This window comes from Lactuca virosa, chromosome 1, assembly GCF_052849685.1.
Source record: "Lactuca virosa cultivar CGN04683 chromosome 1, Lactuca_virosa_CGN04683_v6, whole genome shotgun sequence".
Taxonomy (NCBI): domain Eukaryota; kingdom Viridiplantae; phylum Streptophyta; class Magnoliopsida; order Asterales; family Asteraceae; genus Lactuca; species Lactuca virosa.
The window spans coordinates 182,783,897-182,928,075 of record NC_136426.1 but is presented as its reverse complement, the minus strand read 5'-3'; the positions used below and the strand labels follow the sequence as shown (position 1 = coordinate 182,928,075).

Below are 144,179 nucleotides of genomic sequence, written 5' to 3'. Positions count from 1 at the left end.
AGATAGACGAAAATAAAAGAAGACTATGGGCTCAAAGGATGGATAGATGGAATAAAGCACTTATGGAAGTTGCTAATTTAAAGGGAAATGACGTAAATGGCAGGTACCCACATATTTACCCTTATTTTCATACACATTTAGTTTTGTTACCCTTATTTTCATACACATTTAGTTTTGTTTGAAAACGCATGAAAAATGTCAATATCATCTTCATAGTATTCATTTCGATAAACATCGAATAGACACATATATGATATAGTAGGATAAACAAGATGCACATAGTTGAATTTGTGTTATCTAATCTCATAAATCAGTTTATATAGATTAGTTTTGCAAAAATCGTTCTAGGCAGCTGATTAATCGTTAGGCGGCCTTGAACCGATTAGGATATGGGCTAGTCGGCCAACTTAATTAGTGTTGGTCAAAGATGGTTAAATTATGAGCAGTTGGCGGTCAAAATCGGTCTTAGGCGGCCAAAATTTCAAATATTATACCAAAAATTTTCATAATTACAAATTTTCACCAAAAGTTTTAAATTTTCAAGCTTTCAAATATGCAAATTTACTTATTTTCTTAGAATATAGTAATTTTGAAATAATTTTATTAATAATTTATAGTCCCAGATTAATCTCCGCCTAGACAGATTAGCCCTAAACCCTTAACCCTTAACCCCAATTCATCCTACACTAACATCAAGTGTTTTTTACAACCTTGATATATATAGATTAACTCTTCTGATAATTTTTATACATTTGTTACGTATTTATTTATTTATATATTTATTTTGAACAACTCGTAACCCAATTCGTAAACTACACCAATGTCAAGCATGATTTGAGTTTTGAACCCTCGACCCCTTGGAGGAGGAACAAATTTTCGAACTCCTAATACCACCACTAGGGTATAAACTCTTTGGCTTATGCATATGGTATTTTGTCATAGGTTAGTTCATTTACTTAAAACCCTGTCAAATGCCTTGAATGAATCAGTAAAACTAACGCTTGTAATATAATTTTTATTTGGATCTTTATATTAATAAAATCTCCAATTCTGGTTTTTTAGTTTTCTGGATTGTGTTTTGTAATTCTTATTAAATCAAGTTTCAGGTTTGAGACGGAGTTTATTGAAGAAATTGTGAAGGACATCTACCGTAGATTACATGTACCCTTACGGAGTGTTCGAACACTATTTATTGGGATAGATTATTCCATTAACTTCATCACAACATGGTTGAAAGATGGATCCTCACATACGGCAGACATACTCACTATTTATGGTATAGGCGGGATCGGGAAGACATCTTTAGCGAAACATGTTTATGGGCTATACTGTCGGGAATTCCATGCAAGCAGCTATATTGAAGATATCACTAGGAAATGTGATGGAAAGTTTAATGGGTTGCTCGATTTACAAGAACAACTCTGCAACGACATTTCAAAGACAAGTTCAATTAAAGTTCATGATGTTTCAATATACACAACAAAGATAGAGAATGCACTCGCCCGTAAAAGGGTGTTTCTAGTTCTTGATGATGTTAGTACCCTTGTTCAGTTGGATGCATTACTTGGAAGCAAAGGTTTTCATCCCGGAAGCAAAATTATAATAACAACAAAGGACAGATGGTTAACAACAAGTTGTGCACTATTCAAAACAAACATTAAACCCAAGCATGGAATGCATTTGCTTCGAGGCTTAGCAGGTATTGCATCGCAACAACTTTTGTGTTCCCATGCATTCATGTGCAACCAACCTATGGCAGGATATGAAGAGGTGTCTGATAAGCTTGTTAAGTATTGTGAGGGACATCCATTGGCTCTCGAAGTTTTGGGAAAGTCTCTACATAATCGAGATGTAGCTTATTGGGAAGGGTGCGTCGAAGGGTTAAAGAAAGAAATCAGTTCTCCTATAAATAATGTCTTAAAAATGAGCTTCGACTCCTTGCCATCCAAAAATGATAAAGACTTGTTTAAGCATATTGCTTGTTTTTTTGTTGGAATAGATAGAGATGTTACTGATACAATATTAGAGGCATGTGATATAAACACAAGATCCGGGATCACGAATCTCATTGATAGATGTCTTCTTAGTATATTGCTGGTTTTTTTGTTGGAATAGATAGAGATGTTACTGATACAATATTAGAGGCATGTGATATAAAGACAAGATCCGGGATCACGAATCTCATTGATAGATGTCTCATTGATAGACGGGATAATGAATTGACGATGCATCAATTGGTTCAAGAGATGGGAAGATTTGAAGTTCGTCAAGAATCACCTGACAAGCCATGGAAGCGAAGTCGATTATGGTGTCACAAGGAGTCATTCAAAGTATTGAAACACAAAAAGGTAAGAGGACATCTATGCTTTTAGTAGTGTGTATGTCCAAAATATTTTCTATTGCATAATTTATTTATTTTCATTCTGTTTCTTCTTAGGGTAAGGGAAACCTTCTAGGCCTTGCCCTTGACATGCGCATGCTTGAGAAAGAGAAGTTGGGTATGAGCTGAAAACAAACACATTAAGTAAAATGGATAGTCTTATGCTACTACAACTAAATTATGTGCACATGCATGGGTCTTATGAGAACTTTCCAAGGGAATTAAGAGGTTTGTGTATGCATGGGTTTTGTTTAAAGTCTATACCTACTGACTTACCTATGGAGAATCTTGTTGCACTTGACATGTCATATAGCAATATTGAATCATTTGTTAGTTGTTATATTAATCCACAACGACTTGAAAAGAGACAAAAGGTAACTTAACTTCATATATTATTCATCCATGTTGAGTTGATGAAATTCAATACTATTCTAACTTATTTCCATTATGCAGTTGGATGGGTCGTGCTCTAAAGACAAAAGGTTGCTTGGATCATTGAAGATTCTTAATTTAGGTTACTGTAAACAACTTCTTAGTCTTGGTGACTTTGTCCAACTTCCTGCACTTGAAAGGTTAATAGTTAGAAATTGCATTGGTTTGGTTGAGGTTTGTGAATCAATTGAGCATTGTGTTAGACTTTTCTTCATCGATCTGAGCTACTGCAAGAAGCTTGAAAAACTTCCAAGAAACATATGCATGTTGAAGAATGTGAAAATAATGTTGCTAGATGGTTGTAGTCTTGGTGAATCTGGAACTCCGAATAGGGGTATGGATTCTTTGGAATTGTGCGAGGCTAACAACATTGACATAATACAAGAACCTCTTCCTCGGCCTTTGTGGGTGCTATACCAAGGGATTTTAAGTTGTTCGCAGTTTCTTTACCGAGGTCTTTAGTAAGGTTGTCACTTGCAAATAACAATTTGTCATCTGAATCCTTTCCCATGGATTTCAGTTGCCTATCCATGTTAAAGAATTTATATTTAGATGGCAATCCTTTCGATTCCATGCCTATTTGTGTGAGAACCCTTCCTAGGCTAGAATTACTTAGTATGTGGAACTGTAATAATTTGAAGTCAGTTGAGTATCCTCCACGCACACTAGGAGCACTGTTGCTCGATCCTAATCATTTGTTTTATGTAGAAAAAGTTGTATTTGATCCAGAAATGTCCCCTCTCAAGCTATCAATAACTGCGAGAAATTATGCACCTTTGTTGTTTGAAATTGAAGGCATTCTCAAAGTCCAACCAATGCTGGGTGTTGAGGAACAGGTTTTACGTAGCTTGGGCTGGAGTAACTTAGACTTCCTTAACGACAGACGCGTGAGAAGTAATTCATCATCAGAACTTGGAATCCAGGTTTTTGTTCACTTAACTGTCCGTATTTATGTGAATGTGAATAATATATATATATATATATATATATATATATATATATATATATATATATATATATGTAATTATTATGGTGATTAATTAAGGTGGTTTGTATTTGGCAGACAATGTTTTAAGAATTTGGAATATTCAGCACAACTTATGTGGAGGATGAGATGCCGAGTTGGTTTAGGCATAGAAGCGTGGGGCCATCAATATCATTTACCATCCCATCATCATCATCTTCAAACAACCTTACAGGACTCAACTTCTGCTCTGTGCACACATATTGCAAATTAGATGTGGAGGAACCTCCATTTGCCTTCCCTGATTCACCAATGATGACAATTAGTAATATAACAAAGAACTGCACATGGATATACGAACGTCACTTGGAAAAATTTAGTGAAGGTCGAAACTGTTGTGTGATGTTAAGCCATTTGATGTTTGGGATGAATGAGATGGAGGCTGGTGACAATGTTACTATTACTGTTACACTGCCTTACAATAAATTTGTAAAGGAGTGTGCGGTGAGTCTTGTGTATGATGATGGAGACAAGATCGATGATGAAGAAGATGCATTGGGTTATTATAAGTCATGGAATCACATCATTGGTGGAGATCTTTCTCCTTTTCAGTTAACAACAGGAGAATACATCCTAATGAATATACTATTCGTTTATCCTACTATTATAGTGTTCCCCTATCATCGTAAATTTGTTGCAGACGGCCCCCACTATGAAGGTAGATCTCATTTTTCTTAAATGTTTTAATGTCGTATCTTATGTATAATGAGCTTAACCATGGCCCAATTTCTATAAAAAGTCGGATAATGATCCATTTATTTTAATAGATGGATCATAACTTAAATCATTTAAGCAAATGGATCATATGACCTAAATCCACCCATTTATTTATGATTTTATTGACCTATAAGATAAGATTTTTATTTGTAAAATATAAAAAATAAATATTCTAATTTTAATTTTTAAATGAATCGAACCAAGTATTGATTCGTTTAAATGGGTAGATTTGTTATGTTAGTTGACTATGTCTTTTGATATCTTGGGTCACATAAATATATTTATGTCCAATACTACTCACTTGTGTTCAGATCAAAAGGAAGAGTGTTGGTTCAGAGCTTTTTCTCAAAAGAATCCTGGCATAATTGGTAGAGCACGGGAGGTATACTTTTTCACACCCAAACCTTTCTATCATCACAGAATAAAAAAGCATATAGAACCAAATATGTTATCATCATATCTCTGTATGCTTATCCAACTTTTTAGGTTTTCTTACTTTTCCTTTATTCATAGGGTAAGGGGGAATCTTCAAGGTCTCATCCTTCATGAGAAACTGCTTGAGAAAGAGAAGCTACAGTACATGCCTGTCTGAATTCAAAATAGATGTGCATCTAGTACGATGGGTGATGGATAACCGAACTACTCTAAATCAATCACGTGAAACTCGATGAGTTATATCCTTTTTCCACAAGAATTAAGATGGTTTGTTCGTCTCCTTTTGTACCGATTTATGCATTTGGTTTTTGTTCCCATAGTTCTTTTTTATTTTTGATTGCGAAAGATAGGTGAAAGCAAAAGGAATTATTTTTGAGTTTAGTTGATACACATGTAAGGAATATTAAGTAAGTCGTCATGTAACTCATATTGTTTTGATTACTTAATATATTTGAAATTTTGTTGATTTGGTTTATGTGATTGAAGAAAAGACTAAAACGTAGTTTTAGAATTGCCATGGTTTTCATTATTTTGCATTGCTCTAGCTATCTTTGTCATCCACCATTGCTGCCATGAAACCCGACCTTGAACCACCTCCCAACCTCACCTCAGTGTTGAGTTGCCCTGAACTTATGTTATAATGTATATATTTAACTTCACAAATTGGTATCGACATTGTTTCTGTATCATCCTTAATTCAGGTATGTATTTGACTGCACGAGATGGCAAAGATATGTAACTGTATTATCAAATTATGGTATGGCTATTAAATTTATGCACAAGGACTTAAATTAGATTCTTAGATGCCCTTGGATGACACATTGATCAGTATTTGGACGCATGTCTATAGTAAAAGGAGAACTCGAATATACTTATTATTGGTTGGTCAACTGTTTTTGAAACTTTCAATATTGGCAACACGGAGTACCTTCATTTCCTTTCTTTTCTGAATAATTAAACATGATACGTTATGTAAAAACCTTTTATTTGTATTTATGAAAAGGGCTTCATGAATGATTTAAGAATGCTCAAATGTCATGTGGCTTTTAAAAGTTTTGTAAGTTATAGGTAAGGCCACAACTTAATACATTTCCTTGCTACTCTTGATGGTAATAAAAGGCCCCGATTTCATAACGTTTGTGTTTATGTGTTGATGGTTAAAATATATGTTATCCATTATGTTTGATATTTTAAACAATTTGATTATCTTTTATTTTCCCACGCATTTTTAAATCCTAAAATTGCAACAAAAGTGCTTTGAGATTCAACCCTTTTGTCCTAAAACTGGAGCAGACAGTGAAACAAAACCTATCTAAAAGTTTCTTCTAAGATCTGTCATCTAATAATGAAAACAAAAATATATCTAAAATCCTAAAATTCAATGCTAAATCTCCCATTAAAATAAAGGAATTGGGTTTTAGTTAGTTCTAAACTGAACAAGAAATGAAAAGAAAGAATTACCTAGTAGTCCCAACTCATTATATATATGAATTGTTAAACGAAAAAAAAAAAGTTAATAACACTATGTTTGCTAAATTAAAAAAAAAAAATAACAAACATCTATATCCAAGATAACATGAGTACTATTGTTGATTTGTTGCAATGAGAGGGTTTCTATGCCATATGGTGCTTAATTGAGCTTGATTTGAGGATAGTAGCCTCTGGGGCGCCTTTGTTTTTCGATGTGGCGTTCGATTGGGATTGACTCTTCGTTTGGTTTCGGTTACGAGTTAGAATTTGTTGTTTAATTGTAGCTAGCTTTTGATTTTCTGGTTTATATTTTTTATTGTTCACCTACTGTCCAATTCATTGTGCCTCCAAGGTGCATTGGAACCGGTTGAATTGCTCAACTGCTATTAATTTTGTATGTAACATGATATTTGCTTTATGTGTATAAATGAGGCATATAGTCTATCAACTGTAGATATAATTGTTGGACGTGTGATAGTAATTAATATGTGTTCAGAATATTGATGAGTGAGGTAAACATTGTATTGATGGTTGGAAGTACAAGGGATTAGGTTGTTCATTTATGGAAGCGATATGTTTATTTGAAGTCAGTTTGAATTGAACAACATTGACATTGTATTAATTGACGAGAATGTATGATCCTATCATAGGTAAGTCTTCTCGCTTTTGTTTGCATTTGTAATCTTGGTGAAGGGTATGGATTCACTAGATATGTGCACGTTTAGCAACATTAGCAAAAACAGAAGAACCTTTTTCTCTGCCTTTGTGGGTGCTATACCACGTGATTTGAAGTCCATTGCAATGTGTTTACCGAGGTCTTTAATAGGTTGTCACTTGCAAATAATAAGTTATCCCATGAATCATTTCCCATAGACGCTAGTTGCCTTTCCATGTTAAATATAATATTTAGATGAAAATCCTATTAATTCCATGCCCAGTTGTGTCGCGAGAACCCTTCCTAGAGTTGATATGTTTCTTATGTGAAAGTGTAAAAAAATAAAGTCAATAAAGTATCCTCATCACGTTTAAAACACAACTTCGTTAGTGTGGAGGATACTCGATTGAGTTTAATTTTATACACTTCCGCATACTAAGTATCTAATTAAGTCTAGGAAGGTTTCCCATACAATTTTTCTTTATCTGAATACGATATATTATAATTGTTATGGTGATTAATTAAGGTGGTTGTAATTGGCAAACAACGTTTTATGAATTTGGAATATATTTATGAGGCAGAGGAGATTCCAAGTTGGTTTAGGCATGGAAGCGTGGGGCCATCATGTAACATCCCATTTTTCATAATAAAATTTTCATTTTTAAAATAAAATAAACACCCCTTTTTATAAAGATATAAACAAGTTAAACAAAATGTTCATAAATCAAATTCAAAATCAGAGTTATAAGGAAAACATTGCGGAATCTCGGTTCATAAAATTGTTGGTTTGTGTGTATAGTCCCACCTTCGCGATCCGATAAGTACCTGAAAAACATTAATCCAAAACTATAAACATAAAGCTTAGTGAGTTCCCCAAAGAATCACATACAACACAACGAAATAAGCAACTATGGGTTATCAACAACCTTGGGGACTATCAGCAATCCCAATGGGCTAACAGCATGCCCTATGGGTTATCAACAACTTTGGGGACTATTAGCAGTCCCAATGAGCTACCAATGAGCTAACAACATGCCTTGAATTTATCAACAACTCAGTAACACATATAACAACAAGCAACAAATAAGACCTAGCTGGTCATGAACACATTGTGGCATACATAATACAACGAGAAAACTCACCTGAACTAAACAGTAGGAGCTCAACAACACCCTCAACAACAGAACAGCTAACTCGAGCTCCCTAAAACCCAACCAAGACTATCCCTCAACTAGATACTCAATTCAAACCGAGTTTGACCAAAAAGTCAAATATGTCAAAAGTCAACGGTCAAAGTCAACTTAGAAGACTACCACGTTGTGGCCAATCCATGACCACGTCGTAGTAAAAATGCGACAAATAGTTGCGGTGGACCTGAACTCTACGTCGTGGCATGCAACTCGCCACGACATGGGAACTGGCTCGAAAGAACTTAATGGATTAAGCCGTTATCCTTCAATCTCAAGTGCTCCAAAGCTCAGATCTGAACCTTCCTAAGGTCTTTATGGATAAATTTTCCAACTTTATCCATTAAGACATTCCAATAAGTCAAGAACTCTAAACCTACGTCCTTAATGGATGCACCACAGGCAAGAATACCAAACTAAGTGTGACATACCAAAAATACGACCCAAAATTTTCGTTTATTATATTATAAAAACCCATATCCAACCTAAGTGAAAATAGAAAATCATGTCTCATATATCTCAAACATCATAATAAATCCACCGGAATAAACATGTACTAAAATATCAGAGTGAAAATCCCAGGCTAATGACTGTGGTGTGCCCCATGCGATCATCCCGAGCTCTTCCCCTTGCTACCGGAAGTACCTGAAACCAAAACTGAAACTGTAAGCATGAAGCTTAGTGAGTCTCCCCAATCTACCACATACCATACACAAAACATAACACAAATAATAGAACTCTGGGACTACTCCCATCTGCATCGGGAAGAATCCCGACATCGGCTTACCCGACATCAGACTCCTGCCCGGCATCGGGTTCACCCCGGCATCCGACCGCATCGGGCATCGGGCTCACCCCGACATCGGGCTTACCCCGGCATCGGGATTAACCTGACACATACACAGCATAGCATATATCATAAACACATATCATAATCACATAATCTACATCGGGCCTAAACCCGGAACACATAACACATAACATACAACATGCATGAATCACAAAGACATCAAGCATACATAACTACTTCTCGGGACCGCCCCGGCATCGGACCGCAATCCGGAACATATAACTGCATCAGGCTAACCCCGTCATACTACAACTACGTAACGGGCCGACATTATGGCCTTAGACTCGTTCCTACTAGAAGAGGACTCACCTCTCAAACTGGATGCTGAACTCGCGTATGAGTAATCTCTGCTTGCTACTCCCACGACTCCCGGGCCGACTCGATTCAATAAAACTTAGTGTAAACACTGAGGATACCACTAAGGGTAAATTGACCAAATTACCCTTTCTCATACTTTGGACTACCTCCAAGGCCCAAATCCAACTAATCTTTCTAAGTCCACCATTGGCCCACTTAAGGCCCACTAATGGCCCAATTTTCTAAATTGGCCTAACTCCTCATATGGGCCCACATAAGCCCAAACATGCCCTTGGTCCAAAATCTGACTTCTGATGGCCTTACTGAGGCCCAATAGCTGACAAGTCCAACAATTGGCCCAAACCGAGGCCCAAAATGCAAAAGCCCAAATCTGATGATTACGCGGGGCGTACTCATCTGTACGCAGCGCGTACCTGCTGCATGGCTTGTACGCTGCGCGTACTGGCTGGTACGCCCAACGTACTACCCTGTTAAGCTCCTTTCTACATTAAGCACTTATTACTCAAACCCAGAAGCTACAACTACAGATCCAAGTCCCTTTCATCATTCTAATCCATAAAGTTGGTCACTTGGTGGCTTGCAACCCACCAAATGCTCCCAAACATGGAATAATTACAACTAACTCCATAAAGATAGCTATATCTCATGCATGGTCTCATAATGGCCTCAAAGCTTGCAAATTTACAGCTAAAGGAACTCATTGAGTCTCAAGGGTGGCAACCCTAAGCTCAAATTCGAAGTTGCATGATCAAGATCTAATCTTTGGACCTAAAGAGGTCCAAATCTCCCAAAACTCTAGATCTAAACTTTGAAGAAGAAAGTTAAGAGCTTTATACTTGCTCTAGATGCCAAAAGATGAGCTTAATCCAGATCCTTGAGCTCAAGGTACTCAAAGGCTTCTTCTCCAACCTCTCATTTTCTTCTTCCAAGCTTTCCGTCACCAAAATAAGCTCACAAAGGTCAAACACACACAACAATGGAGTATGGGGCGATTTAGGGTTTCTCTGAGGGTGAGGGGACTGGTAAGAAGCTAGGGGTGTGGCTATAATGGGGTATTTATATGACTTAAACCCTAAAGATTAGGGTTTTCTATCTGCTCACGTACGCTGCGTGTACGTGTACGCGTCCCCCAAATCCGATGCGGACCACTACGCCCCGTATACACCCAGGCTATGCCCAACGTACGTCTTATGGGTAGCCCAAATGCTTAAGTCCAATCCAATAGTCCTTTTTATCTATACTTGGCCCAACCATAAATTAAGAAGAATCAATTAATCAATACCTCGAAAGTTGATCGTTACAATTCACCCCCACTTGAATTAGACTTCGTCCTCGATGTCAGCTACTGTTGCTGCTTTCGGAAATAACTCCGGGTAGTGTTTCCTCATCTCCTCCTCGGACTCCCATGTCCAATCTGAACCCTTTCTATGTTGCCACTGAACCTTCACTAAATTGGCTTTCTTGTTTCTTAATTCCCTTGACTTGCGGTCCAGAATCGCCACTGACTTCGCAATGTAATTCAGGCTGCCATCAACCTAAATATGCTCGAGGGGTACTACTACCGCATCATCCACCAAGCACTTCCGTAGCTAAGAAACATGGAACGTGTTGTGGATCTGACTGAGCTCTGCTGGAAGGTGTAACCGATAAGCAACCCGACCCACCCGGGCCAAAACCCTTAACGGACCAATGAATATGGGGCCCAGCTTGCCCCACTTCCTAAATCTGATGACACCCTTATAGGGTGACACCTTCAGGAGGACCATATCACCCACCTGGAACTCCAAGTCCGAACACCTCCTGTCGGCGTAAGTCTTCTACCGACTCTGAGCAGTCTGGAGCCTGCTACGGACCTGCTGTATCAATTCCGTGGTCTTGAGTACTACCTCCATACTCCCCATGACCCTCTGACTGACCTCACCCTAACAGATTGGGGTCCTACACTTCCTCCCGTAGAGCATCTCGAAGGGAGGCCGGTCTATACTGGAGTGATAACTGTTGTTATACGAAAATTCCGCTAACGGAAGGTACGTATCCCAACTGCCACCGAAATCTAGGACACATGCCGGAGCATGTCCTCGAGAGTCTGAATCGTCCTCTCGCTCTGCCCATCAGTCTGAGGGTGGAAAGCAGTGCTAAAATGGAGACGAGTACCTATCTCGTCGTGAAACCGCTTCCAAAACCTGGAAGTGAACCGAAATTCTCGGTCTGACACCACCGAGACAGGCACTCCATAACGTGCCACTACCTCTCGTACATAAATTTCGGCCAACTTCTCGGCCGAAATGCTCTATGGGATCGGTATAAAGTGGGCACTCTTGGTCAAACGATCCACGATAACGCATATAGAATCAACCCCACGTGCGGTCCTGGGAAGCTTAGTAATGAAATCTATGGTGATGTCTTCCCATTTCCATACGGGAATATCTAACGGCTGCATCTTGCCGTGAGGCCTCTGGTGCTCCGCCTTGACCTTCCTGCAGGTCAGGCATCTCTCTACATACCAAGCTACGTCCCGCTTCATGCAGGGCCACCAGTAATCAGGTCGAAGATCCTTGTACATCTTCGTCGCACCATCAACACCTGCCGTACCCCGCCCCAGTACGGTACCCAGACCCTCCCATGCAGGGTCAATAACCCTCGACTGTCATATAATCCTCTCGCACTTCTGACGTTCCTCCTTCTGGCCCTCAACCTGTGTCTCCCTAATCTGCTCTAGCAATGGAGTCATCACTGTCATCCTCATACATATGTCCCGAATCGGAGCCGCCACCGCTTTGCGGCTCAGGGCGTCAGCCACTACGTTGGCCTTGCCAGGGTGGTAAAGGATCTCACAATCGTAACCCTTAACCACGTCCGACCACCGACGTTGTCTCATGTTCAGACTTGGCTAATCCATGAGATACCTCAAACTCTTGTGATCCGTGTAAATAGTACAACGAACCCCATAGAGGTAATGCCGCCAAATCTTGAGGGCAAACACTACCTCCCCCAACTCCAAATCATGCGTCAGATAGTTAGCCTCATGAGGCTTCAACTGTCTCGAGGCATAAGCTATCACATGCCCCCTTTGCATCAACACTTCTCACATGCCTGTGATCAAAGCGTCACAGTAGACTACAAAATCATCTACTCCCTCTGGCAACGTAAGAATCGACGCTTCACACAAACGCTGCCTGAGCGTCTCAAAGGTCGTCTGCTGCTCAGGACCCCATCGGAAAACCACCGACTTCTTGGTCAGTCGGGTCAACGGAACTGCTATCTTTGAGAAGTCCTGAATCAATCTCCTGTAATACCCTGCCAAGCCCAGAAAGCTCCAAATCTCGGATGGAGACCTCGTCACCCCCCACTGCATTACGGCCTCTATCTTGGTCGGATCAACCAATATACCTTTCTGGTTGACGAGGTGCCCCAGAAATTGCACCTCACGCAACCAGAACTCGCACTTGGAGAACTTTGCGAAAAGTCTCTCCCTCCTCAAGGTATCTAGCACCTCCCTCAGGTGCTCCTCGTGCTGCTCCTAAGTCTTGGAATACACCAAGATGTCATCGATGAATACTATCACAAACCGGTCCAGCATCAGCCTGCACACGCGGTTCATGAGATCCATGAAGGCGGCTGGAGCATTGGTGAGCCCAAACGGCATCACCACAAACTCAGAATGACCATAGCGGGTCCTAAAAGCGGTCTTCTGCACATCCTCATCTCTGACCCGCATCTGGTGATACCCAGACCGAAGATCGATCTTCGAAAACCAAGATGCTCCCTGAAGTTGGTCGAACAAATAATCTATCATCGGGAGTGGGTAACGATTCTTCACCGTTACCTTATTCAGCTCCCGGTAATCTATACGCATGCGATGCGACCTGTCCTTCTTCTTCACAAACAGGATCGGGGCTCCCCATGGCGAACTGCTCGGCCTGTTAAATTCTTTGTCTAGCAGCTCCTGTAGCTGCGTAGACAACTCCTGCATCTCTAGAGGAGCCAGCCTATATGGTGCCTTGGCTATCGAGGCCGCACCAGGGACCAGGTCGATCCGAAACTCAACCTGCCTCTCCGGACGTATCCCAGGCAAATCCTCTGGGAATACGTTCGGATACTCTCGAACAATCGGCACATCATCGACTGTCGTCTTACCCTTTTCTCGGTCATTCATGATATACGCAACATATCCCTTATAACCCTGCTGAATGTGGTGTCTCGCTCTCGCTGCAGAACATAAAACTGGTCTGCGCTATGGCCTCTCGCCCTGAATCGCTAACTCTCCCCTGCTGCTCGCAATCTATCACTGCCCTATTGGGGCTCAACCAGTCAATCTCTACTATAACCTTATTCCCTCGCAGGGGAATAGGAACCAAATCCACTGAGAACTGCTCGCCATATAACCGTAATGAACATCCTCTATGAACTCTCGTGACCCTAACGGTCCTGTCATCAGCTATCTCAACGTCAAGTGGGCAATCCAGCTCCCTTGGAGCTCTGCTAAACCGCTTGTTGAGTGCGAGCGACACAGACGATCGGGTGGCCCCCGAATCGAACAATACCATGGCTGAAATGTCGTTCACTAGGAACGACCCTATACACAAACACATAAACATGAGCAATAAACAATATCAAATACATAAACAAGAAAAGATACATACCCGTCACCACGCCAGGAGCTGCTCGTGCCTCCTCTGCAGTAAGCTGAAAAGCCCTACTCCGCACTGTAGGCGCCTCAGCCTGGCCCTGGCGGCCATCTGTAATCCTCAAAGTGGCAGGAGAATGCGCCATCACCTTCCTTGCTGCTGGAGCTGTAGCTGCTAAACTCGGGCACTGGGACCGCTTGTGTCCCCTCTGATTGCACTGGAAGCAGATCAGATCGGAGGCTATCGTGGTGGTAGTGGTGGATGTGCAGTCTCGACTCATATGACCTGTTCGGCCGCACTTGTAGCAACCAGAACTCCCTGCCTTGCACGTCCCCTCGTGTATCCTGCCGTATTTGCCACAACGACCATGGCTCTGCTGACTCCAAGACCCGTGGTCTGCAACCTTGGGCTTCTTGCCTGAACCCCCTGTCTGAACCCCCTCGGGTTTCCTCTTCTTTTCCATCTCTAAGTCCAATTCTCTCTCTCGAGCCCTGTCAATCATGTCCTCCAGCGTCTTACAGCTGGAGCGGCTCACAAACTGTCTAATATAACTCCTCAGCATCTCATGGTTACGGGCCTTTTTCATCTCCTCGTCCGCCACATACTGCGGAACGAGAAGGGCCCTCTCCCTAAACTTGGCGGTTATCTCCGCCATAGTCTCTGTCGTCTATTGGAGGTCCTGAAACTCCCTAGCAGGCTACTGCACGTCAATGACAGGTGTGAACTCGGCCCTGAAACTGGTCGTGAAATCACCCCAGGTCATCGCATCCAAAACTGTATCATCTCCAATGGCTCTCCCTACCTCCTCCTACCAATCTCGTGCCCTGTCCTTTAGAAGACAGGATGCTAATCTGACCTTGTCCCCCTCGGGACATCTGCTGGTGCGGAACGCGTTGGCGACATCAGCCAACCATCTGGTACTAGCAATAGGGTTTCGAGCCCCATGGTAATCAGGAGCTCCACAGGCTCTGAACTCCCTGAAGGTGAGCGTGCGCGACCCCATCATGGCCGCCACCTCTGTGCGGAACGCAACCAGTCTCTCATCCATAAGCTTTAGGATACCCTCCTTGATCGAACCGAAGATCACAGGAGTCTACTCGAGTATAATGCGAGTGAACTCTGAGGAGAGAAACTCCCTGGTCTGCTCATCTAGGTGCTCTATTCCAGTGCCTGCACCTGATCCCTCTCCGGCGCCTGAACTGCCGACTGCTGGTCTAGGGCGTAAAACAACCATTCTGAAAACACAACACAACAATATCAGCATATTTAACATAACTCGAGGGATCTCATACACTACAAGTTCCATGGTCTTATCTCAGCCTTCCTTGATTCGAGTACGGATCCTCTGCTTTCAGTAGTATGGGCCCATACTACCTTCCACATCTATTCGTACTTTTCCTCAAGGACTGCCTCGACTCCACCAAGTCCCTTCTACTACTACTGCTGATCTCATACTACTCTTCCTAGGCTTGCCCTAGGGTAACCACCAACCCAACTTTCCACCATCAGCTGCATATGAAGTCACTGCTACCTCCTCCTAACTAGCTCGTGAATACTATTACATATCACTAAGACCAGATAATTCTTCGAATGAAAGATCCTACCCTACAACGGTTGGACTCGAACAAGAGCTGCGCAATAGAGCTAGACCTAACCTTCTGAAATTATTTAGTCCTTGCAATATGCAACATAACATATTCATTTACTATTTAGTAAGAGGTAACTAAGATTCCTAGAAGCACAAAGCAAGTAGCATTCGAGCATCAAGTACACATAATCAAACATATACTACTATGGCCATCTTACTGACTAATCTGTGCTAGCATGCAATTCTCAAAAAGGTTGAACACATATAACAGGCACATAAGGCATCATTCCTAGATCCTTAGTCCTAATCTAGCATGTTGTTCTACACTAACTCATAATCATAACATAGGATAACTTGTATGGTTAATTTGGGAGTACTTACTTGAGCTCGGCTGATTGCATGCACCACACCCTTTCTCGAAGTTCTTTTCTTTTTTTTGAATCCTTTTTGTAAAAAAATGCTTTTCTTTTGAAAACACTTATACCATTTCCTTAGTTTGAGTTCAGACACACCCGAGAGTGTGCCCGAATCCCTCAAACCAAGGCTCTGATACCAACTTGTAACATACCAAAAACACGACCCAAAAATTTCGTTTATTATATTATAAAAACCCATATCCAACCAAAGTGAAAATAGAAAATCATGTCTCATATATCTCAAACATCATAATAAATCCACTGGAATAAACATGTACTAAAATATCAGAGTGAAAATCCCAGGCTAATAACTGTGGTGTGTGCCATGCGATCATCCTGAGCTCTTCCCCTTGCTACCGGAAGTACCTGAAACCCAAACTGAAACTGTAAGCACGAAGCTTAGTGAGTCTCCCCAATCAACTACATACCATACACAAAACATAACACAAATAATACAAATTTGGGACTACTCCCATCTGCATCGGGAAGAATCCCGGCATCGGCTTACCTGACATCGGACTCTTGCCTGGCATCGGGCTCACCCCGGCATCCGACCGCATCGGGCATCAGGCTCACCCCGACATTGGGCTTGCCCCGGCATCGGGATTAACCCGACTCATACACATCATAGCATATATCATAAACACATATCATAATCACATAATATGCATCGGGCCTAAGCCCGAAACACATAACACATAATATACAACATGCATGAATCACAAAGACGTCAAGCATACGTAACTACTTCTCGGGACCGCCCCGGCATCGGACCGCAGTCCGGAACATATAACTGCATCGGGCTAACTCCGGCATCGGGCTTACCCCTGCATACTACAACTACTTAACGGGCCGGCATTGTGGCCTTAGACCCGTTCCTATTGGAAGAGGACTCACCTCTCAAACTGGATGCTGAACTCGCGTATGAGTAATCTCTGCTTGCTGCTCCCACGACTCTCGGGCCGACTCTATTCAATAAAACTTAGTGAGAACACTGAGGATACCACTAAGGGTAAATTGACCAAATTACCCTTTCTCATACTTTGGACTACCTCCAAGGCCCAAATCCAACTAATCCTTCTAAGTCAACCATTGGCCCACTTAAGGCTCACTAATGGCCCAATTTTCTAAATTGGGCCTAACTCCTCATATGGGCCCACATAAGCCCAAACATGCCCTTGGTCCAAAATCTGACTTCTGATGGCCTTACTGAGGCCCAATAGCTGACAAGTCCAACAATTGGCCCAAACCGAGGCCCAAAATGCAAAAGCCTAAATCTGATGATGACGCGGGGCGTACTCATCTGTACGCAGCGCGTACCTGCTGCATGGCTTGTACGCTGCGCGTACTGGCTGGTAGCCCAACGTACTACCCTATTAAGCTCCTTTCCACTTTAAGCACTTAATACTCAACCCTAGAAGCTACAACTACAGATCCAAGTCCCTTTCATCATTCTAATCCATAAAGTTTGTCACTTGGTGGCTTGCAACCCACCAAATGCTCCCAAACATGGAATAATTACAACTAACTCCATAAAGATAGCTAGATCTCATGCATGGTCTCATAATGGCCTCAAAGCTTGCAACTTTACAGCTATAGGAACTCATTGAGTCTGAAGGGTGGCAACCCTAAGCTCAAATTCGAAGTTGCATGATCAAGATCTAATATTTGGACCTGAAGAGGTCCAAATCTCCCAAAACTCTAGATCTAAACTTTGAGGAAGAAAGTTAAGAGCTTTATACCTCCTCTAGACACCAAAAGATGAGCTTAATCCAGATCCTTGAGCTCAAGGTACTCAAAGGCTTCTTCTCCAACCTCTTATTTTCTTCTTCCAAGCTTTCCTTCACAAAACTAAGCTCACAAAGGTCAAACACACACAACAATGGAGTATGGGGCGATGTAGGGTTTCTCTGGGGGTGTGGGGACTGGTAAGAAGCCAGGGGTGTGGCTATAATGGGGTATTTATATGACTTAAACCCTAAAGATTAGGGTTTTCTATCTGCTCACGTACGCTGCGTGTACTCCTAATACGCTGCGCGTACGTGTGCGCGCCCCCCGAATCCGATGCGGACCACTACGCCCCACGTACACCCAGGCTACGCCCAGCGTACGTCTTACGGGCAGCCCAAATCTTTGGCCCAAATGCTTAAGTCCAATCCAATAGTCATTTTTATCTATACTTGGCCCAACCATAAATTAAGAAGAATCAATTAATCAATACCTCGAAAGTCGATAGTTACACTAAGTCTTGCATGACAACTTTCTAACCACCACGATGGTCAAGAAGCCGAGAAATGCCCTCAAAGGTTCTGGGGTTCACTTAATCTCCAATAACAAGAAGTTGTGGACTAAAAAGTTCATAAAGTGGCCCAAAACAAGATACAGAGAAATAATGAGCAAGTTAAAGACTTTTTACTTACAAATGGCCAGAAATGTAGTGAAGATGATGGATCTAAGTTGGAACCTAGCACACAAGCAATACCATGAACTTCTTCTTCCTATAACCTTCACAAAATCAAGCTCAAACACTCAAAACACATATATAGAGGCTAGGGTTTGGATGGAGTTCGTTCTTAGGGAGTGGAGGCTGCGAAATGAGGCAACCTGATATTGCCATATTTAGATACATTTTTTGGCATTATTTCAATACATTTAAAGCTATAACTGGTAAATTGCATTTATATTTGGTACTTATTAAGCTAAATTATATTTTGCAGATAAAAATGATATTATTGAGGAAAAGGGACTGAAAACGACAAAAGTTGGATACTTGGAGGACTGGAACTGAAGTTAAGAGCTTAAAGGAGCAAAATTCGAGTTATATGCACTTCGCACCACATGGGATTATGAAGACCATGAGGTGTAAATTGGGAGGATCTTGATGCTATACGCAAGAATGATGCTCACGACGTGACTAATGCTCCTTCACGTCGTGACACATGTCCCAGAAGATTCCTTTAAGCGGAGAAGAAAGTTTCCTTGTCGAATACATATATGTACTAAGTCCATGCCGTGAAACGATATTGGTCATGACGAGAGGACTTAAATTTCAGAAACTATAAATGTCAATTGTTACATCGAATTAAAGGAGATTGGAGAGATGGTTGAGTTTTTGAGATGATTTATTGGATAGAAAATCTACGATTTAGATCGATAATTAACCCTTGGAAGATTGGAGATCAAGAGTTTTGAAGATTATAGAGAGAAATCACATCACACATTTAGTTTACATTAGATTGATCATGTCTAGTCTACTTTTCTTATGTGTTTATGTGTTTGTTTTATGCAATTATGAACTAAATCATTAAGCTTTCGTTTATTGTAAATGAACCCTAATACTATGTGTTACTTTCTTAATTTGCATGGATTTATGAAGTTGGTTTAGCTTGTGTTTGGTTTATCAATACCTAGTATGTTAAAAGTTTGAATGACCACTTTAATTGCATGAACTTGTCTTCCTACTTGTTTAAGATCACTAATTACTAGAAGTAGTGATTAATCAAATTCTATAATAGGTAGTAAAGATAATAACTTTAACTATTTAGAGAACATAATTTGATCATAATTGTGTTTGATTATTTGTTTTAAGCATAGATAATTAATCTTATATTTATCTTACATGGCCCAGTAATCTTAAACAATCAATATAGTGTCCACTTGTGTATGATCATTGCATAATTTTTCATAAATTGGTGAAAACGTTAGGACATCGGATCAAGAATTCTAATAAACCTAATATTGGTAACCAACTGAATTAATCCCTGTTTAAAAACTAACCATAGGAAAAAACAAGGATTCCACCTAAACGGAAGTGTCTTCATTCTCTTGATTATAATCATCTTTGTTAATTGCTTGTTAGTTTTTAGTTAATTAAAGTAGTTAAGTTAATCTGAACTTGCAAAATAAGATAAAAACCCCACTTTAAGTTATTGTTTTTAGATTAATTTTAGTAGTTATTTTATTAGCTAAATACCATTTCCTATGTTTGATACACGACTTACTTTTATATATTATATACCGACTAGGTACATTGCCTATAAGAGCATCAGTAGTTAAGTTGGGTTAGGTTATAAATTTAAAAGTGGGTTAGGTTATATATTTCTGTACATCAAGTTTTTGGTGTCGTTTCTAGGGAACGACTTATTTTAGTTTTTAATTTAATTTATTTAGGTTAATCGATGCTTTTTGTGGGAACCACAAAAAGTTAATTTTCTATAGTAATTAGTCTTTTGTTTATATAGTACTCACAACATGACAACCCTTTTGTCATGATGTGAGCACATCAATTTTTCAATTTTTTGTTTATTTACTTTTTAGTTCATTTTTACAGGTTTTGTTTTGTTTTGTTTGAGTGATATATGACCATGGGATCGCAGTTACAGATCAGACCACGACTTGACAATCCATAGTCGGCATTCCATAAAAGAAAGGTAAAAAGGTTGACGAATTGAGTAGCACCTTTGAATTAGACATTCCAGACAAGAAAGGAACCGGATACAAGCCAAAAACTGAAAGCGATTCGGAAGACGAAGTCAAAATCAATGTAGAAGACATGGAGGACATTACAACAATAACGGTGGAGGAGTACAAAAAGAGGATGTGTAATGATAATAGTCCCGGTCTTGTCCACCTGCAATTCCTACTGTAAAAAGTTTTGATCTCAAAGGACATATCCTTTCAATGATCAAAGACATACCATTTTCTGGAAAAGATTATGAAGCTGATTTTAAACATATTGTTGAAGTTTTGGACATTGCAAACTACTTCAATATTCCAAATGTTTTAAGAGATGCAGTTTTACTGAGGATGCTTCTAGTGACACTTACAGGAGATGTAAAAATGTGGTTGAAGTCACTTGCACCTGGAACGATTAGGACTTGGCCTTACCTTCATTAAACATTCATTGAGCAACTTAGCCCTCCTTTGAAGATAGCCAATCTCAAGAACAAGATAGAAAATTTCCAACAAGATAATGGCGAGTATTTATATGAAGCTTGGGAGAAATACAAGGGATTGTTAACAAATTTTCCTCAACACAATCTAAATGTTCAACAAGAAGTATGTAACACCCTGTTTCAAATCATTAACAAATTCCGGGCCATGACCCGAAGATCAGTTATCATAAGGCTATGAACCTTAGTTAAGGAGATATTTAGACCACTTTGGGTGTGGTTATGTAGATTAGGTGATCCGAGAGCTCGGTTTGTGTTTTGGAGCCCAATGGTATAACTGTAAAGTGATATTTCATGCCTTTTTTGAAGTTTGGATTTAAGTTAGAAAAGTTTTAAGTCAAGAGTGAGTTGATAGAAGTGTATAGCTTCTCATGACCTTTCCAAGGATTTAAGGATCGTCGAAATCAGACTTAAAGAGAATAAGTTATGGACTTCGGAAGTTTGGTAGTTTTAGGGCTAAGCCTAATACGTTGGGCGTACATAGGAGTACGTTGGGCGTACTATGCAAGAGGATCGTGGGTACTCTTTGAAGTACGCTGGGGATACCAAGAGTACGCAAGGCGTACTCTAGTCAAGTGCAGACCCTAATTTAGGGTCTTGAACCCTATGTAATGGCCTTAAATCAACTCCAAACCCTCTTACCTTCAGCGTCCATCCCATTAAACCCTAGTCCCCGTTAGAGTGATTCTTGAATTCTTGGTGTGGTTTCATGTGTTTTGGTGCTCATTGAAGAAGAAGGAGCTTCTTGAAGTAGAGTTAGATAGCTTGGAGCTTGTAGATCCAGGCTTGGTTTTCCTTTCTACATCTTCTGGAGGTATAAAGTCTCAATCTTAATGGCTTCTTTGTATAGATCTAGTTTTGGGTGGTATTTTATCATGTTTTGGTCCCATGGTTGGGGTTCTTGTGAGTAGAAGTTACTCTAGAACCTTTGATCCTCATATTTGGTCCTTGTTGAGGTTATTAAGTCATAAGTTTGGATCTTGTGGAGTTTTTATCCCTTCATGCAAGTATCTGTGACCTTTTATGATGATTATGAAGCTTAGATTACGGGTTGGACCCCATTAAGCCATGCAAAGTCTTAAAGTCAGGAACTTTATGACTTAAGACACCTCTAAGGGTCAGACCTATGTTTAGACGTGAGACTTAGATGAAAATGGAAATCGAAAAGCACAAGTATGCTACTCTAGTGGTGACCGATTTGATGAAGATATGAGGAAGCCTAAGAGAGAATGGTTTCCATACGATGAATACAAGAAGGCTACAGAAGAGAAGTTTAGGCAACCCGGGTGAGGCTACTACCAAAAAGACCAACCACCACCCGAAAAAAAACCCGACTTCGAGTCTATGCTCAATTGTAACATCCCAAAAATTTCAACAAAAATGTTCCCTTTACTAATAGAAGTGTTACAAAACTACTGTTTCCAAAATGTTATTTAAAATCAGAGTCCCCCAAGATCCAATCACTTGTAAAACCAAGGATATGTACGATCATGCCTTCGCCTTGCCACGGTCCACTAAAGTACCTGAAACCATAAACCAAAACTGTAATCACGAAGCTTAGTGAGTTCCCCCAAAGTATCAATACACAATTAAATAACATATACAATTAATAGCATGTATTGGGTCCACAACTAAAAGATTGGATTACCCCTGATCCCACAGTATGAGTCTGGCTTGCCTATCGGGCCCACAACTCATATCTGGCTCGCTCCTGAGCCCTCAACATAAGCATGGATTGCCCTTGGGGCCCACAACTTATGTCTGGCTTCCTCCCTAGTCCAATCACTCATCTGACTGGCATACAGTTGTTCAGCCCTCAGTACGAGTTCGACATACCAACCGGTCCTCAGCTCATATCTGGAATGCTACCGACCCCTCAGTATGAGTCTAGCATGCCCTACCCGACCCTCATCTCATATTTGGAATGCTCCAATACTCTTAAGCCCTCAGTACGAGTCTGACATACCATCCGGTCCTCAGCTCATATCTGTAATGCTACTAAGCCCTCAGTATGAGTTTGGCATACCCTACCCGACCCTCAGCTCATATCTGGAATGCTCCAGGGTTTGTTGGCTACATCACAAAGCAGAACAACCTCAACCCAGCACAATACATACATATACAGATAATCATGCAGACAGAATCATAGGTAGCCCTACAGATCTACCAGACTAGCATATCCGTAACTAGCATAATCATGCATATCTATTCCATACTCAGCATATCAGTGAATAGAAGAATATCAAACCAATGGGCCGACCTTGTTGCCTTTGACCCGTAAATACAGTGAGGAAAACTCACCTGAGTCTAGGATAACCAAATACTCAAGCTGCAACTATCGAAATCCGCGTACTGACAACATGAAATAATATTTCATCAGTAATTGGTTCTTGACCCAACCATAATTCAAGTCCAATAACTAACCTTCAGGGTAAAAGTCTATTTTACCCTTTTTCCTTACTTGCCATAAAAATCCAAAAACCAATCCATAATCAGTATAAGCCCAAACCTTGAAATGACATCACAAGGCCCAATAGGGCCTAAATATTCAAATTGGGCACACTCCCATCATGGACCCATCTCGAGAAGGTCCAATATCCTAAATGACCCAAAATTATTAGTGGTCAACCCTGGTCAAACTTCTAGTGAACAATCCAAGGACCATAAGTCAACAAATCAAGAAAAGTCAAACAGGTCGAGTACGCCCCGCGTACTCAGCTGGTACGCCCAACGTACCGGATAGGTACGCCCAACATACTCCCCTGAACCCCATTCTTTTCCATTAAGCACTTAACCACTTAAGTCCTTGCTCCAAACACTCAGATTTGAGTCCTATGGATGACTTATCACGTAAAGTTGGCAACTTTATTTGCATGCATGGCTTAATGGGGCTGTAGAGCTCAAAAGAGCTTAATGAAGGGTCTTAAAACATGCATGAGTCCAAATAAACGATAAAGATCACATTTTTATGCCTTTGGGACACATAAAACGTCCAGATCGACAAGATCGTGCCTTTGAAACTGTTGGAATAACATTCCTTAATGATCGATAGATTCAAGTAGAAAAGCAATAAATAACACAATAAAGAACACGAGAATGGTTTAACCGGTGTCGAATGATTAAACTTTAACACCCCAGAAGAGCTCGATGAAGAACTTCGAATGTAGGGATGTTTAGGGTTACAATGCAATAATGATAATTAATGAGTAGCGTATCTAAGGCATACATGCATGCACTATTTATAGCATAACCCTAATCTATAATCACGGATGGACAGGCCCAACCGGATATACAAAAGAAAAGCCCATGACGCAACACATAATATCCTACAATCTCCCCCTTTGCGTCAATGGAGCTGAGAGCTCAGTTCGGTTGAGATATCGCAGACTTCTTTATAGTCTTGAACACACTCGGTATAATGGCCAAAAGAGTTTGTCTGAAAGTAATGTACCACCGGAGCATGTCTGTAAAGTTCTTCTTGTCTGAATCAGAGTTCTTCTTGCACCGATGAATAATATTAATAATGTGTTCCAGACAGTCGGTGGAGAACAAGTGCTTGTCAACAAGAGTAAATAAGAACCTTTCACCTTTGGCTCTTGTAAACATAACCGTGAGGTGAGCATAATCAATTTGGCCGAGAATCATTTTGTTGACATCTCTTGGCTTTGCAGTAGGCTTCACCGTCGGTTTCTTCCTCAAAACATTTGCAACTTCCTGATCCATCTTCGCAACTTCGTGTATATAGGAAGCAAACATCCTCTTTAGATGCTCTAAGATTCGTCCATACTCCTTCGCATTAGTAAGCAAAATGTTGAATAGCAGGATCCAATCATGAGGATTTAAGTTGGGAAGGTCTGCCAGGGAAATCACAGAAACCGAGTTATCCGAACCTCGGGTTATTTTGAATGAGACATTAACATATTTCCCTGCAGGCGATGGTTTCAGCACCTTGACCGTAGTAATCTTTTGCGCACTCCAGGTCAGATACTGAGGCTGACCAAACATGAAATAAAAATCAATAAGTTCACGGTCAACCTGAGGATGGGGTGAAGGGACTTCAACTGTCGGTTCAAAACAGTGAAAAATAAATTCCTTTCGAGTAATAGGCATGTCGAACTGTGAGTCCCTCGTATTCTCACAATCAAACGAAGTTACAGGCTCCAGCCAGTAGGTGCTTGGGAACTCTATAGCTTCTTTTATCAATGTTTCCCTGGTGCAAGGAGGGAAAAGAACTTGTTTGTAGAGAAGAGTGTCATGCTCTTCTTTCATCATTCGCTCTTTCTCTTCCTCTTCCCTTGTAATCCGAAGAGTTTCATCTAAATCCTTATCCCTTTTCTTGCGTTTTAGGGCATTAGTGATAGTCTCTTCTTCATCATCACTGTCAGCAGCAGAAACATATTTCTTCTTTTCTTTATAACCAGAACTCGAAGCTACATTAACCTTTGGTTCTGTTTTGACGATGACCTTCGGTTTAATAGGAGGAGCTTGTGGCTTACTTTCTCCCCCTTGTTGCGGAGGAAAAATCCTCTCCGAAACACCCTTCATTTCTCTTAAAAGTTCAATTGCTAGAAGAAGCTTGGAGGTCAGGTGATTCCGAATAGTAAGAGTAAGAATGGGATCGTGGGCACAAACAACGTTGTTCAGCACATTGAGCACATCACCGGCACAGCTGCGAAAAACAGCACGCTCGGTCTTTAACAAAGCAACCTCCCATTCTGCTTGTGCAAGTTTAACCTTCTGGACTTCAATGGTAGTGGCATGTTGAACAAGATCTTCGCATAGTTTGCGTTCCATTGTGAAATCAGCAGCAAGCTTCTCTAACCGAGAATCAACCGAAGACAGAAAAGTCTTGTTATCAGCAGATATGTCGGATCGAACAGTCTCAAACTTGGCTTGCTCGCCTTGAAGTGACTGAGAAAGAGTATCAATGGACGCATTCACCTTGGCAGCATTTGTAGCAGCATGACCAAAGAGAGATTCTAAGAAAACTCTGGAATCATGAATAAGATCTTTGATGTCGGATGTTGCTCGTTTGCATAAGGAAGTAGAATCATCCACAGCGGCCGTGGATTTATACATGGACACATGATATTGATGCAAGGATGTATCCAAGCAAGCTTTCAAAACAACATCATTATACTTCTTTGTGGAGTCGATCAGCATATCAAGCTTTTCATTAACACTGTCGAGCTGTTGCTTGGTCACCGGAGTAGCCTCATCTTCATCACTTGGAATTCTGTATGGGCTATAGTAAGTAGAATTGAACTTGAATTCAGCTCCTCCAAGAACAAGACTAGACTCACTCGAATGAGTTGGGGAAATAGGCTCAGTTGTGACTTTAGGAGGATCTTCAGTCTTCGCCCCCACATCAGATGTGTTGACTTTTACTGAAGAATCGGTTGTTGTGGTGATGATGGGTGTAGGGGTGATAGTTGCTTCTATTGCTTGGGAAATACTGGGAGGTGGTAGAGGAGAAGTGGAGATTGGTGTAGTGCTTACAGGTGGTGGTGGAGCAACTGTAGAAGTAGGTTGTGATGTAGTTGGTGGTGGAGGAGCAACTGAAACCTGAATAGTTGTCTTCGTTGGAGATGGAGGGGGAGTGGGAACAGAATCATTAACATTTTCCACCGGAGTTGGAGACCGAGCAGGTGTATTACCCCTATGAGATCCTTCATGTTGTTCTTCCTCTTCCTCACTAGCAGACTGTTCCTCATCATTTTTTGAACTGGAAGGTGAAGGATTCTTAGGTCTACGAGCCATCTTTTTAATTTTCTTTGGAGGGGTGGAATCACTTTTTATAGCCTTTCGTTTCTTAGACTTGACATGCTTAGAAGATTATCCTTCTGTTTCTTCCTTCTTTGGACCTGCTTTCTTTCCTCTTTTCGCTGGCTTCTCAACAGCAACCAGAGCAGCTTGCATTTCAGGAGTCAATTGTCGCGGACCCTTGGGAGGAAGCAAACGGTAATCAGCAAGCACTTTACTGTCCTCAGAAACGCATATGTACATACTTTCAGGAATTGATCCATTATGAGGAAACCTGATTGGATCAACCACAATTATCTTCGTTGTATGAAAAGCTGTTACTGAAGAAAGCAGAACATCCTTCATGACTGGAATTTGAAGAGAATTGATTGCCCTTTGAGTGACAAGGGTCCAAAAATGACCACATGAGATTTCGGAATGCTTAGTCGAAGAGTTCAAACTATGCAATAGCTGAGACCAGATTAAGGAACCATAATCTAAGTTGATTCCATTGTAGAGACCGTACATAATGGTCATGAAACACTTGTTTGAACGATCTGATCCTCCTACCCGTTCAGCTAATCCCTTGTGAAGAATGGTGAGCAGCCCATTCCATTGTGGAGGCAAACAGGATTTCTTGAATTTTGTGAAAGTGGTAAGCACCTCAGTATAACCTATTTCATAGAACATCGAAAATAGCTGGGTTGTGGTAATGAAATCTGGAGATATGACTGAAGCGTCAACAGCAAGTGCCAACAAAGAACAGAATCGACCTTTAGAAATAGATGATGGGTTTTGAGCATTCTAACACTTCCTAAGTGTACATGCAACCCTAATAACCTTGAATCTATGTTTTCTCTATATACATGCAAATTACTTTTTCAAGGTTATTTGCTAACTAGCATGGCATGGGGATTACATAAAACATAAAACTAGTAGAAATACATACCTTGTTGTTGCTTGGATTCCTTCAAGACTTTGTGAGCCTAGCACCCCAAATGTTGTGCCTCAAATGCTTCACACAACACCACAAGACTTGGAATAACTTGAGAGAATACTTCTAGCACTCAAAATTGGTTATGCCCTCTCTAGTAACACTATGTCCACTAGGTCCACTTTTTGCTAGCCATAGGGTTCCTTTTATAGTGTTGTCACAATTAGGGTTTACACATGAATGCCCTTAATTGTCATGACTCTTGATTTCCCATGACCCATGGATTTGTAACTCCCATGGACTATCCATGGAGCTCCATATGGTTACATCCATAACCCATAAACCATGGATCATTAATCCACCATAAAAGAATTGATGATTGTCATAATCAACCCTATATATTTAATTAGTCTCACTTTGATCACCAAATTAATCCCAGATTAATACTTGATCAATACTAATTAAATAATACTATTATTAATATATTAGAACTTATAATATATTAATAATCATAAGTGCCTTATTCTCTCATTTAGTCTATCCAAGTATTGCAATGCCATGCAACCCAAATGGACCATGCCGGGTCGGGTCAAGTACATACCAAATAAAGTTATGGACTTAGACACTATATCCAATAGTCTCCCACTTGGATAAGTCTAATAACTGTATTTGCAAATATGACTTCAAAATCCGACTAGCAATCGTAGCTCTTTCAAAGTCTCTCGGAACTGAGATGATGATGATACGCCATTTAAGATAAGTGATCATATAATCCTCTGTTCTCATGATATCAGCCGGACAAACACATGGAACATGGTCTTACTTATTGTCCAGCATTTGTTTCTCGATCTCTGATTTGTTTCGACATAGAACTAAATTGAACATATCAATTAGGTTCTGACCGGGCCCGGTACATAGGTCAAAACCAAATCATCGAGGGGCCCAGATATCGCTTCTATTTCTAGAAAGAACAGATAAACTTCGACTGATATGCTTGTACTAACTACTTGTTGAATTATTCACAAAGGCACTTTTTATAACATCGAGTTACCAATGCGTTTTCGTACAATCAATGAATAACCAACTCATAGTCAACAACTCATATCTCTAGGTTTGAAGATTTATATGATATTACCGTCTCACGATCACTCGAGATAAATTCCATGAAGTGATGCAAGTGAGCGTGGGTTGGATCCAATACTCAGTCCTTATGAGTACTCATGAATGTTGTAGCAACCATTGCATTGTCCAAAGCACTTTCAGACAAATCATACAAGCCAAATTCATGACAGTCTTAAATCAATACTTACTTCCAAAGTTTGACTGACTGTGGATGGTTTGAATAATTACATAATTATTCTGGAAGTAAAAACATGCAAAATTGAAACATAGTAAACAATCAACACAAGATAGTAACACCTTACTCATAAATAAATAACAACTTTTATTTATCATCAAATGTCAATTACATTTTACAAGTTTCAGGAATCTAATTATTGAAACTAATATCATCCCTCAGCCCAATGCGCCTCGCATGCTGTAAATGCTTAACCCTGCTCAGTCCCTTCGTGAGGGGATCTGCCGGGTTCTCATTTGATGATACCCTCTTAGCCACGAGGAGTCCTTCTTCTATTCGATGTCTGATGAAATGGTATTTTCTGTCAATGTGCCTAGATCTCCCGTGATCTGTTGGTTCCTTAGCCAAAGCAACCGCACTTTCGCTGTCACAGAAAATTTCCATTGGCTCTTTTATAGCTGGTACAACTCCAAGGTCTCCGATGAAGTTCTTTAGCCATATCGCCTCCTTAGCTGCTTCACTTGCTGCTATGTACTCTGATTCACAAGTAGAATCAGCTACTGTCTCCTGCTTGGAACTTTTCCAAGTAATTGCCCCTCCATTTAGGATAAAGACCCAGCCCGACTGAGAGCGGAAATTATCCCTATCAGTCTGGAAGCTAGCATCGCTATATCCTTCCACTCTCAAGTCATCACTGCCTCCAAGGGTAAGGACCCAATCCTTAGTCCTCCGCAGATACTTGAGAATGTTCTTTACCGCTGTCCAGTGTGCCTTGCCAGGGTTCCCTTGATATCTACTGACCATGCTCAAAGCAAATGCCACATCAGGGCGAGTACAAGTCATAGCATACATGATTGAGCCCACAGCGGAAGCATATGGTATATGACTCATTTCAGCTATCTCAGCCTCTGTACTCGGACTCTGAGTCTTACTCAGCTTGGCATTACTCTGGATTGGTAATTCTCCTTTCTTGGAATCTTGCATACTGAACCTCTTCAGTACCTTATCCACATAAGTACTTTGACTAAGTCCAATTAGTCTCTTACTCCTATCTCTCAATATCCTTATCCCTAGGATATAGGCAGCTTCCCCAAGGTCCTTCATAGCGAAACACTTCCCAAGCCAGGACTTAACCTCCTCCAAGGTTGGGACGTCATTTCCTATGAGAAGTATGTCATCCACATACAACACCAAAAAGCTAACTATGCTCCCACTAGCCCTGACATACACACAAGACTCATCCTCACTCCTAGAAAAGCCAAACTCTTTGACTTTCTCATCAAAGCAAAGACTCCATCTGCGAGATGCTTGTTTCAATCCATAAATGGATTTATCAAGCTTACATACTCTATTAGGGTATCTTATATCGACAAAACCCTCTAGTTGAGCCATGTAAACATCCTCAGCCAACTTTCCATTAAGGAAAGCGGTTTTGACATCCATTTGCCATATTTCATAATCATGAAATGCAGCTATGGCTAACAATACTCTAATAGACTTAATCTTCGCTACTGGTGAGAAGGTCTCATCATAGTCAACTCCCGGAGTTTGAGTAAATCCCTTCGCAACCAGTCGCGCTTTATAAGTGTGTACCTTCCCATCCATGTCGGTCTTCTTCTTGAAGATCCATTTGCACCCAACTGTCTTACGACCTGGTACATTGTCAACCAAGTTCCAAACTTGATTGTCATACATGGACTGAATCTCGCTGTCCATAGCCTCCTTCCATTTAGCAGACTCAGGGCCTGCCATGGCTTCCCTGTAATTATTAGGTTCATCCAAATCTATTAGTGTACTATCACTAATAAATGTATCACCTTCAGTGGTGATGTGATAACCATAATAAAAATCAGGTGTGTTCCTCACCCTAGTGGAACGTCTAGGAGGTACAGACTCATCTATCAGATCAACAGGAGTTTCCTCCTCAGGTTGGTCGATAGCATTTGAGGTTCCTTCACCACTTGACTCTTGAAGCTCTTCAAGGTCAATTTGCCTCCCACTGTCCCCTTGGCTTATGAATTCTCTCTCACGAAAGACTCCTCTTCTTGCTACAAAGACCACATTATCACTGGGTCTGTAGAAGAGGTAGCCAAAGGATCTCTGTGGGTAGCCGATGAAAATACACCTCTCACTTCGAGGTTCAAGCTTATCATGAGTCTCACGCCTCACGAAAGCTTCACAACCCCAAATCTTGATGTGGTCCAAATTGGGAACTTTCCCAGTCCACATCTCGTGAGGTGTTTTGGCAACCTTTTTAGTAGGGACTAGATTAAGGATATGGGCGGCAGTCTTTAAGGCATACCCCCAGAAAGAGATTGGTAACGAAGCTCGACTCATCATGGAACGAACCATATCCAACAAGGTTCGATTGCGCCTCTCAGCTACACCATTCAACTGTGGTGTCATGGGAGGTGTCAATTGTGAGACAATCCCACATTCCTTAAGATAGTCAAGGAACTCAATGCTAAGATACTCTCCTCCTCGATCGGATCGGAGCATCTTGATTTTCCTGCCCAATTGATTCTCCACTTTCTGCTTAAACTCTTTGAACTTTTCAAAGGTTTCTGACTTATGCTTGATTAAGTAAATATATCCATATCTACTGTAATCATCAGTAAAAGTCACATAATAGCGATTAGCATCCCTTGTAGCAACTCTGAAGGGCCCACACACATCCGTGTGTACAAGGTCCAACAAACCTTCACCCCTATCACAAGTACCTGTGAAGGGTGACTTTGTCATTTTTCCAAGTAAACAAGACTCGCAACTATCATCTGACTTGAGGTCAAATGATTCCAAGACTCCAGCCTTTTGGAGTTGGCCTATGCGCTTCTTGTTAACATGTCCAAGACGACAATGCCACAAGGATGCTTTATCCAAGCTATCTGAAGAATCAATATACAACACATTATTTCCTAGATTGTCTACAACATTCACGGCTTCATATACACCATCACAAGGTAATGCTTTAAAGTAAAATACATCATTGTAATAAACATTAATAGCACCATTTTTATTATCAAATGAAAATGTAAAACCTTGTTTGTACAAGCCATGAAAGGAAATAATATTTCTCGCCATTTCGGGCGAGTAACAACACTTATTCAAATCTAACATTAACCCATTATTAAGCAATAAAGAATAAACTCCTATCTTGGTAACAGGTGATGCTTTCCTGTTGCCCATGACTAAGTTTATCTTCCCGTGCTCCACTTGCTCACTTCTTCTTAGTGCCTGCAAATCAGTATAAATGTGAATACCACACCCTGTATCAAGCACCCAAGAATTAGCATTAGATGAGTTGTTAGAAAATATTGTGTAAATACCTGCATGGGTCGGTTTAACCTTCCCATCCTTTAGATCTTGCAGATATTTAGGGCAGCTTCGCTTGAAGTGTCCCTTATTCTGGAAATATAAGCACTGTGCTTCCTTTGGGTTTGAAGAAGGAGTAATAGGACCTTTCTTTGTCCCACTTGAAGAGGAACCATCAAGAGTCTTACCCTTGGTACCCTTCGAAGGGTTTTTCCTCTTTTTACCCTTTCCCTGCCCAATAGCCAGAACAGGGGCTGTTGAAGGAGTAGAAGTAGCAACCGCTTTACCCTTAAGGCCATTTTCAGCTGTCCTTAAGAGTCCTTGAAGTTTGCTAAGTGTGACTTCCTCCTTGTTAATATGATAAGTCATACGAAACTGATCATAACTTGGAGGTAAGGAATGGAGAATGATGTCAATCGCCATTTCCTCAGGAAAGTCAACATTTAGCTTCAGCAACCGGTCAACGAACCTTTGCATCTTCTGCAAGTGACCGGTGATGGGTTCACCAATCTTCATCCTTGTGGTTATCATGGAGGAGATGATTTCATACCTATCCTGATGCGCACTCTTATGGTACCTTTCCATCAGATCCAGGTGCATCTCATAGGGGTAGAAATCTTCATAGGATTTTTGAAGTTCAGGAGTCATGGTGGCCATCATGATGCATGCTACTTTAGTAGCATCCTTTTCATGTGCAACAAACTCCGCAAACTCTTCAGGAGTAGCAGTGGCTTCACTCACAACCTTAAGCTCCCTATCGAGGACATATTCTTTGTCCTCATAGCGGGTAATCATTCTGATGTTTCTGATCCACTCATTGAAATTGGATCCATCAAAGATGACCTTACCACACAAGTTCATAAGGGAAAAGGAGCCTGTTGTGTTTGAGCCAGAAGCATTGTTGGAAGACATCTGAAAGGAAATAAAGACAAGTTTCATTAGATTAGGAATCCTTAATAATTCACCCAAATGAAATATTAAGGCTAGGATCCAACAAACTATTTATAGTTGGAAGAGGGATGCCGTAATCCATACTATAAAATATTTGAAGGTAGGTAAATGACGATTTACCAATTTCCACCATAAGAACGAAATATTTTATTATTAAGTTTTATTGGTTTTGAAACTCCTAGATCTTTTGAGATACATTGAACTTTTCAATGGCATGTTTGAATCTTGATTGTGCCCTCTCAAGTTTGTGACTGGGATGCCGAGGATCACAAACAAGGTGTGAATAACCATACAAATTAACTTGGTACCCTCAATAATATTACCTAATCGATGTGCCGGTTAACCACACACGCTCCACCGATCTATAATAAAGTCAAGTTACCCTTTGCCACTCTTACTAGTCCATGTTAGTGTGCCGGTTAACCACACACGCTCCACTAACGACTTGGTAAGGTACAAAGTGTAATTTTATGGGCTAGCACCAATTTCACATTTTCCTAAAGTAACTAAGATTGGGAATTTATAATGTATAGTTACTTTATAATTCATTATACTTTTAACAAGTATTTAAAGTCGTATCCTACCCGTTCGGCTAACGACCCTCCACCGATCAAGGAAGCGGTGGGTGAGAGTGGACACCCATTAAGTCACCATTTTATAGGCAACAACCTTATACCCCCCTTATAGACCGGCTTCGTGAATGAGGCCTACTAACGGTAAGAATGACATATTCTTATACATATCTATATAATAAAATTATAATAATAGTATAAGTGTTGATTTTTAAACTTTTTAAAAATCTAAGGTTTAATTTGGAATTAAAGTATTAAAGTGTAAGACTTTTCAAATTCCAAAACTTGAGGGCAAGATTTGAAACTATTCCAAGTCTCTTCAATTTGTAACTTATGAGTTTTAATGGTTCATAAAAATGAAGACTCTTCATTTTATGAAACCTCTTTAGTTCTTTAATCACAATTAAAAGAAGTGACTTTTGGTTATCCATAACTTGAGGACAAGTTATGGACACCATCATAGCCATTAAGATCATGAATTAAACACACATGGTGGTTACACATAATTCCTATGATCTTCTAAAAACTCATAAGAACACAAATTCATGTCAAGCAATTTCAAGAAATCATATAACTATATACAATACTTGAAAATTGATAAAAGCCATGTAAAATGGGTTAACATAATCATTATCATTTTGAAAAACAGATTTTACAAGTCCAAAACAGATTGGGATAATGATCTTAATCCATTTCCAGCAACAAAACTCGAAAAAACTGCTCAACACGCTCCTACTCGCCGAGTGCACTATTCTACTCGTCGAGTAGGATGAATTTGTTCATGGACTCGGCGAGTTCTCCCCATGGACGCGGCGAGTCCAGTCGTCAGAATGCAGAATTTTCGATTTTTAAGCAGTTTTGCATCAAGTATACAGAAAACAATCCTAGGCTCTGATACCACTGATGGGTTTTGAGCATTCTAACACTTCCTAAGTGTACATGCAACCCTAATAACCTTGAATCTATGTTTTCTCTATATACATGCAAATTACTTTTTCAAGGTTATTTGCTAACTAGCATGGCATGGGGATTACATAAAACATAAAACTAGTAGAAATACATACCTTGTTGTTGCTTGGATTCCTTCAAGACTTTGTGAGCCTAGCACCCCAAATGTTGTGCCTCAGATCCTTCACACAACACCACAAGACTTGGAATAACTTAAGAGAATACTTCTAGCACTCAAAATTGGTTATGCCCTCTCTAGTAACACTATGTCCACTAGGTCCACTTTTTGCTAGCCATAGGGTTCCTTTTATAGTGTTGTCACAATTAGGGTTTACACATGAATGCCCTTAATTGTCATGACTCTTGATTTCCCATGACCCATGGATTTGTAACTCCCATGGACTATCCATGGAGCTCCATATGGTTACATCCATAACCCATAAACCATGGATCATTAATCCACCATAAAAGAATTGATGATTGTCATAATCAACCCTATATATTTAATTAGTCTCACTTTGATCACCAAATTAATCCCAGATTAATACTTGATCATTACTAATTAAATAATACTATTATTAATATATTAGAACTTATAATATATTAATAATCATAAGTGCCTTATTCTCTCATTTAGTCTATCCAAGTATTGCAATGCCATGCAACCCAAATGGACCATGCCGGGTCGGGTCAAGTACATACCAAATAAAGTTATGGACTTAGACACTATATCCAACAATAGATGCCCTGTGACTAAATATCTGAAAGTAAATCCTCTCCTTGTTCTTGTCATAGGATTCAGTAGAGTACACTTGAGACAACAATGACATGGGAACGGATTCCACTTGTGTGAGAGCGATTACCAGAGGGGAGTATTTGAGACATTCGATGACTTGAAGCATGTATGAATCATACAGGAATGGATTCAATTGAATGATCATGTTCTGATTAGGTTTAATCACGAGTAATGAAGATGAAGCCATCTGATCTTGAAGAGATGAAGATTCCGCCATTGTTGATGGTATGAAGATGAACAGTGGGATATCGCCTGTTATATTTGAGAGAGTTTTGAGGAAGGTAAGAAGGTACAATGGTGTAACAAATCCATTATATACGGTTCCCAGGAGAGAGAAATAATCTTTTTGTAATTATGATACGATCTCTACAAAAACGCCTGGAAAATAGGGATTTGACAGCTTGGTTTCCCCAGATAGATGTGACAACCGTCAAAATTCGAGTCGGTTCTAGATTTGAATAAACTTAGTTGCACATATAGGCACGACACATAATAGACTTAGTAACTAGAAGCTAAGTTATAACCTACTAGAAACTTGGAAACAAGTAGGATCGAATGATAGTGTACTTAGATTTCACATTGATATGTGAATTCTACTACTACTTAACTGTAGTGACTATCCATATTTGGGTCACTCTTTGACTCGAACACCATTTCATGAATCATATACACACATCATGCATGTGACAACCATCAAATTTCGGTCAAGTCAAAGTCAAACAAAGTCAACTAGTCAAACCGGTCAACTCCATTAACCCTTGTATGATAGGGATTACGTTATGTAATCACTGTACAATTCGCTATTTTAATGAGAAAACATCATTTGGAAAGTTCATGTGTTCGATTTTCCTTAGCCTTAACAGTGCTAAACAATGAACCAAAGCGATAAAACACTATTGCACAATCATCGGGATTGTGTAGGACACTAAATCATGGCTTAACGGGGTCTATGGACCTTGCGTTGCGAAGCCGGACACTCGAAAAGATCACAAACGAAACCTCTCTCAATCTCATTCAAATCCTACTCAAGATTACTTGACGCTAATAGGATCAAAACCCATACACTACGATATAAATTGACGTTAATAGCAACATAGTATAGTACAACGTTATAACTATAATCAAATTAAATTATGATACCATATTAAAATAAAATCAAAGTATAATGCTCTAATTAAATTAAAAGAATCAAACTTGAATGCTATAATTAAACTTCAAATCAAAGTAGATTGTTATAATCAAATCATAACCTATCTTTTATAAAACTCCATTTTTATAAACTTTACATTAAATTTTATAAAACTCTATTTTTATAAACTTTACATTAAATTTTATAAAACTCTTATATTAATTATGTAAAAGATGCTTGTGTTAGTGGGAAATTATGAAGACCACCAAAAGCAAAAAGATTATTCCCATGGTCTCCCACTCACACCTCCCATCCACTTTCCTTTCATTTTTCTCCCAACACATTATTCTCTTCACCACTTAAACATTGTCTATTCTTTCTCTCACTCTCAATCTCGAAATTTCCTCCAAGAATACTCATATTCCATCCAAGAACAATCTATTATACTCAAATCTTCATCCCTCTTGAAGCATTCATCAAGGTATGTTGTTAAAAGTTTCAAATTCATACAAAAAACAAATTAAATCCACAAAAATATCTAAAACTCATTTTGTTCATAAACCTGATTTTTCTCAGAATAACATCAATAAAATAAGAAGTTCTGGAAATTTTCAGAAAATAACTTATTTTTATTGAATTATCATAATTATTTCAATAAAGTAGGGCAATAATTCACATAAAATACTTGTTGCATTCAATAAATTCTGAGAAAATTCTGGGATGACCTGTATACTGATTAAACATGATATATGAAGTTTCATGCATTTATATTACTTTTTACTTTTAATTATGATTTTATTGATTAATTAATAATGAAATATATAAAAAATACTTCCCATAGTCACAAATATCTGAAAATTATACACTGATCTCTACATCATGTTGTAAAACTATGGTTAATTTTACAGATTTTTTGAGAATCATTTACTATTTTTCCCGAATTTTGTGTTGTTTAATCATTAAAATATTAAATAAATACTAAAACAGTTCAGAAAAATATACAAATTTTACAGTAATTCATATTGTATGAAATAATGATTTCCTAATAATTTCATAATTTTTCAATACTGTTTATTATTTAAAACTATTTTCCTAAGTATTTAAGCATGTAAAAATGCATTTTAATGATTATTTCATATAAATAATTGTTAAAATCTGTAAATAATTATAATTGGGCAAGTTATTATTTTAATAAGAAATTATTAAAATCTGGCCTAAATTGAAAATATAAATTAATTATGCAAAGTAAGTAATTCAATTTAAAATTCATTTAACAAATAAATACCTTAATATTATAATCAAAATGAATTATTGTTAATTCATCTAATATAAGAATATGTGTCTAATTATTTGTATTAATACTCCATTCTCGTTTAGCAGTTCCTAAACCAAAACTATTAATTATATTAGGTTCTACGCCATTTTGACCCGAATCGTCTATCGTACGACACACGCATTTCGTTTTGGGACTAAAGTGAGTAATCTACCCCATATTTTATAATTTTCAATACTTTTGGGGTGTATCATGTGGTTCTAATATGTTCCAACTTCATTTTATTTTTTTATCACAATTGAGACATTGTTGGGACATTTATACGTGAGTCATTAATTGTATAACTATTGTTTGTTTACGCTACATGTACTTGTAGTGCATTATCATTTTTAGTCTAATCGCCATGACTATGCCCGTATTCTTGAGGTACGTTATGGACAATAATAGCGCTATTGGGTTGACCACCCCGCCTTGGGACGCTAAGGTGATTGATCGCACGTGGTTGAGTGTGTATGATGATTAGATGCTCCATCCTATATATATTTATATATATATATATATATATATATATATATACATATGTATATATAGGGTGAGGACTTATTGTTGTTGTTATCATTTGTTAATCAATTTTTGATATATAAACCGTTATCTCAAATACAATTGTTTGCCGACTTCAAAAGAAAACAAATTTCCAATTATAAAGGTTCCAACTTCACAATTTTCTCTACTAAAATTAGATTACTCACTAACTCTCGTAGTTGACCTGTTTTTACCCATGATGCAGATTTGAAGAATGAAGTTGATGAAAAATAGGTTGTGCCTTAGAAATCCACAAGACTATTTAAATTTGATGTAATAAATGTTGTTCATATTTGGATTTGTATTTGTATGTTGTGGCTCTTGTTTGCATACTTAGTACTTAATTGAATCTAATCATATTATAACATAGTTGTCATGAGACTTTGAACAATATATCACGCCTCGATCGATTCCGACAAGGATCGGGGTGTGACAGATTGGTATCAGAGCCCTTGACTATAGGGAATTAGGTTAATTGCCTTGACCTAGTCTATAGCCTCTAGGGTCCTCTCGTATGCTAGTTTATAAAATGCACACACAACTGCATGCAATTCGCACTTAGAAAATCCTAGGAATACCTTTGTGTGTTAATTGCTCCCTTATGTGCATACGTATTACTCCTGACACTTATATGTGTGCATACACTTGTGAATATTCTCCACTTTCTCTGAAAATCACACACATACTCAAGTTGTTTAACAAAATGTATATACATATATGTATTCCTTATAGCTCATAGAAATTCAAAGTCATCCACTCTAGTTGGGTAGGATCATAGTAATGGACGCGTAGTAACTGGAAGGGGGAGGTGCCGGTAGCCCGAAAGTCCTGACTAGGTAAGCATTCGTATACATCCCAATCAACCGAGGGACCAGTTTGCTTATCTGGGGACCAAAGGCGAGAGTTCCCAAACCTATAGGCCAAAACGCGTCATTCACATTACTTTTGAGCCATCAAAATACCCGACCTTATCAAACGTATCCGAAAGGATACACTCTAAAATGGCCAACTCATTGGACTATTAAGTTCCCTAATGGGCCTAGAAGTGGGAAAGAAATGTGAAAACTTAGTTTTGTGGGGGCCCACACAAGTGCTACATGTTTCACATTTAGTAATCATGGAAAGCCCAAAAGGTGCCCAACACTCCTAACCATGGCCCAACAAGTGTTTTACAATTATTTTACCCAACAATGTCTAAAAACTTTATTTCCATAATCAATTTACAAATAACTCACAAGTCCATATGCGTGTTTCTCATAGTTGACATGTTCCTTGTTTGGTTGTGGACTTAGGGTAGACTCATTTGGATCAACAGTCTAATAAAATTTTAATTACACATAACTGGGGGCATGTCGAGTGAATCTTAGGAGTGGATCAGACATGGAACAAATCACAAGATTATAATCAAGTTATTCCTACTAAATTCATAAGTCTATTTATATAGACCTCTGGTATAGAGTCGTCAGCGTAGTCGTGTCGGCAATCTAGAATATAGCTAGATACATAATACAAACTATAATACCCAAATTATACAAACTTTTCTGCATTAAAAATCAATAGACAAACACAATGAAACTAAAAAGGGTATCAATCTATCAAGAGAAAAACACATACAATGTAGATTAAAATCCACTAATTATAACAAAATGGCTAAAAGAAAAGGTAAGGACTAAGGATTGTTAAGTCCTCTCTTCTTATAAATAGCTTTGAAGCAAGCTTGCCTAAGCTTCTTTGTTCTTTCTGTCAATTCCATACCTGGCAATTTCTCCATCATCTTCTTGTGCCCTGCTAACGTCTCTACCTCCTCCTTTAATCCCAACTCCTATTTTTTTTAGGTAGATGCAATATATTTTTCGTGTGAGTTCATAAAATTTACAATGAATTAAGTTTATGTAAATATAAATCAGAAATCGTAGTAAAACAATTGATTCGATGTGGCATATGCCTAGGGCCTATGTTTATGTTATAAAGAAACTAATAATTAAAATTTTAGAAAATACCAAAACTACTTTGGTTACCAAGTGCATGCATACATGCATGAGTAATGTATAGAAGGTTATTATCGTAGTTTACCTTGGCATTTTGAATGAGGGATTGAAGGCTCTTAAGTTTTCTATGAGGCCATCTGTTTATGTTTAGCTCTCTGCATCTTTTCTTCAACAATGTTGACCCTATCCCTAGTTCCTTTGCTGCCATGATTATCGGCATCTCAAAGTACTTCGCTATCTCTTCAAACTCCAATGGTCTTAATCTATTTGCCACCTTCCGGTCACCGTGATCAGTGGTGGCAGCACTAGAACTACCTATAGCCTCACCACCGGATTTACAATCTTCACTGAAACTAACCAATGGTAAATTACCATCCTCCCAGCAATCCCATAAGCTGATATCTTCAAGGGGGTCTTCAAGGGGATCAAGATCATGAAACTCATTACTAGAAATGATGTTTTGATCTTTGTTAAGTACTGTGGAAACATTCTGATCGAGCACTTCATGCGATTTTTCCGACAACTCGAAATCCTGATGGTTGAGCAGGTCACCACTGCAAAAATCAAACCATGTTTTGATCAATATAAACAAAATCACTTTTCTGTGCGAAAGATGGTGTAATGAGTGACATTTATATATACCTGAACAGATCCTGATGATCAAAGTATTGAAACCGATCGAGGTCATCTATGGGGTTTTGATGATCTGCAGGCGGATCCATTTGTGAGGGAGAAGTTAAAGAGTCGCGGTAAGAATGTGCTGATTTATATAAGGGAAGTGGGAGAAGTAACGAATAACAAATAAAGAGGAAATGAATGGTCTTTGAGCCGTAACCTTATTCTGTGATGATTTATATAAGGGAAGTGGGAGAAGTACTAAATAACAAATAAAGAGGAAATGAATGGTCTTTGAGCCGTTACCTTCTTCTGTGATGATTTATATAAGGTAAGTGGGAGGAGTAATAAATAAAAAATAAAGAGGAAATGAATGGTCTTTGAGCCGTAACCTTCTTCTTCAATTCACACACATATACGTATATGTTGCTGCAAATTAGGACTTTTGTGCCTCATGCATTTAATGCATCACATGCCTACTGCATATTCTTGACTTTGAAGCTACGTACCAGTTTCGAATTTCCCCAGTAGCACACTTTTCATTAGAAAGTACTCCAAGTCTTCACACATGAAAATTATGACTTGAGTGTCGCTATAGGTAACTAATAAAACTTTATTTTTTTAACCCCTTAAATATCTGTACAAGCATCTAACATCGACATTTAAATTCTAAATTTCTTTTTATTACTAAAACTAGCATCTATTCAAGTCTATAAACCATGAATCTTGGGAACACGGCAAAACCCAAATAAGTCTTATCATCTATGTAAAAACTCAGGGTTTTTACCAGTGAATCTATCAGTAGCGGAGCTTGAACAATTAACTTGGGGGAGGGGGGCCGAAAATATTATAAACTGAAATTAACAAAAAAAAAAAAAAATCAAAATCAAAATTTGAACAATAACCAATAACTCATTTAACAATAACCAAATCTATAAGTTCATAACTTATAAATCAAATTGGAAAATCGCCAAATCACAAATGACAGCCAACTTAAAAAGAAACTCAGTAAGACAGTAGTAACGCATAAATAGGCAACGGATTGACTGAAAACAGCAGCAGCAGTGCAATACGCCAACACCAACAATCAACAATCTTACAATCAGAAAAGAAAGAACAGCTGAACAGGATATGGGTCTCGGGATTACATACCTGATTTCTGTGAAGTGTGAATAGGGATTTGGGCATTAGGCGATGGCGATTGGCGAGAGTGAGACCAGGCGACTGACTTGGCGAGACAGCGAGAAACGAACAGCAGGCGAGATAGGCAGCGAATTGGGCAAATAGGGATGAATCGATTTTGATTTCTTGATACCGGGCTTGGTAACACTTGCCTATAACCCAAGTGGGGTAACAAAGTGGATGTTCATTTGAGTTGGCCCAGTAGGCAATGTGGGCCTGAAGAGCCGAGGCATGTTATCTATCCACTGTCGAGAGAGAAGAGTTTTTGCAGCTCTGTGAAGCCAGCCTGACGCATTGCCTCTTTCTCTAAGACCCAAGCCTAAGCTCAAGCCACATGAATAAACTCTCGACTTGGATCGGGCAAGAGTATTGGACCATTCTGATTGGGAATCGGGAGGGGCCAAAGCCCAAGTTTGAAGATAGCAGGCTTATAACAATTTTATTTTGAACTACAATTCCTACTCCTGGCCCAAATAATACTACGCCCCTGGAATCTATGAGGGCTAGTGTAAACATTATGGTCATATATCATTAAGATTCTATGGACTTAGAATGTGTGATTCTGCCTCATTCCCTGTTCCTTGTTTGGTTATGGGCTTAAGGCGGGGTCACCCATCCAAAATGCCCTTGCAATTTTAATGATATACGACTAGTTTACGTCAATCGACTATAAAAGAACTTGTAGGACTTATAATGCAAATTTCGTCAAAATTTGTTGAAACATTCGTAATGATGGAACTCGCTAACTACGTTATAAAATATTCATAGTGGTAATACCAAGGATAAAACAGGGAGTATAAAAGCACACATAGAATACTCTATCATCCTAAAACAATAAACTCCTTTTAAATTGACTCAGTTCAAGTTACAATAAGAAATTTCCAAGGTCATCATGTGACATCAGGAGGGTTGTTCCTCACCATAATCAATTTCTTGTACTACGAAAAGTTTTCCACATCTTTTTCCAAACTCTTGAAGTCCCAATCAAAATGCAAATTTCGGGACGAAATTCCCTCTAACGGGGGGATGATGTGACAACCATCAAATTTCGGTCAAGTCAAAGTCAAACAAAGTCAACTAGTCAAACCGGTCAACTCCATTAACCCTTGTATGATAGGGTTTACGTTATGTAATCACTGTACAATTCGCTATTTTAATGAGAAAACATCATTTGGAAAGTTCATGTGTTTGATTTTCCTTAGCCTTAACAGTGCTAAACAATGAACCAAAGCGATAAAACACTATTGCACAATCATCGGGATTGTGTAGGACACTAAATCATGGCTTAACGGGGTCTATGGACCTTGCGTTGCGAAGCCGGACACTCAAAAAGATCACAAACGAAACCTCTCTCAATCTCATTCAAATCCTACTCAAGATTACTTGACGCTAATAGGATCAAAACCCATACACTACGATATAAATTGACGTTAATAGCAACATAGTATAGTACAACGTTATAACTATAATCAAATTAAATTATGATACCATATTAAAATCAAATCAAAGTATAATGCTCTAATTAAATTAAAAGAATCAAACTTGAATGCTATAATTAAACTTCAAATCAAAGTAGATTGTTATAATCAAATCATAACCTATCTTTTATAAAACTCCATTTTTATAAACTTTACATTAAATTTTATAAAACTCTATTTTTATAAACTTTACATTAAATTTTATAAAACTCTTATATTAATTATGCAAAAGATGCTTGTGTTAGTGGGAAATTATGAAGACCACCAAAAGCAAAAAGATTATTCCCATGGTCTCCCACTCACACCTCCCATCCACTTTCCTTTCATTTTTCTCCCAACACATTATTATCTTCACCACTTAAACATTGTCTATTCTTTCTCTCACTCTCAATCTCGAAATTTCCTCCAAGAATACTCATATTCCATCCAAGAACAATCTATTATACTCAAATCTTCATCCCTCTTGAAGCATTCATCAAGGTATGTTGTTAAAAGTTTCAAATTCATACAAAAAAAAATTAAATCCACAAAAATATCTAAAACTCATTTTTTTCATAAACCTGATTTTTGTCAGAATAACATCAATAAAATAAGAAGTTCTGGAAATTTTTAGAAAATAACTTATTTTTATCGAATTATCATAATTATTTCAATAAAGTAGGGCAATAATTCACATAAAATACTTGTTGCATTCAATAAATTCTGAGAAAATTCTGGGATGACCTGTATACTGATTAAAGATGATATATGAAGTTTCATGCATTTATATTACTTTTTACTATTAATTATGATTTTATTGATTAATTAATAATGAAATATATAAAAAATACTTCCCATAGTCACAAATATCTGAAAATTATACACTGATCTCTACATCATGTTATAAAACTATGGTTAATTTTACAGATTTTTTGAGAATCATTTACTATTTTTCCAGAATTTTGTGTTGTTTAATCATTAAAATATTAAATAAATACTAAAACAGTTCAGAAAAATATACAAATTTTACAGTAATTCATATTGTATGAAATAATCATTTCCTAATAATTTCATAATTTTTCAATACTGTTTACTATTTAAAACTATTTTCCTAAGTATTTAAGCATGTAAAAATGCATTTTAATGATTATTTCATATAAATAATTGTTAAAATCTGTAAATAATTATAATTGGGCAAGTTATTATTTTAATAAGAAATTATTAAAATCTGGCCTAAATTGAAAATATAAATTAATTATGCAAAGTAAGTAATTCAATTTAAAATTCATTTAACAAATAAATACCTTAATATTATAATCAAAATGAATTATTGTTAATTCATCTAATATAAGAATATGTGTCTAATTATTTGTATTAATACTCCATTCTCGTTTAGCAGTTCCTAAACCAAAACTATTAATTATATTAGGTTCTACACCATTTTGACCCGAATCGTCTATCGTACGACACACGCATTTCGTTTTGGGACTAAAGTGAGTAATCTACCCCATATTTTATAATTTTCAATACTTTTGGGGTGTATCATGTGGTTCTAATATGTTCCAACTTCATTTTATTTTTTTATCACAATTGAGACATTGTTGGGACATTTATACGTGAGTCATTAATTGTATAACTATTGTTTGTTTACGCTACATGTACTTGTAGTGCATTATCATTTTTAGTCTAATCTCCATGACTATGCCCGTATTCTTGAGGTACGTTATGGACAATAATAGCGCTATTGGATTGACCACCCCGCCTTGGGACGCTAAGGTGATTGATCGCACGTGGTTGAGTGTGTATGATGATTAGATGCTCCATCCTATATATATTATATATATATATATATATATATATATATATATATATATACATATGTATATATAGGGTGAGGACTTATTGTTGTTGTTATCATTTGTTAATCAATTTTTGATATATAAACCGTTATCTCAAATACAATTGTTTGCCGACTTCAAAAAAAAAAACAAATTTCCAATTATAAAGGTTCAAACTTCACAATTTTCTCTACTAAAATTAGATTACTCACTAACTCTCGTAGTTGACCTGTTTTTACCCATGATGCAGATTTGAAGAATGAAGTTGATGAAAAATAGGTTGTGCCTTAGAAATCCACAAGACTATTTAAATTTGATGTAATAAATGTTGTTCATATTTGGATTTGTATTTGTATGTTGTGGATCTTGTTTGCATACTTAGTACTTAATTGAATCTAATCATATTATAACATAGTTGTCATGAGACTTTGAACAATATATCACGCCTCGATCGATTCCGACAAGGATCGGGGTGTGACAATGCACTTGACCTAGAAGTAGAAGTTAGTTCAAAGTCTCATAGAAACTTAAGTCAAAGTTGAAAACTAGGACTAGTATACTTGATTCCTCAATTTCGCTTGAATCTTGGAATCACTACATAGAATGCCAATAAACCGATAAAAATAAATTACAAACATTATTTATAACTATAAAAGAGTTATAATACCATAAGATAATTTAAAGTCTCAAATATTCTATTTATTTTGATATCCAAAGATTTACAAAATCTCAAGACCCTAAAAGCCATAAAAACTCATATTTATAAACTTTAACCTTAAAAATTCTATAAAAATAATTATGAAACTTATAATATGATCTTACAATAATTAAAATTATGAAAATGCATTTAAGGAAAATAAAATTTAAGTCATTAACAATTACCCTAAATTTATAAGTCAAAAATCAAGGTTTCATGAGCAAAAACTTGGTTAGAATGTATATTTTATAAAAAGTTTGATATTTTTATAAAAGAATTGAATTTTTTTTATAAAATTAAAAGAGAGGGAGAGCATTTTACACTCAAAACCGTCCACCCTCTTCCCAAGATACTTCCCCTCTTCCCAAAACATATAATCACTCCTCTCTCACACTCCATCTCCTTCACTTCTCTCTCTCTCTACACTCTCTCTCACACTCCACCATTTACCACACTCAAACTCTCTCTTTCCCTCTCTAAAACCACGAAATTCTCCAGCCAAGAACATATCTTCACCTTCAAATCTTCATCTTCTAGGGTTGTTCTTCATGGTAATCACGAAAATCCTTCAATCTCCTTCACTTTTCTTTCTAGTTTTAAAGGTTTTTCTTGCATTTCCTTGTTCTTCTACACCATTCTCTTAGAAAATTTTTGTGAATGTTCATTAACTTCAGTTTTGATGATGATGGTGGTAGATTTTCACCAAAAACATCTTGCATGTTACAAAATGGTGAAGATTCATGACCTAAACCTAAGTCAAAACCATGGAAATGCACTTTTCTACACATTTTGGTGGAAAATCACCACATGCATCCAAAGTTTTCTTTCAAAAACGAATTTTAAACATTTCAAACTCATGAATGAACTTCAAACAAACATGCATGTGATGATCTTCAAGCTTAGAAGCTAGATCATCAAAGTATGTTGTTAAAAGCTTTCAAATATGTTCATGAAGGATTTATTTCCAAATAAATATCTAAAACTCCTTTTCTGACCAAATCCGATTTTCCCAGATTCCCATCAACAAGATAAGATGATCTGTAAATTTCCAGAGAATAATTCATTTTTCTCAAATTATTATAATTAATTCAATAAAATAGATCAATAAATCATATAAAATACTTTCTTAGGTCTATAAATCATAATAGGTAAATTCATGGATGACCCCTATGCTAAATAAAGACTTCTCATTAAGTTTCATCGATTTTTGTTACTGTTTAGCGTGGTTTTGAATTTTCTTTTTGTTTAGCTCCAATAAATCATAAAACCACCGTAGACAATTTGAAAAGGCTATCTAATAATTTTCGCAGCTCCTACCCTACCATTAAGACTTAAAAAAATATTTTCAGAATTTTTCATAATGCATTCCTATTTTTCCCCGATTTTTGTGTATATAATGGACTAAAAACAGGACAAATAGTTCTGCTCATCCAAAATTCATGAAAATTTACCAGAAGACCTTAAAATATATTAGAACTTTAAATAAAAATTTTGAAGAGTTTTCTACTCAGTATACTATTTTTCTCCTATTTTCTAAGATTAAATACACTTAAATCCACAAAATCGGATTTCAATATATAAAAACCACATTTGGTATTTTTCCCAGATTATTTACTCTGTAAATGAAGTGTACAAAATTTTTGGTAATTTACTTTAACTGGTTAATAATTATTATTCAATTAATGATTATTTAAGAGGATTAAACAAGGAAAAATAGCAACACTAATTGAAAAATATCTTTTATATTTTTCACAGCTTCTATATATGTAATAATAGTGTTACAAAAACTTTGGACAATTTTGGAAACTGTTTTCTATTTATCTCCATTTTTATTAGAATAAATTCACAAAAATCATAAAATTGGGTTAAACATTTTATAAATCCATTTTTATATTTTTCCCAGCTTAAGTATGTGTAATGGCAGTAATATAAAAAATTTAGGAAATTTTCTTAACTGATTGCTATTTTTCATGAATTTTTATCTATTTAGAGGATTAAATATAAGAAAATTGGTTATACATATCTATAAACTATGAAAATTTATCTGGAAGTCTTTTAATGTAGTTAGAACCAAAATCTGAAGTTTGGTAATTTGTATTAACTTTTTACTATTTTTCCATGATTTTATGATTATTCAAGGAATTAAATGGTGAAAAATAATTAGACAACTCAAAAAGTCAAGAACATTTATCTTAAGGTCTTTGACTTCAATTAAAACTAAAATGCAAAGTTTGGGAAAGTTTAGAACTAAATTGATTTAGTTTTTGAATATTTAATCATTGGAATACCTCTTAAAATGTTAAATATTAACATTTCAATAATGGGAATTTTCCACTTAAATTGTTATATAACAGATGATTCTTTGAAATTTAATTTTCACAGAAAAATGTTTGTAACTTATCAATATTAAATTTTGACACATTATTGGCATAATTCTATTGTAGTAGTAAGTGTACTAGTATTAGATTTCAATTAGGGACTCATTAGTGTGTAACATCGTTGTAGGAAAACGATAATGGTACCAGTGGAGCGTAGATCAATGCATCATTTGCATCATCTCAATTAATATTGTGAGTATTCACGACTCCCCTATTTTCAGTTTTTATGTTTTGGGGTGGAAAAGCATGTCGTAAACTATTTATGTTCATTATATTTAGTTGACTCGTATAAACTTGATAACTATATTTTGCATATTGTGAGTATTCACGCACTCCCTTATTTTCGGTTTTTATGTTTTGGGGTGGAAAAGCATGTCCGAAAAACTATTATTTGTTCGTTGAATTTAAGTTGATTTGTATCAAACTTGATTGCTATATTTTGCTATATTTCTCTATGTATGTCTATGCAACACGGAACATGAGAACTTATCGTCTTAAGTCCCTTCCCTTAAACTTTACTCCAACCATTAACTCTTTGAGCCAATGGTCATTGTGGATAGCGCTATTAGGAATTGACAACTCCTCACTCGCCCGATTGCTGGAGTGCATGATACCATATAATCTATGGAACGATAAGCATAGATCTTGATAGGGCTTCAGTCATAGGCTTGGTTGAGAACTCATTGTTTGCTCATACACATACAAACTTGTTATTTATTATGGCAATAAACACGTTTATCAATTATAGCAATGAACTTTGTTTCTCATTATAGCAACGAACCTTTATTATTGAAAACTTATATACTTGTTTTAGCAATGAAATTGTTTGCTCCTGGTAACAACGAATATTATTTCGATTCTTGAAAACTCATTTTAGCAATATAGTTTTATTTATAGAAACTTTTATTTCGATTCTTGAAACCAATTTTATTTTAATCTATGAGTACTCACCAACTATTTTTATAGTTGACGCTCGTTTTACATGCTTTTTCAGGAACCATCGAGTAAGTGGCACTTAGGGACACATCACTTTTAGGAGCATTCGCATGTGTTGTATTTCAATTTACATTGTAATTCTTTTAAAAGTTGTTCAATTCTATTGTAAATTTGTAATTATTTTTAATACTATGGTTGGTGTTGTCTTTTAACTTTTGGTATGAAACCCTTTGTACTGCCACGCCCTGTGTTTCCGCTTTAGCGGGGTGTGACAGAAAATGGTATCAGAGCCGAAGGTTATAGAGAATACCGGTTTTCCTTTGGAGAACCACAACTATAGCAAAAAAATTTCAAAATGTTTTTAAAATACTGAACATACTACTAGTATAACTAATTCGAGTACACATTATTAGACTTTAATTAAGTATAGCCTGGCCAACTATGCTTAATTAAGGAAAATTAATGCGAGGCTGGAAACGGTTATAGTAGAATTTTGTTTAAAACAGTTTTCAACTTAAACTTTTGAAAAAAAAAATTTCGGTGTGCGTACGGACATTGCATATTATAGGCATTCATCTAGATACACTTAGAAACAAAGTGCACTTTTATAACAATGCCTTTATTTAGAAATACTCATATCCCTTATCAAGTGATAGGTTAACCACTTAGGTTGTATCACTAGCCACTCCAGGAGCAATGCACTTAGTACTGATAATGGGTATTCCTCGGTAGCTATTCACTTTAGATGTAAGGTTAGTAGCTAGATATACACTAGTAATAATCTTAAGTCGAAACCTATACCAATTATTCCTCAATACCTCTTCATCGTCTTCGTACTAGAGTTACAATTAGGAAATCGTTCTGATACTGACATGGATGAAAATTGGAGCATCGCGTAAGGAGGTAGATGAGTCGTTTCTAAGTAATCACTTGGATACCATTGGTGGGCATTCCGGATTCGACTCATAAGGAGACACAAAGGTTTAACCTATTGCTACTAATACGTGAGACCTTATTACTACGCTACGATTTAGCTTTAGGTTGTTTCCACCTTCAGGTTAAAACTTAACATAGGATATCCCTTTGACCTCTATAAAAGGCCACGAAACTGCATTGACACCATAAAACGTTTTTCAAACAATTTTCTTGCCCTTTATCTTAGGGAAAAAGACATCGGTACTCGTCTTATACTCGCCTTGTACTCGCCTTAGTATTTAGGTACGATCAGCTACACTAATATACTTATTCCTTACTTCTTAATCTTCCATCGAAAAATTATTTCGCTTCATCGATTTTATTTATCATCAATAAAATATTTTATAACCACTTCAATCAACTTAGTAGACATTTCTTAACAATGTAAGCAATATTCTCGCTAAAAATCTTTTGACAACTTGCTTTAACTTAACACTTTTCTTCAAAACTCAATTTAACCATTATTGGTTTTAACCTTGCTATTTCAATTTTATTTCAAATCCATTTCAAATTCATTTCAATGGATAGATGTGTTTTTAAGGGCATATAAACCATTTTAAACCTTGCTTACCATTTTGACACGTTTTCGAAAAACTTAGAAACATTTTCTTTTATAAAAGTGTTTAAACTCTATTCTATAAAACTTAAACATATAACATTGAAGTCCTATTATATGTAAAAGCGTCCTCGAATTTTCCAAACCACTTTTGCTTTGACACATTTAACCGCTTTCTCATTTAGGAATTGTAATTTACTTTAATGTGTTTTCTCGAAAACACAACATGATATTTATGCAAATGTCTACTTCAAACATGTTTATAAGACATATTTAACGCTTGTAATTCAAAACATACCTTATTTGTGTACTTTGCTTCAATATAGTTTTATAATCTATAAAGATTCTAAAATATAAAGCATTGCAAAACTTAGTGTTCACTTTTAAATTTCCAGTGGCGCACTTTCGACAATGCACAATTATTCATCTAAATATGTTAAGTCTTTACCTTATCCGTTTTAACCATTGTTGGACTCCAGTCAAAAAGGTCAAAGCTGTCGGAATTTCAATTACAAGTTTTAGTGTTTCTTCTTTTTCACAAATGGAGTTTAACTTAATAGATAACTCGTGAATTTTTAGCAATCCTTAGCAAACACTTTAAAACTCCCATATGTTTATTTAATCATCAATATACATCAAATATTGAAGCTTGAAATATATCTCAACCTGGTTTTAAATCTACCTATAGGTATTGTTCTTATAATTTTAACAACAACAATCATTGCCGCCGCTACCTTCCTTTTTCTTTCCCCCGAACTTTATTTCTTGCTCTCCTTCTGATTTTAGATCTCGCACGCCATAATATTAACATAATACATTTTCTAACTTTGTTTCTATCTATTTTACTTCTCCTGGTATCATGTTCGTATACATAAAGACTAGAAGCCTACCCTTTCGTTTTGAGTGATTAATACGTGTATAGTTGTGAGGCATAATTTTGATTTAGTCAACTTTGATATATTCAATTACGCTTTTTACCATATACATCTTGTTTTTATTTTGAAATCTACAATAAACCAGTAATCCTTATTTACATTTGCTCTTTCGTTCTAAATTCAGAAACTTGATTTAAAATGCAAGTTTCATTATATTTTTCCTTATAAGTAATACACAAGATGAATACCCTTATGCTTATAATTTTTCTATATTCGAAAAATATATGTGAAGGATATGTATTCTTATGCTTTTTCTTTTCTTTAAATACATCAACTTACTATTACATATTCTCTAAATGATTGTTTTTGTAGAAACACTAAATTAAGAATCCACTATTTTCAATGATCGATATTTTTGCACATTTCTTAAAATAACATTCTACTTTGTAATTTTCAGTGAGTTCCTAAACTCTCAACTTTGTTTTCATAAATAGTCTGCCCGTAAGCTTGAATTTGTCCTGACTTAGACAATTAGACAATTTTTCAAAAGAGTAATCAAAATATTTTGTATAAATTCCCTTATTGATGACTTAAACCTGCAACCTTAATTAATCTTTATATTATTTTACTACTTCGTTTGATCGCCAAACATGTATTTTCATTATCTTGGAATTATTACATATTTTGATAATAGTGAGATTAATTATCATTTCTAAACACACATTTTGATAACAGTGAGATTTTTATCACTTCTAAACACTTAAAATGCTATCTACATAATGTGATTTAATCGCCTCCATATGCAACATTGACTCTCTAAATATATATATTCTTCGAATATAGTTCTATTATTGTAAGAGTAACCGTAGTAGTAATTATAGCCTCGGAGATCCTCAATACTTTCGTAATTTATTTTGTAGACGATACTTAAATAGCCTTTACATTTGAGATGTACCAAAACTTCGTTGCCTACCCTTAGTACGTATTTTTAGGAACTTACCCTCGATCGCTTCCCTTTCATTCGTGTTACCCCTTCTTATTTCGGAATATATATTTTCAAGATATAGTAGCCAACCCGGAAGTGAACAAATTGTTCCTAATCTCTTCTTTATTAGGCGGCGAATTCACAGTTAGTGCTAATTTAGAATGTGACTTGAGGATCAATGCGGATTTAACGCTCAATGCAGTTGGTGCTTCAGCAAAACATATAACGTTCTTTTAAGTTAGATAATATCTAACTAGATAATCTTTTCAACTAGTTCGCCATGGTCGGATCATGATTTCCATGATCCTAATTTCTCGCAATCTAGACGGTAGAACTCGAATTATGGAAACATTACTTTGATTATAGCTAAAGAATTGGGTTCTTCCTTTGAGGAAATAAACCCGAAATAATCAAAGAACACTGAAAGTCACCACCTCTCCAGCTATATAATTGTATTCGACTGAGTTCTAATAGAATACGTCACGAATTGAATTTCGGGACAAAATTCTTTTAACCGGGGGAGAATGTGACAACCGTCAAAATTCGAGTCGGTTCTAGATTTGAATAAACTTAGTTGCACATATAGGCACGACACATAATAGACTTAGTAACTAGAAGCTAAGTTATAACCTACTAGAAACTTGGAAACAAGTAGGATCGAATGATAGTGTACTTAGATTTCACATTGATATGTGAATTCTACTACTACTTAACTGTAGTGACTATCCATATTTGGGTCACTCTTTGACTCGAACAACATTTCATGAATCATATACACACATCATGCACTTGACCTAGAAGTAGAAGTTAGTTCAAAGTCTCATAGAAACTTAAGTCAAAGTTGAAAACTAGGACTAGTATACTTGATTCCTCAATTTCGCTTGAATCTCGGAATCACTACATAGAATGCCAATAAACCGATAAAAATAAATTACAAACATTATTTGTAACTATAAAAGAGTTATAATACCATAAGATAATTTAAAGTCTCAAATATTCTATTTATTTTGATATCCAAAGATTTACAAAATCTCAAGACCCTAAAAGCCATAAAAACTCATATTTATAAACTTTAACCTTAAAAATTCTATAAAAATAATTATGAAACTTATAATATGATCTTATAATTATTAAAATTATTAAAATGCATTTAAGGAAAATTAAATTTAAGTCATTAACAATTACCCTAAATTTATAAGTCAAAAATCAAGGTTTCATGAGCAAAAACTTGGTTAGGGTGTATATTTTATAAAAAGTTTGATATTTTTATAAAAGAATTGAATTTTTTTATAAAATTAAAAGAAAGGGAGGGCATTTTACACTCAAAACCGTCCACCCTCTTCCCAAGATACTTCCCCTCTTCCCAAAACATATAATCACTCCTCTCTCACACTCCATCTCCTTCACTTCTCTCTCACACTCCACCATTTCCCACACTCAAACTCTCTCTTTCCCTCTCTAAAACCACGAAATTCTCCAGCCAAGAACATCTCTTCACCTTCAAATCTTCATCTTCTAGGGTTGTTCTTCATGGTAATCACGAAAATCCTTCAATCTCCTTCACTTTTCTTTCTAGTTTTAAAGGTTTTTCTTGCATTTCCTTGTTCTTCTACACCATTCTCTTAGAAAATTTTTGTGAATGTTCATTAACTTCAGTTTTGATGATGATGGTGGTAGATTTTCACCAAAAACATCTTGCATGTTACAAAATGGTGAAGATTCATGACCTAAACCTAAGTCAAAACCACATTTGGTATTTTTCCCAGATTATTTACTCTGTAAATGAAGTGTACAAAAGTTTTGGTAATTTACTTTAACTGTTTAATAATTATTATTCAATTAATGATTATTTAAGAGGATTAAACAAGGAAAAATAGTAACACTAATTGAAAAATATCTTTTATATTTTTCACAGCTTAAGTATGTGTAATGGCAGTAATATAAGAAGTTTGGGGAATTTTCTTAACTGATTGCTATTTTTCATGAATTTTTATTTATTTAGAGAATTAAATATAAGAAAATTGGTTATACATATCTATAAACCATGAAAATTTATCTGGAAGTCTTTTAATGCAATTAGAACCAAAATCTGAAGTTTGGTAATTTTTATTTGCTTTTTACTATTTTTCCATGATTTTATGATTATTCAATGAATTAAATGGTAAAAAATAATTAGACAACTCAAAAAGTCAAGAAAATTTATCTTAAGGTCTTTGACTTAAATTAAAACTGAAATGCAAAGTTTGGGAAAGTTTAGAACTAAATTGATTTAGTTTTTGAATATGTAATCATTGGAATACCTCTTAAAATGTTAAATATTAACATTTCAATAATGAGAATTTTCCACTTAAATTGTTATATAACAATTGATTCTTTGAAATTTAATTTTCATAGAAAAATGTTTGTAACTTATCAATATTAAATTTTGACACATTATTGGCATAATTCTATTGTAGTAGTAAGTATACTAGTATTAGATTTCAATTAGGGACTCATTAGTGTGTAACATCGTTGTAGGAAAACGATAATGGTACCAGTGGAGCGTAGATCAATGCATCATTTGCATCATCTTAATGCATATTGTGAGTATTCACGACTCCCCTATTTTCAGTTTTTATGTTTTGGGGTGGAAAAGCATGTCCTAAACTATTTATGTTCATTATATTTAGTTGACTCGTATAAACTTGATAACTATATTTTGCATATTGTGAGTATTCATGCACTCCCTTATTTTCGGTTTTTATGTTTTGGGGTGGAAAAGCATGTCCGAAAAACTATTATTTGTTCGTTGAATTTAAATTAATTTATATCAAACTTGATTGCTATATTTTGCTATATTTCTCTATGTATGTCTATGCAACACGGAACATGAGAACTTATCGTCTTAAGTCCCTTCCCTTACACTTTACTCCAACCATTAACTCTTTGAGCCAATGGTCATTGTGGATAGCTCTATTAGGAATTGACAACTCCTCACTCGCCCGATTGCTGGAGTGCATGATACCATATAATCTATGGAACGATAGATCTTGATAGGGCTTCAGTCATAGGCTTGGTTGAGAACTCATTGTTTGCTCATACACATACAAACTTGTTATTTATTATGGCAATAAACTCGTTTATCAATTATAGCAATGAACTTTGTTTCTCATTATAGCAACGAACCTTTATTATTGAAAACTTATATACTTGTTTTAGATTATAGCAACGAACCTTTATTATTGAAAACTTATACACTCCATCTCCTTCACTTCTCTCTCTCTCTACACTCTCTCTCACACTCCACCATTTCCCACACTCAAACTCTCTCTTTCCCTCTCTAAAACCACGAAATTCTCCAGTCAAGAACATCTCTTCACCTTCAAATCTTCATCTTCTAGGGTTGTTCTTCATGGTAATCACGAAAATCCTTCAATCTCCTTCACTTTTCTTTCTAGTTTTAAAGGTTTTTCTTGCATTTCGTTGTTCTTCTACACCATTCTCTTAGAAAATTTTTGTGAATGTTCATTAACTTCAGTTTTGATGATGATGGTGGTAGATTTTCACCAAAAACATCTTGCATGTTACAAAATGGTGAAGATTCATGACCTAAACCTAAGTCAAAACCACATTTGGTATTTTTCCCAGATTATTTACTCTGTAAATGAAGTGTACAAAAGTTTTGGTAATTTACTTTAACTGTTTAATAATTATTATTCAATTAATGATTATTTAAGAGGATTAAACAAGGAAAAATAGTAACACTAATTGAAAAATATCTTTCATATTTTTCACAGCTTAAGTATGTGTAATGGCAGTAATATAAGAAGTTTGGGGAATTTTCTTAACTGATTGCTATTTTTCATGAATTTTTATTTATTTAGAGAATTAAATATAAGAAAATTGGTTATACATATCTATAAACCATGAAAATTTATCTGGAAGTCTTTTAATGCAATTAGAACCAAAATCTGAAGTTTGGTAATTTTTATTTGCTTTTTACTATTTTTCCATGATTTTATGATTATTCAATGAATTAAATGGTAAAAAATAATTAGACAACTCAAAAAGTCAAGAAAATTTATCTTAAGGTCTTTGACTTCAATTAAAACTGTAATGCAAAGTTTGGGAAAGTTTAGAACTAAATTGATTTAGTTTTTGAATATGTAATCATTGGAATACCTCTTAAAATGTTAAATATTAACATTTCAATAATGAGAATTTTCCACTTAAATTGTTATATAACAATTGATTCTTTGAAATTTAATTTTCATAGAAAAATGTTTGTAACTTATCAATATTAAATTTTGACACATTATTGGCATAATTCTATTGTAGTAGTAAGTATACTAGTATTAGATTTCAATTAGGGACTCATTAGTGTGTAACATCGTTGTAGGAAAACGATAATGGTACCAGTGGAGCGTAGATCAATGCATCATTTGCATCATCTTAATGCATATTGTGAGTATTCACGACTCCCCTATTTTCAGTTTTTATGTTTTGGGGTGGAAAAGCATGTCCTAAACTATTTATGTTCATTATATTTAGTTGACTCGTATAAACTTGATAACTATATTTTGCATATTGTGAGTATTCATGCACTCCCTTATTTTCGGTTTTTATGTTTTGGGGTGGAAAAGCATGTCCGAAAAACTATTATTTGTTCGTTGAATTTAAATTGATTTATATTAAACTTGATTGCTATATTTTGCTATATTTCTCTATGTATGTCTATGCAACACGGAACATGAGAACTTATCGTCTTAAGTCCCTTCCCTTACACTTTACTCCAACCATTAACTCTTTGAGCCAATGGTCATTGTGGATAGCTCTATTAGGAATTGACAACTCCTCACTCGCCCGATTGCTGGAGTGCATGATACCATATAATCTATGGAACGATAGATCTTGATAGGGCTTCAGTCATAGGCTTGGTTGAGAACTCATTGTTTGCTCATACACATACAAACTTGTTATTTATTATGGCAATAAACTCGTTTATCAATTATAACAATGAACTTTGTTTCTCATTATAGCAACGAACCTTTATTATTGAAAACTTATATACTTGTTTTAGCAATGAAATTGTTTGCTCCTGGTAACAACGAATATTATTTCGATTATTGAAAACTCATTTTAGCAATATAGTTTTATTTATAGAAACTTTTATTTCGATTCTTGAAACCAATTTTATTTTAATCTATGAGTACTCACCAACTATTTTTATAGTTGACGCTCGTTTTACATGCTTTTTCAGGAACCATCGAGTAAGTGGCACTTAGGGACACATCACTTTTAGGAGCATTCGCATGTGTTGTATTTCAATTTACATTGTAATTATTTTAAAAGTTGTTCAATTCTATTGTAAATTTGTAATGATTTTTAATACTATGGTTGGTGTTGTCATTTAACTTTTGCTATGAAACCCTTTGTATTTCCACGCCCCGTGTTTCCGCTTTAGCAGGGTGTGACAATAGACGTCATCAGGCGTGGTATTAGGAGCCGTTTCAAATTCACGCGCCCAATTTTGAACTTATCCACAAACACGTATTGTCCGATCGACTAGCCCGTTCCTTTATTCATTCGTGTTACATAATACCACAATCGCTTCTTTAAATCTTTTTAACTGTTAGAGCCAAAAGTACATATAAAACAACTCATAAGCATCACGTACTAGAATTTTGGAAAATCATGAAGATTTTCATGCATGAGTGTGCCAAAGAAAAAGGAATAAATCAATATGTGTATGGGATGTGAGTGATGTCAAATAAGACATAAAGCAACTGATACCGGGCACGAATCTCTTCCTTCAAAGTCAAGAGAGACTTGAAGTGCTTGTTTGGTTTGCCGTTAGAATACGATCAAATGTCTGTTAAGAAACATTGAAAGGCATATTTTCATACATAGGCTCTAGTGGGTGGCTAAAATTCAACCGAACTTCGATACTTAACATAACACCGAAAGTTGGCCGAAGTACTTGTGAGACCGATGTGGTCTGTTGAACAAGTAGGTTTGATAAATTATGAGGTGACAGGAAATGGGATAGAAATCTCAGAAACAAAAACTAAACTGGATCTTTTGGGAAGAAATGCCTTGGTTGTAGACAATTTCATCAAGATCACTCAAAAATAAAATGAGACTTCTTTAGATAATAAGTGAGAGCTTGAATGTTAAAATTCACCGTCAATTCTTTATAGGTGTTGGATTTTGGATTTCACTTAGCACGTGGTGTACGCATCTAAGATCATAAACACAGATATTGTGTAACCATAAACCTCAGTGGTTATGTCTGAGAGTCTCAAGGGTTACGTTGATGAAATGAAATTTGATGGAGAATTTTAGAGGAGGGGGTTAAAGAACCGAAAGTACCTCTACTAGAAAAAAGTGACAAAGCAGAAAACTCCTAACTCATTTGAGAAGAGTAAGGTAGCTCAGGACTAGAGTGAGTTTAGCAGCCTGATTGGGAGGAAACGATAGGTATAATCGGTTCATTAAGGCTTCACTCATAGTCATCGAGGCTTCAGTCTACATGCAGCAGCATGCTTCTAGGGTCACTTAACTAGTTCAAAATAAGAATGTCATACCTGCCCTAGCTCCAAATTATGTAGCAATGAAATACTCAATACCTAGTAAATAAAACAGAAACAAGCAAACCATACACACAAACAAAAGTCTATTTTTTTAATTTTGAAATAATATAAAATAAATATATTTTTGGATTTTTGATTTTTCTGAAAAAATAATAAAAACAGAAAAAAATAAATAAGAATGAACGAAGAAAGTCTGAAAATAAAAGAGAAAGAGAAAATAAAGCAGATAAATAGATAAAAGAAAGTTTACAAAGTATACAACCGAAAGAAATCACTAATGGTCAAACCGAGAAAACACATGAAATCCTAGAAAACTGTCTGTTAACTCTTAATAACTACCTTTTTCGCGTCAACCTCATGCCAATGCCTATCGGTAGTTTTGATGTCATAATTGGCATGAATTGGTTATCTTCACACCACGCCGAAATTCTATGTCATGAGAATTTATACGACTACCCTTACCAAACGGCGAAGCCCTGATTATCTATGGTGATAAATCTGGGAAGAACCTCAAAGTCATCTCTTGTACCAAGATCCAGAAATATCTACATAAGAAATGTAGTGCATTCTTAGCCCACATTGTAGATAAGAAGAGAAAGACAAGAGAAATCAAGGACATACCTAAAGTATGTGACTTCCCTGACGTATTTCCTGAAGATCTACCTGGAATACCACCCGTCCGACAAGTCGAGTTTCGAATCGACTTACCTCCAGGAGCAGCACCAGTAGTGAAATCTCCTTATCGGTTGGCTCCATTCAAAATGCAGGAATTATCTAGCCAACTACAAGAACTTCTTGACAAAGGCTTTATTAGGCCAAGTTTTTCACCTTGGGGAGCACCAATCTTGTTTGTCAAGAAGAAGGACGGATCCTTTCGAATGTGTATTGATTATCGGGAGCTGAACAAGCTAACGATCAAGAATCGTTATCCGCTTCCAAGAATTGATGATCTATTCGATCAACTGCAAGGATCCAGCTACTACTCAAAGATAGATCTTAGATCAGGATACCATCAACTCAGAGTACAAGAAGACGACATTCCAAAAACAGCATTTAGAACTCGTTATGGTCATTATGAGTTCTTAGTTATGTCTTTTGGATTGACCAATGCCCCAGCAGTGTTTATGGATGTTATGAATTGTATTTGCAAACCATACTTGGATAAATTCGTGATAGTATTTATCGATGATATATTGATATATTCACGAACCAAAGAAGAACATGGTCAACACCTGCAAATAATCTTGTAACTACTAAGAAAAGAAAAGTGGTACGCCAAATTCTCCAAATGTGAGTTTTGGATTAGAGAAGTACAATTTTTAGGTCATGTAGTTAGCAACGAAGGAATTCATGTTGACCCATCCAAAGTTGAAGCAATCAGGATTGGGAAGCACCAAAGACGCCAACAGAAGTGCGTCAATTCCTAGGACTTGCTGGCTATTACCGTAGATTCATAGAGAATTTCTCCAAAATAGCCAAGCCGCTTACAACATTAACCCAGAAGGATACAAAGTTCAACTGGGAAGACAAACAAGAAGCTGCTTTTCAGAAACTGAAGCAAATATTGTGTAGTGCACCAATCCTATCCCTTCCAGATGGGACATAAGATTTCGTCGTATACTGCGATGCATCAAATCAAGGATTGGGATGTGTGTTAATGCAAAGAGGAAAAGTTATCGCCTACGCATCACGACAACTTAAGGTGCATGAGAATAATTACACTACCCGTGATCTTGAATTGGGAGCTATAGTTTTTGCACTGAAAAGATCTTAATATGAGACAACGAAGATGGGTTGAATTGTTGGATGATTACGAATGTGATATTCGTTATCATCCCGGAAAGGAAAACGTGGTAGCAGATGCCTTGAGCTAGAAAGAATATATTAAACTCCGTCGGATACGAGCATTAACTTTAACTATCCATTCTAACTTTACCGCACAAATTAGAGAAGCTCAACTTGAGGCTCTAAAAGAAGAAAACATCAAGAATGAAGCTTTGCGAGGAATGGAAAAGCAACTTATACAAAAAGATGACAGAACGCGAAACTTTATGAACCGAATTTGGACGCCTAAGTTCGGTGGAGTCAGGGACTTGGTCTTAGAAGAAGTCCACAAGTCCAGATATTCCGTGCATCCGGGCTCTGACAAAATGTACTTAGATTTAAAAGTACATTATTGGTGGCCAAACATGAAGGCAGAAATTGCTACTTATGTGAGCAAATTCTTGACTTGTTCTAGAGTAAAGGCAGAACATCAAAAGCCTTCAGGTTTACTTCAACAACCGGAAATACTTGAATGGAAATGGGAGTGGATATCAATGGACTTCATCACTAAGTTACCTAAAACTCCTAGTGGGTTCGACACTATTTGGGTAATAGTCGATAGATTGACTAAGTCCGCCCATTTCTTACCAATTAAGGAGAATGACAAAATGGAGAAACTGACTAGAGTTTATCTTAAGGAAATTGTCAGATTGCATAGAGTTCCAAATTCTATTAATTCTGACTGAGATAGTAGATTCACTTCACAATTTTGGCAATCTCTACAAAAATCCTTAGGAACACGTCTAGATATGAGTACAGCTTACCATCCACAGACTGATGGTCAGAGTGAGAGAACCATTCATACTTTAGAAGATATGCTCTGAGCCTGTGTAATAGACTTTGGAAATGTGTGTGATACTCATTTACCGTTAATTGAGTTTTCCTACAACAATAATCATCACACCAGCATCAAGGCTGCACCGTTTGAGGCTCTTTATGGGCGAAAATGTCGTTCCCCAGTATGTTGGGCAGAGGTTGGAGATACGCAGATGACCAGAGAACGTACAGGCGATACCTTACGTACTGGACCAGAAATAATCCACGAGACAACCGAAAAGATCGTGCAAATTAAGGATCGATTAAAGGTTGCACGTGATCGTCAAAAGAGCTATGTTGACGTAAGACGTAAGCCTTTAGAATTCCAAGTTGGAGATAAAGTAATGCTGAAGGTCTCTCCTTGGAAAGACGTAATTCGATTCGGGAAACGAAGCAAATTAAATCCACGGTATATAGGACCTTTTGAAATTCTAGCAAGAATTGGTTCTGTCGCATACCAACTTAAGTTGCCTCAAGAGTTAAGTAATGTACACGATGTTTTTCACTTATCAAATCTCAAAAGATGTCTATCCGATGACACTCTTGTTATACCTCTTGGCGAGATACAAGTCAATACAAAACTCAACTTTGTAGAAGAACCTATCGAGATCATGGATCGAGAAGTCAAACGATTAAAGCAAAGGCGTATTCCCATAGTGAAAGTTCGATGGAACTCTTTACGAGGACCTGAATTTACTTGGGAACTTGAAGATCAGATGAAAGAAAAATACCCTCAACTATTTGACAAAACCCCATCCATAAGATAAATTTCGGGACGAAATTGTTCTAACGGGGGGAGAATGTAACACCAGTCAAAATAGGTCAATAGACAATCACATGTGATTATGCCAATCATGTAAATGTGATTTTGTTAAACTAGTAATGTGATAAGAGTGCTATGTAGTTCATGGTAAATGCTAATACAAATATGAACTTTCTTTATAATACAACTCAAAGTATACGTCCATACGATTCCAAAAATATAGAGAACGTCTGAATCTGACTTCGCATGAAGAAGTTATGATAAGTCAAACACTATAAATCTCTATAAAAAGAGGAATTTAAAATAGACTTAGAATTAGCTATTTGAGTCTAAAAGAGAGTTGTAGTACTCGTAAATACCTACGCGTGCATATAAAGAACGTCAAAAACGGAGTTCGTATGTGAAAGTTACGACCTTTCGAAGATTCAGCTGTCAGAAACCCTAATCTGACTGAACTCACGAGGTGAACATAGATGTTCACGAGGTGAGGAGTCATAAGGCCAGATTTCGGAGCTAGTAGGCGCATGGCAAGTCTACGAAGTGATAAACCAAAAGTTCACTACGTGAGCAAGGATTGACTTACGTCGTGAGGAGTCAAAGGGACACCATCCGAAGCTAGGGACCAAATGGCGGGTCTACGAAGTGAGCAGGATCGAGCTCACGACGTGAGAATGCTTGGTTCACGTCGTGAATGGCCAAAAATCAGCCTATAAATAGTAAATTCAACCTTAACACTTCTCACACCTAAACTCTTCTCTCTATCTCGTTTTTGGAGGCCATTTTGCATGCTGAGCCCCGACGACCTCGTACGCTGACCGTTTCTGCTTAGATTACATAAAATCACGCTACTAGGGTGAGTTTCACGGCCCCACTTTCTGATATTTTCGGGGGAAAACGCATGCTAAATATTGTATACAAGATAGTATTATGTCTATATGATAGTGTATTAATATCAACATAGACAGTTATATTAATCGGGATATAGTTGTTCTAAATATAATATTTTGAATATATACAACTATTATCAACTTATTAGCATGTTATTATACAAATTTAGATCTTGAGTTATACTTAGGATTCTATATATATGTTGTGTACGATATAGTTCTGAAGTTATATTCGGAAGTTCTATATGTTAATTTATAAAGTATTTTGCTATTATTGGTTTTATGTTAAGATAAAACTTGGTATGATAAATGTTGTTATTGTTAGTTTTATGATAAGATAAAACTTGGTATATTACATTTTGTTATTGTTATTGGTTTTATGTCAAGATAAAACATGGTTTTACTTCAAGTTATAGCCGTTATACTGCCTAAATGTTGTGAAGTTAGGAGTAATGTTTAAAAGCATAGTCTAGTAACTTAGGGTTTTAGACACGAAAATGCTTTTGTTGTTAGAGCTATAGGAAGCCGTCGAAGTCTACATGAGTAATTGTATTCATCAACTAAGATTGGGGATCTTAGCGGAAATCCTCTGAACTGTAACTGTTACTCCTGTGTGAGCGAGGAAGTCGTGTATAATTAGTATACTGGTTGACAACCCCACTTGTGATTGTTAGCTACAGTCAACCATAAGCAAGTGACGAACTATCCTTTTTACTTGTTATTGTTCGGGCGTCGATGAAGTGTACGGTGTTGTCCTCATGGAAATCATGAGTGGGTTGTCCTCATGAGCAAGAACAAGAATCTTGCTAAAGGCTAACATTCTCTCCAATATTCCTCTCAAGAGCAAGAACAAGGATCTTGCTAAAGGCTAACATTCTCAAGTCTTCCTTAGAGTTTGTAAGTAAGTTCTTCCACTCATCTAGTATTTTATATAATCAAAATAGTTTCATATTATTTAAACCCATAATTATAGGTGAGAGAAACTCTTAGGATAACATTTCTTCCAAGGAAGTTCCTCAACTCATCCAAGTGTTTAAACTAGAGATTTTCACCCTCATCACTCCAACCAACTCATCAACCAACTCAAGGTGAGCTTCATACCCCTATCTTTTGAGTTTTCTTTATTTTTCGAGGGGAATACAAGTCAAGGGTCTTGTGAAATCTAAGTGTATTTGCTTGTTTATGCATGTATGTTATGATATATATGCTTAAAGTTATGAACTCCACATAATGGTTCAAGAACTCGAGAGTCTTGGCAAGTCTCAAGGTTTTGAACTATATATATATATATATATATATATATATATATATATATATATATATATATATATATATATCACCCATTATATGTTAGAAACAAAAACTAGTATGTTTATGGAATATTAATCATAAATTGTTACATCAAGAATCATAAGGTTTTGCTTCAAAAATTGTTTAAACCAAAGGTTAAACATAATATTTTGGAAATGGTTAAATTGGAATATTCTTAATATTTTGGGACCATTTTCGGCCATATATATATATATATATATATATATATATATATATATATATATATATATATATATATATATATATATATATATATATATATAAGGACCATCTTGGAAAATGGAATAAAATTGAAGAATTATTGAACATCTAAATTATTAAAGGACCAAAATGAAATTTTGGATAAACAATGGCCTTTTTGAGTATTTTCAAAAATATAAGTCTAAAATGAACATTTTAGAAGAAAAGGGCCATTTTCGACAATTCACCTAGTTTTGAACCACTTATGACACCTTTTGACAAACATGGGTCTTATTTGTTAATTTACAAAAAGAAGGGCCATTTTTGCCAATGCCGATAACTTTGGGTCATTTTTTATAATTATAATTCCAAATGGATTATCCTCAATAAACGAAAACGATAAACCTAGTCAACTAGCACAAGTTATGTTATTTATTAAATAACGGATCCTATTGATTTCTCAAAAACCAGTTGGTATTCTAGTGAAGACAAGTCTCAAAAAGTACCTAAATATAAATATATCAGTGTACGTCTAAAGTCCTGTAAGGAGTTATAACCAGAGTCTCCTGGAGGGAGAGCGGGTGACAAATGTCTTTAATCGATTTAGGTGCATGAGAAACGCCAAGACAGGTCTCCATCGTATTAGTATGGTTATAGCAGCTCACTACAGAATGTTAATGTATCTCGAAATTTATGTAAGGAAAACCTCATAAATAAACTGGTGCATTGTGTTGACTGCCCCTATGCATGGTAGTGATGGTCCGCTTTTGTTGTGTTGACCCTCCACTCAACATGCATGGAATATCCACAATCGCCTGTTGATTTTTCACACCTCACCAGTCTTAGGGTTTTAAGACCACCAATTTTTATATAAGAAAATATAGTATTTTCTGGAGGAAACGATTATATACGAATTCGAAAACGATAAACTAATACACACACGCACGTAACTATACTCAATTGGAAACAAAACTCGCGATTATTTTATGTAAGAAAATATGGGAATTTCTGGAGAAAACGATTATATACAATTTCGAAAACGATAAAACTAATATATACGCATATGTAATTATACTTAATCAGAAACAGGACTCACGATTATTTTATAGATAAAATTGCAAAAATGGTCCCTGTGGTATGCAAATTTTTGGGGTTTTAGTCCAAACCCCGAGTTTTTTGGATTCATGGTCCTTTTGGAGTGGTTTGTATGTGAAAATGGTCCCTCCGAAAATTGAAATGACTATAATACCATTGGGGTATTTATTTTTCATTTTTCTTAAAATTTAAAATTTATTTATTTATTTTAACAATTAAAAAAATAAAAAGGGCGCACCTCTCTCTCTCTCTCTCTCTCTCTCTCTCTCTCTCTTTCCGTTGAATTTTTCTGCTGCCATCAAAGAGTAAAAAAACCTTTCTCCTTCCTCCATTTTTCATGTCGATCAGAACAACAATCCAAAGACCCCCAATTCGGTGTTGCTTTCGTTTAACATCCTTCTCCGATCAACAGAGAACTAAAGCCCTTCGGGTAAAAAAAGAAAGAAGTTGCCAAAGCAGCCCTTCTCCTTTCACGATCAGACGAGGATCGAAGATCCTCCCCCAATTTCTACCTTCGTTCTTCTTCACGATTGGTCAAAGACCGGAGACCCTTTACCTTCGATTCCACAGTCGTCCGCAAACGACTTTCTGCCGGCTCTTCCTCTCCTCGCAATTTCTCAGCCACCACCGGAGGTGCTTCCTGTTTGTGTTCTTTTTCTTTCCCTTCCCAATCTGTTGAAAACGATGATCCCCCCTTCATTTTTGTTTAAATAGTTAACCCAAACACTGCCTTTCCTTGACAGATCGATTCTCCAAAGGTATAGAAAGAATCTGGAAGCAGTCAACTTCCAAATGGGTATGGTGTATGGGTTCCTTTCGAAATGGGTCTGGTGTGGAGTCCGACAGCTGAGGAAAGTATGCGAGATGTAAACTGAAAATCTGGGTTGGGGGTCGATTCGTGAAGATGAAAGGTCTCGTTCAAGATGATATCAACTTAGTCGATCCCACTAGCTAACCACCAGATCTGATTTTCCTGGTTTGGGTGATTTTTACAGATTGAAAATTGTTGAGTTCTTGAAGTTCGTAATTGAGATCCTAAAATCGAGTTAGAGTCTAGATTTGTTACGAATAGGCAGTGGGTTTAGGATTTGTTTATTCATCAAATTTTTTTGTTCATCTTCATGTTCAGATAAGAACACCCAGAAACATAGCAATTTTTTATTACGTTCAACATGTTTATGTTTACATTGTATTTTAATCGGTGTTATAAAGCTCAAAATTATGCTCTTCATAAGCTTGAACATCGATGAGAGAGAGAGAGAGCCCTATATTTTAATTTAATAAAACATTAAATTAAATATAAAAAAGATTAAAAATATATCAGGAGGGCATACTAGTCATTTCAGTTTAGCAAGGGACCAATTTCACATACAAACCACTCCAAAAGGACCATGAATCCAAAAAACTCGGGGTTTGGACTAAAACCCCAAAAAATTGCGTACCACAGGGACAATTTTTGCAATTTTGTCTAATTATATAAGAAAATATGAGATTTTCTGGAGGAAACGATATTATTCGATTTCGAAAACGATAAAATAGAACACACAAACATGCAACTATACTAGATGGAAAACAAGACTTACAACTGTTTTGACAAGACACACTAAAATTTTCTGAATTTCAAAACTATCACAATTTCTTATACAAAAAATGCTTATGAACTCACCAACATATTTTATGTTGACGCTTTTCAAACGACTTGTATTCTCAAGAAATTTGTAAGCAGGTTAAAGGGACGCAGATTCAGGATTATTTCGCTATAGTTTGAAATTTATTTACTTATGTCTCATTTGTGTAATTTGAAGAAATATGTAAACAATATAAGTTCGTTATCTCAATGTATGATGTTTGGATTTGCTATGTTTCATTTTTATTCAATTGTTATGATACTGCACAATGAAGTCACCCGCCTCCGGACATTTCTGCCGTCTGGTCCGGGGGTGTGACAGCTATGGAATCTTACCATGGCAGGCTCAGACATTGTAGCATACACCGATAGATTCAACGATTTAGTTGCACTATGCCCAGGGATGGTTACCCCAGAGAGCAAGAAGGTAGAGAGATACATTTGGGGACTACCTTCTCCAATCCAAGGAAATGTATTAGCATTGAAACCTCTTACGTTTGACAGTGCCAAACTCTTGGCTCGAACATTGGTGGATTGTGGAATCCGCCAAGACATAATGGACCCCATTCCTGAGTCAACCAAAGGAGGTGATGATAAACAAAAGTCCAAGAGCGGGGAGAAGATACAATCAACGCAAGAGCCCTCCGAGAGACAACAGAGGGGTACAATCTATGCCGCCACGACCCCAGCCGCAACAGCACCCAACAGTCGTTATGCTGGAACCCTCCCTAAATATAATAAGTACAACTTTCATCATACCGGAAGGTGTCGGAAGCTGTATTGCAAGAACTGTCTTAGAAGGGGACACACCATCCGTTTCTGTAGGGCGTCGGCACGACCAATCTCACAGGTCCCATTTGAGGAAGTAAGTCAAACCTGCTACGAATGTGGTGAAACAGGACACTACAGGAGATATTGTCCTTTGGCCAGAAACACTGGCGAAGAGGGAAGAGTTCTGTAACAACCCAATTTTAGCGTCCAAAAATTTCATTTTTAAATCAATACTTTGGAAAACATTTGTGAATAAACATCGTTTGATCATATCATTTCATAAACATATTTCGTGTCTGAAAACCAAAAGATAAAACAACCATAATGTCAGAGTACAAAATCCCAGAATATCTCATGGTGCGGAAAACAATGTGCGTGTATGGTGTGCCGCTACCGCGCCAGCTCCTTCGCCTTCGATGAAGAGGTACCTGAAAACAAAACTGTAAACTGTAAGCACGAAGCTTAGTGAGTTCCCCCATCGTACCACATACCATACAACCACATAACATACAAATACTGTCAGGCATATCTGGGTGCCCGACTTACCCCTTCGGTCCTTTCGACCGGATACTGCCTAGCATATATGGGTGCTGGCCTCCCCTTCGGTCCTTTCGACCGGATACTGCCTAGAATATCTGGGTGCTGGCCTCCCCTTCGGTCCTTTCGACCGGATAACGCCTAGCATATCTGGGTGCTGGCCTCCCCTTCGGTCCTTTCGACCGGATACTGGGGACTATTTCACTCCTCTACTACTACCACATAACATGTATCACATAATCACATTCTATCTAACATGACTGGGCATGACTACCCCTTCGGCCCTGTCGACCGGTGATCTCGGGGACTATCTCCCCTACAGCTACTAGCATATAACATATCATACTAGCACATAACATATCAGGTAATAGCAAACCTAGATGATATCACAAAGACCATCATCTAACATACGTCTCCTACTGGTGGGCCGACATTGTGGCCTTAGACCCACCGCTACTGGAAGGCAACTGACCTTGTACGAGTAGCTGCTGATAATCTGTGCGGGAAACCACCGTCTGCTGCTGCTCCGGAAATCCTCAAGCTACAATCCCCATAAACACTTAGTTAGAACTAATATCTACTCTTAGGGTAAAATGACCATTTTACCCCTAACCAAGTCCAAGTCAAAAGTCAACTTCTAGTTGACCGGACTCGCCGAGTTGGGCCGTCAACTCGTCGAGTCCCTCACTCTTTACTCGTCCTCATCTATGACCCCACTCGTCGAGTTGGGCAATCAACTCGACGAGTTCTTCTCTCATATAAACATTACATGAAAACTCATCCGACTCGCCGAGTTGATGAACGACTCGTCGAGTTCACCTTCATCTGATGAACAAGTTATGTCCATGACTCGCCGAGTTGATGAACAACTCGTCGAGTTCATCTTCATCCTTAAGAAGATTGCCTTGGACTCGCCGAGTCTGTTCTAGCACTCGCCGAGTCCCATGAACTCCAGGTCTAAATCACGTCCAATGCATTGGGTAACTCTTTCTGTCCGGTTACAAAGCTTATAACACTCAACTGGGTCCCTTTGACCCTCAACAGATATAGGGCTCAAAGCCTCGGACTCGTCGAGTCCAAGAATGGACTCGCTGAGTTGGTCATGTCCACACTCTAAATCTTTGATTTCTGATGTACAACCTTTGATCAAAAGATAGATCCAAGCTTCTATAATCGATCTAGCACGTAAAGTTACAAACTTTACGTGCTTGCATGGGACTTTGAGCTCAAAAAGACATAAAACAAGCTCCTGTAGTGCATGGGACCTTTCATCGGTGCAAAAGCAACCCAAATTTGCCTAGTGACTCCTTTAATGATGTGATTCAGAAGCTTAAACCCCAAACCATGTTTGCAAACATGGTTGGCCACCAAAAATGGCTTATAAAAGCCCTAAATCTTCCCAAAAAGGGATCTAACAAATGAAAGAGCAAGGTTACAGCTTTTTACCTTCAATGAACTGTAGAAGGTGCATAAACTCGGGTTCCCTTGGTCTTTACTTGCTTCCTCAAGCCTTTCTCATTCCTTCTTAAGATCACAAGCACCAAAATCCACCAACAAGGCTTAGATTGCTTCAATAACGGCTAGGGTTTCAATGAGAGGTGTTTGGGAGCATAAAGGGGCGATGGAGGCTGCATAAGGTCGTTTAAATAGGGTGCAAACCCTTAGATTAGGGTTTTTGTCGAGACAACGTCTACTCGCCGAGTCCGGGACGCGACTCGTCGAGTCCATCACTTAAATCTCGCATTCCGTCCCGCTTCTACTTGGCGAGTTGGTCCTTCAACTCGCCGAGTCCAAGGCCAAAAATGCAAAATATTTAAAGAATTAATAAAAAGAATACGTACCAAGAACCAGGTGCTACAAATCTCCCCCACTTATTTTAGACTACGTCCTCAAAGTCTGCAGCTCGTTCCCGAAACAGCTCGGGGTAATGCTCCATCATCTCGTCCACCGGCTCCCAAGTCCACTCCGACCCCTTCCGGTGCTGCCATTGCACCTTCACGAGTTCCACTCTTTTGTTCCTCAGATCCTTCAACTTCCGGTCAAGGATCGCTACAGGCCGCTCGATGTAATTCAGGCTGTCATCAACCTGAATGTTCTCCAAGGGTACCACTGCTGAGTCGTCCACCAGGCACTTTCGCAGCTGGGAGACGTGGAAAGTGTTGTGGATCTGACTGAGTTCGGCTGGCAGATCCAGCCTGTACGCCACCTTGCCCACCCGGGCTACAACCCTGAACGGTCCAATGTAACTTGGGCCCAACTTGCCCCGCTTCCTGAATCGAATGACGCCTTTCCAAGGTGACACTTTCAGGAGAACCATATCTCCATCCTGGAACTCCAGGTCTTAACGACGCTTGTCGGCATAACTTTTCTACCGACTCTGAGCAGTCTGAAGCCTGCTTCGGACCTGCTGAATCCTCTCCTTCGTTTTGAGCACCACTTCGGTGCTCCCCATGACTCTCTGGCCAACCTCGCCCCAGCATATCGGGGTCCTGCACCTCCTCCCGTATAACATCTCAAAGGGAGGACGATCAATACTCGCGTGGTAGCTGTTGTTGTAGGAGAACTCAGCCAACGGAAGGTAGGTATCCCAACTACCACCAAAATCTAACACACACGCCCGCAGCATATCTTCCAGAGTCTGGATGGTCCGCTCGCTCTGGCCATTCGTCTGCGGGTGAAAGGCGGTGCTGAAATGCAGACGAGTACCCAACTCGTCGTGGAATTTCTTCCAAAACCTGGAAGTGAACCGAACATCCCTGTCAGAAATCACGGAGACCGGCACCCCGTGCCGCACCACCACCTCCCTGATATAGATATCGGCCAATTTCTCGGCCGAGATGCTCTCCTAAATCGGGATAAAGTGGGCGCTCTTGGTCAACCGATCCACGATGACCCATATGGAATCCACTCCCCGCGCGGTCCTGGGAAGCTTGGTGATGAAATCCATAGTAATATCTTCCCACTTCCTCAGGGGAATATCCAACGGCTGCATCTTTCCGTGTGGCCTCTGGTGCTCGGCCTTGACCTTCCTGCAGGTCAAGCACCGCTCCACATACCATGCTACATCCCGCTTCATGTAGGGCCACCAATAATCAAGACGAAGATCCCTATACATCTTCGTCGCCCTGGGATGAATGGAGAATCGGGATTTGTGCGCCTCCTCCATCAGAACCTGGCGCACGCCTCCGAGGTATGGAACCCACACCCTACGGTGTAATGTCAATAATCCCCTACTGTCATAGTCGAAGGAGGAAACCTAACCCACTATACGCTCACTCTTCCGATGTTCCTCCTTCATAGCCTCCTGCTGGGCCTCTCGGATCTGCTCCAATAACGGGGTCACTACTGTCATCCGCATGCAGATATCTCTGATCGGTGCCGCCTTATGGCTAAGCGCATCGGCCACCACGTTGGCCTTCCCCGGGTGGTAAAGGATCTCGCAATCGTAATCCTTCACCACGTCCAACCACCGACGCTGCCTCATGTTTAGATTCGGCTGATCCATGAGGTACCTCAAGCTCTTGTGGTCCGTGTAAATCGTACAACGAACCCCATAGAGGTAATGACGCCAAATCTTCCGGGTGAACACAACAGCCCCCAGCTCCAAATCATGCGTCGGGTAGTTCTCCTCGTGAGGCTTCAGTTGCCTCGAAGCGTAAGCAATGACATGCCCTCTCTGCATCAATAATGCGCCCAATCCCGAGATGGACGCATCACAGTACACAACGAGATCCTCCATCCCCTCTGGCAGGGCTAAGATTGGCGCCTCGCACAATCTCTGCCTCAGTGTCTCGAATGCAGCCTGCTGCTCAGGCCCCCAACGAAAGACCACAACCTTCCTCGTTAGCCTGGTCAGGGGTAAGGCTATCTTGGAGAAATCCTAGATGAATCTCCGATAGTAGCCAGCTAATCCCAGGAAACTCCGAATCTCAGATGGAGACCTCGGAACCTCCCATCTCATCACGGCCTCAACTTTGGCCGGATCTACCGAAATCCCGTTCTAGTTGACAAGGTACCCAAGAAACTGCACCTCGCGCAACCAGAACTCACACTTGGAGAACTTGGCATACAAGCTCTCCCTCCTCAAAGTCTCCAGAACCTCTCGCAGATGCTCCTCATGCTGCTCTCGCGTCTCGGAGTAAACCAAGATATCGTCGATAAACACTATCACAGACCGGTCTAACATCGGTCTACACACGCGGTTCATGAGGTCCATGAACGCGGCAGGAGCATTGGTGAGCCCGAAAGGCATCACCACGAACTCATAGTGGCCATAACGCGTCCGAAACGCCGTCTTCTGCACATCCTCCTCTCTGACCCTCATCTGATGATACCCTGAACGCAAATCAATCTTGGAGAACGAAGATGCTCCCTGTAGCTGGTCAAAGAGGTTGTCAATCCTCGGGAGTGGGTAACGGTTCTTCACCGTTACCTTGTTCAGCTCCCGGTAGACTATGCACATACGGTGCGACCCATCCTTCTTCTTGACAAACAGGATCGGGGATCCCCAAGGTGAACTACGCGGCCTGATAAATCCCTTGTCTAGCAGCTCCTGCAGCTGCGTAGACAACTCCTGCATCTCGGGAGGAGCCAACCGGTACGGCGCCTTGGCAATCGGGGCCGCACCAGGAACCAAATCGATCCTGAACTCCACCTGACGCTCTGGAGGTATCCCAGGAAGCTCCTCTGGGAACACATCCGCGTAATCTCTTACCACCGGGACCTCGCTCACCGTCTCCTTACCCACCTCTCGGGTATCCATAACATACGCGACATACCCGGCGTAACCCTGCTGAAGGTAGCGCCTAGCTCTCACTGCTGAACATACAGCTGGTCCTGAATGTGTCCTCTCACCCTGAACTACCAACTCTCCCCCACTTGGGGTCCTAATCCGCACCAGCTGCTGTGCGCAATCTATCACCGCCCCATTAGGGCTCAGCCAATCCATGCCTATAATCACCTTGTTCCCTCTCAACGGAATAGGAACCAAGTCTACCAAGTAGCACTCCTCGAATAACCGCAACACACAATCTCGGAATATCGCCGATGCTCGCACCGATCGGTCATCAACAATCTCTACCTCTAAAGGGCAATCCAACATGCCCGAAGGCTCAGGAAACTTCTTGCTAAGCGCAAGAGAGACAAATGATCGGGTAGCACCCGAATCAAACAATACCTGCACTGGGATTCCGTTCACATGGAACGATCCTAAATAGGGCACATACATTACATAACCAAAATCACAGCAGCGAATCATAAAAACATAAATAAGAAGTCATACCTGTCACCACATCGGGTGCAGCGCGTGCCTCCTCGGCAGTCAACTGAAATGCCCAACTCCTCACCACTGGAGCCTCTGCCTTGCCCTGCCGACCATCCGTAATCCGCAGGGTCACTGGAGCTGGCGCCTTCACTGGCGCTGCTGCTGTCAACTGGGGGCAGTTGGCCTTCTTGTGGCCCCTCTGGTTGCAGTGGAAACACAGCAACCCAGACGTCGAAAAGACAGGTGCAGGGGCGGTACAATCCCTGCTAAAATGCCCCGTCTTTCCGCACTTGTAGCAGCCCGACGATCCCAATCTACACGCCCCCTCATGTGCCTTGCCGCATTTCCTACAGCGGCCTCGGCTCTGTTGGCCTTTCGGCCCAACATCTGATCCCTTGGGCTTCTTCCCCTGAAACTTGCCCCTCCTCTGTCTTCCTCTTCCAGATATGCTCCAGATCAATCTCCCTCTCCCTTGCCCTGGCAATCATGGAATCCAGGTAGGGCAAGCTGAAAAACTAACATGCTCCCGAATGTCAGCTCGTAGCATGTCATGGTAGCGGGTCCTCCTCATGTCCTCATCACCCGCATACTGGGGCACCAGTAACGCCCTCTCCCGGAACTTGGCGGTGATCTCCGCCACAGTCTCTGTGGTCTGCCTCATATCCAAGAATTCCCTGGCTAACTGCTGGAGCTGCACTGCAGGCGCGAACTCCGCTCTGAACCGGGTCACAAAGTCTGACCATGTCATAGCCTCAACAGCCGAGGCTCCCAAAGAGTCACCAACCGACTCCCACCAATCCCTAGCCCGGTCCCTCAGACATCCTGCTACAAATCGTACCTTTGACCCCTCAAGGCAGAAGCTGGTCAGCTGTGCAGACTCAATGTCTGCAATCCATCGTCTGGCAGCAATGGGGTCCTTCGCCCCATGGAAATCTGGCGCACCACTGCCCCTGATGTCCTTAAAGGACAGCATGCGAGATCCTGACTGGCCAGATGCCATGTCACTCCTGAACACCCTGAGACGGTCCTCCATCAGCTCAACTATCCCTTCCTTGATCGACCCGAAAATGATGGGGGTCGACTCAAGGATGCCTCTGGTGATCTCTGACACAATGAACTCGCGTAGCCTCTCATCTACTGGCTCGGAACCTGATCCCGAACCCGATCCCTCTCTTGAACTGCCAACTGCTGGCCTCGGACGTAGTACCACCATTCTGCAATACATAACGACAACCGTCAGTGATACTGATACCTCTTGAGGGATCACATTTACTACAAGTTCCCTGGTCTTGCCTTAGCCTTCCTCGATTCAAGTACGGATCCTCTGCTTTCAGTAGTACGGGCCCATACTACCTTCCACATCTATCCGTACTTTCCTCAAGAACTGCCCCGACTCCACCAAGTCCCTTCCACTACTACTGCTGATCTCATGCTAATGTCGTCCTAGGCTTGCCCTAGGTAATCACCGACCCACTCTCCGCCATCAGTTGCATAAGAAGTCCCTGTTTTCTTCCCCTAACTAGCTTGTGGATACTATTACATATTACTCAGACTAGATAATTATTCGAATGAGGGATCCTATCCTATAACGGTTGGACTTAAACAAGAGCTGCGAAATAGAGCTAGACCCAACCTTCTGAAATTATTTAGTCCTTGCAATAAGCAACTTAACATATTCGTTTACTAGTTAGTGAAAGACAACTAGAACTTTTAAAAGCACATAGGAAGCAGCATTCGGTCATCGAGTACCCATAATCAAGTATATACTACTCTGGCTATCATACCCACTAATATGTACTAGCATGCAGTTCTCAATAAGCTGGTAGACATATAACAGGCACATAAGGCATCCTTCCTAGATCCTTAGTCCTAATCTAGCATGATGTTCAACTGAAACTGAGACTGGTAATCATAACATAAACTTGTATGGGTACTTTGGGAAATACTTACTTGAGCTCGGCCGGTCGTGCACATCACACACTTGTTCTTTCTCAAAAACTCTTATGTCTTATTCTTTAGAAAACCATTTTCTTAAAAAAATTCTTTTGATCCCTCGATTTGAGTCGAGACACCCCCGAAGGTGTGTTCGAATCCCTCAAACCAGGGCTCTGATACCAACTTGTAACAACCAAATTTTTGCGTCCAAAAATTTCATTTTTAAATCAATACTTTGGAAAACATTTGTGAATAAACATCGTTTGATCATATCATTTCATAAACATATTTCGTGTCTGAAAACCAAAACATAAAACAACCATAATGTCAGAGTATAAAATCCCAGAATATCTCATGGTGCAGAAAACAATGTGCGTGTATGATGTGCCGCTACCGCACCAGCTCCTTCCCCTTCGATGAAGAGGTACCTGAAAACAAAATTGTAAACTGTAAGCACGAAGCTTAGTGAGTTCCCCCATCGTACCACATACCATACAACCACATAACATACAAATACTGTCAGGCATATCTGGGTGCCCGACCTACCCCTTCGGTCCTTTCGACCGGATACTGCCTAGCATATCTGGGTGCTGGCCTCCCCTTCGGTCCTTTCGACCGGATACTGCCTAGAATATCTGGGTGCTGGCCTCCCCTTCGGTCCTTTCGACCGGATAACGCCTAGCACATCTGGGTGCTGGCCTCCCCTTCGGTCCTTTCGACCGGATACTGGGGACTATTTCACCCCTCTACTACTACCACATAACATGTATCACATAATCACATTCTATCAAACATGACTGGGCATGACTACCCCTTCGGCCCTGTCGACCGGTGATCTCGGGGACTATCTCCCCTACAGCTACTAGCATATAACATATCATACTAGCACATAACATATCAGGTAATAGCAAACCTAGATGATATCACAAAGACCATCATCTAACATACGTCTCCTACTGGTGGGCCGACATTGTGGCCTTAGACCCACCGCTACTGGAAGGCAACTCACCTTGTACGAGTAGCTGCTGATAATCTGTGCGGGAAACCTCCGTCCACTGCTGCTCCGAAAATCCTCCGGCTACAATCCCCATAAACACTTAGTTAGAACTGATATCTACTCTTAGGGTAAAATGACCATTTTACCCCTAACCAAGTCCAAGTCAAAAGTCAACTTCTAGTTGACCGGACTCGCCGAGTTGGGCCGTCAACTCGTCGAGTCCCTCACCCTTTACTCGTCCTTATCCATGACCCCACTCATCGAGTTGGGCCGTCAACTCGACGAGTTCTTCTCTCATATGAACATTACATGAAAACTCATCCGACTCGCCGAGTTGATGAACGACTCGTCGAGTTCACCTTCATCTGATGAACAAGTTCTGTCCATGACTCGCCGAGTTGATGAACAACTCGTCGAGTTCATCTTCATCCTTAAGAAGATTGCCTTGGACTCGCCGAGTCTGTTCTAGCACTCGCCGTGTCCCATGAACTCCAGGTCTAAATCACGTCCAATGCATTGGGTAACTCTTTCTGTCCGGTTACAAACCTTATAACACTCAACTGGGTCCCTTTGACCCTCAACAGATATAGGGCTCAAAGCCTCGGACTCGTCGAGTCCAAGAATGGACTCGCCGAGTTGGTCACGTCCACACTCTAAATCTTTGATTTCTGATGTACAACCTTTGATCAAAAGATAGATCCAAGCTTCTATAATCGATCTAGCACGTAAAGTTACAAACTTTACGTGCTTGCATGGGACTTTGAGCTCAAAAAGACATAAAACAAGCTCCTATAGTGCATGGGACCTTTCATGGGTGCAAAAGCAACCCAAATTTGCCTAGTGACTCCTTTAATGATGTGCAGAAGCTTAAACCCCCAACCATGTTTGCAAACATGGTTGGCCACCAAAAATGGCTTATAAAAGCCCTAAATCTTCCCAAAAAGGGATCTAACAAATGAAAGAGCAAGGTTACAGCTTTTTACCTTCAATGAACTGTAGAAGGTGCATAAACTCGGGTTCCCTTGGTCTTTACTTGCTTCCTCAAGCCTTTCTTCTTCCTTCTTAAGTTCACAAGCACCAAAATCCACCAACAAGGCTTAGATTGCTTCAATAACGGCTAGGGTTTCAATGAGAGGTGTTTGGGAGCATAAAGGGGCGATAGAGGCTGCATAAGGTCGTTTAAATAGGGTGCAAACCCTTGGATTAGGGTTTTTGTCCAGACATCGTCTATTCGCCGAGTCCGGGACCCGACTTGTCGAGCCCATCATTTAAATCTCGCGTTCCGTCCCGCTTCTACTCGGCGAGTTGGTCCTTCAACTCGCCGAGTCCAAGGCCAAAAATGCAAAATATTTAAAGAATTAATAAAAAGAATACGTACCAAGAACCAGGTGCTACACGTTCTAATGATCACTGCAGGAGAGTCTACCCCAGAAACCCCCGAGAACAGCGGTACGTTTTCCAACTCGAATCATTTCTCAAATCTACATTTTCAAGAAAACCGTTGCCAACTATATCCTGACCATAAAAATTTCTTCCTCGTCTAAACAAAGCACATAGTTTATGTAGAAACTAAATACTCTTTCTGGTAAGTTATAATGACTTGGTGTAAACATTAGGGCCATATATAATTAAGAACAATTAGACTTAGAGTGCATGATTCTTCCTTATTTCCTGTTCCTTCTCTGGTTGTGGATATAGAGCAGAGTCACTCAGTCGACCGTCTTATCAAATCTTAATTATATATGACTTGTAGACACCAAGCGATTATAGAGGAACCGGATAGGGATCGTAATATCAAGTAACATTCACCAGAACGATTCCCCCGTTAGTGCACACTTAATACAATACAAAACTTTCGTAGTAGTAATATCAAGATCAAAAACAGAAAACACTAGAAACGTACACACAGATACACCAATGTACTAACAAAACGCTCATTCCGAACTAACTTAACTCGAAATACGACAATGTCATCCCGCCTAGTCTAACTGAGTCCACGCTATACCAATTCCATGTGTCACCAAGGAGACCCTTCGCCATAACCCGACCGAATAACAAAACCCTCGTCACTCATAACGACAAACTAGACGCGAACCTCGAAATTTCGTCTCGCTTCAAACCTCAAAAGTACTCATGCGAGGAGCATAGTATCCTCCCGTAACCTTCCTTAAGTATTCCCAACAGACCATTTTGGAAATACCACTCGCGCAACAAGTCAAGTTCAAGCTCAGAGGCTAGGGACGGATACGGTTAGCCTATTAATGTTTAGTGTATACTCGAGGGTGGTATATAATTAAGATTTTACGGACTTAGGATGTATGTTTCCACCCTATCTCATGTTCATTGTCTGGCTGTGGACCTGGGGCAGAGCCACCCATCTGACCGTCTTATCAATCTTAATTATATTCGACTTGTGTACACAAGGCGATGATAGATGAACCATGTATGAGTCCTACCATGAACTTCAGGGCAAAAGCTGCTCAAGACTACGAATGGACATCCTACCAGTTGGATGAACATAGTCAGTCAAGTCAACCCACACACTATCCACAGATCATAACAACAGATCCAACAGTGAAGATCCCCCGAAACACCCAGCGAGTATCTGAATTCATTGAAGAACTCAAGGATTAATTAGAACCAAGGTACCCACCTCTTTTCCTTATCCTTAACCAACCACTCGGAATCCGAATTTCGGGACGAAATTCCCTCTATCGGGGGGATGATGTGACAACCTGAAATCTCTCTCTGTAATTCAGACTTGGTTCCGCTACTTGTTACTGTGTTTAGAGTCAGTTTGAGGGTCTCAAAGCCTAGTGCACTCAAGGGTTGAATTTTGGGAAGCGTTATCTGAGAATCAATAGTTTGCACTCGAACATGGAACACCCTCAAAGGGAGCTCACGGCCGCAAACTAGGTTCACGGCCGTGAACACATGCTTGGGCCGTGAACCACCCTACATATATATATATATATATATATATATATATATATATATATATATATATATGTGATTCACACATTTTTCTCCTCATTTCTTCAAGCTTTAGCCGTGAACATTCCCATTCTCTCTCAACTATCTTCAACCGTTATCACTCCTAAGGGCCTCAAAATATAAGTATTTCATTCCTTACTTGTTCATGCTTAGAAACCCCTTGATCCTAGCCTTGCTTCATCACTTCACATCACCATCTTTATGATCTTGAAGAGTTCACGTCCGTGAACCCTTCATAGGGCCGGGTACCCTTCATAGATGGGTCGTAAACCCATCAAATGTTCATGTGTTCTTGGGCCGTGAACACATATTAGGCCGTGAACACATCTTGGGTCGTGAACCCATGGTGGTTTGGCCGTGAACTCCATTTCATCCCTCATTCTTGGTTCTAATACTTCATTACAAGTGTTTCCTACATCCTAAGGGTGTTTCCTATGATTGTTAGTGGTTTTAGACACTAACTTTAGGCCTATACATGTTAATATGTGCTTAATAGGACCGTATTTTGCTCGGGACTTCACTTAGCATACGAAGCATCCTATATTTGTCATTCATCCGAGTCATTCATAGTCAGGTGAGTTCATACCCCTATATTTTCAGAGCTTTTTAATGTTTTCAGGGGGGAATACAAGTAAAAACACAAGTAATCTTGTGTTTAAAAATATAATTTGGTTTATTATATTTTCCTATCATTAGCACATATTGAACATAGAACTTACTAAACATGATGAACACTGTTACTACTAAACTTGAAATCTGTTTTACAAAACATGTTAAGATACAAACATTACAAGCATGTTTTTCAAACAAGGAAACTAACTTATGAATTATGAAATAAAAGATACTATTTTATAAAGATTCATGTTAAGAACAAAAAGGGGTTTTCATAGTATTATTCGTGAATTCGTTGAGAGAACTACAATTTGAGACACGTCTTCTGAGAAGTCTACCCCTTGTAACCAGAGTCTCCTGGAGGGAGAGCGTGAGTTTGTGTATAGATCTATACAGGAGTGACAATCCTGCACCCTGACTATTAGCTACAGTCAACCTAGGGTGACAAACGTCATTCAGTTCACGACGTCCGAAGTACGTCGTAATGTTTATCGTCCATAGTATGGTTATAAGAACTCACTGGAGAAACAACGACTCGTTCATGTAATAATATACCTAACAAACAGTCAACAAGGTTAGTAACTATGTGGTGACTTAGTATGTACATTAGCGTAATATGAAATTAACATCCGACATGCAGTGGGATGTGTGATCTCCGCCTCATTTCTTGTTCCTTGTTTGGTTGTGGGCTTAGGGCAGAATCACCCAATCGACTGTCTGTTCAATCTAGATTTCTATAACTCATATGTACTAAGTGATCACAGGAGGGTATTAACAACACTTTCAGTATACAGAACAATACTTTTTTAACTAGTTTTATTTATGTAATAAAACTACTATACATTACTGGCGGTAGCCAGGGTTTTCAAACATAACGTACCATACATTACTGGTGGTAGCCATGGTTTTCAAACAGAACGTACTATACATTACTGGTGGTAGCCAGGGTTTTCAGACAGAACAATGCTTAACAACATAAGTATGGTAGATACTTGTACTCTTCGATTTGGAACAGATAATTCAATAACTTACACTTAGGGAAAATATAGGATTTTCCAAGATAAACATCAGTAATTTACAAACAATGAGATTATTATTCAATTAACGAATATTCATTATTAATTCTATAAATCCTTAGTCTATACAACCGAGTTACGTATGAAGAATATCTGATAGGCTGTGGAATGTGTGGTTTCCGCCTCATTCCATGTTCCTTGTTCGGTTGTCGGTTTAGGGCAGATCCACACAATTAACTGTCTATTCGATATTGGTTTATACGTAACTAGTATTAACTAAGTAGTTATAGAAGGAATGGGTTTAATCATGCTTTTTATAAGAAAATATTGGATTTTCTTGAGGAACAATATCAATAGATATCAAAGGACCAATACAGTTAACTTTGTAAGTATCTAGTGAATACGTCAGGATTATGTACATAAGGATCCGAAAACCAGTGGAATGTGTGGCCTCCGCCTCATTTCTTGTTCATTGTTTGGTTGTGGGCTTGGGGCAGAACCACACAATCGATTGTTTGTTCGATCTGTATTGTTTATGATTTGTATACACTAAGTACTCGCATGAGAAACTAGTAAGAATCATTTTTACTTAACATTCATTACATCAGTAAATATAAGGTTTTCAGGAGAAACACAACGCACTTTTCTAAAGAACACAGAACAATTTTCCAAAACAAAATGCTTATGAACTTACCAGCTTAATGTTGATACTCTTTCAAAACCTACTTGTATTCTCAGGACATTAGTAGATAGGTACACACGCCGGGTTCAAGAATATGGAGCATAGTAGCTTCAAGTCTTTACTTGTTATTTACTTTTGGAGTCAATCGTGTATGATTCAAATATAATGTAAACATTATACTATTAATGCAATGGTTGTTGTTGCTTTGATTACTATTATTCAATTGTTGTGATACTATACACGAGGTCCTCCGCCCCCGAACGTTTCCGCCGTTCCGGTTTGGGGGTGTGACATGTTCCCCTTTCCCCCCAAGCTACTTTCAAAATGCAACCGATACCTCCCTGGTCCCGACTTATCTGTTGAATAACCGATTTACCGGATTTCCACCTGGTGGCTAAGGCTAATAGTCTTACACAGTCACACCACATGACTTCCGAATGAAGGCCTTATTTGACAAGAATTGTCCTAGCTAACTCGCCATCATATCTCCAAAAACCCTTCCAATCCAATCGATCATGTGGGACAAAATTGTCCCGGAAAAAAGACAGATGACGTGATATCGACAACCTAATCGCACATAATCTCGCACTACTTGGAAAATAGTGGTGGCGTTTCAACTCGGATCGACATGAACTTTTGAAAGAGGTTATAAAGGCGTTTATGGGAGTGACGGATGGTTCAATGCCCCTTCCAGAGCAAAAAGAAAATGATATTGATGGGGAAGCATTGTCAACCTGAAGAATCACCTAGTCAAGGACAACCTAGATTTTTGTAGTCTATTTTCACAGAGTCACCAGAGGTCCAGGGCAATACCTTAAAGTGGAAACTTGAAGCCTCGGGAGAATGCACGGTGGCTTCACTACGAGGATACATCGATGAAATATTACTACAAAAAACAACTTCAGGTGCCTGGGAATGGAATAATTTGGTCCCCATAATATTGAATATATTGGCGTGGAGAATTTGTCATAAGAGCTTACCTACTAGAGAAAACCTATCTAAAATCAGAATCAGATTCTCATCTACCTGCCCCTTATGCAACAATGCTGAAGATACAGAAGCCCATCATCTAATTGATTGTGCAATCTCCCAAGAAGTTTGGATCGCAGTCAAGAAGTGGTGGTACCTATTCCCCTCATCTTATCGTTGACAGATATGCTTCATTTCAAAAATCTGATTTCATCGTAGCGGCAAGTACTCAATATTACACTCGAACAAGCCAAAGAACATGGAGTTTTCCAAGGCATTCACCTGCCTAACACTGGTTTAGTCCCGTTGAATCTTCAATACGCATATGGCGTAATTTTCCTCGGTTCCTGGTCAATACAAAACGCCAAAAATCTTATTAGAATCTTACGTTGCTACGAACTACCATCAGCTTTAAAAATATACATTACCAAAAGCATGGCTATCTACAAGTGTGCATTGCTCAATTGGATATCTACCTTTTTCCATATACCTGGGGATTTCTGTAGGGGCAAACATGTCCAGAACGGTACAATGGAACGCTCTTATAGGAAAATTTCAAACAAAGTTGACTAAATGGAAAGCCTCTACCTTGTCGTTTGGGGGTCTCTTGACACTGTGCAAATCGTTCCTGGGAAGTCTTGGTTCTTTCCTCTTTTTTGCTATATATATAAGGCTCCAATTAAGGTAATCAAAACCCTAGAGGTCCAGGGCAATACGTTAAAGTGGAATCTTGAAGCCCCGGGAGAATACACGGTGGCTTCACTACGAGGATACATGGATGAAAAATTACTACAAAAAAAAAAAACTTCAGGTGCCTGGGAATGGAATAATTTGGTCCCCATAATAGTGAATATATTGGTGTGGAGAATTTGTCATAAGAGGTTACCTACTAGAGAAAACCTATCTAAAATCAGAATCAGATTCTCATCTACCTGCCCCTTATGCAACAATGCTGAAGAAACAGAAGCCCATCATCTAATTGATTGTGCAATCTCCCAAGAAGTTTGGATCGCAGTCAAGAAGTGGTGGTACCTGTTCTCCTCATCTTTTCATTGATAGATATGCTTCATTTCAAAAATATAATTTCAAACAGCATGGGTATGGGCCAAGTTCAGGAAACTATAATGTTGATTTACATCTGTGTGTGGTCTGGAAATTAAGAAACGAAATAATACACTCAAGCCTTCCCAATTTACATAGGAACCTTGCAAATGAAATACAAGTATTGAGCCATTTATAGATCAACTCCAGGACTAGATCCCAAAATCTCAGATGGTTGGAGTGGTGTTTTGATCTAGTTTCTGAATGTAAAGGATGAACAGGAAAAAAAAAATACATGGAGGGGGTTTGGTGTCTCTGTGGGTGAGTCTCGGTGTCTCTTGGTGCTGAGTCTAATTGCAGCCGGTGTGTGGTTAGTGTGTGTTTGGTGTGAGTCTTGTTGACAGGTAGACGTATGGTGATTTTGGTAACTACGAAAAATTTAAGACCGTAAAGAGTTAGGAGAATTTCGATATTTGCAAAAGTGATTAGGTTAAATTTGAGACTTATGAAAGTAGGTTCAAAAGGGGTTGGCTAAAAAGACATCCTTTTTTTACCATTTAGACAACCCTAATTAATTTTGAAGTATTTTTATTGGTTGAAATTGCATTGTTTTCCGAAAAAACTGATTATAAGTAGTTTATTATAGGTTAACTTTTTATAAAAATGATGAGAGGGTATCTAAGGGGTGTCTTATTAGCAGCATCCGTTCAAAAAACCATGATCTACGCGAACTTAGCAAACTTTATCGTCATTTTGGTAAACTTACATAAAAAGGTGGATTTTTGTAATTACTCCACAAAATTATAATTACTATGTATACTATTCAGTATTCACAAAACATAGTAAATAAATAAATATCATTAGTTACAGAAAAGAAATAACAAAAGAAATTCAAAAGAAGCAAAATCCTGTCAGGCAAAAGATAATTAGAAACCAGCCGCTTCCCTACTAACTTAAATAATTACTTGGAATCTCTTGGAATTTGCCCCCAATTCTCGTTGTTCTCTTCATTCTCTGGCGTTTACTAGCTGCTTCCTGACATAAACAGTTTCTTGGAATTCCCCCCCAATTTACCATTAATTCTCTTGAAAAGAATATACAACACCATCTATTCGTAAGGCAAAAGAGAACCACAACATCTTCTTCTTTCTGGCAGTCTCCCTTCCTCCCTCGTTCACTCGCCGACAAACCTCGGTAATTACCGGTCGTCATATTTCTCAGCTCCTCACTGTTGGTTCATCCTCTATATATCGTCGCTGCCCAGGTCTCTTTGTCTTCCTGTTGGCAGGTAACTATGAACGACATTCTTACAACTTAGTTTCACATGTTGTTTGACAATTTCATCTTATTAATCATAATCATTTGTTTATTTCGTTAACAGAGGTTTGAATTTTGTGTTTCAGTTACTGTTCATTTACTTATGAGACTTTGAAATTGAAACCTTAAAAAGGACATGTCATTTGGAACAAGCCCATGAATAAAAGTAGAAACACTTTAGATTTATGCTGATACTAGGACCAGAGACATTCAAAGATGGAAAGATTTCTGTTGCTAATTTTGGGGATCCATAAACAACCATGTCAACAAACTTACTCCTTTTTTGTTTAGATCTTTTATTTGTTTGTTGATATTTGGTGCAAGCTTGAAATTTCCTCTATGTATTGCAATTTCTCTTGTGGGGGGTGATAATAATCTTGTAGTTGTTTACAGAATGGTATTTGGTGTTGATTTGTTTAAGTGAACATCAAATGGATTTTATTTACACAATAGTAGGGATGTTAATGTGAGTTAATCAAATTGGAATTAAGGGTTAACACACACATATACACATTACACACTATATAGCTCCAAAATCAACACGCAACTTGATGTTTGGGAATAAAAAGTGAAATGTTCACACAATTAGAGTTCATGCGTGCTGTATTCTAATTATTTAAAAGTTTCTTTTTGAAGAATTCAAAGGTATTATTATCATTGAGTTTCAAACAGTTTGATGAGGTTTAAGTTGCATATAGTAGATATTAATATTTTGGATTTTATGAAGAAGCATTATGTTTAAGATCTTCACAGTGAAGCACAAGTGAGGAAAGCCGTCAAACCAAATTTCATAACCGATAACGTGTGGAGGCGTTTCAGAACATACTGAGATACACCGCGTATATAAGGAAAAACTTTATTTAAATAACTACACAAAATTGTCTGAAGGGTGAAGAGTCATCAACCCATAACTTATAATGGTTGTTCTATCTGAACTTCCAGAAGAATCTTCATCCTTTTCATCAACTCATTGCTATAGTCCATCAACTTGTGGTGCTAATTCATCAACTCAAGCTCATAGATATGATGTATTTCTAAGTTTTAGAGGCCTTGATACTCGTCATAGTTTCACTGATCACCTTCATAAGGCTCTCATTGATGCCAATATCACTACCTTCTTGGATGATGAAGAGATTGAAACAGGGGAAGATCTAAAACCAGAATTCGAAAATGCAATTAAGGCATCTCGGGCTTCTATTATTGTTTTGTCCAAGAATTACACTACATCAACATGGTGTCTGGATGAATTGGTGTTGATCCTTGAGCAGCGTATGACATCCGACCATATTGTCATCCCCATCTTTTATCATGTGGAGTCCACCCATATCCGGAAGCAACAAAGTAGATTTGGAGATGCAATGGCTAAGCATAAACAAACGATGGAGGCAGAGACAAATGCAAATAAAAGAAGTCAATTGGCTGAAAAGATGGATAGGTGGAATAAAGCGCTTATAGAAGTTGCTAATTTAAAAGGAAACGACGTCAATGGAAGGTAACTACTTTCTTACCCATTTCTTCATACATCTTTAATCTTATTTAATTAACGCATGAAATGTTGGTATTATCTTCTCCCCACACATTTCAATAAGTTTCTTTAATATCATTAAATAGACATATATGTTTGATGTATTAGGATAAAGAAGATGCACAAAGTTGAATCTATGTTTTCAATTATGTGATCTCATAAATCTGTTCATTTAGATATAGTAAACATGTTGATAGTTTTTTCACATTTGCTATGCATTTAATATTTTATCATAGGTTAGTCTATTTAGATAAACCATTTCATTTATTTTTGTATGGTTATGTTAAAAATCAATTTGAATCTTTTTCTATCTATCTACTATTTAATATACAATACCATAACTGGCACTTTTTCAGACGCACCTCATTGATAGTTATGTTTGATAGTTTTATAGAAACATAGTGAAGTTATGGTAGAGCTTTATATTTGAAGTTCTTAACTCAAAACATATGTAACAGTAAATGAATTTGAAAGAGAGATCTATGTATTAGTTGAAAGCAAATACTTCAAAACAAATCATAAAGGAAATTCAATATGTGAATTCCTCCAACCCAAGCTTGATGCCAATGAACAATAATTCTACAAGAAATTTTTTATAGAGTTGACATTATTGAAAATCTTCTCACTGAATAATATCCTCCATCTCTCTCTATCTTCATACATAATGATCTTCTCCATTCATCACCCTACATGTGTCCTTCCTTGTATCCTTTCTTTCTATAGACTATCCAAGGCTTAGGCTCATTAGGCCTATCCAAAATATGGCTCAGGTGTGTGTGGTACTAGGTTAGGATCCTTATCAAGTTAGATGGCTCATTAGTGAAATCTGGTATTGGTATTACATTGGTAGCTTTGGTCTTATTATACATATATTTATGACCTTACACGTTAAATACTTATAATGTTAAGTGCAAACACAAGATGGTTTTGATGTGAAAAACTTATTAAAATTTAAAATTAATAACTATGATCTAGTTTTGATTTTGATCTTTGGATAAATTAAATATCCAAATCTGGTTTGTTAGTTTGTAGATTGTGTATTGAAGTTCTAATTAAATCAAGTTTCAGGTTTGAGACAGAGTTAATTGAAGAAATTTTGCAGGACATCTGCCGTAGATTACATGTACCCTTAGGGAATATTCGGCCACTTCTTATTGGGATGGACTATCATATTAACTTTGTCACTTCATGGTTGAAAGATGGATCCTTACATACGGCAGGCATACTTACTATTTCGGGTATTGGCGGGATCGGGAAGACATCTTTAGCCAAATATGTCTATGGGCTATACTATCGTGAATTCCACACAAGCAGCTATATTGAAGATATCACAAGGAAATGTGATGGAAAGTTTAATGGGTTGCCTGATTTACAAGAACAACTCTGCAATGACATTTCAAAAACAAATTCAATTAAAGTTCATGATGTTTCAATATACACCGCAAAGATTGAGAATGTACTCCTCCGTAAAAGGGTGTTTCTAGTTCTTGATGATATCAGTACTCTTGTTCAGTTGGATGCATTACTTGGAAGCAAAGGTTTTCATCCTGGAAGCAAAATTTTAATAACAACAAAGGACAGATGGTTGACAGGGAGTTGTGCACTATTCAAAACAAACATTAAACCCAAGCATGTAGAACGCTTCCTTGAAGGCTTACATGAGACTAAATCACGACAACTTTTGTGTTTCCATGCATTTATTTGTAATCATCCCAAGGAAGGTTATGAAGAGGTGACAGATAAGCTTGTGAAGTATTGTCAAGGACATCCATTGGCTCTTGAAATTTTGGGCAAGTCTTTGCATAATCGGGATTTGGTATGCTGCGAAGGGTTCATGGAAGGACTAAAGAAAGAAAGCAATTTCCATATAAACAGTGTCTTGAGAATGAGCTTCGACTCTTTGTCAACCAAAAACGATAAGGACTTGTTTAAGCATATTGCTTGTTTTTTTGTTGGAATAGATAGAGATGTTAGTGAAACAATATTAGAGGCATGTGATATAAACACAAGATCTGGAATCACGAATCTCATTGACAGATGTCTTCTTAGTATTGGATCGAATAATGAATTAAAGATGCATCAGTTGGTTCAGGAGATGGGAAGATTCGAAGTACGTAAAGAATCACTTGACAAGCCATGGAAGCGAAGTCGATTATGGTGTCATAAGGAGTCATTCAAAGTGTTGAAACAGAAAAAGGTAACAGACCATGTATGTTATCCAAAATATCTTGTATTGCCTAATTTGTTTATTTGTATTATGTTTCTTCTTAGGGTAAGTAAAATATTCAAGGCCTTGCCCTTGACATGCGCATACTTGAGAAAGACAAATTGGGAGCATCATTTGAGCTGAAAACAGATTCATTGAGTAACATGGATAATCTTATGCTACTACAACTCAATTATGTGCACATGCATGGGTCTTATGAAAACTTTCCAAGGGAATTAAGAGGATAATGTATGCATGGCTTTCATTTAAAGTCTATACCTTCAGACTTATCTATAGTGAATCTTGTTGCTCTTGACATGTCGTATAGCAATATTGAATCATTTGTAGGTTGTTATACTAATCCACAACGACTTGAGAAGAGGCAAAAGGTAAAGTTATCTTCATTTATTATTTATGCATGTGACTTGATGAAACTCAATACTATATTAACTTATTTCGATTTTTCAGTTGGGTGGATCGTCCTTCAAAGAGAAAAAGTTGTTAGGTTCACTGAAGATTCTTAATTTAAGTTTCTGCACACAACTTCATACTGTTGGTGACTTTGACCAATTGCCTGCGCTCAAGAGGTTAATACTTAGAAATTGCATTGGTTTGCTTCATGTTTGTGATTCAATTAGGCAATGTGTTAAACTTGTACTGCAAGAAGCTTGAAAAAATTCCACGAATTATAGGAATGTTAAAGAATGTTAAAATAGTGTTGCTAGATTGTTGTAATCTTGGTGAATCTCAAATCAAGAATATGGATATAGATTCACTGGAAATGTGCACATATAACAAAATTGGCGTAAACAGAAAAACCTCTTTCTCTTCCTTTGTGGGTATTATACCACATGATTGGAAGTCCTTTGCCATATCTTTACCAAGGTCTTTAGTAAGGTTATCACTTGCAAAGAATAAGTTGTCTAATGAATCCTTTCCCATGGACTTTAGTTGTCTATCCATGTTAAAAGAATTATATTTAGATGGAAATCCTATCAATTCCATGCCCAGTTGTGTGAGAACCCTTCCTAGGCTTGAGATACTTAGTATGGGGAAGTGTAAAAAGTTGAAGTCAGTCGAGTACCCTCCACGTACACTAAGGGAGTTGTTTATTAATCCTGATGATGTTTATTATATACAAAAAGTTGTATTTAATCCACAAATGTCCCCACTCCGGTTATCAATAACATGGATAAATTACACATATTTTCTGGAATCCAAAATTAGGAGGTACGAAATCGAAGGTATTGTCAAAATCCAGGCAATGGTGAGTGTTGAAGAAAAGGTATTACATAGCTTGGGTTGGAGTAATTTAGATTTCCTTAACAAAAGGCATGTGGGAACTAATTCTTCAGAATCTGAAATCCAGGTTTTGTGTAGTTAACCTAACTCTTTTTCTTTATGTGAATGCATATAATATAATTGTTATAGTGATTAATTAAGGTGGTTGTGGTTGGCAGATGATTTATGAATTTGGAATATTCAGCACAATGTATGAGGCGGAGGAGATGCCGAGTTGGTTTAGGCATAGAAGTGTGGGGCCATCAATATCATTTGCCATCCCATCATCATCATCTTCTCCCAACAACCTTAAAGGACTCCACTTCTGCTACCTCCAGAGATCGCGAAGTTGGGATGAGATGTCAAACTATGTATCCAGTCAGTTCCCTATGGCACCAATGATGATAATTAGTAATATAACAAAGAACCGCACATGGATATACGAACGTTACAGACACAAATATAACCTAAATAAAAATTGTTGAGTGTTTTTAAGTCATTGGATGTTTGGGATGAATGACATGGAAGGTGGTGACCACATTATTGTTACTGTTACAGTGTCGTTTTTTGAATTTGTAAAGGAGTGTGGGGTGTGTCTTGTGTATGATGATGTAAAGAACAAGGATGAAGAAGAAGAAGATGTGTTGGGTTATTACAAGTCATGGAATCACATAATTGGTGGAGATCTCTCTCCTTTTCAAACAACTACAGGACAATACATCCTACACAACTTGCGGTTTTCTTTACATGGGATTTACATGTTTCCTTATCATCGTAAATTCGTTGTAGATGGTACCCGCTATCAAGGCAGCTGTCAATTTTGTTAAATATATTTTTAGTGGATAAATAAATGTTTCATATAACCCAAATCCACCCACCCATTTATCATTGATTTTATTGACATCTACTATAATATTTTGTTTTAATAAAATCTGAAAAATAAAATTTCTACTTCTAACTCCTAAACGAATCGACCCAAATAGTATTTCGTCTGAATGGGTCTATGTAACTCATTAAGTGTATATGTTGGATCACATAAATATATCGTATGTTTGTGAATAACATAACTTATTATCTGTTTTTAGCTGAAAAGGAAAAGTATTGGTTTAGAGCTTTTTCCCCAGGAAGCTTCCTTGACATACTTGGTCGTGCATGTGAGGTATACCTTTTGACACCCAAACCTTTGTTTCATCACATGAATAAAGGGCATACACATCCAAGTATGGTATATATCATATCCTTGATTGGTTTAGGATGTAACAAAATAAAAGGAGTTACAACCTTGCAATGGATGCTTGCTTGAAGAAGACAACGTCAAAACATTGTTGGGGCTGATATGATGGACCATGAACTTTGTCTTGCTTTCTCTAACTATTTAATCTTAGATTGGGAGCCAACGAATTACAGATGCCTAATTACGTCATTTAGGGTCTAAATTCGGTGTTTCTGGTTGTTATCAAAATCTTTTGGTTTTTATTTAATTTAGTTCTCTTACCCTCAATCTCATATAATGCCTCTATTGTACTTCTTTACTACAGTCTTGGTCTTTGCCTTAAGGACCTCCTCCTTATTTTGAACTTTCACCAATTCATTAACCTACATTTCATTTTCCTCCACTTTTTGAATTTGAATCGATTTCTGTACATATGTTTAGAGTCAACATTTGCAAAATGCTTTTTGAGTTCAATAATAGAAATATTAGAGTTGGAATAATCAAATACTTGATCCTTTTGATGAGTTTGTTGATATCCGATTAGCGACCCTGACGAAGATGTAGGCTTGTTTATTAGACTCCCTAGATGATGAACATATCTTTTATTGGGAATAGGATACAAATCCATTCTAAAACTTTATTTAGAGGTTTATAATTGATAACCAATTTGAGTAATCCTTTTTCTAATTTGGCTGTATTCATAACATCAAAGGCTGAACAAGACCATGGTTACTTAGAAGGTCTTATTAACTTTTTATCTAATAAGTCTTGAATTTCCTTTTTACAATGAATTTTCAATTCATTATTCATGTGTATGGCTCTTGATTTTGACGGAATGTCTTTTTCATTAAAATTTTCAATGTAAGGTAATTTGACGAAATGTTGCTTTCTATTCTAAAAGGCATTTGGAATATTAGAGCAAACATTCTTTTCAAAGTTTGATTTTAAAGCTGTTATTTTGTCTTGAATATTTGTTCTTCTAATTGATTAATTATACGAATATCATTTATTTCGTTAATAAGATATTTAGCTTGTTTTGTTTTTAATTGAGTATATTTATATTTGAGTATCGAATAGGTTCATAAAATTTAAGCATAATTCTTTTCCAAAAATATTAGCTTTAATTCCATTTTGAAGGACATTAAATGGATCTATCGTAGTAATAAAATGTGCTCCTAGAATTAGAGGAGAAGTGAGATTTTTTACTAAAATTAAATGGGTTTTGAAATAGTAGTCTTGATCATTACAAATATGAAAATCCGAAACTTTGTAATTTAGGATTAATTTTTAGCCGCCTGCTCCATTTAATCTTGAAGAAGTTTTTTCATAGAAGTGAGTAGGAAATATTCCTTCTTGGATGCAATTTATATCTGCACCACTATCAATTAAAGTCGTTATCTTGATTTGAAAATTATCCTTTACTAGAGTAATCTGAGTATTCTATTTTTGAGAAAGTTGTGAATTTATAATTTTTCCAATTAATACTTCTTCATTTTCTTTTTCCTTTTCGATTTCTTGAAAATCATTTTTATTAGTTAGAGATTGTTTTCCCTTTTCAACAATAAAAAGTCTATTTGTTGTTTCTTTTATTTCTTGTTTAACCAATTTTAATTCTTCTTAAAGTTCCTGAGTAGAAATTGGTTTTTCTTTTGAAAATCTTTCAAATACGTTATTGAGATTAAATAATTCAGTATTATTTGATATAATAATGTCCCCTACTTTCTTATTAAGCATTTGTTTAATAATTAATTCTTGGGTATTTTTATCTTTAATAGAATTTAAGTTTTTTAGTAGGTCTTTACCATTATAAGTGAGAACATTAATTGAATTATTTGTAATCACATTAATTGAGCTACAGTGGCATTTACCAATACCTTCATATACATCAGAACTCAGAAGTAGTATGTTCTAAAACATTTAGTGTGACAACCCGAAACTTTTTCTGTTATCCTTACCCAGTTTCCGTTAATAAAATTTGGGTTTTTATTAAATTCCGTCAAATTTCTTAGTTTGAGAAAGGCTATACATTTTAAATAAATAATACATATTATATACGAGTCGGAATAAATCGGGAATCACGCGAAAAACTCGAACGTCCTTGAAAATCACCAAGTTCGCAGTCAGAACGAGTTTACGGTCGGACCGTAAACTCGTTTACGGTCGGTGTCAGGTGGACCCCACCACCGACCAAACCCCCAACCTATAAATATTGGACCCCCACCCTCATTTGAACCTTCTTGACTGGAAACACCCACTTTCTCTCTCTAATTTTCGTGACTGTAAACACCAAAAAGCCCTCTTTTCACCCGAAAAACGCCAGAAATCGTCATTTGGGGCCCTTTGGGAGCCTCTGGAACACTTTTTCGTCGAAAACAAGCACCCTTGTTCTTGAGTTTACGGTCAATCTTCATAGACCGTAAACCCATTGCGACCGTAAACTCACCAATCTTCATAGACCGTAAACCCGTTGCGACCGTAAACTCATCAATCTTCATAGACCGTAAACACACCAGATCTTCATAGACCGTAAACCGTGTTCACGGTTTGTCGACCGTAAACTCCATTCACGACCGTAAACAGCTCTTTTCGTGGGGAAAAGCCTGTTTTCTCAATTCAACCAAGTCCCGGTAACATTCCTTAACCAAAAACAAGTGTTTATTTAACACTTTATCTAACGAAATCGCTAATTTAGATACATATATGTATTTAATTGATATTAGGATTCCATTAAGTGCAACGTGCACCAACTCAAGCATCGTCCAGTTCAATCCTTTGCATCTAACCAACTGTGAGTTCATACCCCTACACTTTTATAGTATTTTTAAACATTTTCAGGGGGGGGGGGAATACAAGCTAAACATAAAGGTTTTCACAACTTAAAAACTGATGCAATTACAAAGGTTTTACTAAACATTTAGATACCTTATCCCTTTTGTAATATGCAGAGCATAAGGGACGTTTTCTAAACATAATTGCATAGTTTTCAGAACAGTACATAAACACAACTTACCAGTTAAACTATAATAGGTATAGTTTGGGGAATTCTTTATCAGTTTTACAGATTCAAACACATAAACTATGACAGGTTTAGTTTATCCATACATATAACTAGAGTATTTTGCTAAATAATTATTTTGTGTATAATTATTTATACTCTACACCGTTTACAACGATTTCGAACTCGAGAACAACCAAACTACACGTAAACTAGTTAATACAGGATTGTGAGACCTATCTTCGTTATGCCCTTCGGGGTACCAATAAATCCTCACCGTTAGTATAACCAGAGTCTCTTGGAGGTAGAGCATGAAATTTGTGAATAGATCCTCTTCGGGACCGAGAATCCCGCACCTAAACTTCTAGCTACAGTTAGGCGGGCACGCCTGGGGTGACACATTTTGTAATCGTACGACGCCTGAAGAAACGTCAAGGAGGTCACCGGTCATATTAGCATGTTTATACGACTCACAATAAGTATAAACTAACCATTGTTTACGAGATTTCTTTCTTCCATAGTTTTATTTTAATTAATGAAACTACCTATCTACTTACTGGAGGGTATTACAGGGACACAACCTTTAGTTTTATTTAAACAATAAAACTACCTTACTTACTGGCGGTAGCCAGGGTTTTCAAACGACACGTACCTTACTTACTGGCGGTAGCCAGGGTTTTCAAGCGAGACGTACCTTACTTACCGGTGATAGCCAGGGTTTTCAAACGAGACGTACCTCACTTACTGGCGGTAGCCAGAGTCTTCAAACGAAACATACTTTACGTACTGGTGATTGATCAGGATTTCGATACAAACGATATTTTACTTATAATGAAAAGAAATCATTTGTACAAATTCAGTGACTAGTTTTCAATACAAAAACATGCTTATGAACTCACCAGCTTTATGCTGATACGTTTTTAAAACCGCTTGTATTCTCAGGACAACAATAGACAGGTACCCTTGCCAGCTTTTGGAGAAGACGGAGCATCTGGGAGTCTCGTCTTTATCTTTTACTTTTGTTATATGCTGACATGTACAAACTATGTTTTCAAACAGATGTAAATATTCATATTGTAATGTAATGGTTGTGTTTACTTGATTTCTATGATACGATTGTTGTGATACTACGTATGACGTCACCCGCCCCCGGACGTTTCCGCCGTCCGTTCTGACGGTTCGGGGGTGAGACAAATTGGTATCAGAGCTATTGTTTATAATGAACTAAGTATACCGAACCTTACATGGTATACAACTATAAACACAAAGGGGCCGAAGTGCTCTGAACTAAAAGTAGACTTTTAAAATATAAGTATTTTTACAAAAAGTATACAAGTATACCTACATACCAGGAACAGTATCATGAGTAGAACAAAACAAAAGTATTTGGATGTTGGACACTACGGTTAAACCTGGGCAGTTATGTAATCATGTCTAGGGTCAATATAGTCTGATCAACTATATTCATTCGAGACATGACCAACATGTGCTTGGGAGTGACTGTGGTGTTGCAGCAGGCCTAAAACTTACCAAGTATCCATACAACAAGACGTCGGTAGAACAAAATAGACAACCTAAAATACTATAGGAGTATTTGTCTAGAGTCAAATTCATTGCAGAAATTCACTTCCACGTGTTTCTACTCATTCCTTTTAGCGATAACTTATTTTCATTGGTAGCTTTTCCTTGTTTATCTCTTAGTAGAACACTCTAGCTATCATATCGAGATATATCTTGTTTCATATCTCTTTATTCAAATCCTGGGGGACTTATCATCCTCTTCTTCCTGATTATTTTTTTTTAGAACAAGATGCCTCCAAAGAAAAGACCCAGCAAAAAGAACAACAATCCCCCAGATCTGACACCGCCACCTCCTCAGTTCGATCCTGCTATGTTCCAGGCAGTTGTTACTGCTGCTGTGGCTGCCGCGATGTCACAGATAAATCCTGACGAATCTGGCGGGCCGGGAGGTGGTACTCATCCCCAAAATCATGAAGGTAGTCAGAGACACCAGAAGGAGTGCTCCTATAAAGACTTCATGAACGCAAAACCCACATCTTTCGACGACAATAGAGGTGTTATTGCCCTGACTCAATGGTTCGAGAAGATCGAATCCATTTTCGAAATTTGTTCCTGTTCTGAAGCCCACAAGGTGAAATTTTCCGCTTGCACTTTCGCAAACAGAGCACTGACCTGGTGGAATGGTCGGGTTAAATCCCTAACCCTACCGATAGCCAATGCTATGGGGTGGGAGAGCTTGAAAGAGCTCATGCTTGTTGAATACTGCCCAAGGGGCGAGATGTAGAAACTAGAGCACGAGCTATGGAACTTGAAGATGAAAGGTTCCGATATTGCTGCCTACACTTCTAGGTTTGAAGACCTAGCACTTCTTTACTCGGGAATTGTCACCCCGGAAAGCAAAAAGATTGAGAGATACATTTGGGGACTGACACAACCAACCAAAGGAAATGTTTTGGCTGCTAGGCCAAACACCTTTGACAGCGCTAAGTGTCTGGCGCAAACTCTGATAGATCACGGAGTTGATGTTGATAATGTAACTGTTGGATTAGTGTCTAAGTCCATAACTATAATTGGTATGTACTTGACCCGACTCGGCATGGTCCATTTGGGTTGCATGGCATCGGAACATTTGGATAGACCGTTTATGAGGAAAAGACATTTTGTGACGTATTAATATATTATAAGTTCTAATATATTAATATGAAATCATGTTATTTAATTAGTATTGATCAAGAATTAATTTGGACTTAATTTAGTGATCAAAAAGAGACTAATTAAATATATGGGGATTGATTGTGTAAATCATTCATTCTTATATATGTGGGCTTATGATCCAAGATTCCTTTATGTTGGGTTTAACCCATGTGGTGATCCATGGATACTCCATGGAGGTTAAAATCCATGGAGCATAAGGAATGGGTAAAGTCATGAGTTACATGGTGTAACCCTAATAGCCACACTATATAAGAACCCCTTTAGTTCAAAAAATTGGCACAAGTGATACATACTTTGAGGGCTAGCCAATTTGAACATGTATGTCTTCTTCTCATGGTTATTCCAAGAGTTCATGATGTTGTGTGAACCATTTTAGGTGTCACACTTGGGGCACTAGGCTCTCAAGCTTCATGGAGTCAAGCAACAACAACAAGGTATGTATTCTATCCATTTTTAGTATCCTAGTATCAATGTTTTGGTATGCTAGTTAGGATAATACCTTGGATAATCATATTTGCATGTATAATAGAGAAAACATAGATCCAAGGTATTTAGGGTTGCATGTACACTTAGGAGTGTTAGAATGCTCAAAACCCAACAGTGGTATCAGAGCCTACGCTTGTTTTCAATTATACTTGATGCAAATTGCTGAAAATGCTGAAAAAGTCGAATTTCGGGCATTCTGGGCACTGTACTCGCCGAGTCCACTGATGAACTCGCCGAGTACATGAAGAAAATCATCCTACTCGGCGAGTAGGTTGATACACTCGACGAGTAGGATCCCCAGACAGCATATTTTCGAGGTTTTTGGCTAGAAATGGACTAGGAACATTACCCTAACCTGTTTTTGAACTTATAAACTTGTTTTTGATGTGGTAATGTTCATGCTAATCCAATTTCAAAGATAATTGTCAATAGATTCATGTTTTGTATTGGTTTAGTGATTAGGCTAATTACATGAAAAAGTTTGATTTAAATTATCTTGTTCTTATGAGTTGCTTAGATTAATAGAAAAGTTAATGGATTATGTGTTTTCAATCCATTTTAATCTAAGAGTTGATTCTAAAATGTGTTTTTGTAACTTGTCCTTAAGTTATATGAAAAGTCACATTTAAGTTTCATAAAACTCATAAAGGTTGGTAATGGTTACAAAAAAATGAAGAGTCTTGTCCTCAAGATATGGAGGTTCAAGAGTCACTTCATTAAGTAATAAAATGTGTAACCTTAATTAATTCCATAAATTACAAAATAAAGAAAAGTTACATTCTTTTATTAGTTTAAAGTCTTCCATAACTTGTCCTCAAGTTATGGAACTTGAAGAGTTTTTTAATTAAAACTAATTTAAACACATAAGTTATGGAATTAATTAGTTTTGAATAGTTTCAAAACTTGCCCTCAAGTTTTGGAATTTGAAAAGTTTCACTTATGAATACTTTAATTCCAAGTTAGCCCTTAGAATTTTAAAAGTTAAAATTCAAACCCTTATACTATTATTATAATTTTAATTATATAGATATGTATAAGATAAAGTCAATCTTACCGTTAGTAGGCCTCATTCACGAAGCCGGTCTATAAGGGGGGTATAAGGTTACTGCCTATAAAATGGCAGTTTAATGGGTGTCCACTCTCACCCACCGCTTCCTTGACTGGTGGAGGGTCGTTAGCCGAGTGGGTAGGAAATGACTATAATTCTCCCTTCATTAAAAGTATTAATGATAAATACTAAGTAACTAAACATTTAGAAATTCCCAATTCTTAGTTACTTAGGAAAATGTGAAATTGGTGCTAGCCCATAAAATTACACTTTGTACCTTTCCAAGTCGTTAGTGGAGCGTGTGTGGTTAACCGGCTCACTAACATGGACTAGTAAGAGTGGCAAAGGGTAACTTAACTTTATTATAGATCGGTGGAGCGTGTGTGGTTAACCGGCACATCGATTAGGTAATATTGTTGAGGGTACCAAGTCAATTTGTATGGTTATTTACACCTTGTTTGTGATCCTCGGCATCCCAGTCACAAACTTGAGAGGGCACAATCGAGATTCAAACATGCCATTGAAAGTTCAATGTATCTCAAAAGATCTAGGAGTTTCAAATCCAATTAAAACTTAATTATATTTCGTTTTTCATGGTGGAAATTGGTAAATCGTCATTTACCTACCTTCAACTATTTTATAACTTGGATTACGGCATCCCTCTTCCAGTTATAAATAGGTTGTTTGGTCCTAGCCTTAATATTTCATATTGGGTGTTATATTAAGGACTTTAAATCAACTATCATGAATATCTCCCAAAAGATGATCTTCCCAAATCTCTTGAAACAAGTTTTAATAAAATGAAGATGATGTCCCATGGAAATCATACCTCTTTCACCTCCTCCAATTATTCTCCCTAACCCACAAGTTCCTGAAAAGTTTAAGGTCACTCAAGCCCTATTGGCAAACAAAGCTCTATGTGTGATCACATCTTGGAGATGTAGTCACATATTGACAAGCCGGGAGAGTTGGGTGTCAAAGTCTAGAGGAAGCTGATGATCAATCACTTTCTAAGTCACATAGTGAGTTCCTTTGGGACTCCTATGAAACAGACTATGACAAGACTCTTAATGTCTTATCTATTTGCTAAGAGCAACTTCCTAAAACTTTATGGACATTGACAATGATGACATTGGATATCCAGTAAAGCTCTCTCTTCCCAATGGACAGGGATCGGCCATAGTCAACTTGGTTGACCAAATGGTAAAGAGAGAGGCTAAGTCTGAGATAGTCCCATTATCAATGGTCCATTGCCAAAGAAAGGGGCATTGGTTGCGAAGCTGCCAAATTTACCTAAGGATGTTAAAGTCAATAAGTTTGACTCTACTTCGGGTAAAAGTCCACTATCTAACTCTACTAAGTTTCTATTCTGCTATTCTTGATACATGATGTGACTGGGTCACATGTTGATGTTTTAAGAATCAAAGGAAAAAGTGAAGAAACTTAAAGAAAGAATATGCTGAATCTGATCGCGTAGATGGATTTCTATCACATAGTTTGAAGATCGGATTCTTGAGCTACTTCTTAGGAGTTATGATATTTTGCTTAGGATTAGATAACAACAAAGTTTTCATGTGCTTTTGTATTGTAAGGATAGTTTTTCCGCAAAGTTTTTAAGATAAAAGGATAAATGATGATTTTATTTATTTATTTTAAAATATCCTTACAATGGCATTTGAGGAAAAAATTGTTGCTTATAAGATTCCATTAAGAGCAAGAGTGGAAATATGAATTTGATTCTTTCATTTGTGGTAGTGTCTAAATTTACCAAATAAGGAAAGATTCTCATCACCTAAGTTTCAGTTGGATAGAAACTTGGAATCATGCAAGTTGTATAGCATGATGAATAAGAACTTTCAAGCATTGGAAAAATTAAGACTAACTACTTGTTCACATTGATGTGTGAGTCAAGTAAAGGATCGAGTACACATTCTTGTGCACTGATCAAGCCCACCACAAATAATCGTTAAGACTATTCGTCATTATTTACTAAAATTCAGTAAATATGGTTATACTTACAAGCTTAAGTGTAATTCTGAGACATTGGAAAAGGTTTCAATGTATGGCAGAGCGAATAAGAAGAATCAACTTAGGCAGAAAGATAAAAGTTTCTCAAATATGAAAAGATGGGAGAGTACTTTAGTATCATGTTATATAATCATCTTAATGATTAAGAGACTTTATCACAATTCATCCTCTAAGTGCATTCTGGTAGTTAAGAAGAGGAGCTATGAATTGTTGAAGTGGTTAAATCAAGAAGATGATTTATACCTCGTTCCAAAAACAATTCTTAGAGTTATACTCTAAGATTGTAACTTGAGTGACATGTCTTAAAGAAGGTTTAAAACACTTGTCAAATGTAAGAGTAAAAGTTTTCTACTCTTGTACATTTGAAATTGGTAAGTTGTGATGTTTTGGATAAAACAAAGACCAACTAAGGCCAATTGTGTGAAGTGTTTATCTTGATTAGAATCCACACTATCTCTTGAATATTTGACAAGAGAGTCTTATATGTCAAGAAGACAGTGGGAGTCTTAAAGATCTTGAAAGTCTCAAGAACTAATCAAGAATAAAACCTGAAGTTCTTCACTAGCACACGACTTGAGGTTTATAACCTATCGTGTCGACATGTCTGTGCCTATTCAAGTTGGCTTTGCATAGGAGTTCTGAGAGTTCTCAATTGGTTGCATAGCTACTTGGAAGCAATGAAAGGCCCTTGAGCTGCCAAATGGCAAGAATTTAAGATTGCACAAGTTTAATCCATATAAGTGTGGATTTGTCAGTAACCTTGTCTTGTGATTATGGTTTTGACAAAATTCATATGGATAGGAACTCATACACCATTAAATCTAAGTGTCATAAGGTTTCTCTCCGATTCATGAAAATGATGGTGAGGAAACACTTTCACTAAGTAGATTTTAGCTAGATAGCAATTGTGATATTTGCATTCTCAAAGTCGTTAGTGGAGCGTGTGTGGTTAACCAGCACACTAACATGGACTTGTGAGAAGTGGTAAAGGTCTAAACAATCGAGACTATGATTACGGCATCCCTTTTCATAGTTCTTAAAATTGTTTGGACACACCTGTGAGCTATCTAAGATAAGGTGTATGATATTGATAAAGTTTTATCAAAGCAATCTAGTATCAGAATCTGAACTTTGGTAAGAAAGTCAATAAAGTATTGATTTCTAGAAGTCCAGCTGATTTCTGATTACATGTCAAAGCTAGTGGGAGCATAAGTGTTATGCTAATAATCATCATGTTAGTGGGAGCATGACAATTATGATAAAGGTTGCAAGTTAGCAATGTTAATTATAGAAAACAAAAGTTTCAATTCGTGAGGCTGTAGGGGTTGAAAAAGTTGTTTTGCTATAATTAAGGGAGAGAAAATTATACTTCATTATAATTCTAAAAGCTTAGATTGAGGTTTTAAGTCGTAGTTAGTCAAGGATATATATATGAATTTCATGTTGGAATGACTCAACATAAGGAAATTCTATATATGGGTCCATTATTTGCGTTCTAAAATTCGATTATGATTACGACATCCCTTTTCATAATCTGAATTTTGAGAACTTGGCAAATTGAAATGGAAATATTATAGCAAAAGATTGGTTTAGTCTTTATGTGAGACATCATGACTCGTGTCCCGTATGCTTCGGATATAGGATCGATTTCATGTGCTATATTTATCCTTTCTAAAATTTTCTAAATGCCTGGGGCATTAAGAAGGGAAAAGGTCTAGAACTGGATATGACTAAAAGGATTAAGCAATTGTCGAGGACAATCTAAGGTTTACCAAAGATTGGTTGCTCAAGGACAGTTGGAAGTATAGTGTTAATTCTGGAAGGACCATATTGACATAATCTGTAAGGAGGCAACTCCTGTTCAGAAGTGATAGTCAAAATGGAATATGGAAATGTTTCAAAGTTGGAAATTATTCAATCTGTGTAAGATTAGGAAACTTAATGCAAGAAGGATGTTTCCAAGGAGTTGATCTCCTTGGAATGCTCTGTAATGTTTGTTGTCAAGTCCTTGTGACTCTGTGCATAATCATTACAGGAGGATCAATGCATATAAGTTTAGAATATAAAAGATTTTAGTAAATGGCATGAATTTTGAATTCTTGCATTTGCAGTAAGGATTTGGGACTGTGAAAGAGGATCATTGGAGTTATGTTCAATTGATCTAATTCACAAAGTGAAGATCATAGACAAACATAGTATGCATACTTGGTGTATGGCATGACTAGTGTTTAGAAAACATAGTGTACATGCTTGGAGCATGGGACAACTATTGTTTTAAATTCAAGAATAAAGTTGATAGCTGAAACAGTATACAATGAATAATGTGTAATCATATGGTGATAAATAAAAGGTGTTTTATTTATGTTCATAGGTTTTGATACCATATTAGATTCTATTATTATTGTGTTTCATTTTGCATGTTTTGACTTCCAGAATAACTAGGTCGTTCTTCCTGATTGACTAAGTTATTCAAACTATCCACAGTCGGTCATATGTTGGAAGTAGATATGAATCAAGACTGTCATGGGTTGGCTTGTAGAGGTCTAAGATGTTGGACAAGGGGCTACAACACTCATGAGTGCTCATAAGTTCTGAGTATTGGATTCAACCCGCGCTCATTGGAATCACTTCATGGATTTTATCATGAGTGATCATGAGACGATAATATCTTATATTCTTCAAACCTAGAGATATGAGTTGTTACTATGAGTTGGTTGTACATTGATTGCATGAAAACACATTCGGTAACTCGGTGTTATAAAACGTGCCTTTGTGTATGATTCAACAAGTAGTAGAACAAGCCATATGAGTCGAAGTTTATCTATTCCTTTTACCTTCGGGATAAAAGCGATATCTGTGGGCCCCTCGATGATTTGGTGATGACAAATGTAAGTGCTCGGCCGGGCCTGGACTGATTTGATTTGTTCAATTAGTCAGTCGTCATAAATCGGAAATCGGGAAACAACAAATGGACAGAGAGAATGATTATAATCCATGTCTCAGTCCATATGATATCTAGAATGGAGGAATATATGATCCCTTATCTAATGAACAAGTCATTGACAAAGGTCAGAGTTCATCTACAAGGTCAGAGTTCGACAGCGGCTTTTGAGAGCTACGATTGCCAGTTGGTTCCTGAAGTCATACGCAATAATAGTTTTAGACTTATCCAAGTGGGAGACTGTTGGATTAGTGTCTAAGTCCATAACTATAATTGGTATGTACTTGACCCGACTCGGCATGGTCCATTTGGGTTGCATGGCATCGGAACATTTGGATAGACCGTTTATGAGGAAAAGACATTTTGTGACATATTAATATATTATAAGTTCTAATATATTAATATGAAATCATGTTATTTAATTAGTATTGATCAAGAATTAATTTGGACTTAATTTAGTGATCAAAAAGAGACTAATTAAATATATGGGGATTGATTGTGTAAATCATTCATTCTTATATATGTGGGCTTATGATCCAAGATTCCTTTATGTTGGGTTTAACCCATGTGGTGATCCATGGATACTCCATGGAGGTTAAAATCCATGGAGCATAAGGAATGGGTAAAGTCATGAGTTACATGGTGTAACCCTAATAGCCACACTATATAAGAACCCCTTTAGTTCAAGAAATTGGCACAAGTGATACATACTTTGAGGGCTAGCCAATTTGAACATGTATGCCTTCTTCTCATGGTTATTCCAAAAGTTCATGATGTTGTATGAACCATTTGAGGTGTCACACTTGGGGCACTAGGCTCTCAAGCTTCATGGAGTCAAGCAACAACAACAAGGTATGTATTCTATCCATTTTTAGTATCCTAGTATCAATGTTTTGGTATGCTAGTTAGGATAATACCTTGGATAATCATATTTGCATGTATAATAGAGAAAACATAGATCCAAGGTATTTAGGATTGCATGTACACTTAGGAGTGTTAGAATGCTCAAAACCCAACAGTAACAGCCGCTCCTGAACCAGCAAAGGGGAGTGGTGAGAAAAGAAAGTTCTGGAAGCAGCGAAAGGGCCAGTCTTCGCAGGAACCTTCCAAGAAACAACATACGGTGGCAGTTCACGCTGCTACTACTCTTGCCGCTGCTCCTGCAACTCAAGCACCTACCAGTGGATATACTGGTACCCTCCCTTGGTGCAGCAAGTGCAGTTATCATCACCGCATCCCCGACCCATGTTGTGAAATGCTCTACAGCAACTGTGACAAGAAGGGTCACATGGCTCGAAACTGCAGAACACTAGCCCAACCAACCAATCAGGCCTCTGGAGCAGGTGTCGGTCAAGCCTGTTATGGCTGTGGGGAATTCGGGCATTAGAATAGAAACTGCCCCAAGGCAATAATAGTTGGTAGCACGGGGAGAGTGCTAGCGATGGTCCAAGAGGAAGCCGTTGCAGATCCCACCGTTGTTTCAGGTACGTTCCTCCTCGATAACTCTTATGCATGCATTCTATTCGATTCTGGTGCGGAGAGAAGTTTTGTTAGTCATGCATTAAAACATCTTCTCAAACGTAAACCCCAATCGCTAACCGAAACATTTACCATCGAGATGGCTAACGACGAGAAAGAGAGCACTAACGACATATTCGTAGGTTGTACCCTTACCCTAAACGATCATTCTTTTCTGATCGATCTTATGCCAGTTTCCATAAAAAGCTTCGATGTCATCATCGACATGGATTGGTTGATCCCCAATCGTGCTGATATCCTTTGTTACGAAAAGGTTATCCGTCTCATTCTTCCCTCTGGCGAAGCCCTCATGATCTACGATGATAAACTCAGTTCAAACCTCCGCATCATTTCGTGCATCAAAGCCCAGAAACTTCTGTGAAAGGAGTATTATGCATTCCTAGCCCATGTCATTAACGAGAAACAAGAAGTTAAAGACCTCAAGAGCATCCCCGAAGTCTGCAACTTTCATGATGTCTTTCCCGAAGAGCTCCTGGGAATCCCTCCCGAGCGTCAAGTCGAGTTTCGCATCGAATTAATCCCCAGAGCTACCCCCGTAGCTAAATCCCCATATCGCCTAGCGCCAGCAGAAATGCAAGAGTTATCCAGTCAGCTCAATGAGTTGCTCAGCAAAGGATTCATCAGACCGAGTTCCTCACCATGGGGAGTCTCAATCCTGTTCGTGAAAGAGAAGGATGGATCCTTTCGGATGGGCATTGATTATCGAGAACTGAACACGCTCACTGTCAAAAACCGTTACCCTCTTTCTCGAATCAACGACCTCTTCGATCAACTTCAAGGAGCCAGCTACTTCTCCAAAATAGACCTAAGATCAGGGTACCATCAGCTGCGAGTCCATGAGAGTGATGTTCCTAAGACAGCATTTCGGACTCGGTATGGTCACTACGAATTTGTAGTAATGGCCTTCGGTCTAACCAATGCACCGACGGTATTCATGGACCTGATGAATCGGGTGTGCCGTACTTTCCTCGACAAGTTCGTAATCGTGTTCATCGACGATATACTTGTATATTCCAGAAGTGAGGAAGATCATCGACAACACTTGATATCGGTGTTGGAAACCCTAAGGACGGAGAAGCTGTACGCAAAATTTTCGAAGTGCGAATTCTGGATTTGAAAAGTAACCTTCCTATGTCACGTGGTAAGCGAGGAAGGCATACAAGTGGACCCCTCCAAAATCAAAGAGATAGAGAACTGGTCAGCACCGAAGACGCCCACAGAAATCCGTCAATTCTTGGGTCTCGCTGGTTATTATCGCAGATTTATCCAGAATTTTTCCAGAATTGCCAAACCCCTAACACTCTGACTCAGAAAGGCGTACCCTTTTGTTGGAGTGAAAAGAAAGACACTGCGTTCAAAACGTTGAAGCAGGACCTGTGCATCGCACCTATCTTGTCTATGCCAGAAGGGACGGAGGACATCCATGTCTACTGTGATGCATCCAATCAGGGCCTAGGCTGTGTGCTTATGCAACGGGGAAAAGTCATTGCTTATGCCTCAAGACAGCTGAAAACACACAAAGTCAACTACACAATGCACGACCTGGAACTGGGAGCAGTGGTCTTCGCATTGAAGATATGGAGACATTATCTCTACGGAACCAAGTGCACTATCTTCACTGATCATAAAGGCTTGCAACATATTTTCGACCAGAAGGAGTTGAACATGAGACAACGGTGATGGGTTGAGCTACTCAGCGACTATGAGTGTGAAATCCGCTACCATCCCGACAAGGCCAATGTGGTGGCAGATGCCCTCAGTCGGAAGGAGTACTCAGGTCGTAGAGTGAAGGCACTGACCATGACTATCCATTCCCATTTATCCGAGCAAATCAAAGAGGCTCAGCTGGAAGCCTTAAAACCAGAGAACATGCCGGGTGAAGCCTTGAGAGGAATGGAAAAGAACCTAGAGATCAAGGGAGACGGAGTCTATTATTTCATGGACAGGATCTGGATCCCAAAGTTCGGTGGTTACAGAAAGGTTGTCATGAACGAAGCTCACAAGACTAGATACTCCGTTCATCCAGGTTCGGACAAGATGTACCTCGATCTCAAGAAACTGTATTGGTGGCCGAACATGAAAGCAAAGATCACTACCTTCGTGGGCAAGTGCCTGACTTGCGCCAAGGTGAAGGTTGAGTATCAGAAGCCCTCAGGTATGCTCCACCAGTCGGAGATACCTGAGTGGAGGTGGGAGAGAATTACTATGGATTTTATCACCAAATTACCAAAGTCTCCGAGTGGGCACGACGCCATCTGGGTAATTGTCGACCAACTGACTAAATCCGCCCACTTCCTGCCGATCAAGGAAAACTTCAAAATGGAGAGACTCACATGAATGTACATCCGAGAGATAGTCCGACTGCACGGTGTGCCTATGTCCATTATCTCCGATCGAGATAGCATGTTCACCTCGAGATTTTGGCAGTCCCTGCAGAAGGCTCTTGGAACTAAGCTGGATATGAGCACAACTTACCATCCTCAGACAGATGGGCAGAGTGAGAGGACCATCCAGACCTTAGAGGACATGTTGAGAGCATGTGTCATTGACTTCGGTAAATCATGGGACACCCATTTGCCCTTGGTCGAGTTTTCCTACAACAACAATTACCATACCAGCATCAAGGCGGCGCCTTTCGAAACCCTCTATGGCCGCAAGTGCAGATCCCCTCTGTGTTGGGCTGTGGTAGGCGACACGCAGCTAGCCAAGGGGCAAGTCCCTGAAATCACTCTCACTGGACCAGAAATCATCCGCGAAACCACATAAAAGATCGTACAAATCCGAGAACGACTAAAAGCTTCGAGAGATCGACAAAAGAGCTACACCAATAAACTCAAAAACCCTTGGAGTTCCAGGTTGGAGACCGTGTCCTGCTAAAGGTCTCACCCTGGAAAGATATGATATGCTTTGGAAAGCGTGGAAGACTAAATCCAAGATACATAGGACCCTTCGAGATCCTCGCTAGGATCGGTCCCGTATCCTACAAACTTCGTTTACCCCGAGATTTTAACAACATTCATCACGTCTTCCGCGTCTCGAGTCTTAAGAAATGCTTATCCGACGAGACCTTTGTGATCCCTCTCGAGGAGATTGAAATCAACGAGAACGTAAACTTTATGGAAGAACCGGTCGAAATCATGGATAGAGAGATCAAACGAATGAAACAAAGTCGCATCCCGATAGTGAAGGTTCGCTGGAATGCCAAGCGGGGACCTGAATTCACTTGGGAGCGCGAAGATCAGATGAAACAGAAGTATCTGCATCTCTTTTCTAATTCATGATTTGTATTCTATGTTCGAATTTCGGGACAAAATTCCCTCTAACGAGGGGATGATGTGACAACCCGAAACTTTTCTCGTTATCCTTACCCAGTTTCCATTAATAAAATTTGGGTTTTTATTAAATTCCATCAAATTTCTTAGTTTGATAAAGGCTATACGTTTGAAATAAATAATACGTATTTTATACGAGTCGGAATAAACCGGGAATCATGCAAAAAACTCGAACGTCCTCGAAAATCACCAAGTTCGCGATCAGGACGAGTTTACAGTCGGACCGTAAACTCGTAGACCGTAAACTCGTTTACGGTCGGTGTCAGGTGGACCCTACCACCGACCAAACCCCCAGCCTATGAATATTGGACCCCCACCCTCATTTGAACCTTCTTGACCGGAAACACCCACTTTCTCTCTCTAACTCTCGTGACCGTAAACACCAAAAAGCCCTCTTTTCACCCGAAAAACGCCGGAAATCGTCATTTGGGGCCCTTTGGGAGCCTCTGGAACACTTTTTCGTCGAAAACAAGCACCCTTGTTCTTGAGTTTACGGTCAATCTTCATAGACCGTAAACCCGTTGCGACCGTAAAATCACCAATCTTCATAGACTGTAAACCCGTTACGACCGTAAACTCATCAATCTTCATAGACCGTAAACACACCAGATCTTCATAGACCGTAAACCCTGTTCACGGTCTATCGACCGTAAACTCCATTCACGACCGTAAACAACTCTTTCGTGGGGAATAGCCTGTTTTCTCAATTCAACCAAGTCCCGGTAACATTCCTTAACCAAAAACAAGTGTTTATTTAACACCTTATCTAACGAAATAGCTAATTTAGATACATATATGTATTTAATTGATATTAGGATTCCGTTAAGTGCAACGTGCACCAACTCAAGGATCGTCCAGTTCAATCCTTCGCATCCGACCAACTGTGAGTTTATACCACTACGCTTTTATAGTTTTTTTAAACGTTTTCATGGGGGAATACAAGTTAAACATAAAGGTTTTCATAACTTAAAAACTGATGCAATTACAATGGTTTACCAAACATTTAGATACTTTATCCATTTTGTAATATGCAGAGCATAAGGGACGTTTTCTAAACATAATTGCATAGTTTTCAGAACAGTACATAAACACAACTTACCATTCAAACTATAATAGGTATAGTTTGGGGAATTCTTTATCGGTTTTACAGATTCAAACACATAAACTATGACAGGTTTAGTTTATCCATACAGATAACTAGAGTATTTTTCTAAATAGTTATTTTGTATATAATTATTTATACTCTACACCGTTTACAACGATTTTAAACTCGAGAACAACCAAACTACACGTAAACTAGTTAATACAGGATTGTGAGACCTATCTTCGTTATGCCCTTCGGGGTACCAATAAATCCTCACCATTAGTATAACCAGAGTCTCTTGGAGGGAGAACGTGAAATTTGTGAATAGATCTATTCGGGACCGACAATCCCACAACTAAACTGCTAGCTACAGTTAGGCGGGCACACCTGGGGTGACAAATTTTGTAATCGTACGACGCCTGAAGAAACGTCAAGGAGGTCACCGGTCATATTAGCATGGTTATACGACTCACAATAAGTATGAACTAACCTTTGTTTACAGGATTTCTTTCTTCAATAGTTTTATTTTAATTAATGAAACTACCTATCTACTTACTGGAGGGTATTCCAGGGACACAACCTTTAGTTTTATTTTAAGCAATAAAACTACCTTACTTACTGGCGGTAGCCAGGGTTTTCAAACGAGGCGTACCTTACTTACTGGCGGTAGCCAGGGTTTTCAAACGAGACGTACCTTACTTACTGGCGGTAGTCAGTGTTTTCAAACGAGACGTACCTCACTTACTAGCGGTAGCCAGAGTCTTCAAACGGAACATACTTTACTTACTGGTGATTGATCAGGATTTCGATACAAACGATATTTTACTTATAATGAAAAGAAATCATTTGTACAAATTCAGTGACTAGTTTTCAATACAAAAACATGCTTATGAACTCACCAGCTTTATGCTGATACGTTTTCAAAACCGCTTGTATTCTCAGAACAACAATAGACAGGTACCCTTGCTAGCTTTTGGACAAGACGGAGCATCTGGGAGTCTCGTCTTTATCTTTTACTTTTGTTATATGCTGACATGTACAAACTATGTTTTCAAACAGATGTAAATATTCATATTGTAATGTAATGGTTGTGTTTACTTGATTGCTATGATACGATTGTTGTGATACTACGTATGACGTCACCCGTCCCCAGACGTTTCCACCGTCCGTTCTGACGGTTCGGGGGTGTGACATTTAAATCATTTGTTTGGTAGTCAGAAATACTTTGTTTAGAGTCAGAGTCCGAGTCTGAGTCTGAATTTTAAACATTTTTTCTTATTTGTTCTTTTAATTTCTCCAGATATATTTAATTCATTTATTTTTGTCATGGCACAACAATTGTTGCTTTTGTGGTCGGTATGTCCACATTTATGACAAATAATAATGTCTTTTGATTTTCTTTAGATCTTTTAGATGACCTTTTGTAATATTTTTTAGAACAGTCTTTTCTTTTATGATAATTTTCTGAAATATTATATTTTCTATTTTTCTTAAAATATTTCAAAGATTTTTTCTTGTAATTTTGTGATTTTGATGTAGATGGTCCGTTAAGGGTGGATATCCATATTGTTGGCAAAAATTTCCTAATTCATTTTTACTATTGATTCCATCTTTTTTAAGTTTATCTTTAAACCTAAGATTTGTGTAAACTGCTAATCCTTCTTTATTCATATAATTGATTTCATCTCCGTAAGTTAGATTTTGATAAAGAATTTGATTATTAACACTTTCTCTTAGGTTTTGCCTAACTCTTTCTACAAATAATTTTGGAAGGCCAACAATAAAGCGTTCTTTCCGATATGCTTCTTTGCAGTCAGGTCTTGAAAAGACTTTAACAAGATAATTATCTTTATACCATCTAAAATCAGTAAGTTTTCTACAATGTAAATTCATTAATGGTTCGGAAGTTTTTTCTTCAAACATAGAAGGATCTCCAACGAAGTTTTTGATAATGGCAAACATTAATGTATTAACCATATCTTCATCTAACGTTTTGTTTATGTTGACCATTTTCTTGTTTTATTATGGTTTTAGTAGCAGTTAAAATCCCATTTTTTCTTCTGGTGTAACATAGAAATCGCATCAGCCTTTAAGAGTTCCGGTGAACCTAGAAAGAATAATATTAATAATTTGAAGTTGAGTATTACCTTTTGAATTTTAAGCACTAGTTGCCATAGTTATTTCTTTGTCACACCCCGCTAAAGCGGAAACACGGGGTGTGGCAGTACAAAGGGTTTCATAGCAAAAGTTAAAAGACAACACCAACCATAGTATTAAAAGCATTACAAATTTACAAAGAGTTTGAACAAAATTTTAAAATAAATTTTAATGTAAATTGAAATACAACACATACGAATGCTCCTAAAAGTGAAGTATCCCTAAGTGCCACTTACTCGATGATTCCTGAAAAAGCATGTAAAACGAACGTCAACTATAAAAATAGTTGGTGAGTACTCACATGTTTATAACATAATATAGTTTGAAATCATGATAATCAGAATATTGATAACATTTTCCATAAACAATGTTGATTTCTAAAAATAATAAATAAGTTTTCATGAATAGAAGTTCGTTGCTAAAACGGGTAATAAAGTTTCCATAAATAGAAGTATATTGCAAAAATGAGTAAATAAGTTTGCATAAACAAAGTTCTTTGCAATCATGAGAGATAAAGTATGTTGCCCAAATGAGATGCAACGTTCATATTCTCGTGGGAAATAAAGTTCGTTACTCAATGTAACATTCATAAAAATTGCACCGATTTAAAACTTTTTAATTCATTCAAAAGCCATTAAATTCATACATCTTGTTTTCAAAATAGTTTAAACATCAGAGTATCCCCAGAACTATATCACATAAATCATAAAACATGAGGAGTGGTACGATCACGCCTTCGCCTTGCCACGATCTCCTGAAGTACCTGAAACATAACACTACAACTACAAGCCAGAAAGCTTAGTGAGTTACCCCCAAACTACCACCACATATTGTTGGATTAATGTCTAAGTCCATAACTATAATTGCTAAGACTTGACCCGACCCGGCATGGTCCATTTGGGTTGAATGGCATCATGCATTTGGATAGACTATAATGAGAGAAATAACACTTAAGGTTGGTTAATATATTATAAGTTCTAATATATTAATAAGGTTATTTAATTAGTATTGATCAAGAATTAATTTGGAATTAATTAAGTGATCAAAAGGAGACTAACTAAATATATGGGTTGATTGTGTAAATCATTCATTCTTATATATGTAGGCTTGTGATCCAAGATTCCTTATGTTGGACTAAGTCCATGGGGTGACCCATGGATACTCCATGGAGGTTAAAATCCATGGAGCATAAGGAATGGGTAAAGTTATGAGTTACATGGTGTAACCCTAATAGCCACCGTATAAAAGAATCCCATGGCTCAAGAAATGGTGCACTAAGGTGTGAATATGAGGGCTAGACAATTTCAAGGAGTGTTCCATTTCTCTCAAGTCATTCCATGTGCATTTGGTGTTGTGTGAACCATTTGAGGTGTCATACTTGGGGCACTAGGCACTCAAGCCTCATGGAGACAAGCTACATCAAACAAAGGTATGTATTCTATCCATTTGATTACCCAAGTATCAAGTATTGTATGCTAGATAGGGTAATACCTTAGAAAGTTCATAATTGCATGTATAATAGAGAAAACATAGATCCAAGGTATTTAGGGTTGCATGTACACTTAGGAGTGTTAGAATGCGCAAAACCCATCACTGGTATCAGAGCCAAAGCTTGTTTTCTTGTTATACTTGCAAAATTAGCTGAAAAATCGAATTGTATTAGTTTAAAAGTTATGCTAATTACTTGAAAAAAAATTGATGTGAATTATCTTTGTTCATATGAGTTTATTAGATTAATAGAAAAGTTAATTGATTATGTGTTTTCAATCCATTTTAATCTAAGAGTTGATTCTAAAATGTGTTTTTGTAACTTGTCCTCAAGTTATATGAAAAGTCACATTTAAGTTTCATAAAACTCATAAAAAGTTGGCAATGGTTACAAAAATGAAGAGTCTTGTCCTCATTAAATGGTTTTATGACTCCATAACTTGTCCTCAAGTTATGGAGGTTCAAGAGTCACTTCATTAAATGATAAAATGTGTAACCTTAATTAGTTCCATAAGTTACAAAAATAAAGAAAAGTTACATTCTTTTATTAGTTTAAAGTCTTCCATAACTTGTCCTCAAGTTATGGAACTTGAAGAGTTTTTTTTAATTAAAACTACTTTAAACACATAAGTTATGGAATTAATTAGTTTTGAATATTTTCAAAACTTGCCCTCAAGTTTTGGAATTTGTAAAGTTTTCCCCATGAATACTTTAATTCCAAGTTAGCCCTTAGAATTTTAAAAGTTAAAATTCAACCCTTATACTTTATAGTATTATAAGTTAATAATAAATATATGTATAAGAGCAAGTCAGTCTTACCGTTAGTAGGCCTCATTCACGAAGCCGGTCTATAAGGGGGGGTATAAGGTTACTGCCTATAAAATGGTAGTTTAATGGGTGTCCACTCTCACCCACCGCTTCCTTGACTGGTGGAGGGTAGTTAGCCGAACGGGTAGGACAAGGACTATAATTCTCCCTTCATTAAAAGTATTAACGATAAATACTAAGTAACTAAACACTTATAAATTCCCAATCTTAGTTACTTAGGAAAATATGAATAAGGTGCTAATCCATGAAATTACACTTTGCACTTTGTTTAAACCGTTAGTGGAGCGTGTGTAGTTAACCGGAACACTAACCTGGATTTAACAAAGTAGGCAAAGGGTAACTTAATATTTATCATAGTATCGGTGGAGCTCGTGTGGTTAACCGGCACATCGATTGAGGGGTAAATATTAAGGGTACCAAGTATATTTGCATGGTTAATTCACACCTTGTTTTGTGATCCTCGGCATCCCAGTCACAAAACCTGAAGGGCACACTCGAGATTGAAACATGCCATTGAAAAGTTCAATGAATCTCAAAAGATCTAGGAGTTTCAAATCCAATTAAAAACCTAATTACATTATTTCGTTTTTCATGGTAGAAATTGGTAAATCGTCATTTACCTACCTTCAACTATTTTATAACTCGGATTACGGCATCCATCTTCCAGTTATAAATAGGTTGTTGGATCCTAGCCTTAATATTTCATATTTGGTGTTATATTAAGGACTTTAGATCAACTATCTTGAATATCTCCCAAAAGATGTCTAGTTCAGACATCTATGATCTTCCCAAATCTCTTGGAACTTTACTTCCTCCACCTCCTCCAATTATTCTCCCTAACCCACAAGTTCAAGGTCACTCAAGCCCTAATGGCAAGCAAGGTCTATGTGTGATCACATCTTAGAGATGAAGTCACATATTGACAAGCTGGGAGAGTTGGGTGTCAAAGTCTTGAGAAAGTTGGATGTTCAATCACTTTCTAAGTCACATAGTGAGTTCCTTTGGGACTACTATGAAACAGACTATGACATGAACCTTAATGATCATATCAATTTGCTTGGTGCTGCTGAATCAGCAATGATTTGGAACGATAGTAAAGCAAATTTGATTAGAAGATCAACTTCCCAAAAACTTTATGGACAGTGACAATGGTGACACTAGAAATCCAGAAAAAGCATTCTCTTCCCAATGGAAAGGGATTGGCCATAGTCAACCCGGTTGACCAAATGGTAAGGAGAAAGGCTAAGTCTGAGATAGTCCTATTACCAAAGGGTCCATATGTTTATTTTGCCAAAGGAAGGGGCGTTGATTGCAAAGCTGCCAAGTTTACCTAAGGATGTTAAAGTCAATAAGTCTGACTCTACTTCAGGTAGAGCCCATTATCTAACTCTGTTAAGTTTCTATTCTAAGATCCTCATTACATGATGTGACTGGGTCACATGTTGATGTTTTAAGAATCAAAGAATAGAGAGAAAGCTTAAAGGAAGTATATGCTGATTCTGATCGCGTAGGTGGATTTCGATCGCATCAGAATTTTGAAGCTGTTACTTAGGAGTTATGATATATTGCTTAGGAATAGATAACAACAAGTTTTTCTGTATGCATTTGCACTATAAGGATAAGTTTTTTCCGCAAAAATTTGAAATAAAATAAAAGTTTTTAATTTTATATTTATTTTAAATATCCTTACAAGTGGCATTTGTGAAAAATGGTTGTTTATATGATTCTATTGATAGAAATATTTGAAAAAAAATGGACTTGATTCTTTCGTTTGTGGTAGTGTCATAATTTACCAAATAAGGAAAGATTCTCATTCCCAAGGCTTCAGTTGGATAGAAACTTGGAATCATGCAAGTTGAATAGTATGATGAATGAGAACTTTCAAGCATTGGAAAATTAAGACTTGTTCACATGGATGTGTGAGTCAAGTTAGGGACTAAAGGGATCGAGTACACATTCTTATGCACTGGTCAAGTCCACCACAAAGCTCGTTAAGACTATTCGTCATGATTTACTAAATTTTAGTAAATATGGTTATACTTACAAGTTTAAGTATAATTCTGAAACATTGGAAAAGTCTCAATGTATGGCAGAACGAATGGGAAGAATCAAATTAGGCAGACAGATAAAAGTTTCTCAAATCTGAAAAGATGGGAGAGTACTTTAGTATCATGTTTTGTGATCATCTTAATGATTAAAGAACCACATCATAATTGGTCTTCTAAGGACATCTTAGTGCATTCTTATGACTAAGAAGAGGAGTCATGAATTGTTGAAATGGTTAAATCAAGAAGATGAGTCATACTTCGTTTCAAAACAAGTCTTAGAGTCATACTCCAAGACTATAAGTTGAGTGACATATCTTAAAGAAAGGTTTATAACACTTGTCAAATGTAAGAGTAAAAGTGTCCTACTCTTGTAAATTTGAAGTTGGTAAGTTGTGATGTTTTGGATTAAACAAAGACCAACTAAGGCCAATTGTGTGAAGTGTTTGTCTTGATAAAGAATCCGCACTATCTCTTGAATATTTGGCAAGATAGTCTTATATGTCAAGAGGACAGTGGGCGTCTTAAAGATCCTAAAAAGAATTTCAAGAACTAATCAAGAATAAAACCTGAGGTTCTTCACTAGCACACGACTTGAGGTTTATAACCTATCATGTTGACATATTCTGTGCCCATTCCAGTTAAAGTTGGCTTTGCATAGGAGTTTTGAAAGTTCTCAATTGGTTGCATAACAACTTGGAAGCAATGGCAGGCCCTGTACTGCCAGGTGGCACGAAGTTAAGATTGCATAAGTTCAGTCCATATGAGTTTAGATTTGTCATTATCCTTGTCTTGTGACTATGGTTTTGACGATTCACATGGATAAGAACACATACACCATAAAATCTAAGGGTCATAAGGTTTCTCTCCGATTCATGAAAATGATGGTGAGGAAACACTTCCACCAAGTAGATTTGAAGCAGATGGCAAAAGCTCTAAACAATTGAGACTATGATTACGGCATCCCTTTTCATAGTTCTGAAATTGTTTAGACACACATGCATGCTATCTAAGGAAAGGTGTATGATTTTGATAAAGTTTTATCAAAGCTTCTCGTATCAGAAATCTGAACTTTGGTAAGGAAGTCAATAAAGTATTGATTTCTAGAAGTCCAGCTGATTTCTGAGTACATGTCAAAGCTAGTGGGAGCATAAGTGTTATGCTAATAATCATCATGTTAGTGGGAGCATGATAATTATTGTTAGTGTTGCAAGTTAGCAATGTTAATTATAGAAAACAAAAGTTTCAATTCGTGAGGCTGCAGGGATTGAAAAAGTTGTTTTGCTATAATTAAGGGAGAGGATATACTTCATTTCAGTTCTAAAGGCTTAGATTGAGACCTTAATCATATTTAGTCAAGAATATATATATGAATTTCATGTTGGATTGGTTCAACTTAAGGAAATTCTATATATTGCGTTCTCAAAATTTGATTATGATTACGGCATCCCTCTTCATAGTCAAATTTTGAAAACATGGCAAATAAAAATATTGTAGCAAAAGACTGGTCTAGAATCATGTCTTTATGTGAGACATCATGAATCGTGTACCATTTGCTTTGGGTACAGGATCAATTGCATGTGCTATAATATTTGTCATTTCTAAATTTTTCCAAATGCCCAGAGGCATTAAGAAAGGAAAAGGTCTAGAATTAGATATGACTAAAATGATTAAGCAATTGTTGAGGACAATCTGAGGTTTACCAAAGATTGGTTGCTCAGGGACAGTTGGAAGTATAGTGCTAATTTTTGGAAGGACCATATTGACATATTCTGAAAAGAGGCATCTCTTATTCAGAAGTGATAGTCAAAATGAGAATATGGAGTTGTCTCCATAGGTGGAAGTTATCTGTGTAAGATTAGAAAACTTAATGTAAGAAGCATGTCCAAAGCAATGTACTTTGAATATGAGACTTAGTTTCCATGGAGTTGATCTCCATTGGAATACCTTATAATGACTGTTGACAAGTCTTTGTGACTTTGTACATATTCATTACAGGAGGGTCAGTGCATATAAGTTTAAAATCTAAACAGATTTCGATAAATGATAGGAATTTGAAATTCTCACATTTTTCGATAAGGATTTGGGAGTGTGAAATTAAAATCATTGAAATTATGTTCAATTGGTTTATTTCACAAAGTAAGGATCATAGACAAACATAGAGTGCGTACTTGGTGTATGGCAAAGCTATTGTTTAAGAAAAACATAGTGTACATGCTTGGAGCATGGGACAACTAGTGTTTTTAATTCAAGTATAAAGTTGATAAAACCGAAACAATGAATAATGAGTAATCAGTATGGTGATAAATAAAAGTGTTTATTTATATTCATAGGGTTTGATACCATATTTGATTCATTTATTCTTGTGTTTCACTTTGCATGTTTTGACTTCCAGAATAACTAAGTCGCTCTTCCTGAATGATTAAGTTATTCAAACCATCCACAGTCGGTCATATGTTGGAAGTAGATATGAATCAAGACTGTCATGGGTTGGTTTGTAGATGTCCAAGTTGGTGGACAAAGTGGTGCTACAACACTCATGAGTGCTCATAAGTTCTGAGTATTGGATTCAACCCGCGCTCATTTGAATCACTTCATGGATTTTATCACGAGTGATCATGAGACGATAATATCTTATATTCTTCAAACCTAGAGATATGAGTTGTTACTATGAGTTGGTTGTACATTGATTGCACGAAAACGCATTCGGTAACTCGATGTTATAAAATGTGCCTTTGTGTATGATTCAACAAGTAGTAGAACAAGCCATATGAGTCGAAGTTTATCCATTCCTTTTACCTTCGGGATAAAAGTGATATCTGTGGGCCCCTCGATGATTTAAAGATGATACATGTGAGTGCTTGGCCAAGCCAGGACTGATTTGATTTGTTCAATCAGTCAGTCATCATGAATCGGAAATCGGGAAACAACAAATGGACAGAGAGAATGATTGATAATCCATGTCTCAGTCCATATGATATCTAATATATGATTCCTTATCTAATGGACAAGTCATTGACAAAGGTCAGAGTTCATCGAAAAGGTCAGAGTTCGACATAAACTTTTGAGAGCTACGATTGCTGATCGGTTCCTGAAGTCATACGCAATAATAGTTTTAGACTTATCCAAGTGGGAGACTGTTGGATTAATGTCTAAGTCCATAACTATAATTGGTAAGACTTGACCCGACCCGGCATGGTCCATTTGGGTTGCATGGCATCATGCATTTGGATAGACTATAATGAGAGAAATAACACTTAAGGTTGGTTAATATATTATAAGTTCTAATATATTAATAAGGTTATTTAATTAGTATTGATCAAGAATTAATTTGGAATTAGTTAAGTGATCAAAAGGAGACTAATTAAATATATGGGTTGATTGTGTAAATCATTCATTCTTATATATGTGGGCTTGTGATCCAAGATTCCTTATGTTGGACTAAGTCCATGGGGTGACCCATGGATACTCCATGGAGGTTAAAATCCATGGAGTATAAGGAATGGGTAAAGTTATGAGTTACATGGTGTAACCCTAATAGCCACCATATAAAAGAATCCCATGGCTCAAGAAATGGTGCACTAATGTGTGAATATTAGGGCTAGACGATTTCAAGGAGTGTTCCATTTCTCTCAAGTCATTCCATGTTCATTTGGTGTTGTGTGAACCATTTGAGGTGTCACACTTGGGGCACTAGGCACTCAAGCTTCATGGAGACAAGCTACATCAAACAAAGGTATGTATTCTATCCATTTGATTACCCAAGTATCAAGTATTGTATGCTAGATAGGGTAATACCTTGGAAAGTTCATAATGGCATGTATAATAGAGAAAACATAGATCCAAGGTATTTAGGGATGCATGTACACTTAGGAATGTTAGAATGCGCAAAACCCATCACATATAACCATACTCATATCATATCACATTACAGAATAGTCATGCATATCGAGTCTACAGTGTGACTGGTTCGCCCGCACCGGGCCTTTAGTCCACCTGGTCCACTCTCCGAGTCTAGCCACGTATACCGAGTCTAGAGTGTGATTGGTCCGCCCGCACCTGGCCTTCAATCCACCGGGTCCACTCTCTAAGTCTACAGTATGACTGGTCCACCCGCATCGAGCCTTCAGTCGGCCTGGTCCACTTTCCGAGCCTCGGCACGTCTGGACCGCCCTCTCGGGGCCTTCAGCCTATCCGGACCGCTAGCTGGACCTTCGGTCTTTCCGGTCCGCCCTCGGTATGTTGGCCTACAACACAAAGCAGGACCCGCCTCAACCCAACCCCAGTCAAACAACCACGTGCACATAAACAGTTAACCACATAACAATCCTCAGTCAAACAAACGTACCTATCAGATCATGCGGCATAACAACATCCTAACCAGGATACCGACCTAACCGGTCACTAACATAACATTGCCCCACATACCACAACACCGACCTTAACCAGGTCACTAACATAACACCATCCTAAAACCAGGATGCAGATCTAACAACTCAAAACATATCAAACAAATACCCGGATTCCCATCCGATAAAGGGTCGGCCTTGGTGCCGTAGACCCTATTAATATAGTGAGGATAACTCACCTCGCAACTGCTGAACCGAACCACGAAAGCACTGGACCGAAGCACTGCTCCAAACTCCAACACCTGATGCCATCAATGGATCACAACATAAATATCCAAAGTACCATAACACCCCTAACGGTCAAACAGGTCAAAGACCAAGTCCTTGCCAAAGTCAACCTTCCTGATTGACTCTACTCGCCGAGTCAAACCGTCGACTCGTCGAGTTCTTATACTCAGAAAACTCTCATAACATGACTCAACTCGCCGAGTCGCCCCAAGACTCGTCGTGTTCAACGGTCTCTGAATTCCATCCTGTCCAACTCACTGAGTCGCCAACCGACTCACTGATCCGAAGCTTAACCAAAAGAGGTTGGGGTTCTGCGACCTGACTCTCCGACTCCAAGAACAGACTCGCCGAGTCCAAGGCAATATTCAACAGACTCTCCGAGTTGTTCTTCCACTCGTCGAGTCCAAGATCATCATCATATGACTCGCCGAGTGCACCCATGCGACTCGCCGAGTCACTACGCGACTCAATGCCTGAGACCCTAGCCCAACTCGCCGATTCATCTCCTAGACTCGCCGAGTTGATACGGGTATAGCCATACTCGAAAGATACAGAGCTACTCCTTTGCTCCAAAAATCAGATCTGGGTCCCTAGAGTGCCTTAGCAACATAAAGTTGCTACCTTTACGTGCTTCATGTCCCATAATTCCAAAAACCAAGCTAGAAAGGAACTTAACTCATGGGGAATGGCTTTTGCATAGCAATTAGAAGGGCTTTATGCATATTTGATCCAAATAGAACTCAGATCTGGAGTTTCAGCTCCAGATCTAACCCATGCACCAAGATCTCATCATATCATCTCCAAACAAACCCTAAAACTCTATGAAAGATGGATCTAGAAAGGAGAAGGCCAAGGATAACGATTAAACCTGCAAAACGACCTCCCACTGAAGAATAAGCCGAATCTCCACAAGTCTCCTTGATCCAAGCTCCTTGATCTTCAAGATCTCTTCACAAAATCACTTATCTAAGCTCGAAATTGCTTCCAATGACTCTCACTCACGACTTTAGGGTTTCTGGATCTCACAGGATAGCAAGGGGGCTGAGGGGAGGATATAATGTTCTTTATAAAGGGTGAAAACCCTAAGATTAGGGTTTTCCTCTTTCAGCACTGACTCGTCGAGTCCAGCCGCCGACTCGGCAAGTCAGGCCACTTATCACATGCTCTTCACAGGCCCCGACTCGATGAGTTATAGCTCCAACTCGCCGAGTCCATCCTTCTAATTACACTTTACATCCCTGAACTCTTGCTTCTGAATTTGGGGTGTTACAATTCTCCCACACTTAAATTAGGCTTCGCCCTCGAAGCCTACTGTAGTATACGCTTCAGAACAAACCCCTTGTGCTGCAGACTCCGATTTCTCAATTAACTCAGGTTCTTGCAAACCCTACTACTGCATCTCTCTTATAACGACTTCTTTTCGCGTGGCATCCTCGCCACTATTCCAAGTCGACCATCGGGCTTTCAACTCAATAGCACCACATATCACCCACGTATCACCCGATGATACTATCCCTTCATATCAGGGACGCACCTCCGTGCTCTGCTAACACTAGATACCATAATCATCCACTGAGCTCTGCTGAGACACTAACCCATTTTCCTTAGCCCAAAATTGGCAATAACCCGGATATCTTGCAACCTGGAACGAATCCCGTTCCCCCTATGAATCTGTCCCTTACATGCAGACAAGATACTACATCCTTCCGCTCCTAAAATCAACTAACTATAACTTGTAACCACTCGTACCTGGCCCAATCAGCCTCGGGCCGGAATACCAGGAACGCCTATAACGGGTACAGAAATCCCTGGGATGGTATACCCTCGCATACATAACTCATGACTACAACCATACTTGGATCCCAAGGATCCAACCTTGCATCACTTCCGAACTCCTCTGATTCGACATCAACGCTAATCGTTTCACAACATCACGGACACCCAACCCGGATGTTCTTCCATACGACTGGTACAATCTCAGTGCTCACTATCAATAACTGAAATACTTCCGATCATCCATTTACACTATTGCTTTCCCTTCAGATGACCAACACTCCTTCCCGGAGCCACATACTTTTCCCTTCCATTCCTCAAGGAAGTCTACTCACGAACTTCACCCCATCAGCAAGTTCCATGGTGCAAAGACTCCACTTTACACCACCTATTCAGAGCAACTGCTACTCCCTAACTCTCATATACTCCGAATCAGATCACACAGCTAACGAAGCCCATACCCGGCCTTTAGCTAACTCCCTAATCATGATCAATACATGGGGCCAGACCTTATCGATTGCTATTTCACGGCAACATACTCACTCATTCTCCGCATACCGGTCTACTAACACATATCGAGTCTTCAGCATGACTGGACCGCCTTACCAGGCCTTCAGCCTTTCTGGACCACTCTCAGAACCTTCAGCATGTCTGGACCGCCCTTCTGGGCCTTCAGCCTGTCTGGACCGTTCCCCGAGCCTTCGGCCTGACTGGTACGCCCACCGGCCTTCAGTCTATCCGAACCGCTCAAAAACTGTCGCACATCACTCTGAACCATTCTCTCCGGGAATCTCTCCCCTGCAGTCTGTTCTAGCCCTCTTGGCTTTCCGAACTACAGATCCGTTCTATGAATTTTTACCCCGGCCTAATCCCAGGCCTCACATCGATCAACTACCTTACATGAAACCATGGTCTGTTCCCTGCCCCATGCGTCTATCACCTACTCTAACCATACCACACTCTCGGCTAATGACACTCGCTGAATCCAACAACTAACCATCCTTGGATGCTTGCTGTTTCACCTGAGAATTTTACTATTCTCCCCACTTAGTGCACCAACTACAAATTACCAATGGCAAAACCGGCATGACTCGACCGACCCCATCTGGTATCGACCCGTTCTCCATGAGCTGATTCCCTCTGGAGTGAGCAACCTCCACAGAACAATTGTCCCGTCATCGTACATCCCGAACTCAAAGGAAATTCGAATCTCAACTGAACACTTCTCACATCGCAGTTGCTATTCCTAGCAGCGAGATCTTATATCTTATATTCCGACCATGAATCCTCCTGGACGCTAACCAACTACAATTCCTAACTACTAATATCCTCAATCGTACTACGAATCATGCGGAAAAAGGCAGACAGATTTACAATACCACACAAATAACAAGATAACAAGATGGAAACATACCCGCAACTGCATCTGGCTCTGCCCTGACCTCCTCTGCTATAAGCTGGAATGCGCGTCCCTGAGCCCTCGGAGGCTCCGCTCCACCCTGACCCCCGCCAATAATCCTCAAAGTGGCTGGTGGTGGAGCCTGCATCGGTCTTGCAACAAGCTGTGGACAGTTGGCCCTCAAGTGCCCAACCTGATGGCAATGATAACAAATCCTCATATCCTGAACCGGGGCCGACTGATGTCAATCCCTCGCATAATGCCCCTCTCTCCCGCACTTGCGGCATGTACCACCGGACCTACAAACTCCGGTATGACCCTTCCCACACTTCTCACAAGTGCGACTGCTCTGCTCTCCAATCCTAGAGTCAACGGTCTTGGATCGTTTCGGTGCCGGCTGCGACTGCACCGCGGCCTGTCTCTGCTCTTGCAACTGTAACTCAATCTCCAACTCACGTCGCCTGGCGGCCTCCTGCAACTCTAACAAGGTGTCACATCTCTGCGTGGACACAAAGTGTCTGATATCCCTCTTGAGCATACTCAGATATCGGGACATCTGAGCCTGCTCCGAAGCAAACTCCGGGCAAAACATCGCCCTCTCAGTGAATATGCTGGTGATCTCCGTCACCGACTCTGAATCCTGCTTTAGCTCCAAGAACTCCTGAGCCAACCTCTCTCTCTCAACCCGCGGAACATAACGAGTACTGAACATTTCCCGGAACTGATCCCACGTAACTGCAGCCCGTTGCATATCAGAATAAGATCCCGTAGTCAACCTCCACCAGTACTTCACTCCGAGCCTCAAAAGGTTTAGAGCACACCTCACCCTCTGATCCGTAGGGCATGAACACGTGAACAAACAACCCTCCACGTCTGACAACCATCTCATAGCAATGATAGGATCTTGAACTCCATCAAAGGTAGGGGGCTTCATATTATCGAAGTCCTGATACTGAAAACCTCGACCGGTTCCTCCCCCTGCCGCAGCTACAGTCGATGTAGCTGCCGCGGCAGCCGCCTCTGCAAGAGATGCATAACGCTCATGAAAGCACTCAACCATGGCGGTCTTGATCGACCCAAACATCTCCGGTAACTCAGCCCGGAACATAGCAGCAACCTCATCATGCTGGATCTCACAAATCCTGGCATCCAGGTCATCCGTACTCATCTGACCAATGACCTCGGGTGGTACTGCTCCATCCTGACCACCCTCTCCTGATCCCGATCCCGAACCGGATCCTGCCCCGAAACGTCTCGTAATCGCCATACTGCAATACACCAATAAGACCTTTAGACACATCACATACCCGCCCGGGGAACTAACTCATAACCGACACCCTAAAGAGTTGTGACTTCCTTGATACGCGTATCGGTCCTGTGCTTTCAGTAGTACGGGCCCATACTACCTTCCACACCTACCCATATTTGTCTCAAGTATCGTCACAACACCCTAACCATATATACACGCACAACAAGCGCTAAATCCTCACTCCTAGAGGAAAGCTGAATATCTCATATAAGGAAACCCTAGGCTAGTAGGCATCACATAATCAGGAAACTCTATCATGCAATTCCTGAAGATCCCTAGCCTAGTACTAGCATGATGTTCTAACATATCACATAATCAAATAACTTGTATGGTATTTTGGGGTCTACTTACTGGCTCTGGCTGATTGTACCCTCTGCATCCTCCTTTACTTATTTCGAAAACCCTTTGAAAACCATTTGAAAATCTCTCCTTGATTTGAGACTGGATTCGCACGAATGTTCCTCCAGTTCACTCAAACCTGGCTCTGATACCAACTTGTAACATTCATAAAAATTGCACCGATTTAAAACTTTTTAATTCATTCAAAAGCCATTAAGTTCATACATCTTGTTTTCAAAATAGTTTACACATCAGAGTATACCCAGAACTATATCACATAAATCATAAAACATGAGGAGTGGTACGATCACGCCTTCGCCTTGCCACGATCTCCTGAAGTACCTGAAACATAACACTACAACTGTAAGCCAGAAAGCTTAGTGAGTTACCCCCAAAATACCAACCACATATAACCATACTCATATCATATCACAATACAGAACATTCATGCATATCGAGTCTACAGTGTGACTGGTCTGCCCGCACCAGGCCTTTAGTCCACCTGGTCCACTCTTCGAGTCTAGCCACATATACCGAGTCTACAGTGTGATTGGTCCGCCCGCACCGGGCCTTCAATCCACCTGGTCCACTCTCTGACTCTACAGTATGACTGGTCCGCACACACCGGGCCTTCAGTCGGCCTGGTCCACTCTTCGAGCCTCGACACGTCTGGACCGCCCTCTCGGGGCCTTCAGCCTATCCGGACCGCTCGCTGGGCCTTCGGTCTTTCCGGTCCGCCCTGGGTATGTTGGCCTACAGCACAAAGCAGGACCCGCCTCAACCCAACCCCAGTCAAACAACCACGTGCACATAAACAGTTAACCACATAACAATCCTCAGTCAAACAAACGTATCTATCAGATCATGCAGCATAACAACATCCTAACCAGGATACCGACCTAACCGGTCACTAACATAACATTGCCCCACATACCAGGACACCGACCTTAACCAGGTCACTAACATAACATCATCCTAAAACCAGGATGCATATCTAACAACTCAAAACATATCAAACAAATACCCGGATTCACATCCGATAAAGGCCCGGCCTTGGTGCCGTAGACCCTCTTGATATAGTGAGGATAACTCACCTCGCAACTGCTGAACCGAACCACAAAAGCACTGGACCAAAGCACTGCTCCAAACTCCAACACCTGATGCCATCAATGGATCACAACATAAATATCCAAAGTACCATAACACCCCTGACGGTTAAACAGGTCAAAGACCAAGTTCTTGCCAAAGTCAACCTTCCTGATTGACTCTACTCGCCGAGTCAAACCGTCGACTCATCGAGTTCTTATACTCAGAAAACTCTCATAACACGACTCAACTCGCCGAGTCGCCCTAAGACTCGTCGAGTTCAACGATCTCTGAATTCCATCCTGACCAACTCACTGAGTCACCAACCGACTCACTGATCCGAAGCTTAACCAAAAGAGGTTGAGGTTCTGCAACCTGACTCGGCGAGTCCAAGAACAGACTCGCCGAGTCCAAGGCAATCTTCAACAGACTCTCCGGGTTGTTCTTCCACTCGTCGAGTCCAAGCTCATCATCATATGACTCACCGAGTGCACCCATGCGACTCACCGAGTCACTACGCGACTCAATGCCTGAAACCCTAGCCCAACTCGCCGAGTCATCTCCCAGACTCGCCGAGTTGATACGGGTATTCCCATACTCGAAAGATACAAAGCTACTCCTTTACTCCAAACAATAGATCTGGATCCCTAGAGTGCCTTAGCAACATAAAGTTTCTACCTTTACGTGCTTCATGTCCCATAATTCCAAAAACCAAGCTGGAAAGGAACTTAACTCATGGGGAATGGCTTTTGCATAGCAATTAAAAGGGCTTTCTGCATATTTGATCCAAATAGAACTCAGATCTGGAATTTCAGCTCCATATCTAACCCATGCACCAAGATCTCATCATATCATCTCCAAACAAACCCTAAAACTCTATGAAAGATGGATCTAGAAAGGAGAAGGCCAAGGATAATGATTCATTACCTCCAAAACGACCTCCCACTGAAGAATAAGCCGAATCTCCACAAGTCTCCTTGATCCAAGCTCCTTGATCTTCAAGATCTCTTCACAAAATCACTTATCTAAGCTCGAAATTGCTTCCAATGACTCTCACTCACGACTTTAGGGTTTCTGGATCTCATAGGGTAGCAAGGGGGCTGAGGGGAGGATATAATGTTCTTTATATAGGGTGCAAACCCTAAGATTAGGATTTTTATCTTTCAGCACTGACTCTGCCGACTCGGCGAGTCAGGCCAGTTATCACGTGCTCTTCACACGCCCCGACTCAACGAGTTAGAGCTCCAACTCGCCGAGTCCATCCTTCTAATTACACTTTACATCCCTGAACTCTTGCTTCTGAACTTGGGGTGTTACACTCAACGAGTAAACAAGTTTCATTGCTAAAATGAGCAATCAAGTTCGTTGCTACAAGGAGCAAATTTCACTGCTAAAACAAGTATATAAGTTTCCAGTAATAAAAGTTCATTGTTGTAATGAGAAACAAGGTTCATTGCTATAATTAATAAACAAGTTTGTATGTGTATGGGCAAACAATGAGTTCACAACCAAGCCTATGACTGATGCCCTATCAAGATCTATGCTTATCGTTCCATAGATTAATATGGTATCATGCACTCAAGCAATCGGATGAGTGAGGAGTTGTCAATTCCTAATAGCGCTATGCATAATGACCATTGGCTCAAAGAGTTAATGGTTGGATTAAAGTATAAGGGAAGGGACTTAAGACAATAAGGCCTCATGTTTCAAGTTTCATAGACATACATAGCAAAATATAGCAATCAAGTTTGATACAAATCAATTTAAATACAACGAACAATAAATAGTTTTTCGGACATGCTTTTCCACCCCAAAACATAAAAACCGAAAATAGGGGGAGTCGTGAATACTCACAATGCTTTGAGATGATGCATATGATGACTTGAACTACATTCCACTTGTACCACTATTGATTCCTACACGATGTTACACACTAATGAGTCTCTAATAAAAAACAAATACTAATATACTTGCTACTATAATAGAATTATGTCAATATTGTGTCAAAATTTAATATTGTTAAGTTACAAACATTTTTCTGAAATGGTGAAATTTTATAACTCATGTGATTAAGATAATTTTGGATATTATTTTCTAGATTTTTGTAATATTAATGGAGGGTATTTCAAGACATTTAAATGTGTTTTAAACTTCTAAAAATCCAGATTATTATCAAACAGTTTCCAAAAATTCTCAAACTTTGAATTTTTATTCTAAATACAGTAGAGGTCTTCCACAAATTTTCCCTTGGATTTTTTATCTGATTAACTATTTTTCCCAATTTTTAAGCCTTCATAACAATATAATTTCGTGAAAAATAGTATTCAGATGATAAAAATTCCTAAACTTTTCATAATGCTGCCATTGATCATACTTAAGCTAGGAAAAATATAAAAATGGGTTTCTAAACAGTTTTACCAGATTTTATAATTTTTGGGCATTTATTCTATCCAAAATTGAAATAAATAGGAGACAGTTTCCAAAATTGCCCAAACTTTTTGCAATACTGTTATTATACATATAGAAGCAGTGAAAAATATAAAAGATATTTTCCAATTAGTTTTGCTATTTTTCTTTGTTTTATTCTCTTGAATAATCATTAATTGGTGAATAATTATCAAACAGTTAGAGTGAAATACCAAAATTTTTGTCAACTTCACTTACAGTGTACATAATCCGGGAAAAATACCAATGGTGATTTTCATATAATGTAATCCCATTTTGTGGATTTAAGTGTATTTAATTTTAGAAAATAAAAGAAATATAGCATACTAAATATAAAAATTATCCAAATTTCTATTTAAAGTTCTAATATATTATAAGCTCTTCTGGTTAGTTTTCATGAATTTTGGATGAGTAGAACTATTTTCCCATTATTAGTCCATTATAAATACAAAAATCGGGGAAAAATAGTTATGCATTATGAAAAATTCTGAAAATATTTTTTTGAGTATTCCACATGAGGTACGATATGCGAAAAATCTTAGATAGTCTTTTCACATTCCCTAAAGTGGTTTTATGATTTATTTTAATTAAACAAAAGGAAAATTCAAAACCATACCAAACAGTAACCAAAATCGATGAAACTCACTGAGATGTCATCATTTACTTTAGGGGTCATCCACGAATTTACCTAGGATTTATAAACCTCATAAATTATTTTATATGAATTATTGCCCTATTTTCTTGCAATAATTATAATAATTCGAGAAAAATGAACTATTTTCTGAAAATTTATAGAACTTCTCATTTTGTTGGTGGAATTCTGGGAAAAATCGGATTTGATCAGAAAAGAAGTTTTAGGGATTTATTTGGGATTAAATTCTTCATGAACATATTTGAAAGCTTTTAACAACAAACATTGATCATCAAGCATCTAAGCTTGAAGATCATCACATGCATGTTAGTTTTTGGGTGAAGTAATATCACCATCATCATAAAAATCATGTTTATGAACAGGCATGTGAATAATCTCAAAGAAAATTGTTTATGGATAAGAAGAAATGGTAAAACTTGAAGGAATAGTGAAGTAGAAATTGATTTTACCTTCAAGAACACCACAAGATGATGAAGATTTCGAGTTTGAGGTGTGTTCTTGGACATATTTTCTGGAAAATTTCGTGGTTTAGAGGGTGGAGAAGGGAGAGAATGAAGTTGGTAATGGAAAGTGTGAGAGAGGTGAAGTGTGAAAGAGAAAGAAGAGTGTAAGAGTTGTTTAAATGATTTCTACTTTGGAAAGAGAGATAGTGGGAGAGAGAGAGAGAGAGAGAGAGAGAACAAATTTTTGGGGACGAGAGAGGGTTTCCCTCTCTTCCATTTTTATAAAGTTCATATATTTTATAAAATTATGAAATTTTTATAAAAAAATGCACCTTAACCTATATATTATTCATAAAACCTTGGTTTTTGACTTATAAATTAAGGGTAAATGTTAATGTATTAAATTTTATTTTCCTTGATTGAATTTTCATAATTTTAATCATTATAAGATAATATTATAAGGTTCATAATTATTTTTATAGAATTTTTAAGGTTAAAGTTTATAAATATGAGATTTTATGGCTTTTAAGGTTTTGGAGTTTAATTCATCTTTGAATATCAAAATAAATTGAATATTTGAGACTTCAAATTACTTTTGTGTTTCCTAACTCTTATTCAAGTTATAAATAATGTTTGTAATTTATTTTTATCGGTTTATTGGCATTCTATGTAGTGGTTCCGAGATTCAAGTGAAATTGAAGAACCAAGTATACTAGTCCTAGTTTTCAACTTTGATTTAAGATACTATGACACTCTGACCTAATTTTTACCACTAGGTCAAGTGCATGATGTGTGTATATGATTCATGAAAAGGTGTTTGAGTCAAGGAGTGACCTAAATATGGATAGTCTCTATAGTTAAGTAGTTATAGAATTCACATAACAATGTGAAATCTAAGTACACTGTCCATCATTTCTAATTGTTTCCAAGTTTCTAGTAGATTATAACTTAGCTTCTAGTTACTAAGTCTAGTATGTGTCGTGCCTATATGTGCAAATAAGTTTAGTCAAATCTAGAACCGACTCGAATTTTGACGGTTGTCACATTCTTGAACAATATTCATTATTTGATGTTCAAAGCATCCATCGATATTCCATTCGTAGACACAAGTTCCAACCTACGAAGAACGATCATACTAGAATGCTCTTTCTTCAATTTGAACATTAGGAAGACAAGATATATTCAAAATATTTCGTAGTCTTGGCTTTTGATTTCTTCCAAATGTGTTATGTTCGGATTAATTAATTTTATTTAATTTAGAAAATTCATAAGTAAGTTGATTAATATCTTGATTATCTGTAAATTATTGAGCGAGAGTATTAATGTTAATTTCGCTATCACTATTAATATCTTCAGATTCATCAGTTGCTATTTGTTTAAGAGTATTAATGTTTTAAGATTTAATTTTGAAAGTCTTTTCTCTAATTCATCTATTAGATCTTTATTTTCTAAATTAAAATTTCCTTCAATTTGATAAGGAACAAAGCTAATATTTGAATAATTACTAGAACCTTCTTCTTATTTATTTTTTTATTAAAACATACCTCTTCTTTTTTCTCATTTCGTTTGAATAATTGCAATTCCATATTTTTTAATGTTTTGTTTATTTTGGTCGGTTCTATTTCTAAATTTGTTAAAATCTTTTAAAATGTTTTTCTTTCAAAATATTTTCTTCTATTCTATCTAATTGTCTCCAATAGTTGTTAAAACTCCATTTGAGTAATTGTTTTGATAAATAATATTTTGTAAATTTTTTTCAGTTGCTTGTTGATTTGGAACTTTTACTAGAGGAGTTGCTAAAATATGTTTATCAATAATAATTCCTTTTTTTGGTGGACAATTTGAAATAGTTTCTTGACTAGAGTCAATGTCTATGTATTTTTTATTCAAAATAGGAGTAATAGAGTCACTTTTGAATGGATAATCAATATTATGTTTAGGAGCATAAAATAACTCAAACCATTGAAAAAATGAAGAATAAATTTTGTTTATTAAAATATAATCTTCCTAGAGTCCTAAATGTAGAAATCTTAAGTAATATGAAAATTCTTTGTTATGCCAAGCTCTTTTCTTATTATTATATTCCTTATAATATTCAATAATTTTTAAGTAATTAAAATCAACGTGATATTTTATTTTTTATAAAAATCCATATTAACAAGTTGTTTTTGTTAGGATTGAAGAAACATGATTTATTGTTTCTAAATTACGATTTCTTGATTGTTTGTATATCTTGATCATATCAGTTATTCGATAAATTCTTTCTATTTGTTTATTATACGTATGACTATTGGTTTGTAGTTTTAATAAATAGTGTTTTTCCTGAGATAGTGAATCTTTGAATGTTGAATATTTTTACACATATTCGAGTTCATTTTCCAATGTCTTTTTATTATGTTAATCATAAGCCGATTATGTTTAGAACAATTAATCTGTATTTTAGAACTGATTTAACAAGTTAATAAACTGTCAATACTGTGGTTAATTGAATTATTGATACCTTTTATGACCCTTTTAAAATGAACAATCTCAATTTTTAGTCTTCCTATTTTAACTAATTGAATTGCAGTACAATTTTGACCTTTAGATATTAATTCTTGTACTTCTAGTTCCTTTTCTTTTAAGTGTTTTGTTGAAGTTCTTAAGTCTTGCCAAAAGTTTTTAAGTAAATTAGTATTATAATTTTTATCGAAATTACAATATATTTGAGTTTTATTACTCATATTGGTTGTTTAAAATTTTGAATTTCATCTACAAAATCATATTTAGTGGGACTTGGTAAACTAGTTTCACTATTTTGTTCATCTTGATAAAGTGGTTTAGGAATGGAATTAGTATAGTCAACAACCTTTAGTTTTTAAGGATCTTGATTTTGAAAATGAAGGTTTTGAGGTGCCAACTTCGGGAATCGAACTTGTTAAAAATCGTGATGATAAAAAATTTATATCAACTGATCCATCATTATGTTCAATAATATTAGAAATTTGTTTTGAAGAGTCTAAAGCCTTTGGTTCATTAACGTTTTGTAAATTCCAATTACATGATTGAGTAATTTCTAACTATTTAAGCCTTTTAGGCATATGAACCTTAGTATGGCTGGTATTTTCTTCGAAAATAATTGCTTCATTTCTTGGGCTTGATAGACGGGTTCTTGGTTCTAACGTGGTTGTCATGGTCTAATAACAAACACCATAGATTATTGCTAGAGGCTTGGTATTATTTTTAAATTCTTAATTTTTTGTTTCTACTGTTAAAAGTAAAGTGTTTAATATATTTTTATCGAATAATCCTACAGAAAAGAAAATTTTGGATAACAGTTAAAATAAATTGGTCCGTTAACAATATTTGTTTCTGCCATAACTAAAATAGAATCTTGAAAATTTTTATGTCTGTTATCTCTTAAAATTAGGAGAACAGGAGTATCAATATCAATTCTAAATAAAGGTTTAATAGCAATTTGTACTAAACCGATATTAAGAAAATTATATTTTTGTCTATGTTATAAAATAGGTTTAAGTGATAACATATTTAAATTTTGTTGGTTTTGCCCAATAGACACAGTTTGTTCGGTCATTTTGATTAAGAAACTTTGAAAATAATTGAAAGTTCCTATTTTATATATTGTATTTATATTTGTTTTTGGTATTGTCCAATCATTTAAACTTTGTTTTATGATATTAATAGTTTCTTTGATTGAATTTATTTGATTATTATCATAGTCGGTTCTTCATTAATACTTTATTTTGTTTTAAGATTTTATAAGAAAGCTTACTTGTTTTAATAATGATGAACAGAGGGGAGTCGTTTACGTCCTTATCTGCGCGTCTTACACTAATCCAACCAATCACTCGTCTTGGCTTTGAATCATACTTATTAAAACTCATAATTTACTTATAGAATTTTAAACCAAAATTAATCAAATTTGAAAAAATTCTATCACACATAACCACCCAAAAATTCTTTCTTGCCTCTGATACCATAAAGGCGTAAATACGGAATGAGAAAAAATTTTAATTAGTTTCAGGTACGCTTGAGTAATATGATTAGCTTGATTGTTTAAAATAAAATTTATTTCAACAAAAATCTCAAATCTTGTAGAATTAATTGTTACAATAATTCGAAATGAAATAATCACAGTAAATATCCAAAATATTTGTAGGAGAAAATGAATTCATGAGTATAATGACAAAAATTGAATAAAGTACTCTTTAATTAGTGCCTTCTTTGATTAGAATTGGAATAAAGGCGAAAATGCCGAATGAGAATTTTTCTTAATTAGTTTCAATTTGGCTTGAATAATATGATTAGCTTGGCAATCACCCATGACTTGCCCTAAAGTCAATATTCACTTCACTCCAAACTAACCCAAGCAAAAGTTGCCAGACAATGCATCCAAGATCTCTTGGATCTGCTCCTCCACGCTCCCTACTCGCTATGCCACTCCTCTAGCTACATCTTCCTTGACGGCCCTTTCCATAGCCTCCCTAGCCTGTCTCTCAGTCTCAAGCCTGCGAATCTCCTCCATCATCGTAAAGTCGTACATAAACTGAGTCTTGTTTCGATCTCTCTTCATGTCCTCTTGGTCCCGTCCCCTCTGGGCTCTCATGTCCTCTATCTATCTGGCTCGTAGATCATCGTTGGAACCCAAAGTATGTACCTCACCACCTATGGCCTCAACTTTATGGCCAAGTCACATGGTATGACCAAACAAGTACGACAACCTATCCTCCTCAGTAGTGGTTGGGGGTTTCGCCTTCGAGCATTACCCTACTTTGAACCGATGGGTTCCTTCCTGGTCTTGGACCCATTCATTCACAACGTCAGTTATCCAGGCAGGATCTTGCATCCTCCTCTCCTGAGTCGCACGAGAGGCTTCAGACATAGGGTTTAGTGCCGGCTCGACAAGGGCAGCATGGTACTGGTGAAAGTTCTCTGTGAGACTCGGAAAACTGTGGACTCGCATCCTAGGATTCTTCTTCTTGACGCCTCCACACATGGGAATGGTCTTTTGTGTGTGTTTCCGATTGCGAGGTATCCCTGAACCTAAGTAGTAAGAGAGAGGTGTTGGTGACGCAACATGTTCTTCTTCCTTCATGGGGGTCACATCTCCTATGGACTCGTATGCCTCGGGCTCCCTTTCTTCTTCGAGCTCCTGTTCCATATCCTTCGGATCCTCGATAGGATCCTCCTCAAGCTCATGTTCCATCTCTTCCAGATCCTCGGTAGGATCCTCCTCGGGCTCGCTGTCCTCAATCAATATTGGCATTCCTACGGCCGGTGGAGCAGGGAAATAGGGTCCCCATGCAGGTAGTAAGGTGAGTCCACCTCTTGATCGATCTCCTCCCACTCTTGGTGATTTCTCCTATAAATAAATTTAGTTGTCGTCAGTATTTATTTATTCACAGTTTTACATAGTTTTAAATTTTATTCTCATATTTCCTGATCATTCAAACAGATCAACTAATTCACTTAGTTTCAATAGTGCGTAGAATCTTACCATAATAAAACCTAAGCGCGCAACTAGGTTTAGTTGTGGTACGACCAATGTATCAGAGAACCTAATTGATTATTTGACTTTTAAACTCTTGTTTACTTAATTTCTTCAATTTTTATTTATTTATTTATACTTTATGGATGTCGCTTGTATGATTATATTTCCTTAGGGTTTTTATTTTATTTTATCACGCGTAGTTTATAGGAACAATTTTTGATCATAGGATCATCGACCTAAGGGGGAAACCTACGCGTACTAAATCTTAGACTTATAGGGGTAAGTCTATTAGCGATATGATATAGGTTTTAGGAATACTGAAACCTATTAGAGTAAGCCCATAGACTATAGTTGTTCTCTTTTAAGGGAAGTACTAATTCGCTATAATCGTTAGCTCTGATACCAATCTGTCACACCCCGACCAACGGCGGAAACGCCGGGGTTGTGACTTTAACATTGGGATCATAGTCAACAACATATAATGAAATAATAATAGAATTCATACGATATTACATTCCTCCGAAATCTGAATGCAACAAAATACACCGTTTAATAAACCCATAAGCCTTATACGCGGATTCCAATTTCTTGCAAACACAAAGGAGACAAAAGGCTACTATATAGCCGACAAGTTATTTACAACGTCAAATTCTTCATCCTCACACGGGGTGTGTGCTCTTCTGGCCACCTTGAACACCAGAGATACATACATTTTAAAAATACATCAACAATAATGTTGGTGAGCTTTATAGGTTTTCTTTTGACTCCGACAATTTTAATAACTCAAAATAATTTTCAATGACCGGTACATTATAAAGCATATTTTATTACTCAAACAATTTTAACGACAAGGATTAGTTATTCTCGTGACAATTTTTATTGTTTCGATCTTGTCCGCTCACAAAGAGTTTTGTCGCAAAGAGGGGTAGGTAACAACCTATACACTCGAACACTCTCAACCCTAAATTGGGAGAATTGACTAATCCTATACCTATACGTCTTCGAATAAAAGTCTTCAATATAACAATTTACCTATAACCAACACTATATGTCACTCCTCCACAAGCCACACTGCAGGCACAATATAAATAAAAATGGAGGAATCGAGATCATTACTAACGTTTGAAAACAGTCGTCTAATAACGAGGAAAGAAACACTTGGCGCCTGTTGTCTCGTCATACAAAGTTGTAGCCAGAAACCACAAACGGGTAAACTACGTCATCTTGCATAAATCATTCCATAAGAAATAGATATACACCAACGTTCTTTATTATAAATCTATGTTGTGTACATAGACCTACAATATATGATCCCTCATGGATTAACGGTTACACAACTAGGTTTCAATTCTAGGATTTGATCCATATGAAAGAAAAACACACCATCATAAAACTCCCTCTTTCACCCCCTTTCGATATATTCCTCCCACAAGCACATACGGGATGCACAATCCACAAAATCCATGACAACAATTCTTCGACCCATAAAATTCGTCGCTACCGATGATCACTAACGCGAATCTTAAATTATTTATATTTTTAAAGTTTAGTGAGTTCAGTCAAATATTGAATTTAACTTAGAGTTCAACTAATGAGACAGTAGTAATTCGAGTAGTTTCAATCTACAATCCGATAGGAAGGACCTTCCGTTAGCGTAGTCGAATAACTCATATATATATATATATATATATATATATATATATATATATATATATATATATATATATATATATGTCGGCGTTACGTCGGTTGACCGTTTGTCGCCTTAATCCATTAATATTGTATTTTTAATATTTACTTAATGTTGAAAATATATTGTTTTCGTTTGTAAGTAAGCTTTAGTCTTTAAAATACGTACATATTATATATCGATGAGATTTCGTATTATACCATATTATATAACTACTTGTGGGTTATTCTCATACTCTTGATACCATTTTATAATTCATTTGTATATTTTTATTTTATCGTCTCATTTAATTCTTTCATATTAAAACTTGTTGAAAAATAAGCTTAATGCCCTGATATGCACAAGTCATATGGTTATACATGTTATGTTAATGAAGAAGACAAGTTAAAAATGTTCATCTATCAAAATTTAGACGTAAGTTCTTAACGACGCTTTTATTTGTTCCGGCAAATATTATAACACTAGATTCATCAACTTACTCTTATCTAACATTTTTATTTCTACAAGTGCTTGTAAATATGCCTAACATTTTATAAAATTCTTATGTGTATCAATTACTAACCACAACATTTTTAACAACTTTATTTGTAAAAATATTTTTTTCTATAAACATAGACATTTATAATTTTTGTATGTAGCATCAACTTTGCATGCATGTAACATATAAAATTTTTAGCCATCAATTTATATCAAAATACTCAAGTATGTATCTCCCCCAAAACGAATAAAATGTAAAACGGGGCATAAAGACTCACATTTGGTGCGTGATTCTCGAGTTTAGACAGGTGGTTCGGTGAGGTTTTTGCTTCGTTCAAGACCTGGTATCTTCACCAAACAATAAACAAATCTAGATTTCGATGATTGGAACTCACAAAGATGCTCTAGATTTTTAAGGTGAAATAAACTCACCAAAACAGCTACAGAATCTGTCGACGAAAATGGGGTGGCCGGAGATGTTTCCGGCAACTTTCTCGCCTCCTTTTCTTCTTGGTCCAACAGCTGTTATAGAGGAAAAATAGGTGGCAACAAGATCGATCAAAGGGAGGGTGTTTGGTTGTCTCGAGGAGTGGTTAAATAGGGAAGAACTCTGAGAGGCTGCTACCTCTCTTATCGCCGGTAAAACAGCCAACAAACACCTCCGGTGGAGGTGTTCCTTGATGAACTTGAAGTTAGGCTAGAAGAGAAGGAGAGAAAAAGGTTTGAAGGGTGCTTTTGGCTGCCATTTTCAGCCATGAAGAGTCCTTTTATAGCTCTAAATTTTTGGTCATCATCAAGTGGGTGTACTTTAGCTCATTACTTGAAGTTATTGTCTTACACTTTACAATTACTCTAGTACCACTTGTGCAGAATTTTTGTTGGATTAGAGAGGATAAAAGGGAAAGAAAACATGGGGACTTGGGAGAGGGTGTAGAAGTCTTCAATTACCATGTACCTTGGGTTGATACTTGTAAGCAATACTCTTAAACGAGTGTACTTACACACATGGTGAAATGATCTGAATGGGTGGTTGAAAGCTTTAAAAACTCAAAGAGAAAAGAGATAGACCCTTAGGGGTTGACTTTGGCCTTCAAAGCTAGCCTTAGATATATTTGAAGGTGATTGTATGTACTAGTTCTTAATTGAGTATAGTATATCAAAATGGACTTTTTGGGTATTGATGTCATATGATAATAAAGTCCCCTTATTATTACACATAAAACTTGAAAGGACTTGGATATTTTTATAAAGAACAAATTACTGAAATAGTCCCTGTGGTTTGGCTAAAGTTGCACGTTTGGTCCCTATGTTTTTTTTTGCACTCGGACCATCCCCACGTTCTCTTTTTATTACCCGCCTGGTCCCTGGGTCCGTTAGTCGTCAACTCCAAACGTTAAGTCACTCACGTGCTTCGCACACGAGGGGTATTTTCGTCATTTTATACATGGCGCCTAAATGCAATGCCAATCGTTTCTTCATTCCGATCATTTTCCGATCACCTCCCTCTCACACACACTCTCTCTCTCTCACTTAATCTGTAACTCATCAAAATCGAGTAGAAACCCTAACTGCTCAAAATTTTGCAAGAATCATCGAAGCAACAATGGTGGGTTGGAGGATTAGAGCAAACATGGAAGAAATAGACGTTGAAAACCATTACGGTAACCCCTTAATTTCAAAAGTTAAATTTATCACTTACAAATTTCAAGCTAATAAGTTGAAGCTTTCTCTTTTACAGCTGGTCATCCAACTATCTTCTCCATCAGATTATTCTATGGTGGAGAGTTTACGAAGTTTCCTGGAAGGAGGTACGTCAAGGGCAAAGAAAGATACGTTGATCTATTGGACATTGATGAGTTTTGTGTGCACGATATTGATGAGATGATGGAGACCCTAGGCTGTGTTGAGGAGGGTAAGTTGCTTTATTACCACTTCAAAAGACCCTTTTCAGATTTGGACTTTGGGTTGTTTGCATTGGCTAGTGACAGTGACATTAACCATTTGGGTACATACGTGGGTCAACATAAACTGATTGAAGTTTATGTTGAACATGGTAAAACAATGTTGCATACATATACAATGTCATCTACCCCTAGTAAAGGTAGGATAGAAGAAATCGTTGATCAACCTTCGTGTAGTAGAAGGCTTTTTTTGGAATGGAAGGAAACTGAAACATGGGATTGTATTGGATCAAGTAAACCAAATGTTGTGCCAACAAAAGAAACTGAAAGTGCCCAAATTGATGCCCAATGTGAAACACAAGGTATATGTGATGAATTTGATGAATTTCTAAATGAAGAAACTGGAGGGATTACTCATGAAAGTGACAATAGAGATGATGCTGATGATAGTGGTGATAGTAGTGATAGTGATGATAGTGAGTTCTTAGTAGACTTAGATAACCTCCTAGATGAACTTGAGATAGACATGAATGAGTTTTTGTTAAATATTGATGAAGATATAGAGTGGGTGGGTGATCTTGGAGGGTCAAATGTCAAGGAAACAGAAACAAGGGAAATTGATGATATTGAGGTTGTAAACAATGAGGTATTCTTATATGAGTCATCATCCGATGAAGGTGGGAGCAACAAGAGAAGAAAGTCAATTAAGGCAATCCGAAGGGCAATGGAAAACAGTGAAGCAAGAGTTAGTGATCCATTCTATGTGTACCAAAAATTCACCTCATCTGAAGAATTGAAAAATGCAATAAGACAACATGCTGTGGAGACAAGGAGGGAACTAGACTTCATAAAAAATGACAAAAACAGAGTGAGAGCTATTTGTAAAGGCAGTATCCCAGACCTTGGTCAACTTGACCCATGTGGGCCCAGTCAAAGCAATAAAGAAAGTGAAGAAAACAACTGTCCATGGGTACTTTATGCTAGCAAGTGGGAACAAGATGTTGACAGGGAGATCAAGACCTACGAAAAAGAGCATATATGTCTACAAACAAGAAATGTGAAAGCTTGTACCTACAAGTTCTTGGCAAAGAAAATTGTGCAACAGATTGAAAGCAACCCTACAGTCCCTACACGAGCTTTACAAGAACAACTTCAACGTGAATACCAGGTAGATATTTCGAAGATGAAGGTATTTAGGGCTAAAACAGAAGCATTGAATCAAGTAAGGGGCGATTATGCAGGGCAATATACTACACTACGAGACTATGTTCAAGAACTTCGCACTCGAAACCCAGGGACAACAGTTAAGATAGAGGTCGAAAGTGAGCCAAACCCATCTTCTGAGACTAAAACTTTCAAACGGATCTACATCTGTCTAGGGCCATTAAAGAAAGGTTTTCTAGCTGGTAAAAGAGATTATCTTGGTTTGGATGGGACTTTTATGAAAGGGCCTTATCCTGGAATGATACTCACAGCAGTAGTAAGATGTAAACACATATCTTGTGTCATTTTATTCCATTTTATTTAAATTACTAACTCCTTCACTATGTTTAGGGTCTTGATGGAAATAACTGTACATATCATTTGGCATATGCTGTCGTGGAGGCTGAGAATATAAACTCATGGACTTGGTTCTTAAGGTGCTTGGTTAATGACATTGATTTGCAAGCTAATTCCAACTTTACCTTTATATCTGACAGACAGAAGGTAAGTAATTTCAATGGACTTGGTTCTTATTGTACAATGTATACATTACATCTAATGTTGTTTACTTTTTGTACAGGGCTTGTTGCAAGCAATTGGTACATTGTATCCATGTGCAGAACACAGGTTTTGTCTGCGACACATTCATGAAAACATGAAGAAAATGTGGAGGGGAAAGGTGTTCCAAGACATGTTGTGGAACTGTGCAAGTACAACAACAATACAAGAATTCAACCATGCTATGGAAGAGTTAAGAAAGCTAAACAATGACTGCTACGAATGGGTCAAAGCTATTCCACCTCAACATTGGTCTAGGGCACACTTCACAGGTTTGTTTTATTTTGTTGGGTTAATTGTTACCAAATGATTCACTTTCTTACATAATTTTTTATTTATATTGTAGGGAGGGCTCATTGTGATGGGCTTCTGAATAACTTGTGTGAGACCATAAATAATCAAATTAAGAAAGCACGTGACCAACCAATTATCACATGCCTTGAGTACATTAGAGAGTACCTTATGTTAAGGATTGTTAGTGTCCAAAAGGTAATTGATAAGGTTGTTGGACCATTAACTCCAACTGCAACAAGTGTGCTTGAAGAAAACAAATCTGATGCAGCTCAATGTGTGGGTAAGTTCTGTGGGAATGGAAAATATCAGGTGAGTGGTCAATGGATGGACCAATGTGTGGTAGACATGCCTCAGCACACATGTTCTTGTAGAAAATGGGAACTCACTGGTATACCCTGTAAACATGCCCTTGTTGCTATATGGGACATGCGAAAAAATAAGCATAATGTTGGCGTACCTGAAGAATAGGTTCATGCTACTTACTGGTTAAAAACTTGGAAGGAAATGTATTCTTTCAAGATTGAACCAATTAATGGAAGAAGAATGTGGGAAAAGTTTCCATGTCCAACCACTTTGCTTCCTCCTAATCATCATGTCCCCATTGGAAGACCAAGGAAGAAAAGAAGGAAATCAGCTGTTGAATTAGAAGATATGGTGAAGGGTGGTAGCGCATAAAGGAAGGACAAGAGTGTGACATGTTCAAAATGCAAAAAGCTTGGTCATAATAAAAGAAGCTGCAAAGGTCAAAGTGCATGTGATACTAGTTCAAGCAAGAAAGGGAAAGCTGGGAATAAAGCTAAAATTGTAGGTGATGGTAGTTCAATCAAGAAAGGGAAGGATGGGAAGAAAGGTCAAAGTGCAGGTGATGGTAGTTCAAGCAAGAAAGGGAATGTTAGGAAGAAAGCTCAAAGTGTAGGTGGTGGTAGGCAAAGTGGAACTGAAAGTGCATGTGATGGAATTTCAAGCAGGACAAGGAAGGCTGGGAAGAAAGGGAAGAGTATTGCTTAAGTTATGATTGTGTTTTTATATTTTGTGTATGTGTTATGAACCAATTATGGTGTTATGATCTTTTGTGTTTGTTATATTTGTCATTATGTTTTGTGTTTGTGTTATGAACAATTATGGTATGACTTTTGGGACCTGTTGTCTATATATGGTATGACTTTTAATGTATCTCTATTTTCAATTATGGTATGAACAATTAGTGCTATCATCTGTTGCTATGTTTTTGTTTTAATTCAATTCCATTT

General features: G+C 37.8%; 2 protein-coding genes and 1 non-coding gene across 5 annotated transcripts in view; 2 read left to right on the top strand and 1 right to left on the bottom strand.

The window, feature by feature from the left end:
- The window catches only part of LOC145162749 (disease resistance protein RUN1-like), an 11,156-nt gene extending 5,344 nt beyond the window's left edge, over positions 1-5,812 (top strand). For 2 of the 3 annotated variants that reach the window (XM_079081809.1, XM_079081819.1), the window contains exons 2-8: positions 1-103; positions 1,107-2,348; positions 2,438-2,754; positions 2,834-3,735; positions 3,876-4,494; positions 4,865-4,935; positions 5,067-5,454. The exon at positions 1-103 is cut by the window's left edge and continues 655 nt beyond it. In XM_079081809.1, the coding sequence (XP_078937935.1) occupies positions 1-103; positions 1,107-2,115 (1,112 nt within the window). In that variant the 3' untranslated portion in view covers positions 2,116-2,348; positions 2,438-2,754; positions 2,834-3,735; ... (1 more) ...; positions 4,865-4,935; positions 5,067-5,454. Of the gene's footprint in view, positions 104-1,106; positions 2,349-2,437; positions 2,755-2,833; positions 3,736-3,875; positions 4,495-4,864; positions 4,936-5,066; positions 5,455-5,689 lie in introns of those variants that run through there. The other variant, XM_079081812.1, reaches the window with a different exon arrangement.
- Positions 5,813-21,035: 15,223 nt separating this feature from the next.
- LOC145151745 (small nucleolar RNA R71) lies at positions 21,036-21,142 on the bottom strand. The gene has a single exon (XR_013732302.1). It is a non-coding gene; the product is annotated as a small nucleolar RNA R71 (small nucleolar RNA).
- Positions 21,143-87,217: 66,075 nt separating this feature from the next.
- Positions 87,218-133,132, top strand: LOC145125180 (disease resistance protein RUN1-like). Its single transcript, XM_079060673.1, has 9 exons — positions 87,218-87,792; positions 88,894-90,022; positions 90,304-90,420; positions 90,500-90,618; positions 91,259-91,400; positions 91,492-91,673; positions 91,809-92,104; positions 92,398-92,471; positions 133,076-133,132. The coding sequence occupies exons 1-9, from the start codon at positions 87,218-87,220 to the stop codon at positions 133,130-133,132; spliced, it is 2,691 nt and encodes an 896-aa protein (XP_078916799.1).
- The last annotated feature ends 11,047 nt before the right edge of the window (positions 133,133-144,179 follow it).

Excerpts from the sequence above, each read along its gene's own strand:
- LOC145125180 (XM_079060673.1), top strand. The coding sequence starts at position 87,218 with ATGGTTGTTCTATCTGAACTTCCAGAAGAATCTTCATCCTTTTCATCA. Across the intron at positions 91,401-91,491 it reads CTTCAGAATCTGAAATCCAG|ATGATTTATGAATTTGGAAT; the intron begins GTTTTGTGTAGT and ends TGTGGTTGGCAG. Across the intron at positions 92,105-92,397 it reads TCGTAAATTCGTTGTAGATG|CTGAAAAGGAAAAGTATTGG; the intron begins GTACCCGCTATC and ends ATCTGTTTTTAG.